This window comes from Salmo salar, chromosome ssa12 (genome assembly GCF_905237065.1).
Source record: "Salmo salar chromosome ssa12, Ssal_v3.1, whole genome shotgun sequence".
Lineage (NCBI taxonomy): Eukaryota > Metazoa > Chordata > Actinopteri > Salmoniformes > Salmonidae > Salmo > Salmo salar.
The window spans coordinates 50464609-50608787 of record NC_059453.1 but is presented as its reverse complement, the minus strand read 5'-3'; the positions used below and the strand labels follow the sequence as shown (position 1 = coordinate 50608787).

General features: G+C 42.0%; 6 protein-coding genes across 6 annotated transcripts; 1 reads left to right on the top strand and 5 right to left on the bottom strand.

Annotated features, from left to right (window-relative positions):
• Nucleotides 1-33348: 33348 nt before the first annotated feature.
• Nucleotides 33349-35487, bottom strand: drd5a (dopamine receptor D5a). Its single transcript, XM_014132263.2, has one exon. It carries the CDS (start codon nucleotides 35116-35118, stop codon nucleotides 33811-33813), a length of 1308 nt encoding a protein of 435 aa, XP_013987738.1. The 5' UTR covers nucleotides 35119-35487; the 3' UTR covers nucleotides 33349-33810.
• Nucleotides 35488-37254: 1767 nt separating this feature from the next.
• otop1 (otopetrin 1) lies at nucleotides 37255-46824 on the bottom strand. The gene is made up of 6 exons (XM_014132058.2): nucleotides 43605-46824; nucleotides 43164-43300; nucleotides 42401-42459; nucleotides 42043-42173; nucleotides 40015-40931; nucleotides 37255-39633 (listed from the first exon to the last, which is right to left on the bottom strand). Exons 1-6 carry the CDS (start codon nucleotides 43981-43983, stop codon nucleotides 39463-39465), a joined length of 1794 nt encoding a protein of 597 aa, XP_013987533.1. The 5' UTR covers nucleotides 43984-46824; the 3' UTR covers nucleotides 37255-39462.
• A 1131-nt stretch (nucleotides 46825-47955) lies between these two features.
• Nucleotides 47956-55731, bottom strand: tmem128 (transmembrane protein 128). The gene is made up of 5 exons (XM_014132059.2): nucleotides 55513-55731; nucleotides 51359-51491; nucleotides 50878-51039; nucleotides 48416-48524; nucleotides 47956-48207 (listed from the first exon to the last, which is right to left on the bottom strand). Exons 1-4 carry the CDS (start codon nucleotides 55610-55612, stop codon nucleotides 48425-48427), a joined length of 495 nt encoding a protein of 164 aa, XP_013987534.1. The 5' UTR covers nucleotides 55613-55731; the 3' UTR covers nucleotides 47956-48207; nucleotides 48416-48424.
• Nucleotides 55732-66495: 10764 nt separating this feature from the next.
• On the bottom strand, nucleotides 66496-80726 carry lyar (Ly1 antibody reactive homolog (mouse)). The gene is made up of 8 exons (XM_014132060.2): nucleotides 80138-80726; nucleotides 76881-76995; nucleotides 76686-76793; nucleotides 76435-76518; nucleotides 72475-72823; nucleotides 72277-72342; nucleotides 66953-67038; nucleotides 66496-66761 (listed from the first exon to the last, which is right to left on the bottom strand). Exons 1-8 carry the CDS (start codon nucleotides 80257-80259, stop codon nucleotides 66624-66626), a joined length of 1068 nt encoding a protein of 355 aa, XP_013987535.2. The 5' UTR covers nucleotides 80260-80726; the 3' UTR covers nucleotides 66496-66623.
• A 21073-nt stretch (nucleotides 80727-101799) lies between these two features.
• LOC106565203 (neuronal vesicle trafficking-associated protein 1) lies at nucleotides 101800-113175 on the top strand. Its single transcript, XM_014132063.2, has 5 exons — nucleotides 101800-101983; nucleotides 102333-102486; nucleotides 102788-102904; nucleotides 104482-104592; nucleotides 111244-113175. The coding sequence occupies exons 2-5, from the start codon at nucleotides 102358-102360 to the stop codon at nucleotides 111433-111435; spliced, it is 549 nt and encodes a 182-aa protein (XP_013987538.1). The 5' UTR covers nucleotides 101800-101983; nucleotides 102333-102357; the 3' UTR covers nucleotides 111436-113175.
• stx18 (syntaxin 18) lies at nucleotides 113171-128680 on the bottom strand. Its single transcript, XM_014132061.2, has 11 exons — nucleotides 128449-128680; nucleotides 117896-117963; nucleotides 116559-116674; nucleotides 116377-116454; nucleotides 116203-116269; nucleotides 115776-115885; nucleotides 115012-115109; nucleotides 114808-114866; nucleotides 114621-114690; nucleotides 114418-114498; nucleotides 113171-114200 (listed from the first exon to the last, which is right to left on the bottom strand). Exons 1-11 carry the CDS (start codon nucleotides 128599-128601, stop codon nucleotides 114105-114107), a joined length of 996 nt encoding a protein of 331 aa, XP_013987536.2. The 5' UTR covers nucleotides 128602-128680; the 3' UTR covers nucleotides 113171-114104.
• Between the last annotated feature and the right edge of the window lie 15499 nt (nucleotides 128681-144179).

Sequence of the window (144179 nt, the reverse complement as noted above, 5' to 3'; positions counted from 1 at the left end):
CATTTTAGTTGAATCAGGTGTGTTTTGAGGTAGGCTAGAACAGCCTTTCATAACCCATTCCCCGGTTGCTGCAGCCATTTCAATACTGTATTCCAACACTATGCACACCTTAACTGCTTCTGGATGTGCTAGTGTTGAGGTATATCAAATATATGGAACAACTGATGGACCCTGACTGGGTCGAGAAAATGGCTGTGCTAGAACACATAAAGGTCATTAAGAGTTATAAACTGGGTGGTTCGAGCCCTGAATGCTGATTGGCTGACAGCCGTGGTTTATCAGACCTTATACCATGTGCATTACCAAACATGTATTTTTACTGCTCTAACTACATTGGTAACCAGTTTATAACATCAGTAAGGCACCTTGGGAGTTTGTGATATATGGCCAATATACCACGGTTAAGGGCTGTATCCAGGCTGTACTCTGCGATGCGTCGCGGATAAGAACAGCCCTTAGTCGTGGTATATTGGCCATATACCACACTCCCATGTGCCTTGTTTAATTATACTATAACACAAAGTTGTTATTAATCCCTCTATAGATTTGGGGCGGCAGGTAGCCTAGTGGTTAGAATGTTGGGTTGGTAACCAAAAGGTTGCTGGATCAAGTCCCCAAGCTGAAAATTGCTTGTTCTGCCCCTGAACAAGGCAGTTAACCCACTGTTCCCTGGTAGGCTGTCATTCTACATAAGAATTTCTTCTTAACTGGCTTGCCTAGTTAAATAAAAAAGATAATAGTTTCTGTGGCACTGTCACGGTTGTCGTAAGGAAGAGGGGACCAAAGTGCAGCGTGTGTGTCGTTCCACATTTTATTTACACTGTGAAACTATGCAATACATATAAATAAACTGAATGACAAAAACAACAAACCGTGACGCAGAGTTAACATACACGTACTAAAAAACAATCTCCCACAAACCCAGGTGGAAAAAAACCCTACTTAAGTATGATCTCGAATTAGAGACAACGAGGACCAGCTGCCTCTAATCGGAGATCATCCCAAACAAAACCCCAACATAGAAATACAAAACTACACCCTGACAACATAGAAATAAAAAACATAGGAAAAAAACCCTGTCACGCCCTGACCTACTCTACCATACAAAATAACACCCTCCAAAGGTGCAGACTCCAACTGCACCTAAACAAAACAACAAACCCCCCCCCCAACAAAAGGGAGGGTAGGGTGGGTAACTACTGTCTATGGCGGCTCTGGTGCAGTACACATAACCTTCCCATCCCGCGGATCCTCCAACAGAGGAGGCGGCTCCGGTTCGGGGCGTAAACCCCGCTCCGCTGGCTATCCCTCTGCTTCTGTGCCACCGGACTGTGGATCGTCGGAGGAGGAACCGGACTGTAGATCATCGCCTGAGGCTCTGTACTGCAGACCGCCGCCGGAGGTTCTGGACTGCAGAACGCCGCCGGAGGTTCTGGGCTGCAGAACGCCGCCGGAGGTTCTGGGCTGCAGGCCGCAGCCGGAGGTTCTGGGCTGCAGGCCGCAGCCGGAGGTTCTGGGCTGCAGGCCGCCGCCGGAGGTTCTGGGCTGCAGGCTGTCGCCGGAGACTCTGGGCTGCAGGCCGTCGCCGGAGACTCTGGGCTGCAGGCCGTTGCCGGAGACTCTGGACTGCAGGCTGTCGCCGGAGGGTCCGGACTGGGGAACGTCGCCGCAGGGTCCGGACTGGGGAACGTCGCCGCAGGGTCCTGACTGGGGAATGTCGCCGCAGGGTCCTGACTGGGGAATGTCGCCGCAGGGTCCTGACTGGGGAACGTCGCCGGAGGGTCCGGACTGTGGCCCATCTCAGGAGGGTCCGGACTGTGGCCCGTCTCAGGAGGTTCCGGACTGCGGGCCCGTCTCAGGAGGTTCCGGACTGTGGCCCGTCTCAGGAGGTTCCGGACTGTGGGCCGTCTCAGGAGGTTCCAGACTGTAAAACGTCTCAGGAGGTTCCGGACTGTAAAACGTCGCCGGAAGCTCTGGACTGGGAACTGTCGCCGGAAGCTCTGGACTGGGAACTGTCGCCGGAAGCTCTGGACTGGGAACTGTCGCCGGAAGCTCTAGACTGAGAACTGTCGCCGGAAGCTCTGGACTGGGAATGCGCACTGGAGGCCTGATGCGTGGGGCTGGCACAGGTGTCGCCAGACTAGTAACACACACCTCAGGGCAAGTGCGGGGAGCAGGAACAGGACACCCTGGACTGGGCAGGCGCACTGGAAGCCTGATGCCTGGGGCTGGCACAGGTGGCGCCAGACTGGTAACACGCACCTCAGGGCAAGTGCGAGGAGCAGGCACAGGGCATACCAGGCTGAATAGACTCACTGGAGGCCGGGTACGTGGGGCAGGCACAGGATATACTGGGCCATGGAGGCGCACTGGAGATCTCGAGCGTGGAGCTGGCACAACCCGTCCTGGTTGGATGCTCAACCTAGCTCGACAAATGCGGGGCACAGATCGCACCGGCCTGTGAATCACCGCATAACACGGTGCTTGCTTTGTCACTCGCTCCCCACGGTAAGCACGGGGAGTTGGCTCAGGTCTCCAACCTGACTCTGCCAATCTCCCCATGTGCTGCCCCCCCCAAAAACAATGTTTGGGGGCTGCCTCTCGCACTTGCCTCATGGCAGGTATAGTGCCTCGTAATATCGTCGCTCCGCTTTAGCTGCCTCAATTTCCTCTTTCGGACGGCGATACTCCTCAGCCTGACTCCAGGGTCCTTTCCCGTCCAGAATTGCCTCCCAAGTCCATTCCTGTTTCTCCTGGGCACGCTGCTTGGTCCTTTGGTGGTGGGAGATTCTGTCACAGTTGTCGTAAGGAGGAGCGGACCAAAGTGCAGCGTGTGTGTCGTTCCACATTTTATTTAAACTGTGAAACTATGCAATACATATAAATAAACTGAATGACAAAAACAACAAACCGTGATGCAGAGTTAACATACACGTACTCAAAAACAATCTCCCACAAACCCAGGTGGAAAAAAACCCTACTTAAGTATGATCTCCAATTAGAGACAACGAGGACCAGCTGCCTCTAATTGGAGATCATCCCAAACAAAACCCCAACATAGAAATACAAAACTAGACTCTGACAACATAGAAATAGAAAACATAGGAAAAAAAACCCTGTCACGCCCTGACCTACTCTACCATAGAAAATAACATCTTTCTATGGTCAGGACGTGACAGGTACACACTACTGGTCAACATGTGCTACCAAAATGATTCTGAAGTGTGCCAGGCCTTGCAGTCCCAACATAGAAAGAAGGTGGAGGCTGGGGGAGAGAATTTCGGCAGGCAATAAATTGGCCTTGCCGAAAACCTCCCCACCTTCTAATTTCCTTAGTTTTGTCACTAGAGTCAAATACTTTATGTGGTACATATCAGAGTCAAATACTTTCTATAGAACAAACTTCACGTCAGGATAGGCAACCAAAATGAATAATTAATAAGCTTTACGTATCGGCCTCATGGCCTTCGTCAGATCTGTTTTACCTCTGACGAAGGCCGTGAGGCCGATACACAAAGCTTATTAAAGAGCAGTGATACTATCAAGAGCAGTGTGCGGGTTCCTTTTTTTTTTAAATTTCCCTTCTCGTAAATAGAACTTAGAAAAGCATGACTGGATAGCATACAATCATAGATACAATTTGGCTACAACGGCCTACATACATTTACAATGAATAGCAAAATCACAAGAATGGCTTCAGATCAAAATCTACGTTGAGACCGAAGGGAGCTTTATATTAAAGATCCAGGCAGTCTCTCGTTTTAACAATGAATTGTCAAGGTCAGGGAGAGAGGGTGACAGGGAGGGAGGGTGATGTGTTCGATGACGCTATAACGAATGGACAAAATAGAGTGGTTCGCTTCCAAAAAGTGGTCCGCAAATGGGGACGTCAAGTTTTTGCACCTAATGGTGCTACGATGCCCAGAGATTCTTACTTACAATTCACGCCTCGTTTTACCCACATAATTTTTACCACAGAGACAAGTTATTAGATAAATAACTGCCTTAGTGGAGCACATGATAACACCTTTGATTGGGATCTGTTTCCCTGTTTGAGGGTGTTTGAAGGATCTTCATTTGTAAGTGCCATTGCATTGAGCGCAGCCATTACACTTGTAGTTTCCATCCGGAGAGGCGCAAATAGACGTTGTGCGGGGTTTTTTTTGGGGTGGTAAATCAGAGTTTACCAATTAATCTCTGAGATTTCTGCCCCGCGAGAAAACGACCAAGGGAGGGTCCAAAAACACAATACCGATACTGTCATCGGATCTTAGAATGTGCAAATGTTTGTGAACGATTCCCTTAATTTGTTCAGAGCACTTTGAATAGCACGTAGTAAGAAATGAAGAATTCTTCTTTTTACGAGACTGTCCTTTGGATTTTCTCAATGGCAGTATTAATCTGAAAATGTTTGTAACCCCTCTCCTTGAATTTTCTTTGCATCTCAGCCATATTTCTGTCGAAATCTGATTGTTTTTAGCAAATTCTTTGGATTCAAAAGAATTGGCTGTAGGGCAAACTGTTTTTCAAGGGAAGCGGGTGACAGCTATCAGCCCTCAACAAACTGTTAGGATCAGTAGGTTTCCTGTAAAGATCAGTGTATAGAACATTTTCCTCACACAAAATCATAAGATCAAGGAAACTGATTTGACGTGTGTCAGATTGCATACTCAGTCTCAGGTGCTCAGAACAAGAGTTAAGAAAAGCATGGAATGCCTTGAGCTGTGTTGCATCACCCCCCCAATCTAACAAATCATAATGTTAGGTAACAAAACATTTTTGAAAGGATTGAGAACTGACTGTTTCTCCATGTAACCCACATACAAATTAGCATAGTTAGGAGCCATAGGGGCTCCCATAGCAGTATCCTTCATCTGAATAAAGAAATCATTTAGAAACTTGAAATAGTTGTGTGTGAGTACTATTTCAGGCAATGTTATAATACGTGCACTGGAAGGTAGTTCATTAGGGTCATGTTGCAGAAGAAAATGTTCCATGGCTTCAATACCGCCCTCGTGTGGAATATAGTCAAGCACACAACTGGTTCGATCTTTCTCTCTCCAGTCAGGTGGTCCACCTTCCCAGTGGCCGACATGGTTGCTGTAAGGACAGTCGAGAGGACATGGATGTCTCGTTTGTTATGCCACTTTACTGCCAGCTGTTGACCATTCTCCTTGAACTCCACCACCCCCCTTTGCATCTTCCTGATTCCGAATGCCAGAATCCCTTTCCTGTTAGTCTGGACTGTGTCACAGCCCCCGGTGCTGTTGGAGTGAAGATGCTGGAATAATGTGGGACTGCTGTATCAATTGTCCACATACAAAGTGTGGCCCTTCCTGAGATGAGGAGCCAGAATGGTCATTACCACAGAACCGGACACACCAAACCACTCATAATGTTGGATGTCAGTGGTGGACCCTGTGTAAACTATAATGTCCTGGACAAATCCTGTCTTCACATCGCACATAACAAAGAGCTAGACCCCAAACCTGTGCCTTTTGGAGGGAATGTATTGACAGAATGAAAGCCTACCCTTTCATAACATCAGGGATTAACTAACTAGCAAAGCAGGTTAGGTGAATTAACGTAGGAGGTTAAGAGAATGAGGTTAAGGTTAGGAAAAGGGTTACAAAGGGTTACAATGCTACAGTAGTCAACAATTGCTGACCCGGACACAACCACTAGACGGAGCTGTTGTGGGCCTAGCTATTCCATCTAGCCACAATGGTAGAAACATAAACAAATCATCTGTGGCGACAAATTATCAGTATCATAGCACCGGCACGTGTCACTTGTATCAATAAATCACTATAAGAAACTGGTTTGTGTGGTAATCATTTCTTTATTTACTGTTTTATTTACATGTTTTCAAGTACTATAGACAAATCATGCATTCTTGTTCTTCCATAGATTGTAATGGACAAATATGATATGTGTAAAATACTTTTTGGAACTTTGTATTGATCATGATGAGCTAATGCTAAGCTATTTGCCGGCTATATGTGGTTTCACTATCTCCAAAATAAGCCCGATGCGTTTCTATGGGCAAATTTTTGGACCTTAGCTTGTCGCCTACCTTCCTGCCTTTGGTACAACATTAGGGCGGAGACATTAGCATCTCGTCATTATATGCAGACCTCTGGTGTCACGTAAACGTCTGTCAGACCAAAGATGTTACAGCAAAAATTTGGTAAAGGGATGGTTCACTCGTCTTTTGAGTAAACTTCCGGGAAGTGAATGATGGGAAGCAAATGATGTAGTTGACACACCCCCTTCGCCTTCAACATGCATACTGCAAACAGACCCAACTGATCTTGTCACCTAGTCTTATCTTTGGTTTATGCGGAAAAGCATAAATTCATGCTATCCTTTTGCCCTTTTGAGTTCATTGAGAGAGATTTGGGCTCCCAACGAGGTTGCTTCCTCTGTTGATGGAAGAGGAGTTCTTAATTATTTTAGAAAGGACTTAGTCTGACTTGGTGTGGATTTACAATCAGAGGTGTACAGTTCTTTATAGAAGAGGTAGAATCTTTGATTGATTAATTTGGGTTCTTATAGTAATTCCCCGGTTTCAGATTCAATAGTTGCTATATCAACAAATGTATCATTACTGCGTAAGTTGTTGGAAACTAAACAACTGGGACAATTACCGTGGAGGTAATGCTTGAGTTGTACTCGATGGATGACAACTTCTGCTCTCTGTCTTAACAATAAATTAAGTTCTGTCTTGACTTTACAAAGAATAATAGCTACCTGGTCTGAAAAGAGTGTTTGTTGAGAACACTCTAACAGAGTTAAAAACATTTCAAAATTGGATATATCTTCTTCCTTCATTGTGATTTCTTCAACCTAGATGCAAATGCAGTTGTATTATTTTTTGTAAAACTTTTGGTGCCATCCCATATAATATGGGGTCATCGACTGAATTTTTATTGATCATTATGAAATAGTTTAGTTAAATTTCTAATTAATCACAGAATGTAGGATTTTGTAGTAATGCAATGTTGAAGCGCCATCTTGTGGCTCTTAGAAGATTCTGAAATTTGAAGTTGGCAGTAGTAAGCATGGTGGTCAGACAAGCTGACATGCCAAATTTCTATTTTCTTAATTCAAGATAATAGAGGTGTAGATAATAGTATGAAATCGATTCGTGAGAATGATTCATGCCTGTGTAGGGAGTGTACTCTTTGCTTTAGGATTATGCGCTCGCCAGGCATCAATGAGGTTGTAATCAAGACTATATGTTGGAGAGCCTTGGTGGAGTGCGGATTGTAGTTGGTCTTATTAGATTGTTCCCGCATATCCAAAATGACATTCATGTCTGTCCCAATAACCAGATGGAATTCAGTTAATTCTAACAATATGCTGTTCAGAGAATCAAAGGCAATTTTCTTTCCATTGTGGATACATTTAAGGAAAGTGATTCTGCCTTCTTGGTCTTTGCCTTTACCCAAGATGGACATTTTGAGTTTCTAATGTATCATTATCATTGCACCTTCATTTTGTTTGGGGCTGAAACAGGCAGTTTGTACAAATAGTTCTCTATTCTATTTAAGTCCTTTTGCAGCAGGTGTGTTTCTTGGAGCATTGCTATATCAACATGATTTCTTGCTAGGATATCAAGACAGCCGGAACGTTTAATAGGACCGTTTTGGCCTTTGAAATTCCAAGAGAGAATGGCAAGCGTTGCCATTGTTTTAAAATGTATTATTTCTTAATGTAATTGTTATCTTTAATGTTAATAAGCCCATGGATGTGAAACAAAAAGCAGGACCGACAGGGAAACGCACCCATTGCGTAGCTGGGATCTCACCTTGTTGTAGGTCACCCTCTGTTTTAGCAGTTCGGCGCTCAGATCTGGGTAGATGCTGATCCTCGTTTCTGCATAGGTCAGAGCCCCAAATTCCGCTGCGATGCAAACAATTTACAGTTTGACTTCAAAACTGTGGATTCGTACAATCATACACCAAGATCTGCTCCGGAGAGGACCCATGCCGTGCGCAATGTTTATCAGCGGCATGTGACGCAGCTTCTCTTGCCCAAACAGAAAAGATCATGAAGAAAGTTGGGTTGCCCACTTCCACACCAGTTTACAGTCCAGGGACCCGCACATTGAAATTATGAGAATAATATTGAATTCTATTACATTTTTTAGTAGATTGATTTCCCCTCCTAACTTAGTTTGCGCTGTTTACAGGTCATGAAGTTGCCCCTCAGTTACATTGGCCCCTGTCTCCAAACATTCCACTTTAGTTGATCTGGTATCCACTTTAGAAGTGAGCAGTGCAAGAGATTCATTTATTAATGAATTAATAAATGTTAATTGCAAGTCAAGGGCAGAGGTAATTTCCTCACGAACAATCTCTCGGCTAGTAGTAGCCAACTCTTTCTGTTGTCGGGTGTTGAGAGCCGCCATGTTCCCACAGGTGAATTGTGAACGGACAAAATATGCCAGCTGCTAGAGCGAAATAGACGTGCTATTGTTCTTTGTAATACAGTGAATGTGTAAGGACAGACACTGAGAGACGAGAAGCAAGTACAAGGAGTGAACATTTAAGCACCAGAGAGGGGGAGCGGGAGAAGGCGTGACAGTACCCACCCACTCTAGGGGTGCCACTCGGCATCCCACCTGGGCGAGCCTGACAGGCCGGCCGAGACATGGGAGTTGGACGAGCCAGCTGAGGCGTGGAAGTCCGACGAGCCGGCTGAGGCGTGGGAGCCTGACGAACCGGCTTAGGCGTGGGAGTCTGACGAACCGGCTTAGGCGTGGGAGCCCGACGAGCCTGCTGAGGCGTGCAAGCTTGACGATCCCACTGAGGCGTGGGAGCCTGACGAGCCGGCTGAGGCGCGGGAGCCTGATGAGCCGGCTGAGGCTTGACGTGGGATGTGAGCCTGATGAGCCTGGCTGAGGTGTGGGAGCCCGACGAGCCGGCTGAGGCATATCGTGGGGTGTTAGCCTGTCGAGCCAACCGAGGCAAGGAAACCTCTCGAGCCAGCTAAGGCATGGAAGCCCAACGAGCCAGCTGAGGCACCCCCAGTTCCTTCAGCAGCGGCACCCTGACCTGACGTCACCAACAAAAACAAAGAACAAAAACTCCCTGATGCTTCAAATTGTGGTGTCAGCATTCTGTAAGGACAGGCGCTGGGAGACAAGAAGCAAGTACAGGGAGTGAACATTTAATAAACAATGGACATGAAACAGAACACGGACAGTGTCTGGACAGGGGAAACAAAAGGGCAATAATGCTGACACGGGGAACAAACTGAGGATCAGACAGATATAGAGGCAATCAACAAAGTGAAGGAGTCCAGGTGAGTCCAATGAGCGTAATGATGGTGACAGGTGTGCGCAAGGATGGGCAGCCTGGCGCCCTCGAGGGCCAAAGAGGGGGAGCGGGGGCAGGCGTGACAGAACGTCCCACACCTTAATGTGATGTTATATGTTGACAATCTTTTGAAAATAAGTATCTTAAATCATAGTTACTTTTGCAAAAGAAAGCTACGAGAAAGCCACGCGTTTCAATGCATTCCACCAGAACTGGAACACCTCAGCTCCTCATTTATCTTGACATATTGTACTGTCGATAAACTGCATGCACTTGGTGAAAAGCCACGTCATAATATCTACAGTACACTCAAATTACTGTAATCAATCAAAACCTCTTCTGACAAAATATCACTTTTCCTCAAGACCAAATATCTAACGCTAGTTGTCGAGTGACCTCCGGCCTGTACGGTGTGCATATTAAGACAACCTTAGTCTCAGCAGGATTTATACAAGACACAGTACAGAGCTGAGTGTGGGGAGAAGAATGTACTGTATATACCTCATAGTCATAATATAGCTACAGAGGGGGCTTTGGTCAAGCCCAAGAGACTGGACTGGAGGAGGGGAGATACTGCTTAACATAGAGAGCACAAAAACAAAGTGAGAACAGAACAGAGTAAAGACAAAGAAAGAAAAAATAAAGTCTGGAAAGGGAATGAAAGATACAAAGATTAAATCAGAGATAGAAGTATCGAGAAAGAGAGAGAGGGGAGAGGATAAAATTAGAAGGGCTAGAGGTGGAGAACAAAATTAAAAAGTGTAATGAGAGCGCGGGACCGCGAGTGAAGCTTGAAGAGTTTGAAGAGGCTGTGAAGATGTTTCTGATGTCTTCTGTTTGGCGTTTGACTATGTACTGTGCTGTTGATCAAGCACCAAAGTGTTTATGGGGCAGACATTTGGATTCCCCCTCTTCTCTGTGGCGTCAGATTTAGCTGAGCGCTTGATGCCACTGCATTGATTTCGCTTCACCCTTTCAACTGACAAAAGAAGAGAGGAATCAAAAAAGAGAGAACCTCATCATGAGACCTCTATTGTACACAGGCACAAGCCTTAAAGGTCAACATGAAAAACTCCCTTTGAAACACCAACTCACAGAATAACATAATGACAATTAAAATCCAACACCTAAGGGAAGCCAAAGTAGGACCAGGCCAGCCCAGCTCAGTAGATTGCGTTGCAGGTTGGAGATTACCATAAGATTGCTCGCATTTGAATGTGGCTCCTGAGATGTTTAAAGTGAAATTATGGAGAATTGAAAAGTACCTAGTTATTTTTTAAACATCCTGTTTTGGACTTAACGTGTCAATGTATGGCTCATACATGCATAATAAACCATATGCAGTCCTCTCCCAGCAGAGAAAGGCACATCATTCTTAATTCTAACCTGACATCATTTAGTGCACAGGATCTGTGCACTTATTCCTGTTATGTAGTGAACTGTGCTCTGATGCAAGAGGGATTGCCTGGCAGCATGTGCTTACCATTAGTTATTTTGATAACTGTAAAAAAATTCAGGTAACTGTCAAAATAAAGGAAACACCAAAATAAAGTGTCTTAATAAGGCATTGGGCCACCATAAGCTAGAACAGCTTCAATGTACCTTGGCATAGATTCTACAACTGTCTGTAACTCTATTGGTGGGATGCAACACCATTCTTCCATGAGAAATTCCATAATTTGGTGTTTTGTTGATGGTGGTGGAAAATGCTGTCTCAGGTGCCGCTCCAGAATCTTCCATATGTGTTCAATTAGGTTGAGATCTGGTGACTGAAAGTTTGACAACTTGTGCCCTGTGGATGGGGGCATTGTCATTCTTTGGGGGCATGGCCATGGTAGCCAACCCTCATGAAAAAGTACTACTGAATTACTTCTCATCACTACTACACAAGATATACACAAAACCTATTGGTTTTACTACTTGACTGCTATTGAGATGGGTAGTAATCCAGTAGAGATTTATGTAATTTAAGTAGTAATGAACAGTGTTGGTATTAGTTACTTGAAAAAATAATTTATTTCATATTACTCATTACATTTAACAAAAGTAACATGTTACTTTACAATATGACTTTGTGTGGGTATAAGGGCACAAGGCCCAAATGCAGACACAGGAGGCAGATGGTTGAGCTCCGATATTTATTATACCAAAAGGGGTAGGCAAAAGGCAGGTCGGGGACAGACGAGTTCATAAACCAAGTCCGAGTCCAAACAGTACCAGGGGATAGGCAAGCTCGAGGTCAGGACAGGCAGGGGTTCAGTGAACAGGTCCGAGTCCAAACAGTACAAGGGGATAGGCAGGCTCGAGGTCAAAACAGGCAGTGGTCAGGCAGGCGGATTCGGCGTCAGGGCAGGCAAGGGTCAAAACCAGGAGGGTTAGGAAAAAACAGAGACTAGGAAAAATAGGAGCTAGGAGAAACGCTGGTTGACTTGGCAAAACAAGACGAACTGGCACAGAGAGACAGGAAACACAGGGATAAATACACCGGGGACTAATGGGGAAAACAGGAGACACCTGGAGATAATCACAAAGACAGGTGAAGCAGATCAGGGTGTGACAGTGGGAAGTAATGCGTTATATTAATATCTATATTACCTTGCATTACTTTTATGAATAAAATCTCACCGTTTGTTTGACTGTGGGAGGGAGCAAGGCGAGGCATGTGCATTCTACCAAAGATCAAATAAAGCAAAATGTTATTTGTCACATTCGCCGAATACAACAGGTGTAGGCCTTACAGTGAAATGCTTACTTACAAGCCCTTTTAACCAACAATGCAGTTTTAAGAAAAATACCAAAAAAAAGTACGAAAAAAAAGTAACAAATAATTAAAGAGCAGCAGTAAAGTAACAGTAACGAGGCTATATACATGGGGTACCGCTACAGAATCAATGTGCGGGGGCACAGGTTAATCGAGGTAATTGAGGTAATATAGTACATGTAGGTAGAGTTATTAAAGTGACTATGCATAGACAATAACAGAGTAGCAGCAGCGTAAAAGGGCGCTATGGTGTTGAACGCTGAGCTGTAGTCAATAAATAGTAGTGCTACCGACCCGATCAAACTCAGGTTTGATCACCAGTTTCTCATTTCATCTATGGTGCTGCTTTCCTTTGTTAGTTTACAAGTTCTGTGCTATCATATGGGCTGCTTAATTAGCCATATATAATGTTAGCCAACATCTGTACAGATTTCCTATTTTGTCATTGAAAATCTGTCTCGAGCCGCCTGCTCTGGTTATAGACTGCACACACACAGACCCGTAGAGATGTATAGAGGGCCAGTAGATGGGAAAGCCCTCTATGTTCTTTGCTATCAATGATAAATATCAAAGGTGTGCCCTCTATACATTTCTATGGACAGCAGCTGTCATGACATTTCTCCAAACAGCCTTTCTAAATGAGGAAAGAAGTCGAGATCGGATCATGGAAATGCGCCAGGTAGAGATAAGATTCTGAAAGTAATGCACGCATTGTTTGACAAAGTAACTATAATAATATTACCCAATTTCAAAAAGTAATGTGTTACTTTACTCTGTTACTCATAAAAGTAATCTGATTACGTAACACTTTACTTTTGTAACGAATTACCCCATCACTGGTAATGAGTGATAAATACAAATCACTACATAATTCTCCCTTGATAATGACTACTGTGTAACTACTGAGCTTTTGGGTCTCTACTACCTAAAACCTACACAATTCCTACATGTTCACTATTGAATTACTACATAATGCCTACACATTACTTCTGTATGCCTACTCATTCCCTATTGAATTACTACTGCTTTTTGTGTGTGTTCTGTCACTACTGACTTGCTCCTGATCCTTTTTCATTTCCTAGATAAACCTTTATGAACTACTATTGAAAACGGACACATTTACTACTGTTTGCCAATTCAAAATCACTATTGACATCTTCTTGTTGCACTACTGTGTCACTACTACTCTAGTGTATATGTTATTTCCTTAAGTTTGTAACTGTAGTTATATCATCAAACAAGAAACAATAAGTTACATTTCATCCATTACATATTAAATGACATATTTACACTTTTTTGTTAATCCCTTTGAGGCCTTGTCTTCATTCAGCTTTGATTTAACTCTCTTCAAAGCCTCTTTTCTTGCGGCCACATTTCTCCACCAAGTAACCTTTTACTTGGACAACCAATTATAAGTCATTATCAATCATTATGCTAACATAGGTCATATAAGACAACACAGGAAAACATTTGATAAGCAATGTTAATCTTACCAACAATGGCCTCCAGTCTTCTTATTTTTATTTATTTTTCATTTTTTATTTAACTAGGCAAGTCGAGGGCCTCCTTGGCAACAGGTCAAAATTGGTAAGTAGAGTGGTTAAGTTTACCAATATGAACATACCTAACATTTTCATACAAACACACATACTTATTTGCTAGCATGGCTAACACCTCGATCACACCTACAGCGTTATTGCACAAAATGTTACGCTACATCTACTGGAAATGTGTGCAACAAAAGTTCAACATTCACCTTCTTCTACCATTTCTGTCAAGCCGTCTACACATACAGTTTGACGCATACGTTCGATAAATCCAACGTATGCACCACACAGAACACACTGCAACTGCCTCTGCAATGCAATGCTGCAAGGAAAACGCAGCGTTCCATTGGAAATTAATGAACTTCTGGTGTACCAAAATGCAATGACGCTGTCTGTGTGCTCGAGGCATTACACAGAGGCGTAAAACAAAGGCTACATAGCTACATTTCATTGGGGCTAGCAAACAACTAGGCTAAACTCAAGACCATTTTGCCTAGCAATCTTTTTGATGTGGTACATTTTTTTTATATAAACGGCTAAACAACACGAAAGTATTCATAAAACATACAGGAAAGTTCAACTTACTGATGGTGCCAGCATGAGGGCTATGAAAGGCAGGATGTCGAAGGATGGAAGATGATTGCATTAGGGATTGTAAAAAACGGTAGCTAGCTAACAACAACCAACTACTACTGTTTTGTCTTCTTATGTGGCCGTGAAAACATTTTTAGGCACTGAGCAAATTTCAGGTCTGCTGAGCGCAAACTTGAACGTTGTGTAACTTCTAGCACGTTTACTGTGAACACTGAGGCTGTACCCGCTTTAAGTTACAGTTTCAACAATGGCCAAGTAGGCTACTGTGGCTATTTGATCATAATCTAGGCCTATCAGAGTGGCCTACCATCAAAAACAATGGACATGCATCCCATAACATTTTAACATGGAAATATCTGTTCTATCATTCAGCCTACAGCAGAAGCCAATGTGTTGTGTTCAATGTAGGCCTACATTCCATGAGAGTTTTGAAAAAAACATGCAGTGCTTGACAAGGAGGTGACTGAAAATGTTGTGTTGTTTGGTGGAAGAAACCACTTTACAAAATAAAATGCATGATTATTCCTATACCATTATTACAGAGAATCAGACAAATTATGCTACCCTCTGCCTATTGGATTCTTAGCTTATTCAAGCAAGTCTCAAAATACAACACTGTCCCTTTAAGCCAAAAAAAAAATGCTTTTAACCTGACGACTTGCTTTTCAAAGATGTTTATAAATGTACATGTTTTTCTGCTGTTGTAGGAAGCAAACACTCCCCTATTGCTGACTACAAAGTATCTATAACTGGGCTAATAACTCACTAGCTAGCAAAGGATATGAAGAAAACGTGCTTTGATCTCAAAACGTAACGACTTGATTAGTGTGGTGTTAGTGTTAGTGTTAGTTAGCCAGCTACATAGTTGTCTTTGCTGTCTCTGTATCTAAGATAATTGTGTAGTTTGAGTTTGAGTATTATCGAGGTGCGCTAGCCAGCCGCGACGCGGCGCTGACTTAGTCAACACACCTAGTCATCATTAACCCACTGCCAGCTAGCCAACCGTTACCGACTAGCAGCGCTGTAGATACTAATACTTTACAACGGAACGATTTGACTAGTGCAGTGTTACCTAGCTAGCTACTTAGTTGTCTTTGTCATAGCTTGATAATTGTTAGCTAGCCAGCCATCGAGGTTAGCTAGCCAGCTATTTCAGTCCCCCGCGACGCCATTTTTCCTAACCCAGCCAACTATTACCGACGAGCAGCATTGTAGAAACTAAATACATTACAAGGAACGTCTTGATTAGTGTTATGTTAGCTACAAAGTTGCTTTGTATCATGACAAGGTGTAGTACTGAAACTATCGAGGTTACCTAGCCAGCTACACGTTCAAAGTCAACAACGCAGCCACTGCTAGCTAGCCTACTCCACCAGCCAGCAGTACTGTATCATTTTAGTCAATAAGATTTTTGCAACGTAAGCTTAACTTCCTGAACATTCGAGACGTGTAGTCCACTTGTCATTCCAATCTCCTTTGCATTAGCGTAGCCTCTTCTGTAGCTTGTCTACTATGTGTCTGTCTATCCCTGCTCTCTCTCCTCTGCACAGGCCATACAAACGCTCCACACCGCGTGGCCGCTGCCACTCTAACCTGGTGGTCCCAGCGCGCACGACCCACGTGGAGTTCCAGGTCTCCGGCAGCCTCTGGAACTGCCGGTCTGCGGCCAACAAGGCTGAGTTCATCTCAGCCTATGCTACCCTCCAGTCCCTAGACTTCCTGGCGCTGACGGAAACATGGATTACCACAGATAACACTGCTACTCCTACTGCTCTCTCCTCGTCTGACTACGTGTTCTCGCATACCCCTAGAGCATCGAGCCAGCGGGGTGGTGGCACTGGAATCCTCATCTCTCCCAAGTGGACATTCTCTCTTTCTCCCCTGACCCATCTGTCTATCTCCTCATTTGAATTCCATGCTTCACAGTTACCAGCCCTTTCAAGCTTAACATCCTTATCATTTATCGCCCTCCAGGTTCCCTTGGAGAGTTCATCAATGAGCTTGACGCCTTGATAAGTTCCTTTCCTGAGGATGGCTCACCTCTCACAGTTCTGGGTGACTTTAACCTCCCCACGTCTACCTTCGACTCATTCCTCTCTGCCTCCTTCTTTCCACTCCTCTCCTCTTTCGACCTCACCCTCTCACCTTCCCCCCCTACTCACAAGGCAGGCAATACGCTTGACCTCATCTTTACTAGATGCTGTTCTTCCACTAATCTCATTGCAACTCCCCTCCAAGTCTCCGACCACTACCTTGTATCCTTTTCCCTCTCGCTCTCATCCAACACTTCTCACTCTGCCCCTACTCGGATGGTATTGCGCCGTCCCAACCTTCGCTCTCTCTCTCCCGCTACTCTCTCCTCTTCCATCCTATCATCTCTTCCCTCTGCTCAAACCTTCTCCAACCTACCTCCTGATTCTGCCTCCTCAACCCTCCTCTCTTCCCTCTCTGCATCCTTTGATTTCCTCTGTCCCCTATCCTCCAGGCCGGCTCGGTCCTCCCCTCCTGCTCCGTGGCTCGACGACTCACTGCGAGCTCACAGAACAGGGCTCCGGGCAGCCGAGCGGAAATGGAGGAAAACTCGCCTCCCTGCGGACCTGGCATCCTTTCACTCCCTCCTCTCTACATTTTCCTCTTCTGTCTCTGCTGCTAAAGCCACTTTCTACCACTCTAAACTCCAAGCATCTGCCTCTAACCCTAGGAAGCTCTTTGCTACCTTCTCCTCCCTCCTGAATCCTCCTCCCCCCCCCTCCTCCCTCTCTGCGGATGACTTCGTCAACCATTTTGAAAAGAAGGTTGACGACATCCGATCCTCGTTGCTAAGTCAAACGACACTGCTGGTCCTGCTCACACTGCCCTACCCTGTGCTTTGACCTCTTTCTCCCCTCTCTCTCCAGATGAAATCTCGCGTCTTGTGACGGCCGGCCGCCCAACAACCTGCCCACTTGACCCTATCCCCTCCTCTCTTCTCCAGACCATTTCCGGAGACCTTCTCCCTTACCTCACCTCGCTCATCAACTCATCCTTGACCGCTGGCTACGTCCCTTCCGTCTTCAAGAGAGCGAGAGTTGCACCCCTTCTGAAAAAACCTACACTCGATCCCTCCGATGTCAACAACTACAGACCAGTATCCCTTCTTTTCTTTCTCTCCAAAACTCTTGAACGTGCCGTCCTTGGCCAGCTCTCTTGCTATCTCTCTCAGAATGACCTTCTTGATCCTAATCAGTCAGGTTTCAAAACTGGGCATTCAACTGAGACTGCTCTTCTCTGTGTCACGGAGGCTCTCCGCACTGCTAAAGCTAACTCTCTCTCCTCTGCTCTCATCCTTCTAGACCTATCTGCTGCCTTTGATACCGTGAACCATCAGATCCTCCTCTCCACCCTCTCCGAGCTGGGCATCTCCGGCGCCGCCCACGCTTGGATTGCGTCCTACCTGACAGGTCGCTCCTACCAGGTGGCGTGGCGAGAATCTGTCTCCGCACCACGTGCTCTCACCACTGGTGTCCCCCAGGGCTCTGTTCTTGGCCCACTCCTATTCTCGCTATACACCAAGTCACTTGGCTCTGTCATATCCTCACATGGTCTCTCATATCATTGCTATGCAGATGACACACAATTAATCTTCTCCTTTCCCCCTTCTGACAACCAGGTGGCGAATCGCATCTCTGCATGTCTGGCAGACATATCAGTGTGGATGACGGATCACCACCTCAAGCTGAACCTCGGCAAGACGGAGCTGCTCTTCCTCCCGGGGAAGGACTGCCCGTTCCATGATCTCGCCATCACGGTTGACAACTCCCTTGTGTCCTCCTCCCAGAGTGCTAAGAGCCTTGGCGTGACCCTGGACAACACCCTGTCGTTCTCCACCAACATCAAGGCGGTGACCCGATCCTGTAGGTTCATGCTCTACAACATTCGCAGAGTACGACCCTGCCTCACACAGGAAGCGGCGCAGGTCCTAATCCAGGCACTTGTCATCTCCCGTCTGGATTATTGCAACTCGCTGTTGGCTGGGCTCCCTGCCTGTGCCATTAAACCCCTACAACTCATCCAGAACGCCGCAGCCCGTCTGGTGTTCAACCTTCCCAAGTTCTCTCACGTCACCCCGCTCCTCCGCTCTCTCCACTGGCTTCCAGTCGAAGCTCGCATCCGCTACAAGACCATGGTGCTTGCCTACGGAGCTGTGAGGGGAACGGCACCCCCATACCTTCAGGCTCTGATCAGGCCCTACACCCAAACAAGGGCACTCCGTTCATCCACCTCTGGCCTGCTCGCCTCCCTACCTCTGAGGAAGCACAGTTCCCGCTCAGCCCAGTCAAAACTGTTCGCTGCTCTGGCACCCCAATGGTGGAACAAGCTCCCTCACGACGCCAGGACAGCGGAGTCAATCACCACCTTCCGGAGACACCTGAAACCCCACCTCTTCAAGGAATACCTGGGATAGGATAAAGTAATCCTTCTAACCCCCCCCTTAAAAGATTTAGATGCACTTTTGTAAAGTGGTTGTTCCACTGGATATTATAAGGTGAATCCACCAATTTGTAAGTCGCTCTGGATAAGAGCGTCTGCTAAATGACTTAAATGTAAATGTAAATGTAAAACAAGGTATCAACTCATGACCACAGCTGTGAACACAGTCTAGTTCAATTAAATGGCACAGATCCATACATGGCAATGATCTATTTGCATATAGGCCTACTGCAGCTCTAATTGGTTATGCCGCACTTGTCTGTGTAGAGTATGGGCTGAGTATCACATATCACAATAGAATCCTACTCTGATGCGTTCTGCCTAAAACAAAATTCGGTATGTTGCATTGAAAGTTGCTAATATTGCGTTGATTCGAGAACAATTGTCACAGTAAAGGGAAACATCGATCATGTTAACTAACAGGGAAAACTCTAGAAAGTTGAGTGAAGTTCAATCTCGTGCTTCTCTCCGTGGGCTGATATTTCTTCTGCACTCTACTGCCAGGGAGCTGCTTGTCAGTCTCGGGGCTACTGCGCACACGCGCACGCAGCTTAGAGGAAACATTACATTTGAGTCGTAAAAGACAGTCTGTTCTTTATCACTTGTCCTCCTCAGTCAGTTGATTTGTCTTGTGATAGGCTTCAAAAGGGGGCCGTCAAATACAGAGCGGTAAACACTTGGCCTGGAATGTGGTACTTAGGAAACTCTGTTCTGCATTACCTACTCCACCCCGATCATGAGCGCTCTGTCGCAACATAGGCTATAAGGTATTTTCCAGGCATTCTCAGTTCCATTACAATACAATACATGAACTTTTTATTTTTATTTGAAGGATTCTTTCTCGCTGATGAAAGATAAGGGCCATATATTTCGAAAGCCGTATCACATGCGATGATTATTGATATTTCTAATTGTTAAAACACAGCGTCAGGATTTTTGTTCACATGAGCCAATTGTAGGCGAAGCTATCCACTGAAAAATGTAGGGAGAAGGCAGAAGGCTGTCAAGAGTTTGAGAGCTAGCGTCCATCCATTTATCCCATTCGTGAATCGCGACACAACACACACAACTTATGACATGACTCTCCTATGAGGATCCAAAGATCAGGTTACAATGGATCAACTTCTACCAGATCGCTCTCACCCGTAGAGGTGGAGGAGGTATTGATGTGGGGGTTTTGTGACACCTCATGCCCGGTTGTAAATTGTATGCAGCAGAGGACTCTTTTTAGCTTTTAGTATTGGTGATTGGTATGTCCTTTGTTAACAGAGACTTTTTGCCACCCAAAAACTCCAAAAGTGGACACTGTAACAATATTCCTAAAATCCAAATGTGTGGAATGATGAGAGATGGTCTATCGAAAACTAATGTCAATTTTGTGATGTCATTAAAAATGGTATTAAAATGTTAACGAAAATATTGTAACTTGAACAGTATAAACACGGTATATGTCAGGTTTTCATCCTTTACACTGTGTAGGAAATATCAAAGATGATGAGAATATTTTTGTTAAGAAATTAATGTGATTTTAGTTTTCTAAAGAGATCATAGTTTTGATGATGCTTTGCCCCAGTAAGTAGCCACACCCAAGGGATCTCAGAGAGCATGTAAGCATGACGGAAACACCCCCCTTTTTACCAGAGTGCATAAAGGATGAGTTGAGAATTAACATATCAGACCAGAAGGACTCAATCTGCTGCTTCGGTCTCCATTGGTTTACGACCCGGAAAATCAACACATGGTGAAGACGACAAAGTAGCCTCTCTAACAATCAATGTTACTGCTGAGTAGCTGTTCAAAGTACTGTATCTAAGAAAGTTAATTTAAGTAGGACCATCCTGTTACTCTCTTCAAATCATCATCAACTATACTGCTCACATCACCCCACTGGGGACCATCGACATGGCTGATTAGCTATCTTCAGAGAACCTCTCTTCCTGGGAGTGAAAGTTACCACCCTGTTAATCTGCTTTAGACTACAGGACAAGGCATTGACGCCATGGACATCTAAGAAGAAGGACATTGTGACCTCTTGTTGATGATCAGAGCCTTACAGTTAAGAGCTCAGGAGAAGGCCAATGGAGCCCTTTCCACGAAGGCCTGGATCCAACAGAGATAAATGACGAAGGAAGACATTCAAACACGTAAATACATTAATTATTTCTTACCCCAAATGGGCGGTGGTTCGGGGAAAAGTATTATGATTACAGTGAGCGTAGTTCCAAGTGCATAAGTTTGTCTCTTTTTCTTTCTCCCTTTGTTCCTCTTTACTCCTCCCTCTTTTGATAAACAAGCAGTCATGTTGTTGTTTGTCCGCTAGGGACCTGTTTCCATCGTATTAAGTTTCTAATCAATAACCTATACCGTGTGTGTGTATCCTGTGTTATCATTTACAGTGAGGGAAAAAAGCTTGCTTGCCATACTAGTCTAATGAGACCATGCATGCAACAATGGGAACTAGCCTGCAACAACCAAACGTGAAGGACAATGTTGATTGGCAGGTGGAATGAGGTTACAAGGTTAAAGTGGGAGGCAGGATCAGGCTGGCACAGTATTGTCCAATGAGGTTGTGTGGTGAGCCCAACATGCACACCACAGTTTTTTTACTCTCTTTTGCACATGCTACAGGGGCTCAAGACAAGTGACGTGATCACGTTGTACACAACTGTGTACAATTGTTGGGGACCCTTTTAGGCTCTTGAGCGATACTTTCAGAACTACTGGCTTAAAAGTATAGCAAACCTCAGTTCAATCTTTTTAAATACTTCACCAGAAGTTGTGAGATCTGATAAACTGCAAAGACAGCCTAAAACAAAGACAAGGCATTGTTGGAGGAAGGGCAGGGTTAAGGGCAGTGTCACGAATCCCACCGAATGTGGCTCCCCTGCCTGCTCGGGCGGCGCTCGGCGGTCGTCGTCGCCGGCCTACTTTTCCTTTTTCCTTTTCGTTTGGTATGTCTTATTGTTTGCACCTGTTCCTTATTTGTGTCTCTTGATTTATGTTTATTTAAGCCTGTTTAGCCCGCCCAGGTTTGTGCAGGATTATTTTCGTCAGAGTGTTTTTGTTGTTGGATGTGCTGGCGATCTACTTGTGTTATTTTATATGCGTACTGTGGACCCGTTGTAATTGGGCACTTCGCATTTCACGCCGGTTGTGTTGGCGTCGACCGTTTTTTTGCATTTGAGGAATAAATACATTATTTCCTTACCTCTGCTCTCTGCGCCTGACTCCTACCACCACTCCTAGCATTCGCTGACAGGCAGAGAAGCTGGGCAACACCATAGGCAGGGTAGCTTCCGAACCAGGTTAGTCCTCATTAAATTGAGGGAAAATTAAAATAATGAAACATTCAAAAATCCTCATTGTAACTTAAACTATACCTTTTTTACACGTCACCAACATATCTAAGTCAGGATATGTTCCAAGACAGGAAAGTATTGACCTCAGGCAGCCAGATGCTGGATGCCAGTTAGAGGTCAAAGAGTCCTGGGTATGTTGGGTTAGAGCGTCACCCTAGCATGTTGGCGTTCAAACTAGCACCCACGGAAACCTTCGGTTGATTGATTGATTGTGTAATCACAAGGGTCCCTGAAGGGGAGACACTCAGTAATAATTTGATGTAGGTTGCACATGTCACATGGGATTGACAGACCCTGCTCGTCATCGACGGCCAAGGGTCGTCTAGTATAGTCTATTCTAGTCTTGTCAATCACAATGAACATCATCAGGTGATGATACAGGGTTTTTTTAAAGCATAATTTTATTGGATTTGGTCAACAAATTTAATGGATCTCATTACTTATCACTAAGATTTCAATCAATAGAGCTTCATCAGGGTTTTACAGAGATGTAATATTAATTTGATTTTATAGAGATAGAGGTATTCTACAAATAATAGTCAAGACAGGCCTGCCAGAGGCGTCAATTGGGTTAATATAATTGACGGGTCAAGTATCCCAAACAAAAGGTGTAACTAGCATCTTTAACTTTTCTTTCAGTTTCATGAGCGGTTTTATTTTATTAGATGTGAGCAAGCACATAGTGTGTTTCAATCTTTTTTTGTGACAATAAAAACTCTTCTGAGGATCCTTCCCAGAAAATACTTAAAAAGACAACAAGTGCTGAGAAAGTTACTAAACTCCACCAAGCTCCCCAACCCTGATGTCCTTGCCGTGTCTGAATCCTGGCTTAGGAAGGCCACCAAAAATTCGGAGATTTCCACCCAAAACTACAACATTTTCCGTCAAGATAGAACTGCCGAAGGGTGATGAGTTGCAATCTACTGCAGAGATAGCCAGCAAAGTTCTGTCATACTTTCCAGGTCTATGCACAAACAGTTCGAGCTTCTAATTTTAAAAATGTATCTCTCCAGAAATAAGTCTCCCACTGTTGCCGCCTGTTATAGACCCCCCTCAGCTCCCAACTGTGCCCTGGACACCATATGTGAATTGTTTGCCCCCCATCTATCTTCAGAGTTTGTTCTGTTAGGTGACCTAAACTGTTTAGGTGATCTAAACTGGGATATGCTTAACACCCCGACAGTCCTACAATCTAAGCTAGATGTCCTCAATCTCAATTGGAAAGCTGCCGCGGTCATCACCCTCTTCAAAGGGGGTGACACTCTAGACCCAAACTGTTACAGACCTATATCCATCCTGCCCTGCCTTTCTAAAGTCTTCGAAAGCCAAGTTAACAAACAGATCACTGAACATTTAGAATCCCACCGTACCTTCTCCGCTGTGCAATCCGGTTTCTGAGCTGCTACGGGTGCACCTCAGCCACGCTCAAGGTACTAAACGATATCATAACCGCCATCGATAAAAGATAATACTGTGCAGCCGTCTTCATTGACCTGGCCAAGGCTTTCGACTCTGTCAATCACCACATTCTTATCGGCAGACTCAACAGCCTTGGTTTCTCAAATGACTGCCTCGCCTGGTTCACCAACTACTTCTCAGATAGAGTTCAGTGTGTCAAATCTGAGGGCGTGTTGTCCGGACCTCTGGCAGTCTCTATGGGGGTGTCACAGGGTTCAATTCTCTGGCTGGCTCTTTTCTCTGTATACATCAATGATGTCGCTCTCGCTGCTGGTGATTCTCTCATCCACCTCTATGCAGACGACACCATTCTGTATACATCTGGCCCTTCTTTGGACACTGTGTTAACCTGTTTAGGATAGGGGGCAGTATTTTCACGGCCGGATAAAAAACGTACCCGATTTAATCTGGTTATTACTCCTGCCCAGAAACTAGAATATGCATATAATTATTTGATTTAGATAGAAAACACCCTAAAGTTTCTAAAACTGTTTGAATGGTGTCTGTGAGTATAACAGAACTCATATGGCAGGCCAAAACCTGAGAAGATTCTATATGGGAAGTGACCATTTCTTGGCCTTCTGTAGCCTCTTTATCGAAAATATAGGATCTCTGCTGTAACGTGACATTTTCTAAGGCTCCCATAGGCTCTCAGAAGGCGCCAGAACATGGAATGATAACTCTGCAGTCCCTGGGCGAAAAACAGTAGGGGTTTTGGAAAGTGGTCGTTCTGAGAACAATGACACTGGTGTGCGCGTGCATGTGACGACTCCATTTTTCTTCTTTCAGTGTTTGAACGGATACAACGTCTCCCGGTTGGAATATTATTGCTATTTTACAAGAAAAATCGCATAAAAAGTGATTTTAAACAGCGTTTGACATGCTTCGAAGTACGGTAGTGGAATATTTTGACATTTTTTGTCACGATATGCGCCGGTGCGTCACCCTTCGGATAGTGTCTTGAACGCAAGAACAAAACGCAGCTATTTGGATATAACTATGGATTATTTGGAACCAAAACAACATTGGGTGTTGAAGTAGAAGTCCTGGGAGTGCATTCTGACAAGAACAGCAAAGGTAATCCAATTTTTCTTATAGTAAATCTGAGTTTGGTGAGTGCCAAACTTGGTGGGTGTCAAAATAGCTAGCCATGATGGCCGGGCTATCTACTCAGAATATTGCAAAATGTGCTTTCACCGAAAAGCTATTTTAAAATTGGACACCGCGATTGCATAAAGGAGTTCTGTATCTATAATTCTTAAAATAATTGTTATGTTTTTTTGTGAACGTTTATCGTGAGTAATTTAGTAAATTCACCGGAAGTTTTCGGTGGGTATGCTAGTTCTGAACAAAACATGCAAATGTAAAAAGCTGGGTTTTGATATAAATATGAACTTGATTGAACAAAACATGCATGTATTGTATAACATAATGTCCTAGGAGTGTCATCTGATGAAGATCATCAAAGGTTAGTGCTGCATTTAGCTGTGGTTTTGGTTTTTGTGACATTATATGCTAGCTTGAAAAATGGGTGTGTGATTATTTCTGGCTGGGTACTCTCCTGACATAATCTAATGTTTTGCTTTCGTTGTAAAGCCTTTTTGAAATCGGACAATGTGGTTAGATAAAGGAGAGTCTTGTCTTTAAAATGGTGTAAAATAGTCATATGTTTCAAAAATGGACGTTTTTGCATTTTGAGGTATTTGTAATTCGCGCCATGCTCTACCATTGGATATTGGTGAGGCGTTCCGCTAGCGGAACATCTAGATGTAAGAGGCTAACAAACCTCCAGACGAGCTTCAATGCCATACAACACTCCTTCCGTGGCCTCCAACTGCTCTTAAACGCTAGTAAAAGTAAATGCATGCTCTTCAACCGATCGCTGCCCGCACCCGCCCGCCCGTCTAGCATCACTACTCTGGATGGTTCTGACTTAGAATATGTGGACAACTACAAATACCTAGGTGTCTGGTTTGACTGTAAACTCTCCTTCCACACTCACATTAAGCATCTCCAATCCAAAATTAAATCTAGAATTGGCTTCCTATTTTGCAACAAAGCATCCTTCACTCACGCTGCCAAACATACCCTCGTAAAACTGACCATCCTACCGATCCTCGACTTCGGCGATGTCATTTACAAAATAGCCTCTAACACTCTACTCAGCAAATTGGATGTAGTCTATCACAGTGCCATACGTTTTGTCACTCAAAGCCCCATATACTACCCACCACTGCGACCTGTATCCTCTCGTTGGCTGGCCCTCGCTTCATATTCGTCGCCAAACCCACTGGCCCCAGGTCATCTACAAGTTTTTGCTAGGTAAAGCCCCGTCTTATCTCAGCTCACTGGTCACCATAGCAGCACCCACCCGTAGCACACGCTCCAGCAGGTATATTTCACTGGTCATCCCCAAAGCCAACTCCTTTGGCCGCCTTTCCTTCCAGTTGTCTGCTGCCAATGATTGGAACGAATTGCAAAAATCGCTGATGCTGGAGTCTTATATCTCCCTCACTAACTTTAAGCATCAGCTGTCAGAGCAGCTTACCGATCATTGCACCTGAACACAGCCCATCTGTAAATAGCCCACCCAACTACCTCATCCCCATATTGTTATTTATTTTTTGGTTCCTTTGCCCCCCAGTATCTCTACTTGCACATTCATCTTCTGCACATCTATCACTCCAGTGTTTAACTGCTAAATTGTGATTATTTTGCCACTATGGCCTATTTATTGCCTCACCTCCCTAATCTTACTACATCTCAGAAGATACGATAGAGAGGTTGAATAGGCTAGTAATAGGGGTTGCAACATTTTCGGCAGATAAATTCCTTAGCTTTCCTAATTGCCTACACACATTGCAGCGCACCCTGTCCATTGTAATGACACAGTGCAGCGGAGACAGCGATTATTTTGGGCGCCAACCTGTCACACAATCATTTGAACTTTTTTGCTTTTTTGATATTGGGATATAAAACTAAAACTCCCACGGCATTATGTATCCTAATGGAGTCCCGAACTTATGCATACAATTCCACTTTAAATTCACTCTCGTTGAATAAGAATGACATTTGACAGCGGCCTTCAGTTCATTTGCATCAATTAGAGCTGTATGGCAATAATAGTGACATCTGAAGACAACCTTAAATGGATGGACACTTATTATAGGGTGGTGTGACGTACAAGGCCAAAAATACACGAATCCTCACATTTATCTCAAGGTGACAGTGACATGAGAATCATTTATTTTCAATTACTGTACAGAAGTATGACATGAAACCATATTTAATAACTATCCTTATGCCAATGTCCTTCCTTTTATAATTTCCTGCTTAATTAATTCCATATCTCTGAGCCATCTTGCTGTAAAAACAACTGAATTCATCATATACATATTGGACATATTATTTTAACTTTACTTGAGTCGTTCATTAGGGCACACTAGCAAAAGGTTTGGCAAAAGAAAACTAAAATGAGCATTTCTTATTGGAGAAGTTCAGGAAGTCCCTCACTGTTTCCGTATATTTTCTTCCAGTTGGTGCCTATTTAATACGACACTGTTGTAAATGGAGTGTATCATGGTTAATGGTCAGCATACACCAGAAGCACAATGACGCTCCCTTAAAGATCAGTTACCACCTTACAGGAGGAAAGGACATGGGCATGCTTATGACTATGACACTGTACATAGAATTCAGGTCTGTGAAGTCAGAGAAAACAAGAGGCCAACTGAGAGTCAATGTATAACAAGGACCGCTACAAGAAATAAGGGTCATCCGTGCTGACCTTTGACCTTTTGGGGGAGCACCGTGCTGTTGGTGTAGTGACCATATCCAGGAGGTAATGAACAACAGTAGTGAATGTGTGGTGTGTGGAATGTGTATGGTTGAAATGTTTTCATAGCTGAATAGGCATTTCTCATTCCATTCAAGCACTTAAAAACAACTCAAATGTATTCAATGTTTGTTAACTGATGGTGTTGTTGAAGCAAAGAGAGGCCAGACCATTTATTTAGCCATGTTACCGGGTTAAGGTTCGAAACGGAAACGCTCAGATGTATTGAGGATATGACAAGTCATTGACAATATGTTCACTCAGTCCAAAAACGTTATGTGTACCCTGGGATGTACAAGGATCTGCAAATTATTTGAATTTTAAAGTACATAGCATCTTTGAGGATTGTACGTGTGCACAACCCACAACAATATAATAGTACATTTTACAAAATGTGGAATTTTGAAATGTAATACAGTGTCTTTGAGGGAGGTAGTGTGAATGCACGGCCTGTTCATTAGAATGAAATCCATAATTGATGCTTTCTAATGGCCCACAGGGAGGAAGTAGTGGAACTCACCCACAGCATGTATCAGGGAGGTGCTGATGCCTTCTACACACCCTCTTCCCAGTTCCCACCCAGACTTAGGACTCCAGTCAATCCGAATCGCAGAAGTTCAGCTTTGCAGCATGATTGAAAAGGCAATGTTTCCGTTTTAGCGGAGACTTCATTCACGGTAAACACTGCATATGTTGGCTCAATCGGAAATTACCTTTAAATTACTAGCGTGAAATCGGTAATGCTTCAGCGTTACAGACTGAATAGAGCCCTAAGCCTAGAGCTAGAAGAGATGTAATGGAGTAGTAAAGCGACTCTACAAAGGTGGACAGCAATTGCATTCCCCCACACGACCAATGGGAATTCTTGAGTGAATCAAACGTCTGGTAGAGACGGAGAGGAGATATGAACGGCAAGGCGTAAACACCTGAATCAAGCACGGTGTCAGGGAGAGACAGAACCTGATGTGGGAAGAAAGGTTAGAAGGAGTGAAGAGAAAAAGAAAAAGTAGAGAGAGAGTAGATGATGAAATGAGTAAATACTACCTATCAATAACAAAACAGAATATAATAACCCAATTTTATCCAAAATGACTTCCAGTACAGCGAGTATACAGTACATTTTTGTATACTATATATACAGTTGAAGTCGGAAGTTTACATATACCTTAGCCAAATACATTTAAACTCAGTTTTTCACAATTCCTGACATTTAATCCTTGGAAAAATTCCCTGTCTTAGGTCAGTCAGGATCACCACTTTATTTTAAGAATGTGAAATGTCAGAATAATAGTAGAGAGAATGATTTATTTCAGATTTTTTCTTTCATCACATTCCCAGTGGGTCAGAAGTTTACATACACTCAATTAGTATTTGGTAGCATTGCCTTTAAACTGTTTTACTTGGGTCAAATGTTTTGGGTAGCCTTCCACAAGCTTCCCACAATAAGTTGGGTGAATTTTGGCCCATTCCTCCTGACAAAGCTGGTGTAACTGAGTCAGGTTTGTAGGCCTCCTTGCTCGCACATGCTTTTTCAGTTCTGCCCACAAATGTTCTATAGGATTGAGGTCAGGGCTTTGTGATGGCCACTCCAATACCTTGACTTTGTTGTCCTTAAGCTATTTTGCCACAACTTTGGAAGTGTGCTTGGGGTCATTGTCCATTTGGAAGACCCATTTGCAACCAAGCTTTAACTTCCTGACTGACGTCTTGAGATGTTGCTTCAATATATAAACACATCATTTTCCTCCCTCATGATGCCATCTATTTTGTGAAGTGCACCAGTCTCTCCTGCAGCAAAGCACCCCCACAACATGATGATGCCACCCCCGTGCTTCACAGTTGGGATGGTGTTCTTCGGCTTGCAAGCATCCCCCTTTTTCCTCCAAACATAACGATGGTCATTATGGCCAAACAGTTGTATTTTTGTTTCGTCAGACCAGAGGACATTTCTCCAAAAAGTACAATCTTTGTCCCCATGTGCAGTTGCAAACCGTAGTCTGGCTTTTTTATGGCGGTTTTGGAGCAGTGGCTTCTTCCTTGCTGAGCGGCCTTTCAGGTTATGTCGATATAGAACTCTTTTTACTGTGGATATATATACTTTTGTACCGGTTCACTCCAGCATCTTCACAAGGTCCTTTGCTGTTGTTCTTGGATTGATTTTCACTTTTCTCACCAAAGTACATTCATCTCTAGGAGACAAAAGGCGTCTCCTCCCTGAGCGATATGACGGCTGCGTGGTCCCATGGTGGTTATGCGCGTGTACTAGTGTTTGTACAGATGAACGTGGTACCTTCAGGCATTTGGAAATTCCTCCCAAGGATGAACCAGACTTGTGGAGGTCTACAATTCATTTTCTGAGGTCTTGGCTGATTTCTTTTGATTTTCCCATGTCAAGCGAAGAGGCACTGAGTTTGAAGGTAGGCCTTGAAATACATCCACAGGTACACCTCCAATTTACAAAAATTATGTCAATTAGCCTATCAGAAGTTTCTAAAGCCATGACATCCTTTTCTGGAATTTTCCAAGCTGTTTAAAGGCACAGTCGACTTAGTGTATGTAAACTTCTGACCCACTGGAATTGTGATACAGTGAAATAATCTGTCTGTAAACAATTGTTGGAAAAATGACTTGTGTCATGCACAAAGTAGATGTCTTAACCGAGTTGCCAAAACTATAGTTTGTTAACAAGAAATTTGTGGAGTGGTTGAAAAACGAGTTTTAATGACTCCAACCTAAGTGTATGTAAACTTCAGACTTCGACTGTATCATGTAATATGAGAATGAGGCCATCCATATCTCTATCTCGTAACAGTCACCAAGTAAACATCTCCATTACAAAAGTTCTACGGATAACCCCTGCTGAGAGGTGGGTAAACAACAAAGAGAGAGAGAGAGAGAGAGAGAGAGAGAGAGAGAGAGAGAGAGAGAGAGAGAGAGATATCTATGGGAATAGAGAGAGGCTTTTGACGAATATGTAGTGACCGATAGAGAAACCCCCTTGAGCCTGCCTCTGCTTCCTCTTCAAACCTCCTGTCATCGCAGAACATCATGACCAACTACCTTTCACATCTCCTCAGCGCGGGGAGGGGAGGACGAGCCACAGCGCTAAAGCCTATGTGGTTTCACTGAGACAAGAGCATGGCACGTAGCCATCTCCTTAGGTTTTGTTCTACTCTTCAGAGACAAAATGAGAACAATTCACAGTATAACTAAACTCTGTTTTATGGGAAGGAAATAGCGACAACTGAAGACTCCAAAAACTCTACAGAGATGCAAGGTGAGGCAAAAGTCTGGAAGTTTTCCCTCTGGGTGATTTTGTCTGAGCAAAGTCGATCTTTTCAACTGGAAATGTACTTCTGACAGTTAATACATGAATGGTTGGTTGGGAGGGCCTGCGATGGTGGCATGTTCAACAACTCTGAGAGGAGACCTTGAACAACACAATGGTGCAACTTTTTCCCAAACACCAGAAGTATTTAAACACTTAAGCATTTAACTTTTTTTTGTGTGGGCCTATTAGCAGTATCATATAAATAGATTGAATGGTATTCTCCTTATTAACTAAGAACTTATTAAATGAAAGATTGCTAATATCAAATACAGCATTGTTTTCCCACTAGGGAATAAAACACAAAGGAGTTCCTTGACTAACTCCTTGTTACTCTGAGGCTGTCATAATATGGACACAGTATAATTGTCCCCTTTCATTCTATAACAACAGTTGCCTGACGACTTATCCTGAATTGAATTCTGAGGCTCTATCAATCGCTCAAACATACAGTCTGAAACTGCCATCCTGGAAGTTGATTATTTATGTTGACTTCAAAATAAGCGGTGTTGTACAAAACAAATTCCTCAACAATTGGATCGTCTCTAACCAATCTAACCAATCAGAGTATCAAAGTTGATAACATCACCATGTAGGCCAGCTCTCGCCCAACCCAAATGATCAGAATGTGTTTGCATTCTACAAGACGTCAGGGAGGAAAGCAAATCCAGACTCATCATGGAGAAGAGACGCTAGTGGGCGTGGCATTTGGCCAGAGCGATGTGGATGGGTAGTCAGGCTACAAGAACAGTGACCACTAGAATAAATTGAGTCTCTGCTAGATAGTATTTTATTACAAAATGGTGACACACTTCACTGTTTGAAAGGCAGTATACATTGAATATCATCTGTACATTTTCAAAATATGTAAAGTAGCTCAAATTAAATTAGATCGAGCTGACCATGGTCCCACTGTGGAGTTACACACCATGATTTGTATTACCCCATTGCACATCATTTTAATTGTTGATTAATTTGTTTACATACTATGTCATATCACATATTATGTGATCTTGAAAAGCGGATTGTTAACTGGGAATTGGGGAGATTCATATAGCCAACCCACATGGCACAGACGTCAGTTCAACTTCTAGTTTTGATTTACATTTGGTTGAGTTGTCAACGAACGTGAATTCAACAACAAAAACAGAAAATTCACCATGTCATTGGCTTTCGGTTAAAAGTTGGATGAATAAAATATGAAATGCCCTTATGTTTATTACTTTTTGCAAATCCAATCAGTTTTCCACGTTCAACTTTATCACATAGATGTTTGGGGTTGAAGTGACATGGAAACTGTGTTGATTCAACCAGTTTTTGCCAAGTGGGAATTAGCTTTACGAATGGTGTTTGGTGGATTTCTTAACATGGATGCTGTATGACAGAGAATGGAGAATGGTTGGATTTGTGTGTCTTGGCCATTTTTCTAACCAAATAGAGAGAGGTAGAATAGAATATACCTTAAGGTCAGGCACCACAAGCTGAAATTAAATTTTTTCATCTACCTACCAATTTGGAGATTTTTTTTGTATTGTAGTCCAATAATATTAGTATTTCTAAAAAGTTAAAATAGGTTGATGAAAATGTATATTTTCGTTAGTTTATCATACTACCATCATAAAAAGTGATTGAATTGCAACCTGCTTTAAATGTCCATACATCAATCATTGCAAAGCTCACTACATTTAATCACATAGAAGTTAATAAAAGCCCATTTCATAGACAATGTTACGAACTGGACTATATGTAGTAACTTATTTTGAAGAGATGGTGATTGCGTCTAAATACTGTAGGTGTTTGGCGTTTCTCATGGGCACACACTGATTGAATCAACGTTGTTTCAACGTAATTTCAATGCAATTACCTTGAACCAACGTGGAATAGATGGTGAATTGATATCTGTGCCCAGTGGGTTGGTAGTCTAAATTCAGTCTACTTCTCTTTAACTGCCGTTTGCCGAAAGTCAAGACTCTTCCCACATGCCAACTCATTTTTTTCAGCCTCAGACGCATCTGCATTCACAAAATTGTGTGTGGTTATCCTTAGACGTATTCTCCATACTTATACATAGGGAATTGCTGATATGTTGTAAAATGTTTATTCTCGATGGCATTTTCTTCTGAAAAATGAGCCAATATGTATTTTACAACTGATCCTGGAGTTTTAACAAAATGAAACCAAAATATTTAGGCTGACTTCATCCAGTGTCCAGAAAAATAGATTTGCGTGATATGTAACGAGGTCACCTAATTTGCGCATTTAAAAAAAATATTTCATAAAAATATATACAAAACAATATTATAATTGTGTCCACATTCAACTGGTAAAAGTTGATTGTGATATGATTAAGGGGGGGGTACCTGGCCTTAAGCCCATCATACTTGGAAGGTGTTCGCCATAATCACTCAAAGGAAGGTTTCCAACAGTTCCTAATTAGCTTTGGACCGGTGTGGATTTATTATGGGTAAAGTCAAGCCTATAAGATGTCTGCTGCTGCAGGTGCATAATTCGATTGAGAATGCTTTGTCTAATGTGCAGTTACTTCAGTGTACGTGCAGAGCAGGGAGATTTTTTATTTGTGTGTGTGTGTGTGTGTGTGTGTGTGTGTGTGTGTGTGTGTGTGTGTGTGTGTGTGTTTTTGTGTTTATGTGTGCGCGCGAGACATCAGAGAGAGAGAGTAAGCACTTTTAATATTTTGGCCTCATGTAAATTAAACATTTTGCAATCCTTTAACATTCCCCTTGTTTTAAAAACGATATTGCACTCTTTCCCAGAATAAATAAGGCATTTACACAACTGCATGTGGTTACACTGCGCCTGTAAGGCTTACCATATTTTCCATAGTCTGTAGGACGGCGGTCCCACTGTCATTGATCGGATAATGACTAGCAGTAATTTCTGAATACCATCTTGGGTAACTTGTACCAATTGGAGCAACTGGTTTCAATACATCTGCTGCTCCAAATACATAGAAGCTATCAACTTTAGAGATCATATGAATAAACAAAGACTGGTGTTTTCTCATATAAGACACAAATTTACGTCACTTTTCAGCATGGGACAACAACACCACATCTCAAATATCTGATTGAAGCAACACATCCTCTTACGCATGAGGTGAGACAAGTGAATTCAATGTAAACCGTTGGGGGTAAATGGTGTCATCCTGTCGATGCTAATCTCTTCCTCGCAATCGCCCAAGTCACAAACGGAGTCGGTGCCATTTTCATTGTTGTGAGTTAACTGTGATATCCTGTCAAACGTGTCCTCGTGCTCAATGCATTCCACTACGTTGGGGATCATATTGACGTAGGCGTTCACGATTTCTTTATGGACAAGTGTGTCCTGGTTATAGGAGACCAACTCGTTGCTAATGTTCACAGTTTCAACTGGTGTGCTGGAGCAGAAATTACGACAACCCAGCAGACTGGCAAATGCTTTTCTGAACTCTGCATTAAAAGCGTAAATAATAGGATTCATGGATGAATTAGTCCAGCCAAACCACACGAAGACGTCAAATGTTGTCTCGCTGACGCACGGGAGACCTGCATCTTGGTCAGTCTGTGGTTTGTCACAGAATGGAACTATGCAGTTCAAAATAAAAAAAGGTAACCAACAACACACAAAAACACCCATAATGATCGATAACGTTTTTAAAACTTTGGTTTCCCTTTTAATAGACGTTTTCAAGGTATTGTGGTGTTGGCACTCGAGTCTGTTGGTCCTGCAACTTGTGGCGTGCTCTGCCGCGCGCTCTAGGGAAGCTATAGTCCTGATTTGAATCTGAGCAATCCGATATATTCTCGTGTATGTCACAATCATAATTGCTACGGGTATGTAGAAACTTATTAAAGATGACGATATGGCGTATTCTCTGTTGAGGCTAGAGTCACAGTTTTCCTCTACTTGACCCAAGGAGGCGTTATGCGCTCTAACTATTTCGTCTTCGCTGGCTTTGTGCCAGTTCAGTTGGACGGGTATGAATGAAATGAGAACAGACAAAGTCCACGTGACGCTTATCATCACAAAGGCAACTCGTTGGGTCATTTTTCTCTCGTAGCGGAATGGACTTGATATGGCCCAGTATCTATCCACGCTGATAATGCAGAGGTTGAGGATAGACGCAGTTGAGCACATAATGTCAAACGCCACCCAGTAATTACAAAAAGTGCCAAATGGCCAATACCCCGCCACCTCAGCCACAGCTTTCCATGGCATCACCAGAATTGCAACGAATAAATCCGACACAGCCAAAGAAACGATGAAAATGTTGGTCACTTTACTTCGTAATTGCCGAATTCGTAGCACGGCAGAGCACACCATAAGGTTTCCCAGCAGTGTCCATAGGATGAGCAGTGAGAGCAAACAGCCCGTCACTGTCCGGATGACCAGTTCCTTTCCACCGTCGGATGTTCCCTCCGATTCGGTCGAGTTCCACATAATCTCCCCAAGAGATAACGGGACGGAGTGGTTCTTATGCACTGAGTTGTATTTCGCAGGGTTCTCTGTGTCCTCTCAAGTGGAAAGCCAGTCCATTGCGCCATGCGCGTCTGAGGACGCAGTAGTAACCAACTCAAGGTGCTCTGTCGTCCCTTCGTCAGCCATTCTATTTGAAATAAATATACAAACAAAGGATTTGAGATTGCTTAGTGAATTTGCGACAAATGTGTTGCATCCATGCTGAACCGAACAGAGCGTTCGGTGCGCCAATAGATTGAAGTGCGTTGGCGACTGCATGTTATTACCTCGCGTGTCGTCTGACCTGCCTTGCCAAAGTAAGACAGCAGCACTGACACTGTTGGTCGAGGCTATTTTGAGTTCGTGAGCGCTTTGAGAAGGGAGGGAGTCCCCTGAGACAACGCGCGCGCGCCCCCCCCCCTCCCCCCATACTCCAGTTGTGGGTTTCTGTTCTTCAAAAGCAACAATTCAATTTGATAAATGTAGGTCTGAGTGAATGTGTTTTTTTATTTAATCTATACTTTTCTATAAACAGTGAAAAAATGATGGAGCATTTCTTTGCTGTGGGGATAATGAATAGTAATATCCAGGGGTGCTGTCAGTGGTGCTGAAATTGCACATGAGACAACTCTCCCTCAGGAATGCAAATTTTACGCACGATACTTGTTTTAGAATTAGCCTTTTGTGGATGGAATTGTATTGTTAATCGACGTTATTTGTGTGAAAACAAACATTGCATATAAGTCATACATTTATAAAGGTCATCACTAGACTACGTTGTGAGCAATTAATAGTACAGCTCTCTCCAAATAATGCACGACGCGTTTGGAGTGAGCGTGATGTTTTCAGTTTAATTTCAACTTCAGGCTAGACATCCTAGGTGACTCACTCTCACACTCGACGTGCAAGTAGAAACACAATAACTTAGTGCACTGCAACATCTGCATTTGCAGTGTATTCTCTCTTGCGTTGGCAGTTTCCGTCTTTTAAACGTCGTCTTTATTTTTAGCTGTGTCAACAACATGCCTGTCAAATCGATTTGATGCACCATCGACATAATCTCTCAGCGTCCTGTAAAATTCTGTCGAGTAAAATCTAGGATATGTTATGTCGAATTCTGACATGATTTACTTCTTTCATTCATGGAAATTTGTGCAAATGATCAGTCTTTTTTTTTTTACTGACTTTCACCGTCCTTGAATATAGAGAGGGAGAGTTTACCAAACAAAAGAGATTTGCCAGCCCCTGTGCCCTACCTGCACAATGTCAATGAATGACAAAGATGTATACAAATGGAACATTTTAATGTTAACTATTTATAATAGGCTAGTATATGCTTATCTATAGAGCATTAATTATATTCAGATAATACTCTGCATTTGAAATTATGATTGACATAATTCAGATAATAAATAGGCTATATCCAAATCATTTGTAAAACACCTAGGGAATATAGTCACAAACTGTTTTGAAATGATTTAGCAATTCCATTCAACAAACAATGGGACTAGGCTAACTGACCAAAATGGGTGATTGCAAAATTTTACATTCGCTGACCTTTATTGAAGAGTTGAATACAAAGATAATATAGCACGCTTGGAATTGGGCAACAACCTTTTTCAATGTATCTGATTCCGAGGTTTTACGCACTAACGCATAGTCGGCTAGAAAGTTAACATTTGTCGCCACCACGTGGCCAGCTATTCCATCAAGACGACATTTTAGCAAGTTAGAAAATGGTTAGGAAATTCAAAAATTAGCAGGATCAACTAAGACGGGGTGAGAACTTTAGGCCTATATTCCCAGAGTTCTATAACGAGGCAAATTGATTCATCTTGTTTCCAAAAATCTTGTTTTAACTGTTGTGGTGAAAGAACATAGTTTCTGCTATTTGAGCATTGAGCTATGCTACATAGGCCTATATGCTCTGATGAAGGTCCACAGTGAATTGATGAACTTTTAGCTAACGTGCAAATATCGAGCAAGAGAAACCAGGGTCCCCTACCAGCAGTGGGTTATAGGACCCATGCATGTACATATGTTTTATGTGAGTTATATCTTCATAACTTCACTGTAGATAATAGCCTGAATGTATGTCATTTCTTTTAACTTAAAATGTCAGTTTCAAAATCATTTTTATTACAGAGCCAGGAGTCTTTATGTACATTCGCTTTAATCTACGTTCAGATATGTACACAGGGAGGATATAGTATTGGTGCAGGTTTACCAATAAGCATTGGCCACAGATTGGCACGTACAACTGAAAACAAGTACAGTAGTTAGCACCAATGTAGAACTCACAGTTTTCTGATAGTCCCTACAGCCTAAATATGTTGTCCAAAAATGAACCATACAGTAGCACTACATTTCACTAATTCATCACAAAATCGATCAACAACATCACAGGTTAAGATTATTGTCAACGCTTACTTTTCAAAACTACATCAATCAAGATATTTGGTTCAGTTTCAGAGTTGTTTCAGTTTGAAGCAACATATTTGCTTTTTGGAAAATGCATGTCAGTCAATACAGTATATACTGATCTGTGCAAATATTGTATCGTTTCCCTTTTCAATGACATAATAACCGCCCCATTCTTCCGCTGTTTACCGAAACAGTGGCAGGGTGGAAAACGCTTTGGTGTTGTTTGAACTGCAGATTGTCCCTTTAAAATAGTACTTAGTCTCTTCACCAACATTATGGAGTGGGAGAGCAAATGGGGCACACTGTCGGCCGGTGGCAAGTTTACGGACACTTTCAATGGAGATTCTCCATTGAGCATTTGTTTTAGTCCAGAACTAGGCTTATTAATATGGGTCCAGGGAATACATCAGTGGGGATTGGGGCACGCTCCACACACTCCCAGGCGGGTTTCTTAGGCAATTTGAGTTCCATAACAATTATTGAAATGTTAAATATATTTAAGGAAACCACATTTGAGGTTCATTAAAAGAAGAACTATAACTAAAAGGAAAGTAGAGCTACTAGCATTAAAGATCAGTCAACACTGTACAGCATTCAACTGTATGTGTATGTCATCAAATATACACGGAATGATGTCAACAAGTCATGATTGAGGACAGTCAATACAATGAGACGTTTGCGAAAGATAGTGAGAACTACAGTCCAGTGTTCATTTGTTGGCGATTCTGAGAACTACAGTCCAATTGACTTTTTAGAGAGATTGAGAACTACAGTCCAATATTACACCGAAGAGCAATCAAAGTCTAGCGCTGCCCTATACTACAGTACATGTAGGACTCTAGACTGTGGCCAGCCAAGTAGTTCAAGTGTTTGACACAGAAGTGTTGAGTTTCCTGTGTATTTTTCTGACCACTGAGAACATCCTCCATGACAGTATGTGCATTTGAAATATACATAAAAATGGCAACACAAAAAAAACAACTAAAACCTTTAAGGCTTTTACAGTTGCACGTCATCTTTACAATCCATAGTACAGTTCTTATGTGACGTTAAATAATCGAGGCCGAGAGAGCTTCTTTGGCTTCTCTATGATGTTGGAGTACTGCTGCAAACACAGTGGTGTGTGTGTGAAATCAGAGCAACCGGGGACGAGTCCCACTAGTCTCACCATGATACAGGATTTGAAAAATTAATGTGGCATGGCATTTCGATATAAGTTGTTTCACTGCGCCATCTACTTTCATCATGTATCATCACTTATCATGCTCCACTCTCATGACGCATTCATACATAGCCTGGCTTACATCTGTACTAGATCTGAGAGACGAACGACACTAAACTATTACATACGCGTTTAATAACGCGTTCAACAAAACTTTGATGAACATCAAAAGACGAACCCAAACACTTGTTATAACAGAGACCTAAATTCAAATGTCAATTTCACTTTTCAGTGCAGCAACACACAGCAAAGCAAATACTATTTGAAATCTTTCAAAGACTTTGGCGTTTTGGGTGAGCCTTCCGGGGCAGGGGATCAGTTCTTGCACATTTGGGGCTATTCCATTGGTTACAATGTGCCAGGCCAGCTCAAGCAACCACAGCTAAAGTATTTGAAAGATTCCGAATACTATTTGAATCCATGGTCTGATGTCAATGTAATTTGTTGTTTATATCCGGTGCTATAAAATGTTTCCGAAGATGCATCGCTACAAGGGACATCTCATCTAGTATAAGCCCCCTAAACTGACAAGTTTCAATGCTTATTTAGAAGTCTAAAGTACATGACAAAAGCTCCTCCTGAAAGGTTGACCTGTGTTGCTATTAATTTCCTCTATGGAGCCCTTGGTGACAAGTGTTCTTGTGCATGTTGCGTCGTCTTGTCGGTCCCTCTTTGTCTTGTCACACCCTTCGGAAGACTTCGAAGAGGGAGGCCACAGAGTGCATGCGGTAAAAGAGGTTCATGGGCACGGCAAAATTGAGAACCGTTGTCCATATGGTGAAGCCAAACGTCTCCTGCTCCAGGCCGTTGTCATACTGGGGTCTGCAGCCGAAGGCGGGGAGGATCCAGAGCTGCAGTGAGGAGATACCAAGTAAGGTTAAACTTAACTTGTTGTTGTTGTTTTTTGTTTTTTTGTGTGTGGTGAATACGCCTTGTATTTTCATAAACTCACACACAATACATTTCCCTACTGGAACATTGCATTAAAGGTACATTTACATTTACATTTTAGTCATTTAGCAGACGCTCTTATCCAGAGTGACTTACAGTAGTGAATGCATATATTTCATACATTTTTTTCTCCGTACTGGTCCCCCGTGGGAATCGAGAGGTAGAGAATAAGAGTAGCTAGTAGGGTAAGAAATGGGGAATCCTATGTGTTTGAGTCAATGCTAACTATTATCAATAAATAAATTATAAATTATAAGTAAAAAAAAAACCAGCAAGCTTACTGAGATGTTGCACATGAAGAGGAACACAGCAATGTTCTTCAGAATCTGCCTCTTCTTGCTCGGGGTCTCCGCCACGTTGTTCCCGGCGTGCAGGGGCACTGCTGAATGTTTCCGTGTGCTGAATGTGCCGTAAACCTGTCCGTTCTCCACCTGCTCGTTCTCCAGCGTGACACAGCCCTTGTCTGGGTTCTCGTACGCCCGGTTGATGATGCCGTTGTAGGGCGGAGCCAAGGAGGAGGTCACAGAGAAGATCTCTGGCACTGGCCCCGCCGCCTCAGCGTCGTCCCTCTCACCGTCCTCCCGCTGGCGGTAGAGGGACTCTATGATGAACAGGTTCTGGATGTACTTCTCCAGGACAATGAGCAGTGAGTACATCAGGTTGGTCCAGCGGTAGCTCGGGCTGCTGCTTGAGGCTGCCACAGCCACCACGCTGCACCAGGACATGAGCCAGGAGCCCACTGACGATCCGAATAGGATCTCTGTGTCCAGCGTCCGCGAGGGGTTCTTGGTGGTGTCCATAGGCATAGGGTCGGCACGGTATATGAGCAGACCCGTGGCCCCGGCCGAGCACATGAACACCAGCATGACAATGCCGTAGCAGTAGAACATTGCGATGGCCGACTCCCGGGTGTCCATCGACTCTTCCACATGGATGATGTAGACCACCAGCACGCCGATGGTGCTGGCCAAGGCGACAAGACCCAGGATGGGGCCGACCACCAGCCCCTGGGTCCTGGTAGCTGGCCTTTTCCGGTTGTACTGGAGGTCAATGCTGCGCCCTATGTTCTTCCACATGACGAAGAGCATTGCAGAGACAAAGATGTGGTACTCTATGTTGAAGGGGTATAGGTAGTAGAGGCTGTTGGAGAACATGGAGCAGGCGCTGGTAGTGCAATTACAGTGAGGCTCCATATCCACTGAAACACATAGAAAAAAACAATATCTTGTCAGTTTCAAGCACAGTGAAATCGCACTTCTGCAACCATAATGTACTTTACAAAACAGTGGCCTCCAGTTTGTGTATACAAGTAGACTACACAGAGGATGTAAACTGTTCAAATATAACAAAATAAATTATGTATGGCAATAAAGTATATTTCAACGTTTTTTTGCATGAAGCCAGTTGTTTTCTTTGTGTCTTATATAACATAATGAATCAATTACTTGCCATCAGAGTCTAAAGCAACAATACACTTTAAAGGGAGGTAGGAATTTAATTTAGAACTCGGTTATTTACCAAATGAATTGATCTGGACAGGAATATAGAGAAAATGTCCTGTTTGGGCCTCCCAGGTCAATGTCCCAGTCATTTCAACTTTGACAATCCTTCATGTACCAGTGGGTGGTCTGATAAATATTCCCACAAACTGCTCTTCACATGTGTGATGAGGATCATCAGGTTGGTGGATCAAGTGTATCAATCAACCTTCTGAACACCAAAATACACAATTCCACAAAATGGTATACAATGACTTCCAGTCTTTCCTCAAAATAATGCTTCCCTTTGTACTTGAAGCCCCTACCATTTTTTACTACTCTTTCCTAGTGCTGCCCTCTAGAGACTGCTTTTAAACTCAACCCTGAAGCACCACTATCTCTACCCACTCACGACCCCCTTCCCAAAGGGTACCACTACGGCCCTGTTCTCTTTAATTAAAAAGGGAACAACAGCGGCACAGTCAGCCTCGGAGTCGGCCGGATATGAGGGGGCCGGTGGAGCAGCCACGGCTTAAGATGTATCAGTTACTGTAATTGCAGCGCCCTTGGGAGCAGCCCGGCCTGGGACAAAGGCGTCTGAGGTCGCTAGAGCTGGGGGGGGGGGGGGGGGGTCCAGCGACCGTGCATGTCTCGTGAAACCTAAGAGAGAGGCGTTCGACACAAACAAGACCTGCCGGACTGCCTAATCCATCCCACCTTCCCCTCCAACCCCCCTCGCACCCCTGTCTTTCATCCAATGAAGTGAGCTTCTCAAGTGAACTATTGTTTTTCTTTGGGTACAAGCAGCCACTCGACCCCTGGTCCCCTTACCTATGGTGAGGTTTACATAGCCCAGGGAAGAGAGTCTTCTCTTGTGGTTGTTTAGGAAGTGCTCAGCCTCAGACATCACACCGTTGCACCACAGTAGCAGGTTGGTGAAGACTGCATGGATGACGCCAAATCTGAGGGAAACACACATGAAACAAAATGGAACAATATGAATTTACAATGACACTTTAAATTAGTACAATGTTTATAACAGGATAAATAAACTCATCAACTGTTTTAATAAATTGCACCAATGAAAAATGTACTTGAGTATAACCTAAACACACCTTAACCTTAGGCTTGAGAGGGGTGCATGGGTTGCGACAATCTCAAAATACTGGTTTATTCGATTTCACAATACCTTTCAAAGGTCTCGAAGGTCTTGATGACATCCTTGATGTGAAACCAAAGGAAATGCACCTAAAACAAAACTCTAAATTATATTTGTATCATAGCACTGACAAGACACACTATATAATACCAAAAAAAATACCAAAAACATTCCATTTCTGGTGAAGGCTTTCATTTGGCCGGTGAAAATGAATCATCAGAATGTGAAGGCCATGTCAAGCACCTCTCAGCTGATGGATGAACTCTGCCTGTGCTACATTAGACTCCAATAACATGGACAATGACAGGATTATGTTGTACAGACAACTCTCTTTCTTGCCGAGTAACAAAGCTTACATTATTCCACTTCAAGACAAAGCACTATACCTGTTTAAGTGGAATGTCGATACCATTACTCAATAACTTATCAAACAGAGCAGCCAGCTTACCTGTAACACTTTACATATTTAAGAGGACAAAGGGGTTTATTCATGGTTTATAAGCGGTTAATTGTTACTTAGCCTATGTACATTGCAATTGTAGGCTCTAATAACATATTGGTTTAAACTGTGCGCTTGTCATTTAGCTGCTTGGCAAATACTGAGCTGAAATGGCTGCACGGTCAATAATAACAGTATTAATCAATAGAGCATTCACAAGCATATTATTAAATAACTATCTTTAAATGAATAATTAACCGTTTATAAATTACAGACCACTTTCTAAATCCTTGAAAGTATAGGCCATAATGAAAAGCCTGATCAAATGAGCATAGAATGGGGGTTGTATCTTACCTGTGCTATTGTGTGAGTTGCGTGGATGATAGGGTATACCCCTAGAACAGCCGACACGCATGATCGATAGCCCACAAAATAACCAATTCGGAAGGCATCCATGATCAACGAGAGGAGCGCAAGAAGAGTTAACCCACCTACATCAATGAAACATTCGTTATTATGGGGCTGCGTGGAAACGGGAAACTATGCAAATGAACCTTTAATTGCTTTTGATTTATTTCAATAAAATGTTTGAAAACCAAAAACAAACACATTCGGAAAATACGCCACATTTAGCTAGTTGAGAAGCATTAAACTATATAAAACATTGAGGATATAATATAATACCACGTTATTCCTATGGACTAATAACGACCTCGAGATTCAAATAAATACATTCGCAACACCATTTTACGTAAGGGAAAGACTAAATCTTCCAAACATGCGTGTCAGCGTCACCTCTTATCCAACAGGTAGTAGCATGCACATCCTTTTCTGGCTGTAAGTTACTCTGCCTGTCTCTGCTCACGATGTACCATATCATCCATGTCAGCTGGAGGATCATGAGGGTCGTGATAAACGACAGCAGGTGCTCTTCCTTCACCGATGCGCCATGGTGCGCAATAGCCAGCATCAGCGACACGCCGATCAAAAGTAAATTAGTCCCATACTGGCCGCTCAGAATCTCCGCGTTCTTCTGCGGATAGTCCTCAGTCAAACTGACTTTCAACTTGGTGAATATTTTCTTTTCTCGCTCTGAGCTGGAGGACGAGGTAGTGGAACTGTGACTGTAGGACTTATTTAAACACATAAGATCAAGGCCTCCGTGCTCAACCATGTCGCCGAAATCTGTAACATTCGAGTCTGAAAGTAAGAGCAAAGTCAAAACTGTGCGCTATAAGTGCATTTGTGGAAGGCCAAGCGCGCAACCTGTTGCAACAAGGCGGGGACGCAAATGGATAGGAACTGTGCCAATTGCATGTTGATTCAATCCAAAGACGGTCTCAATTGTTTCGCATGCGTTCAGTGTCCAGTTTCACTAACATGGTGTGTTTGATGTAACCTATTGTCACCCTGGACCATTTAGCTGAAATTAGGCTACTTTATAGCGCATCATATACCCTCTAGCTGGGTGAATTCAGATTAATAGATTGAGTTTCAGCCATCGGTGACCGCCACCCGTGGTCCGGTTGGACCTGTCATACGTTTTTTTGCTAAATTGGTGGACTAGTAGTGCCAGCCATTCACTTAATAAACATAAAAAAATTAAGTGATCATGGAATAACTTAATCACTAAAAAGCTTTTTCGTCAACGGATCCTCGTTTCTATAGTCGTTGCCAACTAGCACTGCTATCCAAGTCTCTGAAATCCGGTTTGTGGGGTTATCCCGTGTAAGATAAAAAGAAACGATATTTGTCAAACCACTTAGGCGAGGTTTTACAGGTATGGGGCTAAGAGTGTTCCCAACTCTCCAAATGTGCTCGTACCCAACCGCCCCTCAGTCCAATAGTCCGTAAACGTGTACCTCCACTTGCCTTGTCATGGTTAAGAACTATGCTTTCCAAGAGTGAAAAAAAATGAATCGGATTTCAATGGTCGAATTTACAATGGTCCTTTTTGTAAATGGATTTGTTTAAGTAGGAGGACTCATCTTCAATGAGAATTGCTCCCCTGCCCCCCTCACCATGAAATAGAATCGTCTTTGGCAACATCTAGAGCACTAAGGGGATTGTTATTTTTATGTGAGCGGGATATAAGTAGTCAAGATTAACCTAGTCTACTTGTTGTGCCCCCCCCTCAAACACATTTATCAAATGCATGATAACCTATTGCATGCAATAGGCTATCAATGTGTGATAGATTGTGTGAGATACACTTAGTGAAATTGATACAGGTAGGAGTAATGGTTAAACAATGGGAGCCATTATATTTCAATATCCTTCGGGAACTCTGGGAAAATCTGACCGGGGAACCCCTGACCTAGATGTTGTCCCGAGTGGTTTACACCTTTTACGCATGACTCCAAATTCCCTTTGGTGCTTTTTATGTTGCCATAGCTGCAGTTTTATAGGCGGCAAATTATACATTGACCAGGGTGCATTGAATAGTGCTTACAGGAGAGGCGTAAAACAAATACAGGACCATGAAATAATGATCAATTAGCTCATGGGATGGGTTGGCGCAGATCTATATCGAAACTCAATACTACTCTACATGCCCAATCAGAACTTCGTTTCCGTTGTTGTATTTACACCCATTGTTTTGATCATTGCAGTCAAAGCGTCAGGAAATAAACTCATGGACTCTCAGTTGAGGTGATCATCAGCGCTAACCTTTCTGAATGGGAATCCTAATCGGAGATGACACCATGTCGTTAATCACTGCTCTCGATTCCTATCAGTCAAGTAAACAAACATCCATTAAATGTTAATTCCATCAACCTGATTGATTCTGTTTCTGGGCATTTAAAATTGATTGGAGGCGGTCATTTTGACCAGTGGAGCGCGCGCGCATGCATGGTGGGGTTCCAACTTCCCTGTGCTCATATTAAACCAAAGATAGGCCTATTTAGGTTTGAAACTTCCCTTGGATCGACGGAGTCGAGTGTTTTCGATTCTAGGCCAGCAATAGTTGTTTATTACAGACAGATAATATGCAGGTAGCCCTTTACACTTGTACCCATATACAGGTTGAACATGGCAGTTTTGGACACTGATAAACTCCTAAATTGGAACACAGTTGCTGTACAGTAACATGCTAGAAATGACATCAAAGCTCAGGCTCTGCACGTCACAGCGCTGGATTTGACTGACAGCAGTTCTAAACTTGAGCACCGCATGCAACAATTAGTTGCCCACATCCCTCCCGCTAATTAAGCATCTTGAGCTACGTGTTTGTTGTCTAAGTGAGGGAATTAATGTATTTTTTAAAGATGAGACGTTGAGGATGACGACAAATACCACTATGATGTCACACAAGCAAGCCAAACACCCGAGCCCAAATGTGCACTACATATTTCCATATGAAACCCACGTCATACACAGTGTCAACGTTTATGATCACAATGATGTCCATAGTTATTTACGAGATGACATGGCGTCATACTCTGGGTTGTTCTGAACAGAATGAGCCCGTTTGTCTATTGTGATGAAAATGTGCCGCTGAACACACCTAATGCACACGACTCCTTTCTAGACACACCACAATTACGATCAGTTTCTCTGAATTGCCCCGTGAAAGCCTAAACACTAACATTGTACTTTATAACTTAGCTAGTCGTGTTAGCAATAGAACAAGCTTTCAAATGATGCTCACCTGACCCAGATAGCGTTTTTCACTGAGTGTACAAAACATTGACATAGACTGACCAGAACGCTATGATCCCTTATTGATGTCACATGTTCAATCCACTTCAATCACTTTAGGGAAGGGGAGGAGACAGGTAAAGGATTTTTAAGCCTTGAGACAATTGAGACATGGATTGTGTGTGTGCCATTCAGAGGGTTAACGGGCAAAACAAAAGTTAAGTGCCTTTGAATGGGGGTATGTCAGTAGGCACAGGAGGTCGGTGGCACCTGAATTGGGGAGGATGGGCTCGTGGTAATGGCTGGAGCGGAGCCAGTGGAATGGGATCAAATACATCAAAACACATGGTTTCCATGCATTTGATGCCATTCCATTCGCTCCGTTCCAGCCATTTTGAGCCGTCCTCCCTCAGCAGCCTCCAGTGGTGCCGGGCGCACCAGTTTGAGTATGTCAAGAACAGCAACGAAGCTGGGGTTTTCCACACTCAACAGTTTCCCATGTATCAAGAATGGTCCACTACCCAAAGGACATCCAGCCAACTTGACAACTGTGGGAAGAATTGTAGTCAACATTGGCCGGCATCCCTGTGGAACGCTTTCGACACCTTGTAGTCCACAAATTGACGTTGTTCTGAGGGCAACATTGGGGGGGGCAACTCAATATTAGGAAGGTGTTCCTAATGTTTTGAGAAGTTTTTGGATTGCGTAAACAATAACAAATACAATTGTGCTTGCTCTAGTTCTTCAACGGCACAGTTGGAGACTTTTCTTTGATCATAAAAGTGCATTTAAATTACTTAGGAACTGTGCACATTTTGGAGAGTTGTGTGGCCACGTGGAGTTAGGACTAGTCCTCTCACCACCCCACATTTTCCAGGAATATTCTTATCATGTTACTGAATGTATACAGAGTATTTTCAGATATTGTTCTCAACAAATGTGTTGAAAAGTACAGGAAATGTAAAATGCACATAAAATCAACAGTAATATTTGGATTAAGTCTTGTGTCAGATGAACTGTTGTGTCCTCACCTTTGGTCTAATAATTTTCCCATTACCTCCAAATTGTTCCCTTTTAATTGCTACCACGGTTATGCATACGCTTTTCATATACTTCTGTAAGAAACATTTTAATTTAGCCCTATCCCTATAAGGCCAATTCCTACGAGTGTAAAGGGTTTTAAGGTGTCTTGCTCAAGTGTATCTTGCAGTTATTAAAGGGTATTTCATTCTACAACCATCTTGCAGGTGTAGGCCTATAGATTTTCTCAAGGAGATTATAATAACTGATCCCACAACAGTTAGACAACTACAGTATAGCTCATCTTGATGCAACAAAAACCTTGAGGATTATTTGTGACCCAATGACTGGAATAATTTTGTTAACTTAAATGACCTATTAGTCCCACATACAGTATTAAATAAATATAGACACTCAAGTTCATATCAATATCAATTCTGACAGTTAGGCTTTTTGCCAACAATACAGGAAAACAAGGTTGACATTAGCTACAAACTATTATTTATTTAGCAGATTTTACAGAATGTAAGCACACATTTAAACTGTTAATAGCACAATGGCTTTGTGACTCACAAATACACATGTCATTCAAAAACATATACAAAAACGATTAAAGCACTTAAAAAGCTTTGGTAATTTATCAAATATAATATATTCACGTAAAAAAAAAAAACTTTCCTGAACATTATCAATTTAACACGAAAGTCAAACTGTCGTCATTGTTGAGGCTTTAGTACTGTAAATGAAACAAAAATAATTGCACTCAGCAGTACGTACTTAGTTATCTATTATTGGTAGTTATGCAATACAATGATATCATTTTGAAATGGAGGGAGAAGTATTGGATGGAACAAATATTAACAATACAGTTTACAATACCGATTCTTACACAATCTATATTGTTGATTAATAAGACCATCTTCATTTACATTTTGCCATCTTACCTTAACATCTCACCCAAGCATGGATATGAGCATAACACCTCCCATGAACTGGGTAAACAGGAGGATGGGGGTGAGGAACGACCACACAGGCCACAGTGCTATATTTAAACTGGGGAGAAGAAATAAAAAAAATGTCCTTGACCAAAATCATTCTGATCACCTTTGGAGATATTGTAAAATAGGCTAAGAACTTACTAACCAAAAGCATTATGTAGCTAGCAAGCTATGCCATTTGTATCCATTCACATACAGTGGCTTGCGAAAGTATTCACCCCCCTTGGCATTTTTTCTATTTTGTTGCCATACAACCTGGAATTAAAATTATTTTTTTGGGGGGGGTTTGTATCATTTGATTTACACAACATGCCTACCACTTTATGATGCAAAATATGTTTTCTTCTGAAACAAACAAGAAATAACACAAAAAAACAGAACTTGAGCGTGCATAACTATTCACCCCCCCAAAAGTCAATACTTTGTAGAGCCACCTTTTGTAGAAATTACAGCTGCAAGTCTCTTGGGGTATGTCTCTATAAGCTTGGCACATCTAGCCACTGGGATTTTCTGCCAAATCTTCAAGGCAAAACAGCTCCAGCTCCTTCCAGTTGGATGGGTTCCGATGGTGTACAGCAATCTTTAAGTCATACCACAGATTCTCAATTGGATTGAAGTCTGGGCTTTGACTTGGCCATTCCAAATGTTTCCCCTTAAACCACTCAAGTGTTGCTTTAGCAGTATGCTTAGGGTCATTGTCCTGCTGGAAGGTGAACCTCCGTCCCAGTTTCAAATCTCTGGAAGACTGAAACAGGTTTCCCTCAAATAATTTCCCAGTATTTAGCGCCATCCATCATTCCTTCAATTCTGACCAGTTTCCCAGTCCCTGCTGATGGAAAAACATCCCCACAGCATGATGCTGCCACCACCATGCTTCATTGTGGGGATGAGGTTCTTGGGGGTGATGAGAGGCTTTGGGTTTGTGCCGGAGATAGCCTTTTCCTTGATGGCCAAAAAGCTCAATTTTAGTCTCATCTGACCAGAGTACCTTCATCCATATGTTTGGGGAGTCTCCCACATGCCTTTTGGCAAACCCCAACGTCTTTTCTTATTTTCTTTTTTAAGCAATGGTTTTTTTCTGGCCACTCTTCCGTAAAGCCCTGCTCTGTGGAGTGTACGGCTTAAAGTGGTCCTATGGACAGATACTCCAATCTCCGCTGTGGAGCTTTGCAGCTCCTTCAGGATTATCTTTGGTCTCTTTGTTGCCTCTCTGATTAATGCCCTCCTTGCCTGGTCCATGATTGTTGGTGGGCATCCCTCTCTTGGCAGGTTTGTTGTGGTGCCATATTCTTTCAATTTTTTTATAATGGATTTAATGGTGCTCCGTGGGATGATCAAAGTTTCTGATATTTTTTTAATAACCCAAACCTGATCTGTACTTCTCCACAACTTTGTCCCTGACCTGTTTGGGGAGCTCCTTGGTCTTCATGGTGTCGCTTGCTTGGTGGTGTCCCTTGTTAATTGGTGTTGCAGACTCTGGGGGCCTTTCAGAACAGGTGTATATATACTGATATCATGTGACAGATCATGTGCCACTGAGATTGCACACAGGTGGACTAATTATGACTTTGGTTGCACCAGATCTTATTTAGGGGCTTCATAGCAAAAGGGAGTGAATACATATGCACACACCACTTTTAAGTTTTTTCTTTTTTGAAACAAGTGATTTTTTTCCCTTTCACTTCACCAATTTTGACTATTTTGTGTATGTCCATTACATGAAATCCAAATAAAAATCCATTTAAATTACAGGTTGTAATGCAACAAAATAGGAAAAATGCCAAGCGGGATGAATACTTTTGCAAGGCACTGTATATCAGTAACAGGGTATGCTTTAAGGAATATTAAGGTACTTTTTGTGAAGATTTCAGGAAGGCTGCCGTGCTACAGCAAACAAAGAAAACTAAGGAGGGGTGCTCGACAGCAATGACAAAAATCCAACAAAAAGGGCTTACCCAAGGAAAAACTTCCAAAAGGACTAATTCGAGGCAAAGACGAGTTGGAGAACTCAACAAAAAAGACAGATTCATTTATTATTTTCTCACTTTAATCCACTGTTGAGGATGAACAATGGATTAAAGTAAGCAAATAAGAAATTAATCTGTCTTTTTTGTAAACACGTGTTACTTTTTGCAAAGTTAAGTGATGGGTTTCCTACAGCCTTTGTAGCTAAAGTAATATGTTATTTCTCTCTGCAAAACCCAGCCACAAGAGAGTAACAATTATACAAATTTATGTTTGACAGTTAATATTCTATGCTTGAATTAATGAAATTCGTAACATAAAGCACCTTGCACTTCTACAAGAGGCGTAAGTTAATGTCGGCAAGAGGAAGAAAAAAACATACTTTATGTTAACACATCCCATGTCAGTTTTGAGGATGTACAATGTAATTGAAATAGTATTACCTGCATGATGCTGCAATGAAGGCTGCTGTGGTAATAGGGGCAATAGCAGGGTACTCCTGGTCGTAGTCCTTTATGCCCTTGAACCCCTCCAGGTATACGATGCAAAATGTGGCCAAAGATAGGCATATTCCCAGCAGTATCACACCAAGATTGAACCACCAGCTGGAAAACAAAACCCCAAAGCAGCAAATACATTACAGGAACTTCAGGAAATGCAGTCGTCATAAATGAGTACACTGAGTATTCAGATAATCCTGCATGAATAAAATGAGCCTAACCAAAAAAGAGCAAATAAGCACAATATTTGGGACTTTTCCAATTACATTGGCCAATTCTCAAGTCTGGATCCAGGCTAACAACCCATTTGATTAGCCTACTAATCACAGATGACCTACTGCAAAGACCTACACACACAATTCCTCATCTTTTCAAACTAGCTGGATTGGTTTGCAGACAAAATATTTTTTCATCAATACAACACCTTTTGATATCCTCATTCTCCATGAGGACCCGGAGGAAGTCGAAATAATACGTCAACCCAACAGATGACACAATCCAGAAGACGGAATGGCGGTTGATCCGAGAGAGTGGTTTGGCATCTTTCTCTTCTTGACCTGCAGGTTTGAGACAAAATGCCATGGTCACTGGTAACGAAGTAGGCCTAGATCATCACTTATTCAGTTAATTTCTCAAAAGAAACAGCAAAGGCCTACAGTGATCATGTGTAATTGCGCTCACAGTTTAGTGTTTAGAGATTTGTTGAAGGGTGCTACACAATCTGGCTAGGCCTATGCATGATGATAGCCTAGGCTACAGCCTACTATTCTGCATCATTGAGTTTAATGCTGAATATTGTCAGTCTGCCAAGGGGTTATAAAAACAGATTGTATTTACAACAGAATATGAGAACAGAAGGTGCCCAATCCGCACCTTTTAAAGGTTCAAGACATTTCAAGATGAAACAGATAGCACGCGGGGCAGTAGGCGATAAGATAATTTTTTGGAAAGCCTATTAATCCCTATAATTTAGCAGTTGATTAAAAGTATCAGAGACAGGAGTTGGCTGGTGAAGTGGACAGGCTGCGAGGTCTGTCCTCAGGTATGAACCCAGTGCACTGGCATTGGAACAAAAATCTCCTCTAGTTGAAAATCTGGCCCACCAAGATGCCACTGTCTCATACTCGACAGTTCAAATAGCAACTTCAAAGGTAATTTAATTGTATAAAAAATAAGGGAATATTTCACATGAATAATGTGGCACAAAATATCGCCATGCGTAAAAAAATACCATATACTGGACCATCCAGCCAGCCAATGTTGGGTCTGCTGTTTCTTTTGATGCATATCAGCTTACGCAAGCACTGGGCTGAGTCTTGAATACAGTCCAGAAGTATAGTCTGAAACTATCATGTTGCTGCAGTGCTGACACAGCATTTGCACAGTCAAAACAATCAAGAATCAGTGGCATGTTGCCCAGTTTGGTCCTGAAGATAAGACAATTGTTCCCTCTGTTGTCAAATCTGCCTACAATGTTGGCTATATTTAAGTGATAATACCTAAAGCCGTGGTTTGGAGGATATATTGGGCCGTGTTAGGTTTGAGACTAGGGTTGCAAAATTCTGGGAACTTTCAATAAATTCCCTGGTTTCCCAAAATCCTTTTTAGGCTTGCAAAAAAAATGTTTGCAAGCCTATTCGAGACAAATACAACCGTTAGAAACATTAAAAACATTATTTTGATGAATGAATTCATACGATTTCATCCTTCCACGAAGATATAGTCCCGAGGTTGCTACCCAAGCTGTCTGGTCATTCGTTCGATTAGCATTGTTTCCAGCCAAGGTTTACAGGTTGTTCATTTGATTGGCAGGTTGCTATGGAAAACAAAAATGGTTGCTATGGAGCAGGGGTTGGAACCAAAATTATTTTCCAATCGTTTCGAACCACTATCCCGACCAGCATAATAAAGGTCTGAACTGGTTCGAAACAGAAAAGTACCGGTTTATATCGTTCCTTTCCATTCCTTTTTTAAACTTATGAAATCGACAGTTTTTACATTTAACTCATTAATTTACTCCACCAATCAATCAATGCAGATAGAGCAGCTTTCTATGGACCAGGCAAACTAGTTGTTTACATGCTTGATGAACAGACAAGTGTAGTGTGCGAGATGCAACTGAAATTTTGCAGGGTGGGGAAAGAGCAAGATAGGGGGTGGACATGGAGGAGGCTTGGCATCATAATATGAGATGCATTATGTGTTTAGGGTATTAGTAGGCCTATCATTACTTCAACGAATGACATAATTATATGCCAACTAGATTCCTAGCTAGCTAAGGACAAGCGGTTAATATGGAGGAACTTTGAACATCCAAGAGTTGTCTCAATGCCAAGGCTAGCTCAACGCCCCTGGACCAGAGCTAGAAACAGAATTTAAAACACATCTTACCTTTTGGTTGTTAATAAATCCAATGTGAAATGTCATAACTTTAGCATCCTTAACTAGCATAGAAACTAGCTGGCAGGCAAACAATAGAAGGAGAAATATCTGAGTGACAGAGTGGGTGCTTTGCATATGCGCTTTGATGGCATTTTTTTGTAGGGACTCCAAAAAAATGCTTGGAATGTAAAATAACGTTATTAACCTATTATCATGCTTTTAAAATAATGGTTCTGTTGCAGAACACTAGAGATCACTTTCATTCCCAGTTCAGTTCCTCAAATTGTTATTTTCCGGTTTTCTGTTCTGTTCCCGTAGCTGGTTCCAACCCCCACTACGGAGGCTCTTCCCCCTTTGCTAGCTAGCCAACTACACAGCTAACAATCACTTCAAATTGAAGCTGGAAAGAACGCAACTACTGCATTTAGTTTAGTTTGACCTGTTTTTCTATTGACATTTTTTTTCAATATATCCATAAAAATTATTCTGAATAACCCAATTTCACAATGTTTTCTGAAAGAAAAAAAAGTCTTTATCAATCACTTCTAAAGTATAGTTCAGATTAAATCATTTGGTGTGATGAACAAATAACAAAGGAAGAAATGCAGATAACAGGGTAAAGCAAATGTATCAGTTGTATTTAGATTGTCATTTTGGAGACACCTATTGGATAAATGTGTCAACTGCTCTCAAAAAGTTTGGTCTAGTTTTTATGCTTTGTGGGTGGGTTTTGAGTGGTCATTGGCCTGCAATTTTAGGTTGCCATGTTTGTGGGTTTTCCTGAAATTGGGCTACTTTGAAAACGATGTAGCGGGTGAAAATGTATTGGGTTTTTGGCCTACTTCTAAATTGGACGGAGGCCACCATGGCACTTCTCTTAATTAAAAAAATATATATTTCACTGTTACCTGCTGCTGCTATGAGTCAGTGAGCTAATTGTGGGGAGGGCTGGAGAGGTGTGTGAGCATTGAGAGCACTGGTTGAGAGCGTGCTGCAGCAGAGGCAGCACATCCACATGTTTTACCAGTTGTAAGTAGGCTATTTATATTGGTAATTATGGAGACATCCTTTTTCTATAAAACATATTAACGCACTAGAACTGATATAATGGCGACAAAGCATTGGAAAACAACTTTAGTTGCACTAGAGCTCTTTAGATAAATTCTCTCAGAGGTGGTTTAAAGTAAATTGCATTCTGATGTCAACTTTTCTTATGGATAACAGTATCAAGCGAAGGGTTTTTACTCATGCTCAGTTCTAGGGTCCGGAGTGCTGCGTGAGTGCATATTTTAAATGGAAGTTATGGAACTGCCTAGCATGCTTCTGTTACGGGGGAAAAGTCCACAATGAAAATGACATTAAATGTGGAGAATGATAGGATACATTTGCATCTGTTGGCCATCCAGTAGGCTATTAATTTGTATGCCATAGCAGGCTACTGTAGCCTACCATTTGATAAAATAAATATATTGAAATGACGATATCACTGGAGCCATTGCAAGTCAATTTGTGCCACTTGTGTAGCCTACCTGGAGCTGGCAAACAGATTTAATAAATAGCCTATTACTCAGTTTGTGTTTGTGTTATTATGCAATTATTAATGGCCATGTTTAATTCATTAAATTGAAATTTCCCTGAAATTAGATGTTGGCCTACCAGGGGCTATATGTTACCTGCATATAGCTCAGCAAACCATGGCAAAGTTTAATTGCAATTATAAACACAGATTTTAGTCAGTAACATATGCAACATAAGTCAATCTCGCAAATAGGCCATTTATAACAGTAGTCTTAACATCTGGCCATTTATAACGGTTTGTAGTCTTAACATCTGGTACATAACAGCAGCCCACGGGAATGACTTATTTTTTTACTGTTTTAATTACATTGTGAAGCAGTTTATAATAGCAATAAGGCAACTCAGGGGTTTGTGGTAACGTTATATGGTCAATATACCACGGCTAAGGGTTATGTTCTAAGAACAGCCATTGGCCGTGGTATTTTGGCCATATTCCACACCTCCTCGGTGTAATAGCAATTGGAAATAGGGAAGTTGAATATGATAGGCAACGACATAGTCCAAATAAGTTATTTACGACTCATTCATTGGTTTGTTACCTCTTGAAACTGTCGTCTGTGCTAGCTGCTAACGTTAGCTACGAGGGTATTTTAATGGCTAACAGTTAACTTTACTTACTCTTTTCGTTGCGGTCACCTGCTGAAACCCCTTGCATAAGAAGTTCAGCATCTTTCTTGAATCTATTTCGTAGATTTACGAACTCACTACCAGCAAGCATGTTTGATATCAGGCTGTTTGTCTTGTCTGACTGGCTAGCTTTGGCTAACGCTTCCTGTTCCCAGGTTTGCTGGTGACGTTTTTTAATGCGACAGTCGTAGCAGGGGGTAAATCAAAGAATATAGGCGCGTTCCTTCGCCCAGGTTTTCCTGAAGCATGCCACATTTTACAATGCCTGGAAAGGTGTTTTAAGCAGTGGTGTGAAGTACTTATGTAAAAATAATTGAAAGTACTATTTACTACTATTTTTGGCTATCTGTACTTTACTATTTATATTTTTTTACAACTTTTACTTCACTACATTCCTAAAGAGAATGATATACTTTTTACTCCATACATTTTCCATGACACCAAGAGAACATCCCTGGTCATCCCTACTCTCTCTGATCTGGCACTCACTAAACACATGCTTTGTTAGTAAAGGATGTCTGAGTGTTGGAGCATGCCCCTGGTTATCCGTGAATAAATAAAAAACAAGAAAATGGTGCCGTCTTGTTTGCTTAATATAAGGAATTTAAAATGATTTATAGTTTTACTTTTGAAACTTAAGTATATTTTAGCAATTACATTTACTTTTGATACTTAAGTATATGTAAAACCAAATACATTTAGACTTTTACTCAAGTAGGATTTTACTGGGTGACTTTTACTTGTCATTTTCTATTAAAGTATCATTACTTTTACTCAAGTATGACATTTTAGTACTTTTTCCACCACTGGTTTTAAGTATCAACCAACCACATCATAGTTATAGAAAGCAATAGTAACGGTGTCTTTTTGTAGGCACTGACAAAGGCTAACACTGCCATGGATCCTTGGCCAAAGTTTAGGAGGAAATGAATGTTTCTTGGGGATTAACACTGAAATGAGGTCTGTGGTCAACACAGAGAGATCTTATACATTTTGTTCTATAATATCTCATCAGCTAACGTGACTCTTTGTGAATTTTGAAGCATTTATGTAATCAAAACAAGTAAAACGTTAAATAAAACTACACCTCAAGCCTTTGATGTATAGCGGACATGCTAAGCTTACACCTTATCAGATGGACCCAAAGTTTTCTCTGGACATCGTTTGAAAACAATAAAATGAGCACCTTCCCGCTGAAGAGATATGGTTTCAGCCTGGAGCAAAACAATATACCATCCTTGCATTTTCGTTAGAGCTGGTAAGCAGAAAGATAACTAAGATAACTAGCTTTTTGGCAGACTGTAGCGCAGACTAGTTTGCGTGGTTGGCATGATGTGAAATGTTGTAGTTACATTTCTCTTTTTTAGTTTAGTTTAGTTTATTAATTCGCCCGTTTTAAAAAAACAAGCACACATAAAACTTAAAAAAGCCATACATGCACATGAATAAAATCATTGAGGATAACACACAAAGTCTGGGACTTATTTCCATTGTGGTCCTCGAGACAATATGGCTAGACAAGCTGGAACACAGTATGGCCGTGAAATAATACAAAAACAGAGAAGAAGAACATCTACAGTTGAAGTCGGAAGTTTACATACAGCTTAGCCAAATACATTTAAACTCAGTTTTTCACAATTCCTGACATTTAATCCTAGTAAAAATTCCCTGTTTTAGGTCAGTTAGGATCACCACTTTATTCTAAGAATTTGAAATGTCAGAATAATAGTAGAGAGAATTATTTATTTCAGCTTTATTTCTTTCATCACATTCCCAGTGGGTCAGAAGTTTACATACACTCAATTAGTATTTGGTAGCATTGCCTTTAAACTGTTTTACTTGGGTCAAATGTTTCGGGTAGCCTTCCACAAGCTTCCCACAATAAGTTGGGTGAATTTTGGCCCATTCCTCCTGACAAAGCTGGTCTAACTGAGTCAGGTTTGTAGGCCTCCTTGCTTGCACATGCTTTTTCAGTTCTGCCAACAAATTTTCTATAGGATTGAGGTCAGGGCTTTGTGATGGCCACTCCAATACCTTGACTTTGTTGTCCTTAAGATATTTTGCCACAACTTTGGAAGTATGCTTGGGGTCATTGTCCATTTGGAAGACCCATTTGCAACCAAGCTTTAACTTCCTGACTGATGTCTTGAGATGCTGCTTCAATATATCCACATAATTTTCCTCCCTCATGGTGCCATCTATTTTGTGAAGTGCACCAGTCCCTCTTGCAGCAAAGCACCCCCACAACATGATGCTGCCACCCCCGTGCTTCACGGTTGGGATGGTGTTCTTCGGCTTGCAAGCCTCCCCCTTTTTCCTCCAAACATAACGATGGTCATTATGGCCAAACAGTTCTATTTTTGTTTCATCATTTATGGCGGTTTTGGAGCAGTGGCTTCTTCCTTGCTGAGCGGCCTTTCAGGTTATGTCAATATAGGACTCGTTTTACTGTGGATATAGATACTTTTGTACCCGTTTCCTCCAGCATCTTCACAAGGTCCTTTGCTGTTGTTCTGAGATTGATTTGCACTTTTCGCACCAAAGTACGTTAATCTGTAGGAGACACGAACACGTCTCCTTCCTGAGCGGTATGATTGCTGCGTGGTCCCATGGTGTTTATACTTGCGTACTATTGTTTGTACAGATGAACGTGGTACCTTCAGGCATTTGGAAATTGCTCCCAAGGATGAACCAGAGGTCTACAATTTTTTTTCTGAGGTCTTGGCTGATTTCTTTAGATTTTCCCATGATGTCAAGCAAAGATGCACTGAGTTTGGTAGGCCTTGAAATACATCCACAGGTACACCTCCAATTGACTCAAATGATGTCCATAAGCCTATCAGAAGCTTCTAAAACCATGACATCATTTTCTGGAATTTTCCAAGCTGTTTAAAGGCACAGTCAATTTAGTGTATGTAAACTTCTGACCCACTGGAATTGTGATATAGTGAATTATAAGTGAAATAATCTGTCTGTAAACAATTGTTGAAAAAATATCTGTGTCATGCACAAAGTAGATGTCCACACCGACTTGCCAAAACTATAGTTTGTTAACAAGAAATTTGTGGAGTGGTTGAAAAACGAGTTTTAATGACTTCAACCTAACTGTATGTAAACTTCCGACTTCAACTGTATCTCATCATTCCAGTTACATCATAGGGGTTATTCATATGGGCACAGAAGACATCAAACATATTTTTACTTTATTTTTAAAGCTTCCCAGAGAGGACGTTGTTTTTATGGGCAGAGGCAACTCTTTCACTTTGATATCTGGGTGCAGGACCATAAATACTCCTGTAAACCAAACCTAGTCTAATCTGGGACACCCAAGCCTCAACAGGCAGCCAGTTTAGTTCCTGAAAGCAGCTCCTGCCTATGTGAGTACGTGGACTCACCTTCAATACTACCCTGATCAGCTTATTCTGGGCTATCTGGAGCTTCCCCTTCATAAATTTAGATAAGCCCCCAAACCAGGAAGTACTAGCATAGTCAAAATGGCATTGAATGTGGGCAGTAGCTAGCACTTTCATGGAGTCCTTATCAAGCAGCTTGGACATTCTAGCCAAAAACTTAGTCCTGGCATTAACCTTCCCTAGCACTTTATTGGCCATGCTCACACCTCCCTAAGCTTCCATCAAGGATGCATCCCAGGTAGCTAACAGAGGTTTTAGTAGTCAGCACCTCATCCCCTAACTCCACTCTGATTTCAGACGACCTACAGAATTTAGGTCTGGATCCAAAAAATAACTGCTTCAGTTTTCCCTAAGTGCAGAGATAGCTTATTATCTCCAAGCCATTTGCTAATGTTAGTAAGCTCTGTGCTAAGTATGCTCTCCAACATAGTTTTACTTTTGTGAGACACCAAAAGTGTAGAGTCATCTGTATAAAGAAAAAGACGGCAAGAACAAGCATCTTTCATATCATTAATATACAATAAAAACAGCAGAGGCCCAAGCACGCTCCCCTACGGAACGCCACAACTCTTTGGTTTTGCCTGAGACAGTGAACCATTAACCTCTACTACTTGATCCCTTCCTGATAAATAGGACTTTACCCAGCCTAGAGGGATACTGCTTAACCCCAGTGCCTCCAGTTTGGACATTAGGAGACAGTGCTTAACTGTATCAAAGGCCTTCTATAGGTCAAGCAGGACCATTCCACACATATTTCCCTCATCAATCTCTTTCCTGATGAAGTCAGTCATGTAAAGTAGACATGAATCAGTGGAGTATGTTTTTCTAAACCCCGACTGAAAATCATACATTAGACCCTGTTTGTTAACATATTCATACATTTGCTCATGTACAACTCTCTCCAGGATCTTTGATGTTACACAGAGGATAGATACAGGCCTATAATTCCCAGGGTCAGACTTTATCCCCTTCTTATACAGAGGTATAACTTTAGCTTATTTCATGTCCCTGGGAAAGGTACCTTGTTCAAGAGAGAGATTAACAATATAAGTAATACAAGGGCCAATTTGCTCAGCAGAATCTATAAGGAACCTTGCAGGAATATTATCCAGGCCTGTGTCTTTGGAGCATTTAAGCTCTGCCAGCATACTGACTATTTTGGCTGTTTCTACCTTTGCAAAAGAAAGAGTTTGGCTGAACCCCTAACTTTACATAATACTTATTGACTTGGTTGCTTCCACACAGACCAAAACTGGTGCCCACCAGTTTGCTAACCAGCTTGCTGGCAACAGAAGTAAAAAAAAGAGTTGAATACATTAGCAACCTCTGCTTTTTCATATACCATCTCCCCCTTGATGTTCAGTCCAATACTGTTTAGTTTGTTTTTGGAAGTACTACTACAGCCTAGTTCCTTAAATGATTTCCAAAGCTTTTTAGGGTCATTTTTGTTCTCAGCAAAGTAACCCCTCTTAGCTTCATCCATCCTGCTCTGTGCTTCATTTCTGTGACGTTTATATAGGACAAAATCATGCTGCTCTTGAGAGTTGTTCAATTTTTAAAGGCCTTATTCCTTGCTTGGATAGATTCTAGAATCTCATGATTAAACCAAGGGCTAGATCTCTGCTTTACCCAGAACCGTCTAATGGGAGCCATCACATTCACCACATCAAGGAATCTACATTTAAAGACTTCCCAGGCACTGTCTTCCCCTACACTATCTAGCACAGGTGACCAGTCAATTTTACCCACTTCCTCCCTAAACTTTTCAACACAGTATTTTTTGAGTCCTCTGATTCTACCGGAATCGTAACAGGTTAGAATAACTTACGCAGCAGGTTAGGAGATTGAAAGTAGCAGGTTAGGAAAAGGGTTAGCTAAAATGATTATTATTATTATTTTCTTTAACTTTTTACTTAAAAAAATGCACAAATCACAGACCAACATGGTTCATCAAAATAAAAAAAAGTATTTTTACATTTGCTTGCTGAGAGGGTACCTAAAGATCCAGTCTCAAATCCAAATTGGAATGATGTAAAACAATTAAGCTTGGTTTATTAAGGGCTAGTTTCCAGGCCAAAGATGAAGCCTCGTCCTGGACTAAAAAGCTTTCAATGGAGATTTTCCATTGAGCATGCTTTTTAGCCCAGCACTAACTTTAGGCTTAATCTGAATGGGTATGCCTATAGCCTACATTTCACAATATGACATTGAAAAGTATGTTAAGAAAAGTACTTAAAAGACAGACTGCAGAAATGGCTACCTAAGGTGATGAATCCAAGTGTGGAGAAAAACCTGCTCATCGAACACTTAATTGGGAAATACAGTAATATATTCTCAGTGGCAGGTATGGAAGCTTATCTGTTACGTATTTTGGGGCGGCAGGTAGTCTAGTGGTTAGAGCGCTGGGCCAGTAACCGAAAGGCTGCTAGATCGAATCCCAGAGCTGACAAGGTAAAAATCTGTTGTTCTGCCCCTGAACAAGGCAGTTAAACCCCTGTTCCTAGGCTGTCATTGTGAATAAGAATTTGTTCTTAACTGACTTGCCAGGTTAAAAAAATACACTTTTACATACAGGCTACTTGGCCTGAATTCTACACTGCACTGCAGCCCTGCCACTGAGAATATAGTACTGTATTTCACAATTAAGTGTTCGATGAGCAGGTTTTTCTCCACACTTGGATTCATCACCTCTGCAGTCTGTCTTTTAAATACTTTTCTTAACATACTTTTCAATGTCATATTGTGAAATGTAGGCTATAGGCATACCCATTCAGATTAAGCCTAAAGTTAGTGCTGGGCTAAAAAGCATGCTCAATGGAGAATCTCCATTGAAAGCTACACTGTCCAATTCCCAGATGGGATTTGTATCTGTGAGTGCAGGGGAATCAATTATGCTTTTTGATGCCTTATCAAACTTTTTTTTTACTTTCCTCAACTGATGTTGACATACATTATATTTGACTATTTATATGGGCTTTCAGTTAAGTGCGTTCTTTTGCTTTGTTAACATTACTCCAATTTGGCATGTTTCCTTGACTGCAGTCAAATGTGAATGTTGACAGCAGCTAAAATATGGCAATTATGGCAAGCTATTTTGTAATACTCATTTAGGTAAGCCCCTATTGTCTCTGGCTTGTTGTCTTTCTGTTTCTCCATGTCAGTTATGCAACTCATTTGTTACGCAGGCATTGCTTTTGTTTGCTTAGCCTTTCAAAATAACTTTACATTTCTCTCTCTTGGTAACATAGTGTGCTACTGGGTAAGTCCATCACTCATTGGCTTATGGGTAGTGACACACCCGAGTTATTTTCAGGTTGTTTCCCCATAATGACACTACCACAGCGTAGCTTGTTAAACATGCACAGTAGATGCCAGCTGCCGTTCGAAGAAGTATGAGATTCAAGTGAACATTTGAAATTCATCTGAGCACCTCACACTGGTTTTGTACCCCCAGTGAAATCTATTCATGAATATGGTATGAATATGTTTGTATATTTAAAAAGGTTGAAGGTGCTGCCTCTGGTGGCCAGTTCACTAAATTGGATATATAACCTGTGTCGCGATATCACATGCAAACCTATTTGTATGCCCTAACCCATCTGGACAAGACAAATACCTATGTAAGAATGCTGTTCATCGATTACAGCTCAGCATTTAACACCATAGTACCCTCCAAACTCATCATTAAGCTTGAGAACCTGGGTCTCGACCCCGCCCTGAGAAACTGGGTCCTGGACTTCCTGACGGGCTGCCCCCAGGTGGTGAGGGTAGGTAACAATATCTCCACCCCGCTGATCCTCAACACTGGGGCCCCACAAGGGTGCGTTTTCAGCCCTCTCCTGTACTCCCTGTTCACCCACGACTGCGTGGCCATGCACGCCTCCAACTCAATCATCAAGTTTGCAGACGACGCTACAGTGGTAGGCTTGATTCCCAACAACGGCGAGACGGCCTACAGGGAGGAGGTGAGGGCCCTCGGAGTGTGGTGTCAGGAAAATAACCTCACACTCAATGTCAACAAAACAAAGGAGATGATCGTGGACTTCAGGAAACAGCAGAGGGAGCAGCCCCATATCCACATTGACGGGACAGTAGTGGAGAGGGTGGAAAGTTTTAAGTTCCTCGGCGTACACATCACGGACAAACTGAAATGGTCCACCCACACAGACAGCGTGGTGAAGAAGGCGCAGCAGCGCCTCTTCAACCTCAGGAGGCTGAAGAAATTTGTCTTGTCACCAAAAACACAATCGAGAGCATCCTGTCGGGCTGTATCACCGCCTGGTACGGCAACTGCTCCGCCCATAACCGTAAGGCTCTCCAGAGGGTAGTGAGGTCTGCACAACGCATCACCGGGGGCAAACTACCTGCCCTCCAGGACACCTACACCACCCGATGTCACAGGAAGGCCAAAAAGATCATCAAGGACAACAACCACCCGAGCCACTGCCGGTTCACCCCGCTATCATCCAGAAGACGAGGTCAGTACAGGTGCATCAAGCAGGGACCGAGAGACTGAAAAACAGCTTCTATCTCAAGGCCATCAGACTGTTAAACAGCCATCACTAGCATTGAGTGGCTGCTGCCAACATACTGACTCAACTCTAGCCACTTTAATAATGGAAAAATTGATGTAATAAATGTATCACTAGCCACTTTAAACAATGCCACTTTATATAATGTTTACATACCCTACATTACTCATCTCATATGTATATACTGTACTCTATACCATCTACTGCATCTTGCCATCTTGATGTAATTAAATGTATCACTAGCCACTTTAAACAATGCCACTTTATATAATGTTTACATACCCTACATTACTCATCTCATATGTATATACTGTACTCTATACCATCTACCGCATCTTGCCTATGCCGTTCGGCCATCACTCATTCATATATTTTTATGTACATATTCTTATTAATTCCTTTACACTTGTGTGTATAAGGTAGTTGTTGGGAAATTGTTATGTTAGATTACTTGTTAGATATTACTGCACGGTCAGAACTAGAAGCACAAGCATTTCGCTACACTCGCATTAACATCTGCTAACCATGTGTATGTGACAAATAACATTTGAATTGTAATCATGTTTCAGTACTATTACTTGGATCAATACTGACAGCTTGAGCAAGCAGTATTATTCAAATGTCCAAAGCCAATATCATGCGAGGTCTTATGGGTCGCTCCACAAATAGTGCCTTTTATATTCTTTCGACAAATAAGTGTGTAGATTTGTCTTAAAAAATGTTATTTAACAATTGGATAACCCATCTATGCTCTAACTAAACCATTTGTTTTATCTGAAGATCCCTGTTTTGGCATGTCTGGTCATATTTGTCCAACCTCTAGGAATAATTTAACCCACTTAACACCAAGGTTCTCCCTGGTTTTCACCATCAGTGGAAAGCCCTAGTTATTTTGCTGCTTTGGGAATGTCATTTCTGAAGATTTTTACTTATTTAATGTGATTATTGATTCATTTACATCTGTCCCTCAGGTTTAATGTCAACCCTCTAACGTGAATTGAAGTAAAACTATTCCTTATATATATTTTTTAACATATTGAACATCTAATAGTCAGATCACAGTATAAAAAGCAGGTGAGCTGTTTCTACTCTTTTTTTTCCAAATTTGTTGGTGTTTTGTGGTGGAAAACTGAGCGCGCTGAGCATAACATGTCAACTCTGTTACCCATATAGATGGCTAGAAATGTTTTAACAAGTTCAAACCTCTTGAGATGGGAAACATATGTATTATGAAGTTAAGCATGTGCTCTTTATGACCATGTTAAAATTTGGTGAAATAAAGACAATTCGTGTAATGACATTTATGCTTTGGAGTATTCTGTGGGGTCTGCACTGAAAAATACTTTTTTTAAAGTGAGCTTGAACACTAATACAGGCCAGAAAACACAATTTTAATACTTGCAAACTTGAGTAACAGCTTTGCTAATACCCAAAGTATGCAATATATAATTACAGGTAAGCACAGCGATGAATGAGGATCAGTGTTAAACTCGGAAGGATTAGCAGGAGCTTCATAAAGCTGAGGATATTTCCTCCAGCATCTCCTAGTGACTGTGGCCGTGGGTGTTTGTGTGCAGTGAGTGTGTGTATGCAGGTAACAGGCTGCTCATTTGAGTGGTGGAAATCAGACAGCATTAAAACCTCACCTGAGGCTGACACCAATGTCTTGATTCTATGGCGCTTCTGTGTACCCGGCCAAATGAACCCCGTTCTGGGTGCCGAGGAATGTGCATTAGCCCCGTCCCGTGTGAGAGTCAAATTCACCTCAGGTGCACCCCTCCCCTTCCACATCCAATCCCAGAGATAAGGTACCGTTTCACAGCCGTACTGTGGGTTGGAATGTGAAAGAGCCAGTATCCTCCACAGCCACTATCAACCCTAAGGCACATGAAAATCATTTTCGTAAATTCTTATTGCTCAAGTAATAGGATGCAAACAATTAAACAAACAAAGCATGCAACAAGACAGTGTTTATCTTGCTGAACTAAAGCCTAAGTCTTAGCCTGGGGTGAGTCCAGGTGGGCCTCCGCACTAAAGCAAACAGGAAAATAGGAGGGGTGTTCGACAACAATGACAAACATCCATCGAATGGGCTTACCAAGAAAAACTTCCAAAAGTAATACTTCAACTACTTAATCTCTGCCTTTTTTGTTAAGTGCTCCAACTTCTTTGTCTCGAATAAGTCCTTTTGGAAGTTTTTCTTGGTAAGCCCTTATCACACGAGTGCTTCTAAACCACCTCCATTTGTCAGTCTTGCTTTTACAGAACACTCATTAGGTCCGTTCACACCAATCATTAAACAAGTGTCTCTATTCAAATTAAGAAATTTGGCACATGTTGCAAACAGAGCGACTGCCTTTAAAAAGCAACAAATCCCCTGGAAAACAGCATATTTGGCATGGATATGAGTCAGAAACTGTTATTCTAGTGTCAAAATTGACTACAGTGTAAATAATCATATATTAAATGGTCAGTCAGTCATGTCCAAAAGAGTTTGGAACATCCGTACGTCACAATGGGTAAATGAAGGTTGGGTGCTGATTTGACAATGTCCATTTTCCCACTAACATGGGACGACCAGCTGCGGTGATTGCGCTTTGTCCAATAGCATAAATAGTGAGGCAGACCTGCCCAGCAGCTGACTTTCTTTACATAAGACATGTCGCACATTTTCTAACTTCAGAAATACTGCACCAAACACCTTAGTTAAATGTAAAATTGCTCAACTAAAACATCCTCGACAAAAGCGTCAACATTTATTACGATGTTCTTGAGTTATAGAATCTTTCTGGGGATTTTGAGGACATGAAATAGGCTAGTGTCTCATGGGGGACAAACATCATTAACCAAACGTGGAATCTTTCAGGAAACACACCAAGACTGAAATATCGTTTTTCTAATGAGCAACAGAAAAACACATGCAAATTGGCATGTTCAGTGGCTCTTTACACTAAAGCCTGCATTCTTTCTAGTCTTAAAGAAACCAGACAACATTGGTGTCCAATTAAAAGTCAGTAAAGGGTCATGACTTGGAGTTAAAGATGATTTAATATTTCAGATGACGTCTTTAAAAAAAGTACACGCATACCATGGAAGATGACAGTGAGTTGTTAAAACAGCCATGCTGGAATTCACAAGAGTGTGATGAGGTTTACATCTACTTTACAAGTCTAACTTTGTCTTTTAATTCTCTAAATTTGGGGTTGCCTTTAATCTTCTTGTTGAAGAGTGCGAGCAGCTCCTCTTCTGATTTGAAATTTCCCTCTCCGCTGAATGAGTAGTAAGCTGACAAAACCTGGAAGGACAAATGAATTGTGGCATTAGTGAAAACAGCGACAATTACAATCATGACCATGTCATATCACTATTCTAGCCCTACGGGCATAATGTAAAATGGTAAAACATGCTGTTCCAGTAGAAAAGCTGACCTCTAGCTATCTTGTGTGATGCACAATATTCATAGATGTCTGATTCAGATGAACATACCTTCTTCCTGAGTTTTTTCACTGCAAGTCCTTCTTCAGGAGATTGCTTTAAGACTGCCTTTATCGTTCCTTTCCAATTGAATTTGCCTGGAAGTCAAACAAGAGCATTAGTTGATCATGACTAATCAAATTGTATTGGACACATGTGCCAACTACAACAGGTGTAGACTTCACAGTGACATGCTGTCTTACGAGCCCATTCCCAACAGTGCAGCGTTAAAAAGGCAAATATTTGCTAAATAAAAAAAAGGAAATAGTAGCACAAAAACAATAAAGATGCTATATACAAAGTGTACCAGTACAGAGTCAATGTGTATGGGTACGAGGTAGTTGAGGTACAGTATTTACAGTGCATTAGGAAAGTTTTCAGACCCCTTCTCTTTTTCCACATTTTGTTACGTTATAGTCTTATTCTACAATTTATTAAATTGTACTTTTTCCCCTAATGGCACAACTCATCAATCTACACACAATACCCCATAATGACAAAGTAAAAACAGGTTTTTAGAAGTTTTTGCACCCAGAAAAACGAAATCTCACATTACGTAAGTATTCAGACCCTTTACTCAGTACTTTGTTAAAGCACTTTTGGCAGCGATTACAGCCACACGTCTTCTTGGGTATGACGCTACAAGCTTGGCACACGTGTATTTGGGGAGTTTCTCCCATTCTTCTCTGCACATCCTATCAAGCTCTGTCCGATTAGAGCGTCGCAGCACAGCTATTTTCAGGTCTCTCCAGAGATGTTTGATCGACTTCAAGTCTGGGCTCTGGCTGGGCCACTCAAGGACATTCAGAGACTTGTCCCGAAGCCACTCCTCCATTGTCTTGGCTGTGTGCTTAGGTTCGTTGTCCTGTTGGAAGGTGAACCACCCCAGTCTGAGGTCCTGAGCACTCTGGAGCAGGTTATCATCAAGGATCTCTGTACTTTGCTACGTTCATCTTTTCCTCAATCCTTACTAGTCTCCCAGTCGCTGCCGCTGAAAACATCCCCACAGCATGATGCTGCCACCACCATGTATCCTCGTAGGTATGGTGCCAGGTTTCCTCCAGATGTGACGCTTGGCATTCAAGCCAAAGAGTTCAATCTTGGTATCATCTGACCAGAAAATCTTGTTTCTCATGGCCTCAGTACTTCAGGTGCCTTTTGGCAAACTCCAAGCGGGCTGTCATGTGCCTTTTACTGAGGATTGGCTTCCGTTTGGCCACTCCACCACAAAGGCCCGATTGGTGGAGTGCTGCAGAGATGTTTGTCTTTCTGGGAGGTTCTCCCATCTCCACAGAGGAACTCTGGAGCTCTGTCAAAGTGACCATGGGGTTCTTGGTCACCTCCCTGACCAAGGCCCTTCTCCCCTGATTGCTGAATTTGGCCGGGCGGCCAGCTCGGTGGTTCCAAAGATGGAGGCCACTGTGTTCTTTGGGACCTTCAATGCTGCCGACATTTTTTGGTACCCTTCCCAAGATCTGTGCCTCGACACAATCCTGTCTCTAAGCTCTACAGACAATTCCTTCAACCTCATGGCTTGGTTTTTGCTCTGACATGCACTGTCAACTGTGGGACCTTATCTAGACATGTGTGTGCCTTTCCAAATCATGTCCAATTGAGGTCGACCGATTATGATTTTTCAACGCCGATACCTATTATTGGAGGACCCAAAAAAAAGCCAATACCGATTAATCGGCCGCTTTTTACAAATGTATTTGTAATAATGACAATTAAAACAACACTGAATGAACACTTATTTTAACTTACATTTAAGTCATTTAGCAGACGCTCTTATCCAGAGCGACTTACAAATTGCTTCTGAAGGCACTGTACAAGGACAAACCATGACAGTCAACATTTTTATAAAACAGTTTTATGAGTGTGCCCAGTTATGCCATTCTAGGCAAGATCAACACATGCCATCCGTGTCATGTATAGTATGGCAGATACAGATTTCAAATGGGTGAATAGACTAGAATAAGGATGTGTATCATGCACAGCTGGTGCATTTTAGCTGAACTTGCTAATTCAGTAAGACCTGGAAACGAAACATCATTGGCAACTATTCACATCGGCGAGTTTAATGTTGCAATCACTAGGCAGCCAATTGCCTATAGTAGGAAACAGATTTCTAACTTATAATAAGTCACGTATCTAACACATCGCAACACCACAATTTCTTAAAATTTGATTTTAAACCTAACCGCACTGCTAACTTTATGCCTAAACTTAAATTAAGACCAAAAGCACATTTGTTTAACATAATTTTTAAGACAGACAATTTTGATTGTGGCTGTGCCATCTAGTGGAAACCTATCAGTATTCAACGAACGCCTACCTGGGTTTTTCTTTCTTTTTTTAAATTCAAAGTGCCCATTATTACAATCTAACTAGGCAACATAATTAGAATAATCGTTCTATTTCCATGATTCCAAAAGATCACCAAAGTGTTTTGATTTAAATCGCAAGTCAAATTCTAATAGCAATATTTGGTTAAAGGCATTGTAGCACCTATTTCTCAATGCAAGAAACACATACAATAGTAACTTCGAGCACCCCAAGGAAACATTCCCAAAAGACAAACTCTTAAATCAAATTGTTCTAATACTGTAATGTTGTTCTATAACTTAAGTTTGAGGTGTTCTCCAAATCAGCTTTACTTCGGGAAACCATCCCACAACGCCCTGCGGTCAGCATCACACGATGAATGAATAACTTAAAAAAAAAAAAAAAAGTGGGATATAATTTTGTAAGTGAGGCGGGTGAAATTGGGCGTCTACTCGTCAATCTGCGGGGCACATCTAATCCCTGAGAACTTCCATGGGTATCAACAATGGAAGGAGGGCTTCTGAAAAAATTTGCTTCACAAAGTGGATGCTAGCAGCACCAGCAGAGGCCGCAAGCATCATCACTGGCATGGAAGTGAACCGGGTAAGTGAAAGAGCTAGCTATCTTCCTACCTCTATGCTAATGTAAGCCATCTATAGAGCTACCACATTCAGCTCACACCTTCCATATATAGAACACTGATGAAGCTAACCAAATGTAAACATGTCTACCAGCTGGTGGTAGCCAACTGCTGATGCAGTCATAGATGGTACAAGCCTTCACTTCCTACATTTCCTAAATGAATGTGGCTCCCTCTCTCTAGCTGGCAAAATAAGTGAGCTAGATCTTGTTTGTGTACTGCCATAACATAGCTATGTTTTCACTGGTATGGGCTAGTAAATATCCTAAACCTAGCCCTTGACTTATCCCACACTTTGTTAAACATTTTCCTTGTCAATCTACACACAATACCCCATAACGACGAGGCAAAAAGAGGTTTAGAAATGTTTGATAATGTATCAAATATAAAACAGAAATACCTTTACTTATATAAGTATTCAGACCATTTGCTTTAGACCCATGTACATCCTGATTCCATTGATCATGAGATGTTTCTACAACTTGGAGTCCACCTGTGGTAAATTCAATTGATTGAACATGATTTGGAAAGGCACACATCTGTCTATTTACTCTGCTCTGACAGTGCATGTCAGAGCAAAAACCAAGCCATGAGGTCGAAGGAATTGTCCGTAGAGCTCCGAGACAGGATTGTGTTGAGGCACAGATCTAAGGGTACCAAAAATATTTGCAGCATTGAAGGTCCCCAAGAACAAAGGCCTCCATTCTTAAATGGAAGATGTTTGGAACCACCAAGATTCTTCCTAGAGCTTGCCGGCCCAGGCAAACTTAGCAATCGGTGGAGAAGGGCCTTGGTCAGGGAAGTGACCAAGAACTCGATGGTCACTCTGACAGAGCTCCAGAGTTCCTCTGAACTTAAGATTGATAGTTTTTTTATAAGATAAGTTTAATGCTAGCTAGCAACTTACCTTGGCTTCTTGCTGCCCTCGCGTAACAGGTAGTCAGCCTGCCATGCAGGCTCCTCGTGGAGTTCAATGTAAGGCAGGTGGTTAGAGCGTTAGACTAGTAACCAGAAGGTTGCAAAAACTAATCCCCGAATCCCCCCTGAACAAGGCAGTTAACCCCCGTTCCTAGGCCATCATTGAAAATAAGAATGTGTTCTTAATCTGACTTGCCTAGTTAAATAAAGGTGTAAAAAAATAAATAACATCAGCAAATCGGTGGCCAAAAATACCGATTACCGATTGTTATGAAAACTTGAAATCGGCCCTAATTAAATCGGCCATTCCAATTAATCGGTTGACCTCTAATGTCCAATTAACTGTGTTTACCACAGGTGGACTCTAATCAAGTTGTAGAAACATTTCAAGGATGATCAATGGAAACAGGATGCCCCGGAGCTCAATTTCTTGTCTGAAGGGTCTGAATATTTATGTAAATAAGGTATCCATTTTTATAGATTTTTTACGCATTTGCAAAAATTTCTACACCTGTTGTCGCTTTGCCATTGGGTATTGTGTGTAGATTGATGAGGAAAAAAATGTATTTAATACATTTTAGAATAAGGCTATAACGTAAAACATTTTGGAAAAAGGGAAGGGGTCTGAATACTTTCCGAATGCACTGTACATGTGGGCAGGGGTAAAAGTGACTAGGATATATAATAAACAGAGGAGCAGCAGAGTATGTGAAGTGTGAAAGTGTATGTGTGAGTGTGGCGTTAATATGTGTGTAAGCGTATGTAGCGTGTGTGTATGTATGTGTTGGAGTGTCAATGAGTGTGTGCGTAGTCTAGTAAGTGCCCTTAGTGTGCATAGAGCCAGTGCAATGGAGTCAATGTAAAACAATTAAGATAAATAAATAATGGGGGGGGGGTCAATGTAAATTGTAGCCATTTGATGAACTGTTTAGCAGTCTTACTGATTGGAAGCTGTTCAGGTGCCTTTTGGTCACAGACTTGGCGCTCCGGGCTCCGGTAGTAGAGAAAACAGTCTATGACTTGGGGGGCTGGAGTCTGACTACATGCATGACAATTTAAAATTGAAGGTGCTTTTGTTGGATATACAATAATCACTGTTTCCAACTATTCTTGAAAGCACATTCATGTAGGCCTACTCTGCAGCAGAGGGATGTGTCAACACTGTCTCCTGGTGGCTTCATTCAGAAAATGTAAAAAAACGGAGGTAATGAACTAAGTCCAATGTGCATCCCAATTCTCCACTCCTCTCGAAGTGTGCACCCTTCTCGGCATGGATTTAACAAAGTTGAAAACTCTCTCCAGCCAATGCTTTTCAATCTACGAAAGGGGCATGTGTGGTGTGCAAGTGCACACTTCGGGGAGAAAAAGTGTGGTGAATTGGGATGGAGCCCAAGTCTTTTCTCACTATGAAAACCGTGCAGGACAATGACCACATTCCCAGAAGAACTGGTACCTTTGGAACCTGCTTCTCCTGCAGCACCCTCTGCCTCCTCCTCAGCCGCCTCTGTGTTTTGGTCATCTGGAAGGTAGAATAAAAAGACACTGAATCAAAGACTAAAGTGCATTTTCCAACAGCAAGTGTGAAGAAGAGCAGCAACGCAGAGTGTCACACTCACTTGAGAAAAGAACTCCCTGAAAATGTGCTATATACCTTCAGAACTGTCCTTTTTACTGGTCTTCCGTTTCTTGGTGGTCACCTCTCCTCCAGCATCGTGGCCTTTTTGCTCCCCATCTTCCTCAGAACGCCTCTTCCTTTTCTTGTCCTTTCGTTTGCCTGCGCTGGCTTCCTCCTCCTCCTCGCTGCTACCGTTCTCCGGGGCTTTCTTTTCTTTCTTCCCGCTCTTCTTTTGTCTTGCCTCTTTGCGCTCACGCTTGTTCAATTTCTTCTCTGGTGGTGGCTCCTCCGATGTGCCATTCTGATGGCTCCCATTAGTCTCGGTTTTGCTTTCAGCAACAGACTGCCTGGGTTCCTCTGTCTGATTCGGGGCTTCGGTAGCCAGCTAAAATCAAAAGTTTATTCATGTAACATTGTTTGACTCAATTGCTTTAGTTAAAGTCACCTGATTTGTAAAAATACACATTGATTCTCTTTTATATATCATATACACTGAGTGTAAAAAACATTAGGAACACCTTCCTAATATTGAGTTACACCCCCTTTTTGCACGCAGAACAGCCTCAATTTGTCAGGGCATGGACTGTACAAGGTGTCGAAAGCGTTCCACAGGGATGCTGGCCCATGTTGACGGCAATGCTCCCCAAAGTTGTGTCAAGTTTGCTGGATGTCCTTTGGGTGGTGGACCATTCTTGATACACACAGGAAACTGTTGAGTGTGAAAGTACCCACCAGCGTTGCAGTTCTTAACACATAAACCGATGTGCCTGGCACCTACTACCATACTCCGTTCAAAGGCACTTAAATCTTTTGTCTTGCTCATTCACCCTCTGAATGGCGCACATACAGTCTGTCTCAAGGCTTAAAAATCCTTCTTTAACTCGTCTCCTCCCCTTTATCTACACTGATTGAAGTAGATTTAACAAGTGACATCAATAAGGGATCACAGCCTTCACCTGGTCAGTCTGTCATGGAAAGAGCAGCTGTCCCTAATGTTTCGTACACTCAGTGTACAGAACTAACATGACATCTGTCCAGTGGTGTCAAGTGTCAAAATTGAGATAAAAGTAGGGATGCACGATATATCAGTAAGCATATTGGAATCGGCCAATATTAGCTAAAAATGCCAACATCAGCCTGATGTCTAGATTAACGTCAATGTGCAAAACCGATGTCAAAGCTGACTAACCTGCTGTGTGGATCTATTTTTTTGAAGTTTCAAAGGACGATAACGAAATGTCCATATGCAACGTCTGTGCTGCTATTATTTCCCGAGGGGAGAAAGTGAAATCTGTCAATACCACAAACCTAATTACTCATTTGAAAGTGCATCACCCCCAGACGTTCAGTGGCTACTTAGAACTAAAGCAGAAAAAAAACTAGGCACACACTTCCAACAACTAAACAAGTTCAAGTCGAGCAGTCATTTGAAAGAGTAAGAAAACTTCAGAGAGACAACTTAACCTGTTAGGGCTAGGGGGCAGTATTTGCACGGCTGGATTAAAAAAAAGTACCCGATTTAATCTGGTTACTAATCCTACCCAGTAACTAGAATATGCATATACTTATTATATATGGATAGAAAACACTCTAAAGTTTCTAAAACTGTTTGAATGGTGTCTGTGAGTATAACAGAACTCATTTGGCAGGCAAAACCCTGAGATATTTTCTGACAGGAAGTGGATACCTGATGTGTTGTATTACCTTTAAACCTATCCCATTGAAAAACACAGGGGCTGAGGAATATTTTGGCACTTCCTATTGCTTCCACTAGATGTCACCAGCCTTTACAAAGTGTTTTGAGTCTTCTGGAGGGAGATCTGACCGAACAAGAGCCATGGAACGATGATGGCCCATTAGACACCTGGCACGCGAGTTCATGTTGGGTACCCTCGTTCCAATACGTTATAAAAGAGTATGCATTCGTCCACCTTGAATATTATTCATGTTCTGGTTAAAAAAGGCCCTAATGATTTATGCTATACAACGTTTGACATGTTTGAACGAACGTAAATATATTTTTCCCCCTCGTTCATGACGAGAAGTCCGGCTGGCTTAGATCATGTGCTAACAAGACGGAGATTTTTGGACATAAATGATGAGCTTTTTTTAACAAAACTACATTCGTTATGGACCTGTGATACCTGGAAGTGACATCTGATGAAGAGAATCAAAGGTAATGGATTATTTACATAGTATTTTCGATTTTAGATCTCCCCAACATGACGTCTAGTCTGTATCGCAACGCGTATTTTTCTGGGCGCAGTGCTCAGATTATTGCAAAGTGTGATTTCCCAGTAAGGTTATTTTTAAATCTGGCAAGTTGATTGCGTTCAAGAGATGTAAATCTATAATTCTTTAAATGACAATATAATATTTTACCAATGTTTTCTAATTTTAATTATTTAATTTGTGGTGTTGACTTGACTGCCGGTTATTGGAGGGAAACGATTTCCTCAACATCAATGCCATAGTAAAACGCTGTTTTTGGATATAAATATGAACTTGATTGAACTAAAAATGCATGCATTGTCTAACATAATGTCCTAGGAGTGTCATCTGATGGAGATTGTAAAAGGTTAGTGCATCATTTTAGCTGGTTTTATGGTTTTGGTGACCCTGTCTTTGAATTGACAAAACATTACACACAACTCTTGTAAATGTACTGTCCTAACATACTCTAAATTTATGCTTTCGCCGTAAAACCTTTTTGAAATCGTAAAACGTGGTTAGATTAAGGAGATGTTTATCTTTCAAAGGGTGTAAAATAGTTGTATGTTTGAAAAATTTGAATTTTGACATTTATTTGGATTCAAATTTGCCGCTCTTGAAATGCACCTGCTGTTGATGGAGTGCACCACGGGTGGGACATAGAGGTTAAAGGCGAAATCCATTAACACCAAGATAACGGAATTCATTGCCTTTGACAATCAACCGTTATCTGTCGTGGATGATGTTGGCTTTCGCCGACTGGTTGAGCACCTCGAGCCCCGGGTACACACATCTAAGTAGGCGCTATTTTTCAGATGTTGCCCTACCGGAGTTACACAGTATTGTTGAAACGCACATCCATGAGCTACTTGCTATGGGCGTCACTGCTATTAGCTTCACGACTGACATTTGGACCAGCAATGTCAGCCCCATGAGCATGCTGAGTCTGACAGCACAGTGGGTCGACGAGAATTTCGTACTGAGGAAAGACGTATTTGCATGCTCAAGAATGTGCTGGTCTCATACCGCTGCTGCCATTTGAGAACATGTTTGAACCTTGGAAACATGAACACACTCCTAGCTCCACTGACTCGAGAAATAAGCTCATCAACTGCATCTGCAGCAGACGTGATACCCTCTGACATGGCATTAAAAAGCCTGCTCAACAAAACTGCAGACACAGACTGTGGTTAAAACTTGCAAAAGTATTCTACTAGAGGCTGTGAACAAGCGATTGGGTGGCATTCTCTCTGAGCCTCTTTACTGTGTCGCCACCATGCTCGATGCTAGGTACAAGGACCGCTACTTCGATGCAGACAAGAAACAGGGTTTATGTGAAATGTTAAGGACCGTTGGACAAGATGGAAACGGACACAGTGACAGTGCGCACCGACGAAGAGGACCCATGACAGAAGAAGCCACGGACAGACAGAGCTGAAACTTTACTGCTTGACATGTATGATGAAATCCTGGTTGAGAATGAAACGACTGAACAAATGAACAACAAAACAGCACAGCAAGTAAGTGAAATAAATAAGTTTTGATTATGTTTTAGTGGTAATGGGGACATACGTAAATGCCAACAAAATAACTTTTGGCCAGTGTGTGTGTTTCAACTATTTAACTGTACTAGAATGCTTAAAAGGCTGCAAAAAAGTTTTAATATTGGGTATCGGTATTGTGGTTTTTGGTATCGGCCAAAAATGTAATATCGGTGCATCCCTAGATAAGTGTTTGCTAAATTACCCTAATTATGTTAACACCCTTCCTTTAAGAGATACTCACGCTGCTGGTTGCTGCTGAAAAGATGTCCCACACCTGGTCATGCAGCATGGGATTGTGGATCTTCAGACTGTTCTTCATCCAGTTCTGATGGAGTGAGCACCACGTGACAGCATGATCACAACAGAGTGATTTAACATTTCAGCAAGCCAAGCATAAAATAGCAGTAAACTGACACTGCGGACCAGCACAAAGTCACGCACCACTGACAATAACGAACCATCGTATCCTTAGCAACGAAGGAAATAACCAACCTGGAACTTCGACTTCTTTCGTGGGACGTTATCATATGAACTGACTTGATTTAGAACATCTTTCAGCTTGGCACTGATTCCTGGTTTGTTCATGGCTTCTTGGATCCTCTATGGAAAAATCTCATCCATTAATCATCTACACACAAAGTGCTGATAAACAAAAGAGGGAAATCAGATGAATGATCTATTTCTCACTTGAATCCATTGTTGCTGTTTGACATCCCCTTTATTGGACTTAGCCTCATAGCCCTTGCCTCCATACTTCTGATCCTCAGTGATGCACTTGATGTGGTTCTTGTAGTCATTTCCCCTGTTGGAGGAAGAAATAGAATAGCTAGGTACCCATCATAACAGTTTACCTGTTCAACATGTGATGTTGGCTTGAACCAGTATATGTGTTTGAGACAAAGCACATATTCAAACTCCCATTCACCAGCTCTGCAAGCGTTATGTCAAAATACGTTTTTGATTGCAAAATATGGAGTTTCGCTAAGCAGCCATCTTCATTTACTCCTGTTACGGCTGGTATCTATCCCAATACCTAATCAGTTTAGTCCTAGTTATACAGTGCCTACAGAAAGTATTCATACCCCTTGACTTTTTCCACATTTATTTTGTTGTGTTATAGCCTGAATTCAAAATGGATTCAATTGATTTTTATCCTCACCCAACAACACACAATACCCCATAATGACAAAGTGAACCCGAGTTAATACATGTTAGAATCACCTTTGGTAGCAATTACAGCTGTGAGTCTTTCTGGGTAAGTCTCTAAGAGCTTTGCACACCTGGATTGTACAATACTTGCCCATTATTCTTTTTACAATTCTGCTGTCATATTGGTTGTTGATCATTGATAGAAAACCATTCAAGTCTTGCCATAGATTTTCAAGCACATTTAGGTCAAAACTTTAACTCCAGTGTAGATTTGGCCTTCTGTTTTAGATTATTGTCCTGCTGAATTAAATCTCCCAGTATCTGGTATAGAGGTCGACTGATTAATCGGAATAGCCGATTAATTAGGGTCGATTTCAAGGTTTCATAACAATCGGTAATCGGCATTTTTGGACACCAATTATGGCCGATTACATTGCACTCCACGAGGAGACTGCGTGGCAGGCTGACTACCTGTTATGCGAGTGCAGCAAGGAGCCAAGGTAAGGTGCTAGCTAGCATTAAACTTATCTTATAAAAAACAATCAATCTTAACACAATCCCTAGTTAACTACACATGGTTGATGATATTACTAGTTTATCTAGCTTGTCCTGCATTGCATATAATCAATGCGGTGCCTGAAATTGTCACTTCTCTTGCGTTCAGTGTAAGCAGAGTCAGGGTATATGCAGCAGTTTGGGCCGCCTGGCTCGTTGCGAACTGTGTGAAGACCATTTCTTCCAAACAAAGACCATAATTAATTTGCCAGAATTTTACAAAATTATAACATAACATTGAAGGTTGTGCAATGTAACAGCAATATTTAGACTTAGGGTTGCCATCCATTCAATAAAATACAGAATGGTGCTGTATTTCACTAAAATAATAAACGTTTTGTTTTCGAAATGATAGTTTACGGATTTGACCATATTAATGACCCAAGGCTCGTATTTCTGTGTGATTATATATTATAATTAAGTCTATGATTTGATATTTGCTAGAGCAGTCTGATTGAGCGGTGGTAGGCCGCAGCAGGCTCGTAAGCATTCATTCAAACAGCACTTTCCTCCGTTTGCCAGCAGCTTTTCGCAATGCTTGAAGCACAGCGCTGTTTATGACTTCAAGCCTTTCAACTCCCAATACTATAGTGCCTATAAGAACATCCAATAGTCAAAGGTATATGAAATACAAATGGTATAGAGAGAAATAGTCCTATAATAACTACAACCTAAAACTTCTTAACTGGGAACATTGAAGACTCATGTTAAAAGGAACCACCAGCTTTCATATGTTCTCATGTTCTGAGCAAGGAACTTAAATGTTTGCTTTTTTACATGGCACATATTGCACTTTTACTTTCTTCTCCAACACTGTGTTTTTGCATTATTTAAACCAAATTGAACATGTTTCATTATTTGAGACTAAATTGATTTTATGTATTATATTAAGTTAAAATAAAAGTGTTCATTTTTCATTCAGTATTGCTGTAATTGTCATTATTACAAATTTATACAAAAAACGGTCGATTAATCAGTATCGGCTTTTTTTGGTCCTCCAATAATCGGTATCGAAAAATCATAATCGGTCGACCTCTAACATATACACATACATACACATTTTTTTAACACATATTTAACCCCTTTTTTTGGTTAGCACAACACTACCTTCATACTTCCATTAGTTGTTTTTTTTAAACCAGTACCGGTTACCTTCAGACTAGTCCCGTGACACACCATCGTGTGCGTGACAGTCTCCCATTTCCTTAGAGTGGACATAAGTGTCCTGACCAAGACCAGACTGAGAGCACACATTACAACAGTTTTAAGGTCTCTTCACTGGCTGCCTGTGCGTTTGAATTAATTGTAAGATTCTTCTACTGGTTTTTAAATCAATCCACTATTGTGCAACCCAATACATGTCAGATATGCTTTTAAGTTATGTACCCAGTAGGTCCCTCGGGCACTGGCCTTTTAACTATCCCAAAGCCTAGGACCAAGACGCATGACAGGGCAGCCTTTAGTTATTATGCCCTCAGCCTCTCGAATAACCTGCAAGAGAACCTAAGGGGGGGACGAAACCGGAAATACTTAAAAGAGATCTTAAAACTCATCTTTTTAGCTTTGCTTTTCCATAGGTCACTTTTTTTTGTCATCTTAAGTTTGTTGTGGAGTTAATATTAGAGTTATTTTTCTCCTTCATTTTTACTGTGAAGCACATTGCGTTGCATTCCATGTCTGAAATGTGCTGTATAAATAATGCTTGATATCTGGTGTATATTGCCAGTGATCGTTACTCATTGTGTATTTATTATTACATGTTATTAATTTTCTATTATTTCGCATACTTTCTTTCTCTGGAAGGGCCCGTAAGTAGGCATTTCACTGTTAGTCTACATATGTGTTTTACGAAGTATTTGATGAATGCAAATAGATTTGGATGTACTTCCAAATAAGGTCTAAATAAAAAAGTACAAGCTACGGAAAAAGTGCCTCTTCGGCAGCCCCAATGTATATATTTTTATTTTGACCTTTTTAAAAAAAAAAGTACATACCAGCCGTAACGGGAGTAAATTAGGATAGTTACTCAGCAAAACTCCATATGTAGTGATCAACGAACGTATTTGAACGTTATAACGCTTGCACAGCTAGTGAATGAGAGATTGAATCGGAGCCTTCTGGGCGTTAGAGGTCTCTAACGCACAGACAGATACTGGTTCAATGTTGGCTATGCAAAGCAAGCAACCAAACTGCGATGTCCCCAACATAGCAAGAGAAAAAAAACATTCACAAGCACTTACCAAAAGTCTTTTCCGCAGTCAATGCATGACAAAATTTCACATCCACGGCACATGCTCACATGTTTATCGACTTGGGCTTTCTTTAGTGATTCACCACACGCATTGCATGTGAAGAAGACCATGTTGGACTAACGTTAGCTGACTACGTACTAGCTAACGTTAGCTGATACTACCGTTCTTTTATAGTTCAATGAATACTACAAACTAACACAAGTCAATAACCTCAACAAAACAAATTCCGTTTGGACAACGTTGCCTTGCTTGCTATATACTATGCCAAATTGCGTTTTAATCGATACAGAGTGAGACACATGGCATGGGCCAACAATTCCTGAACTAATTTACCGGGCGGTAGCCAGTTTACGTTAGCCGGCTAGCTAACTTACTCTAGTCATGCAAGGCACAAGCTTGTTACTTACTAAGTTACAACGGTATTTCAAACAAACATTGCATTATATGAAGCTACTACATAGGTCATTAGCTGTAGTAGCAATGTAAAGACGTTGGAAAATATCCACATGTAGGTTCGTCAGTGCAAAAGTTTGAAAACACGCGACTTCCTTCAAGACAGGAAGTGTTACATTATTTACCTTCCGGAATGGCGGCAGATGGTTTTGAGGAGTTCCAGTTCACGACATGAATCTTAAATATTTTCTAATGGCCATGGGCCCAGATTCACAAAACCTTCTTAACCCTCCTGTTGTGTTCGTTTCATGTTAATTAATTCTGTGTTCCCGGTCCAAAATGACCGACCCATTATAGCTGATTATAAATCCATAATAATACATATATTATCACCTAATGTTGTGTTAGATATTTTTTATCAACTTAAATTCTTGTGAACATTACACGTTTTGAACTTCTATTTGCTATTTATGGCCTGTAGGCCTCATTGACCTGAGCTCATACAGCTCGTTTTTGAGTAAAAAAGCATAATGTATGGATTATTTTGACTATAACAAATACTCAGATGAAACATATTGTGCTATTTATCACAGACTACTTTGTGTCAAAGTTTAACAAGGACATTTGTTTTGAAACCATTTCAAATGTTTAAATAGGGGCACAAAATAACATCTGTTGTGTTCACGGTCAAAACTGACCGGTATGATTTTATTAGTAAAGAAAGGACATAGGCCCAAAACTACACATGAAAACTTTACCATATTACAAATATAATGTCTGAACACATTAAACAACAACAGTAACAATAACAGTATTACTAACAATAACAAAAACATTAAAATGTTCACAATCTGTCAATCAATGGTGGTTACATTTTGTGTGTTCTCAAGCACATGTTGGACAATACATGGTGGTTGTTGCATGTGCCTTGCAAATATATGCACTGTATTTATGGCACATAATGCTCGTTTTGACATCTCTTTTGCACCTCTTCCTTTTGTCTCTTCTGTCTCTGGCGGCCGTAGATCTTGCTTCTGGCCCTTGTATATCTCTCACCAATCCAGCCGAGGATGGTGTTCGAGGAAGGTGTTGGCGCCTTTGAAGGAGGGTTGCCACCATGGCTTTCCCAAACTCTCCTTATTTTTCTTCGGGCAGTAGGACAGAGTGTGTGTATCGGTGAGGAAAAACGATCCCTGTCCTTGTTAGTGAGTAAGGCAGGAAGCAACTCAGTCTTGTTCCATCTGACCAACCCCACCATGTACATTTTTTTGGAGCAGCTCCTGACCAAGAGCATATGAGGTGAAGAAATTGTCACATGTTATGTTATGTTGTGCCCCTGGAGACCTGCAGTCATTTCCAGGAACACCCGCTTCCCCTGGTTCCTTTCGGGAACACCGTCAGCAGGTATCCCGGTGTGAACCTGCATGTTCCAGGCATAACTTGTCCTGGCATCACATGCTGCCCATGTCTTTATTCCATATTTTGACGGTTTGAAAAATTGCCCGACCAGACTCTGGATCCCATAAACTGGTGGTAGATTAGTTTCTGGATCTGTACCAACCAGCCAAAATCAAGAGACCCACATATGCTTGGATGTCTGTCCGGTCTACCTCCTTCCAGTTGTCTTTGTAAACGCGTCTCCCCTCCAAGTTGGTCGTGTTTATCACTATAGTTTCGATTGACTCTGTCAGGAACAGTTCGAAACAGGATTTTATGTCATCAACCTGGGATATGGCGTATCTCGATGGCCCTGGAGTCATCCTGATAACATTTTCAGCCGACAGCCAACCTCTCCTCTCAGGTGGGGATGAAGACCAGGACAAATTCCCATTCTTTGACCAGAATGTAACAACAACCTCAGCAGGGCCCTCTTCCTCATCACTGGATTGTTCCACATCGGTAGTCTCTTGGTCTGAATCATATTCTGTATTTTCAACTTCTGACACTTCCACCTCTAATGCATATTCACTGTCAGTTTCCTGGCCTCTCTCCTCCTTACCAGTGTCATGATCAAAGATATGATGAAGAGCCTCACATATAGTATATCGTTTGGTCATTGTGCTGCCACAGAATGAATTGTGAGCCAGACATCGAAAAAGCTTTATATACCAGAGCTGCGAGAAAAGTTCCATATATTATTGAAACAAGGTTGCGATTGTTTGTGAGAATGCCAACAGGTGTGGTTCCTGTGGGGGAAAGATTGTTTTGGGGAAAGGTTCCCGTGGGGTTGCCATGGAAGCCAAGAAGGGGAGTGAGGTGTGTGTGTGTGTGTGTGTGTGTGCATGTGGGGGTCTGGGAGAGGAAGTGTGTCCATCTGATGAATGGGCATGTGCCTGAACTCAATTTTATACACTAATTGTAGTCTCACCAATTTATTTTTAATGACCGGTTATTTTTGACCGGGAACACCACAGGTGTACAAAGGTTAAATAAAACACCCAAAATGTAATTTTGGATCATTGTTATTCACACCACCTCTGCTTCCTCTGTATGCAGCTGGGCTCACACGTCAAGAATGTCCTCGCACTTCATCGGTAACTCCCGTAGCTCCATCAAACAGCAACACGACACAGTGGCAGGAAAAGTAGCTGGCCCGCACGGGGTAGGGGGAAGTGCTGGGCCTTGTAAGGTGCCCCAATCAGATAGTGGTGTAGATTTAAAGTCAATATATTCAAGTGTTTGTGATGAAGTCAAGTCGAACGAAAAAGTAATTATGCAAAATACACAGAGAGTGCTCCACAATGATGAACTCTTCTATACTAGTGTGTTACTGGGGATGTTATAGAGGTGAGTGCTATGATTGACAGCGGTTCTATGGCATGCACATTGAGCTCAACAGTGGTGCCACGCCTTGAGAAAGCAGGTGTGCTCAAGAGTAGCTCCCTCAGTCCAACTGAAGTGGTGTTGGTTGGCTGCGGGGGCTTGAAGACCAAGCCTGTAGGTGTGTGTGAATTGAATCTGTCTGTGTATGGCAGCAGTGTCTCTGTCCCTGTTCTAGTAGTGGATGGCCAACGTGATGAGCTCATCCTAGGCAGCAATGTGATAAAACACCTCATCAGGGAGCTGAAGATGACCGGTGACTTCTGGAAGATGTCATCATCTGAACACAATGGAGATGACAAACTGTTCCGTCTGCTGGCTAATGTAGAGAGATGGAAAGGGACCGAAGTGCCAGAAAGAGTGGGCACAGTAAGACTGAAAGCGGGCGATCACATTGGAGCCTATGCAGGAACATTTAGTCTGGGGCCGGCTGTGTTCGCATCAAAATGTATCCTCGGCAGTGCTGTCGTTATTGAGCCTACGAGGGAACGCTCAAGACTGAAAAAACATTCTAGTGGGGAGAACAGTAGCGACATTGTGGAGCGATGGCTGGGTCCCTGTCAAAGTTATCAATCCCTCACCAAAGCCAGTAACAGTGAGACGCAATGCCAAGATAGTGGACGTTTTTCCTTGCATGGTATTAGAGGACTTTGACACTGACTATATAGATGGGCCCACTGTCGAACTGGTCCCCCTGGTGCAGCAGGTACACAAAATTAATGACAATCCAGACTTTGACAATGGTAGTGGAGATAGCTTGACCGTTGACAGTGCCGTCAAACCGTACAGAGTGACAAGTGAGGTGTTGCACGAGTTAGGGCTAGGTGACATTGACATTGAGTCCACTCAGTTGTCGCAACAGTGTAAGGCCAGGCTAGTTCAGCTAATAGCCCGCTACGAGTCTATCTTCTCCCGGCACAAACTAGATTGTGGGAACTGGATATGTCCATCGCATCAGACTCAGTGACACTAAGCCTTTTAGGCTACCTTACCGTAGGCTCTCCCCTAACCATTATGACAAGCTCAGGCAGGCCTTGGATGAGATGGAAGAGCGAGAGATAATCAGGAAATCCAGCAGTGAGTATGCCTCCCCGCTCGTTCTGGTCTGGAAGAAGTCTGGCGATTTGAGACTATGTACAGACTTCCGATGGCTCAATGCTCGCACCGTAAAGGATGCTCACCCTCTACCTCACCAAGCTGATGCTCTGGCAGCCCTGGGTGGCAATGCCTTTTCTCTACAATGGATTTGACCTCAGGCTACTACAATGTGGAGGTCCATGAAGACGACAAGAAGTTTACAGCCTTCACTTCTCCTTTTGGGTTATATGAATATAACCGTCTTCCAGAAGGACTATGCAACAGCCCAGCTACATTCATGAGGGTGATGTTGAGCATTTTTGGGGATCAAAATTATTCTAGCCTTCTATGCTACCTGGACGATGTGCTGGTTTTTGCCCCGACTGAAGAACTTGGATTGCAACGCTTGGAGTCAGTTTTTGAGCGTCTCAAAGCCCATAATCTGGAATTGTCTCCAAAGAAATGCAATTTCATGAAGAGGTCAGTGCGGTTCTTGGGGAATATCATCAGTGAAGGAGGTGTGGCCACAGACCCCCAAAAAGTGAAGGCTATTGCAGGGATGACAGAGAAGGATCTCATGAAGGATAACACGGACGTGCCCTCCCAGGGGAAGATTCGGTCCTTTCTCGGAATGATAGTCTATTACCAGCAGTTCATTGAGGGGTGCTCCACCATCGCTAAGCCGCTGCATGGGCTGACAACTGGGACGAAGGCACCACGCCATGGGAAAGGCAAGAGGAAAAGAGGAATACATAGGAAACTCACAGCAGCAGACTGGACTGGTGAGTGCAAACAGGCCTTTAGTCAGTTGAAATAAGCTCTCCTCGATCAGGTCATGCTAGCCCACCCTGATTTTAGTAGACCTTTCTTGCTGTCTGTAGATGCATCTAGTAATGGATTAGGTGCTGTCCTCTCCCAGGTGCCAGACCCGTAGCATTCGCTAGCAAATCACTTACTTATGCACAGTCAAAGTATCCTGCCCATAGGTTAGAGTTTTTTGCTTTACGCTGGGCCGTCTGTGAGAAGTTGGCTAAGGGGCAAGACTTTTACTGTATGGACAGACAACAACTCATTAACGTACATCCTGTCCAAGCCCAAATTGGACACCTGTGAACAGAGATGGGTTGCTAACCTTGCTCCATTCGAGTTTGACATCAAGTACATCCACGGTCCCAAAAATGTCATTGCTGATGCACTCAGTAGACAGCCATTTGTGCAGCCGAGCGCTCTCCACCGCATCACAAAGGTTCCATACAAGGCCTTGCTGGAAGAAGCTGCGGGAGTACGTGCTGAGAAGGTGCAAGATGTGCTCCGCTGGTCGAACCACCCATTCGACCTCGAAAGCTGCTCACCGTCAATTGAGGCAGATGCCTGTGAAATTGTCATGGACTGCTAAACTACCTCCTATCCTTCTCCAGGTTCTCTGTCAAAGGAAGCGGTGTCAGCAGTCCTGAGGTCGCAAGGGGAGGCTGGTCTACAGAACTGTGCGCTGCTACTGCCTCAGCTCACTCAGTCACTGGTGCCATCTGAGATGTCAGATGTGAGAGTGCTATCCCATGACGACCTGATATCAAAGCAGCGCCAGGATGACGCACTCGCCAGAGTTGTCTTCTACGTGGACAGGGGCCGTAGACCTTCTGTGAGGGAACGTGGCCATGAACCAATTGAGGCTCTGCGGATTCTGAAGACCTGGGAGAAGCTCACTCTGAAAATGGGTGTACTATATCGCGTTACCAAAAGTTTGCTGTCAAAGAAGAAGACATACCAGTATGTAGTACCCACCTCCATGAGGGCGACAGTTTTGAAGGGTGTCCACGATGAAGCCGGTCATCAGGGGCAACAGCGGACGTTGTACTTGACGAGACAGAGGTTCGTCTGGCATGGTGTGGAGTCGGATGCAAGAGAGTATGTCAAGACCTGCAAGAGGTGTGTGTTCAGTAAGGCCCCCAAGCCAGAGGCCAGAGCTCCACTGGAGAACATCATCACGACTGAGCCCCTCGAGTTGGTGTGTGTGGACTTCAGGTCTGCTGAAGACTCCAACATCAAGTCCTTGGATGTTCTGGTCATCACTGATCATTTTACTAAGATGGCCCATGCCTTCTTGTGTCCGAACCAATCAGCTAAAGCAGTGGCCCTTCAGCTGTGGAACAACATCTTTTGTGTGTATGGTTTTCCTCGTCATATCCACTCTGACCAAGGGGCCAACTTTGAAAGTAAATTGATTGCTGAGTTGTTGAGTGCAGAAGTCGCACACAACTCCCTACCATCCGATTGGGAACGGGAGAGTCGAAAGGTTCAATAGAACGCTGGGAAACATAATCAGGGCTTTATCTACGAGAGCGAAGCACAGGTGGCCCCAGAAGCTGAAGTCGTTGACCTTCGCCTACAACTGTAGAGTCCATGAAACCACTGGCCACGCCCCTTTCCAGTTGGTGTTTGGGAGAACCCCACGTCTGCCTGTCGACATGATGTTTGGTACTGTGCTGCAAGACTCAGAGGTTGTAGACTATGATGAGTACATCAAGTCCCTGACAAGAGACCTGAGGGAGGCCATGGCGACGGTACAGGTGTCGGAAACCAAACAGCTGAAGAGGCATGTGGGCCTCTACAACAGGAAGATCAGAGGAGCTCCAGTGGAGGTCGGTGATCGCTCCAGTGGAGGTTGGTGATCAGGTGCTGCTGGTGAATAAGGGTGAATGTGGAAAGAGGAAGCTGGCGGATCGTTGGGAGAACAACCTCTATATTGTTATGGAGAAGAATAGTGACATCCACATCTTCAAGATACAGAACATATCGACTGGCCAGGAGAAAACGGTCCACCGTAATCTGATAATGACTGTAAACTTCTTGCCTCTCCCTGACACTGCCTTGGTGACACCTAATATGGGAGACCGTGAGGATCTGAGTGAGGAGACGGAGGACTCATCCATGAACGATATACCAGAAATGGACATCGGTGAGAGGACTAGTGTGTGGGTATCAGAACAGACCTCGGAGGAAACACAGTCAGAGCCCTCTGAAAAAGAGACCCCAGATGTGCTGGAAGATTGGCCACTGGCGAGGGACCCTCAGAACTCACCACATTCTGAGGGTGCCACTGGTGGCACAAGCATGTCAGAGCTAACCTTTGGAGAAGAAATGTCCGAACCCTCTGAGGAAGAAAGGCATTCTGAAGATGCCGCTGGTGGCACAAGTTCCAGCAACAGTCACAGAACCCTTGACCTTGACTACCCACCGACTGTGGACAGTGACCCACCAATGGTGGTTGTAGTTGAACAGGTTAAACGTAATAACTCTGTTAGGCCTGTCAGGTCAGGGGCTGGTCAGGTTAGGAAACACCCAGTGAGACTCATAGAGACTATGCAGACACAGAGGGTTTTTCATACAGAATTCATTAGAATCCCTGTGTGGGTGTAGGATTAGAATCCAAGTCTTTTGGCCATTTTCTTTTATTTTTACTTTCAAGAGACCCCATGGAGGTAATGGGTCAGAGGTCGAGTAGTCCAAGGTTTTTCTGTCTGAGGTTCTTATTGTCACGGAGTGTACTGAACATGTAACAGGCATGTTTTCCTACGGGTTCTTTGAATTCCCCTAATTCTCTTTAGGAAATAGTCTTTGCACTGGAATATTTGGTGACATATGTATTGCAAGGTATTGCATACCTCATTTTGTTTCTTTATAGTATGCAAGTGTAATTCAGCAGGGGAGAATGTAACAGGGTTGGTTATGTTTCCACTTGCCTCTAAAGAAAGGTGTATTTAATGTTCAAGCATTCTTATTGGTTGGTTCAACTCTAATGACAATAAGGCGTGTTGTGATTGGCCCCGCTTGCAGATAGGGGGAGATCGCGAACGTCAGGTCTTCCCAGTATGACAATGTGATGCAAGGGGTAGGTTACGTACTGAATACTGTTTTCTATTTTCTATTTTACAATATGTACAAGTTTGCTGTACATTACTGATTTATACATGTGTGGGTATATGGTACCTGTTAGGGATTGAGGGGCTTTCTGGGATGTGCTTTGGCATATGATTTCTGTAAATAAGTGTGTTAGCTAGCATACACCGACGTAATGGTCACATAAGCCCACTGCTAACACAGTTGTCTTCATGCTACAGATTTTGCCATTGACAGCCATCAATACCGTTAAGCCCTGCACAACTAACGTGCTGTTTCCTATTTAACAACAGGTATTTACACATGTTATATTTTGTATTCATTTTTGTATTTTGTTCACCCAGTATGAAAATGTGATGCAAGGGATTTTGCCATCGACAGCCATCAATACCGATAAGCCCTGCACAACTAATGTGCTGTTTCCTATTTAACAACAGAAATAAATTACGCTCAACTGGGACCACTGGCTGATGTGATTTATTTGGACAAAACACAACGCAAGGAGAGTACGATTTACATCCGTTACACCCACATGGGGCCTCCTGCGTGGCACAGTGGTCTAAGACACTGCTTGAGGCGTCACTACAGACCTGGGTTTGATCCCAGCCTGTGTCAGAGCCAGCTGCAACAGGGAGACCCATGAGGCGGTGAACAATTGTCCCAATATTGTCCGGGTTAGGGGAGGATTTGGCCGTATGGGATGTCCTTGTCCTATCGTGCTCTAGCGACTCCTGTGGCGGGCCGGGCGCATGCACGCTGACTTTTGTCGCCAGTTGTACTGTGTTTCCTCCGACACGTTGGTGCTTATGGGTTAAGCGAGCAGTGTGGCTTGGCAGGGTTGTGTTTTGGCTCTCTCCCGAGTCCGTACAGGAGTTGCAGAGATGGAACAAGACTGTAACTACCACAGCAGCCTTGTATTTGCATGAAAGAAAAACAGAGTCAATTAAAATCATGAATTGAGTACTTTGGTGATTGAAGCCCATTCCCTTAATTTTTTAGCAAAGGCCTATCGCCACACATCTTGGAGTAGGTTAGCTACTACCACAGCAGCCTTGTATTTGCATGAAAGAAAAACAGAGTCAATTAAAATCATGAATTGAGTACTTTGGTGATTGAAGCCCATTCCCTTAATTTTTTAGCAAAGGCCTATCTCCACACATCTTGGAGTAGGTTAGCTACAGAATGTTTGTCATTGATTGAGACAGGTGTCTGCACTTTGGGGTGGACCCACCTGTCTCAATTAATGAGAGAAGACTTGAAATAGACAAGATGGCGTCATACACATTGTTGGATTACTTCATGGAGCATTTTCTAAATTCAAATGGATTAGTCCCTGCAACTGGACACAGACATTTTATGAGACTCCTGTTTCCTCAGGTTGGTCAGATTCTCTGTGCTCCACCAAACAGTACATAACCTCTAACTACCAGTATAATGGATACCAAAAGTGTTTGGTTAAATCATTAGCTGGTGTTACATTCTGTAACTAGGAGTAGGTGAAAGACTGAGCAAAGAGACAGAAGAGACATGGCTTCTCTGCCTTACTGTGCTCTGTGCTTGTCTGACTTCTTTCAGATCAATTATTTCAAAGTGGTTGTGGGGCCACAAGGGGAGTGTCACTGACTAGACTAGATGATGTTTCCACCATTGCAGATATTTGCCATTCTAGGCCCAATTTTAAATGGATACCTAGACCCTATGCACTTGTGGAAATCTGAGGATTTGATTAGTATAAGCAATATGGCGACGTTTCAACCTTGCCTATCAGAGGCCAATAATAAAAAATAAAAAAAGCATGTACATGTAGACATCATGTAGACGTTTGTAAGGCGTTCATGGTGAGATTTTTATAATAAACTAAACTGACACTTAAACTAACACGTGACACATGCAGTACACGACGTGAAAGCATGATGTACGCGTAGATGTCATGTAGACGTTTTTAAGGCGTTCATGTTGAGATCTTTTATAATAAACTGTCACATGTACATGACGTGTACGTGTCATGTGACATTAACGTGACGTGAATGCATCAGCAGTTGGTCGCCTTACAAAAAAACTTGTCTGCATTGACAGTCCATGTTAATTCATGGCTGTATCTTATGGCGCCAGGAAGACGTTAGGTGGCTTGGTGAGAAATATCGGTAGCTTCACTAGGCTTAATCTTGGTATGAATCACTCCCCATTATCTTTTTGTGCAGCTCAATCAGCCACTCCTTCTATATAAAGTTGTTTTAGACAAAAATGTAAATGTGTCAGTTTCTCACTTTCACAATGTTGGAGTAATAACATGTTCAACTACTTAAGACGTTGGATCGAATCTAAGGAAGAAAATGTCACTTCTCTCATTGACTTCTCAAACCCCAAACCCTTGCTTGGTCTGCTTCCCAAGCGTTCCCGGAAGTCTTGCGATGTTATGCCTCTGGGTTTAGAAACTCTGTGGGGGTAGGGTTGTGAGTGGAGGTTACTTTTTGTAGCAGGTTAAGTGAGCATTTTAGCTAAACCTAACCATTTTCCTAACCTTAACCTAAGTCTCCTAGCCAGCTACAAAAAAGTAACTTCTGGTAATAGCTGGTAGGGCTCCCGAGTCGGGCAGGGGTCTAAGGCACTGCACTACAGTGCAAGATGTGTCACTACAGTCCCTGGTTCAAATCCACTTCTGGCCGTGATTGGGAGTCCCATAGGGTGGCGCTCAATTGGCCCAGTGTCGTCCAGGTGTGGACGGGGTAGGCCGTCATTGTAAATAAGAATTTGTCGTTATAGTTCAAACTTGGTAGCGCTCCACCTGTCTAAATTGGCAATGTGTCGACATTGCAAAATAAACATTTCACCTCGTCTTTGTTCCAAAGATTCACCAAGTCAGAATATTTTTTTGCACCTGGTGATTCAGGATGTGGGAGGCATCAGCCAGATACTGGACTACATGTACACCTCCCATCTGGACATCAACCAGGACAATGTACAAGCACTGTTAGACATCACCCAGTGCTTGCAGATCCCAAACGTACAGGGCATGTGCACCACTTTCCTTAAACCCTGCCCTCCTGCCATGGAGGCCCCATCCTTTCCATTGTCTGGTGTCTTGACCTCGGAAAACGACTGCCTCCTCAGAACCGACCCTGCCCAAAATGTGGACCTTCATTGCCCTTCTTCGGAAGGCCAGAGGTCTGCCTTGGGCAGTGGGTCTCCAATGCCTCATGGTGGCAATCCTAAATGTGAGACTACAGCCACTGCACAGGCAGTCCCAGAGACTCAGCTGTAAACCAATACCCAAGCCCCCTTGTGCTGGTCGAAGAGCAGCAGTTCCAATTTGGGGTCACACAACCATGCGGGAATGTCCCTGTGGGTTCACGCAATGCAGCTCCCTCAAACCCACCCTTTGACCAGGTTATGCCAGTTGAGGAGTTTGGTTCAACGTTGCCTTCTGAAGAGCTATCAACCACAGCCTACTCCGAAGGAAAGGTCTACCCAGTCAACGAGCCAATGCGGCCAAAGAAGGCCATCTACCTGAAGAAATACAATACAAGCAACCTGGAACTTCACAAGCGCTCACACACTGGTAGTTTGTTAATTTCACCAATGTGTCATTGCTGATTTTTGGAGTCGTAAAATGTATGTGTGGAAAAATGCCTCACAAAAAGTTATGCTGATATTTGTAAGGTGATGTGTTTTCTTTCTCACAGAGGAAAATTTGTTCACAGGAAAAGCTGCACAGTTCTCATTTGTTGAATTAATTTATGAAAGCCCTTTTAGTGTGTCCACTAGGCAAATAGGGAGATTTACATGGATGATAACTGACCTTTTTACTGATTTATTTTCAACAGGTGGGTAATTTGCAAACACATTTAAGGCGGTATTCTGGAGAGAAACCATACATCTGTGAACTCTGTGGGAAAAGGTAAACCCCTATTTAGATAGGTTTAGAAAAGTTTACCATATTGGGTGATCTGTCACCATATTCACTGCTAGAATGGACCGCATTAAATCAGTCTCCAATTCCAGTCCTGGTGAGTTACCGGGTGTACAGGCTTTTGTTCCAGCACCGCAGTTGTAAAACCTTGCTCTAGATAGCACTACAGAGAGCACAATCAATACCACGATGGCCCTCAAGGAACTTCACTGGACTTTATGCAAACTGGAAACCATATATCAGGAGGCTGCAGTTATTGTAGCTGGGGATTTTAACAAAGTAAATTTGAGGAAAAGGCTAACTAAATTCTATCAGCATATCGACTGTAGCACTCGCTGGAAAAACACTCGACCGTTGTTACTCTAACTTCCGCAATGTATACAAGGCCCTCCCCCACCCTCCTTTTCGGCAAATCTGACCACGACTCCATTTTGTTCCTCCCTTCCTATAGGCAGAAACTCAAACAGAAAGTACCTGTACCAAGGACTATTCAACTCAAGTCTGACTAATCGGAATCCATGCTTCAAGATAGTTTTGATCACGCGAACTGGGATATGTTCCGGGTAGCCTCAGAATAATATCGACATATACGCTGATTCGGTGAGTTAGTTTATAAGGAAGTGTATAGGAGATGTTGTACCCAATGTGACTATTAAAACCTACCCTAACCAGAAACGGTGGATAGATGGCAGCATTCACGCAAAACTGAAAGCACGTACCACTACATTTTAAATTAAATGTTATTTGTCACATGCGCCGAATACAACAGGTGTAGATCTTACAATGAAATGCTTACTTACAAGCCCTTAACCAAAAATGCAGTTAAGAAAAATACCTAAAAAAATAAAAATAAATAAAAGTAACAAATAATTAAAGAGCAGCAGTAACAATAGCGAGGCTATATGCAGGGGGTACCGGTACAGAGTCAGTGTGCGGGGGCACCGGTTAGTCGAGGTAATATGTACACTACCGTTCAAAAGTTTAAGGTAACTTTGAAATGTCCTTGTTTTTTTTAAAGAAAATCACATTTTTTGTACATTAAAATAACATCAAAATGTAGACATTGTTAATGTTGTAAATGACTATTGTAGCTGGAAACGGCTGATTTTTAATGGAATATTTACACAGGCGTACAGAGGCCCATTATCAGCAACCATCACTCCTCTGTTCCAATGGCACGTTGTGTTAGCTAATCCAAGTTTATCATTTTAAAAGGCTAATTGATCATTTGAAAACCCTTTTGCAATTATGTTAGCACAGCTGAAAACTGTTGTCCTAATTAAAGAAGCAATAAAACTGGCCTTTAGACCATTTGAGTATCTGGAGCATCAGCATTTGTGGGTTCGATTACAGGCTAAAATGGCCAGAAACAAAGCACTTTCTTCTGAAACTCATCAGTCTATTCTTGTTCTGAGAAATGAAGGCTATTCCATGTGAGAAATTGCCAAGAAACTGAAGATCTCGTACAACACTGTTTACTACTCCCTTCACAGGACAGCGCAAACTGGCTCTAACCACAATAGAAAGAAGAGTGGGAGGCCCCGGTGCACAACTGAGCAAGAGGACAAGTACATTAGAGTGTCTAGTTTGAGATACAGACACCTCACAAGTCTTCAACTGGCAGCTTCATTAAATAGTACCCGCAAAACCCGTCTCAACATCAACAGTGAAGAGGAGACTCCGGGATGCTGGCCTTCTAGGCAGATCATATCACCTCCACCTTACCTGTCACCCTAGACCCAATTTACTTACCGCCCCAATGGGTCCACAGATGGTACAATCGCCATCACACTACCCTATCCCATCTGGACAAGATAAATACCTATGTAAGAATGCTGTTCAGTGACAATAGCTCAGCATTCAACATCATAGTACCCTCCAAGCTCATTATTAAGCTTGAGGCCCTGGGTCTCAACCCCACCCTGTGCTATTGGGTCCTGGACTTCCTGACGGGAAGCCCCCAGGTGGTGAGGGTAGGAAACAACATCTCCACTTTGCTGAACCTCAACACAGGGGCCCCACAAGGGTGCGTGCTCAGCCCCCTCCTGTACTCCCTGTTCACCCATGACTGCATGGCCATGCACACCTCCAACTCAATCATCAAGTTTGCAGACGACACAACAGTAGTAGGCTTGATTACCAAGAACAACGAGACAGCCTACAGGAAGGAGGTGAGGGCTCTCGGAGTGTAGTGTCAGGAAAATAACCTCTCACTCAACGACAACAAAACAAAGGAAATGGTTGTGGTGTCGTGACTATCATTAATGCGATGACATGCTATTTATCAAATAATTAGTAACCTGCCGCACCACGGGAAAAGTTTAATGAGTAACCATTTCCTGAATTAACTAAAGAATATCAGAACTTCTATTGTAGCTGTCAGCCATTCTCATATCAGTCTCATTCTGAACATTGCATAATCAGTTAAATCTGCATGAACCCTAGTCTACATGACTTGGTGATACACAAAATGGCTTAATTATTTATTTACTAACTAACTAACTAAATGATCACACAGAATTACATAAACACACACACACGATAGATTATACGTTGATTACTAACATGATGCAATGAAAAGTCCCTAGTGGACTAAGCCGATATGACGTCTTATTACACAATGAAAGGGGTGGGGAACGAAAAAGCGGGAGAAGCAGAGACAAAGAAATTCAATTATCGCACATACAGTTGAATAATACGCTCATCATAAATATTGATATTTAGCACCCCAACAACCGCTCATTCGGATTTAGAAATGAAATATACATATTTACGCTTATGCCTGTAATGAATACTCAAGAAAAAGGTGTAGAGTGAAAGCAAACAATACCTCAAATGCACAAACACAATGAACTGAACTAAATAAGGAGCTGATGAGACCAGGTGAGTAACTAACACAGGTGAAATCAATGAACAAAAAATGAAAGACAGGGCTACGGCCAAGAACACAACAAAACAGAACACAAGGTTGACTAAGAAAATACATACAGAACCTTACAGTACCCCCAGTTGGCAAAGCATTTCTGGGTATTAGAGGCTTCCTGCAGATGTCGGTGAGCGGTCTCCCATACCTGCTCACTACGCCGAAACCAGTCATCGACACCTGGGACTGTACCAGGCTCCGCCTCCCAGGGAAACATGGGGGGTTGGTAACCAAGTACACACTGAAATGGAGTAAGGCAGGGGGATGAACGCATGAGTGAGATCTGAGCGTATTCAGCCCAGGCCATATACCGACTCCAGTCATTTAGAGAAGCAGAACATTGTTGGCGGAGGTACTTCCCTATTTCTTGGTTCAGGCGTTCTGTCTGCCCGTTGGTCTGGGGATGGTACCCGGAGGAGAGGCTGAGGGCGACCCCCAGTCAGCCAGAGAAGGCTCGCCACACCCGGGAGACAAACTGGGGCCCGCGGTCAGAGACGATGTCCTCTGGAATCCCATACAGACGGAACACCTGCTGAAACATACACTCAGCCAATTCCATGGTGTTAGGTAAATGAGAAAGAGGAACCAGACGACCCATTTTTGAAAAATGGTCTACTATGACAAGGATGGTGGTGTTACCAGAGGATTCAGGAAGGTCTGTGATGAAGTCAACAGCTATGTGGGACCAGGGTCTGTGAGGGATTGGCAAAGGTTGAAACTTACCAGAAGGGAGATGACAAGGGCTTTTGGTTTGGGCGCAGACTGGACAGGAGAGTACGTAATCCCTTATGTCAGATGCCAGTGAGGACCACCAGAATTTCCGAGCTAGAAGTTCGGTGGTTCGTGTAATGCCCGGATGTCCTGACCCCAAGGACGTGTGTGTCACGTCCTGACCAGCAGATGGAGCTATTGTATTAGTTTTGGGGTCAGGACGTGGCAGTTTTGTGTGTGTGAATGTTTGTGTTGGTGATTGGGACTTCCAATTGAAGGCAGGTGTGTTGAGTTGCCTTTGATTGGAAGTCCTATATAGGTGTGTGTGTTTTTCTTTGGGGTTGTGGGTAGTTGTTTTTGCACTGCGTTTCTATAGCCTGTAAAACTGTTGCTGTTGTCATCTTTATTGTTTTGTCAGTGAATACTTTACTCTTTTGAAATTAAAACCATGAGTATCCACATACCCGCTGCGCCTTGGTCTTCTCTCCATGACAACTTCTGTGACAGTGTGACACCATTGCATCAGTTGGGGTCTAACAGCTGCTGGTACGTAACTCCTAACAGCTGCTGGTACGTGTCTCTGGAGGTCTGAGGTTAGGGCTTCTTGTATGGCAGAGTAAACCTCACACTGTACCGGTCCCATAAAGCAAGAGGAAGGAAGAATGGGTGTAGGATCTGAGTTACTGGTTGGAAGGTCAAACTGGCGGGAGAGAGAATCAGCTTTTACGTTTTCTCTTTCCAGGGATGTAAGCAACATGAAAATGGAAGCGTGTGAAGAAGAGCCCAGCGGACTTGTCTGGAGTTTAACCTCTTGGCCCCTCTGATATATTCCAGATTACAATGATCTGTTAGGACGAGAAAGGGATGTTGTGCGCCCTACAACCAGTGGCGCCACTCCTCGAGGGCCAGCTTGATGGCGAGGAGTTCTATTCCCCACATCATAATTCCTCCCAGCAGAGGATAATTTCCTGGAGAAGAAGGCACGGGATGTGATTTTGGAGGTGTTCCCACCCGCTGAGAGAGTATGGCTCCTACTCCTACTTCGGAGGCATCCACCTCCAGGTTGAAAGGAAGGGTCAGATCAGGTTGGCGAAGGACAGGAGCTGAGGTGAAGAGGCGTTTCAAGTTGTTGAAAGCAGTCAGGGTGGTATCAGTCCACTGAAGGCTCCGGGTCTTTTGGCTGGTAAGGGCAGTGAGGGGGGCGGCAGTAGAACTGAAGTTCTACTGAAGAATGAACCGGCAATTTTAGTTGGAGAACCCAATGAAACGTTGAAGTTCCTTAACAGTGGTGGGTTTGGGCCAGTTACTGACGGTGGTGACTTTGTTCTCATCCATGCTGACCCCTCCAGGTGTCAGTAAGAAGCTGAGGAAGTTTACCGAGATTACATGGAAGGCGCTCTTTTCAGTCTTCACATAAAGGTTATGGTCAAGGAGCTATTGAATAACCTTTTGCACATGCTGTATGTGTTCCTTCAGGGAGTGGGAGTCAATCAGGATGTCATCAAAGTAGACGGTGAGAAAGCGGTTGATCATAACCTGGAAAACCTTGTTCATAAAGTGTTAGAAGACGACGGGGCCGTTAGTAAGGCCGTAGAGCATGACCAGGTATTCATAGTGCCCTCGTGCGGTGATAAAGGCCGTCTTCCATTCGTCGCCTTCACTTATACGGACAAGGTTATATGCACTTCGCAGGTTGAGTTTTGTATAGACGTTGGCGCGGCCCACTTGTTAAAGGGTCGCTGGGATCAGTGGAAGTGGCAATCGGTTCTTGACCGTGATGTCATTCAGGGAACGGTAATCAATAACGATAATCAATCCCTTCCTCTCTGGTGAGAGTGAGAGTGAGAGCGAGAGCGAGAGAGAGAGAGAGAGAGAGAGAGAGAGAGAGAGAGAGAGAGAGAGAGAGAGAGAGAGAGAGAGAGAGAGAGAGAGATATTTAAGTTCCTCTGCGTACATATCACTGACAAAATGCAACAGCGCCTCTTCAACCTCAGGAGGCTGAAGAAATGTGGCTTTTCACCTAAAACCCACAAACCTTTACAGGTGCACAATTGAGAGCATCCTGTCAGGCTGTATCACCGCCTGGTACGGCAACTGCACCGTCCACAACCCCAGGGCTCTCCAGAGCGTAGTGCGGTCTGCACAACACCGGGGGCAAACTACCCCCCTCCAGGACACCTACAGCACCCGATGTCACAGGCAGCCCAAAAAGATCATCAAGGACAGCAACCACCTGAGCCACTGCCTGTTCACCCCGCTACCATCCAGAAGGCGAGGTCAGTACAGGTGCATACAATGCATTCTGGGTTTCACATAATCGTCTGTCGGACCAAAGATGCTATAACAAAATGAGGTGAGCAAGGGTTCACTCATTTTTTGAGAACTTCAGGAAGTGAATGGTGAGATGTGAACGATGGTAGACAACACACCCCTTCAAAATGCATACTATAAACAGACCAAACTAATCTTGTCTTCTCTAATTGTCTTTGGTTTCTGTGAGGAAAAAAACCATGGCGATGCGCTAAAACTAATCGTCGGATTACTTTCTAGAAAATGTTTTACTTGATTATTTCGATCGATGGTGAGCTCAACCATGATGTGATTAATTATAAATAGTAATTGCTATTAGCTAATTCATATTGTAGTTTGTCAGCCGAGAGTTATATAAATATGACCGCTTGTGTTGCGTCAATCTTTCCTCCGTTAGCGCTAGAACAAATGTAGCCTACATTTTTTTTCTGGTTTGGTTGATTGTGTTATGCTATAAATACTTCTGTGAATATCTGAACACTGCATCCAAAAATAAACTGCTCACATTCTGGACATAACTTTGTAAGGACTGTGTTTCTGTAAATAGTTTCTGAAAAAAGTGTGGTCAGCTCAAATGCTGATTGTTGCGTCATTCAAAACTGGCCGTTCTAAATAAGCGTTCTAATCACACGGGTGTGATCGTACGCTTCAGGGACCACTGTAGAATGATCACACCTGTGTGATGGTACGTGTGAAAGGGTTAATAAGCATGAATTGGATAGCCTCACTGTGATTCCCTGACACTCATAGGTTGATGGGAGTGGTATTGTGGGTGACCCTGCCTATAGAGCACCCGTATAAGGGTACAAGGCAAGACCCAGATGCAAACACAGGAGGCAGATGGTTTGAGTCTCTGATATTTATTATAATCCAAGGGGTAGGCAAGAGAATGGTCGTGGACAGGCAAAAGATCATAACAAAGGTCAGAGTCCAGCAGGTACTGAGTGGCAGGCAGGCTCGAGGTCAGGGCAGGCAGTATGGTCAGGCAGGCGGGTTCAGAGTCTAGGCAGGCATGGGTCAAAACCCGGGAGGACTAGCAAAAAACTGAAAAAAAGGAAAAAGCAGGAGCACGGAAAACACGCTGGTTGACTTGACAAACAAGATGAACTGGCATAGAGAGACAGGAAACACAGGGATAAATACACTGGGGAAAATAAGTGACACTTGGAGGGGGTGGAGACAATCACAAGGACAGGTGAAACAGATCAGGGCGCGGCAACCCATCCAGCACTCTGACATCCATGGGAATGGAGAGGGGCTGAGTGAGGATGCCTAGCTCTGACGCCTGGGTGGCGTCAATAAAACTCTCATCGGCCGCAGAGTCGATGAGTACCCGGAGAGTTTTTAACTGCTTCCCCCACAGCAGGACGGCGTGGAGAGCAGTGCGAGTAAGGGGAGAGGGAAAGATCTCCGTATGGCCCACCAGAGTACTCGCCCCTACCGGTGAGCCTGGTCTTTTAGTGGACATGCAATACAGGCAACTCTTCATGTTAAACCTGCGTTAACAGTTGGCTGGAGACAACCTAGCTCTGCCTAGTTGCATCGGCTTGGGAAAAGGTGAATTGGCAAACTTTAGAGACTCTCGGGGGAACTTGGGTAGCATCGGATTTTCTCAGAAACGGAGACATCGAGGACTTCCGGGATACCTCGGAGGCGAGGTGAAATCAGTCCTCCTTTCCTTCCTACATTCCCATAGCCGCCTATCAATCCGGATGGTCAAGGCGATGAGCGAGTCGAGATCCGTCGGTAGTTCCCGGGCTGCTAGCTCATCCTTAACTTCCTTGGATAATCTGTAACGGAACGTGTCAAACAGCGATTCTGGGTTCCAGGTACTGTCAGCTGCCAATGTGCGGAAATCCACTGCATAGTCTGCCACACTGCGGGAGTTTTGCCGAAGCTGGAGTAACTTCCGGTCAGCCTCTCTCCCGGACAATGGAGAATCGATAACCTTCTTCACCAGACTGAAGCATACGGCTGACTGTTGTTCGTACACTGCTATAGCCCAGGCAAGAGCCCTCCCAGACATCAGCGTGATGAGGTACGCTATCTTCGAGTGATTCGAGGGGAAGGAGGAGGGCTGAAGCTCGAAGATAAGGGAACACTGAGCGAGAAATGCCCGACAGGTTCATGACTCTCCAGCGAAGCATTCCAGAGGAGGTAAGCGGGGTTCTCGGGAAGCCGGGGTGGCCGGGAGAGATGCGTGCTGCTGACAGCTGGCTCACTGAAGGGCTTGGAGGTTACTCGTCATGGTAGGCTGCCTAACAGACAACCCGCGGAATTGCTCCAGCAATGTATGCAGTGCGCGGTCATAGCATTCGGCCAAGTTCTGGAAACCTTCCAGAAGACCATGAAGCAACTCCTCATGCCTTCCAATGGTGGCTCATTGGGAGGAGACGACGTTGCGGAGCTGGTCCGAGTCTGCTGGGTCCGTCGTGGCCAGTTCGTACTATCAGACTTCAGGATAAGACCCAGATGCAGACAGTTCAAAATAACAAATGTATATTTACAAAACAGGGGGCAGGCAAACAACAGGTCTATGGCAGGCAGAGGTCAGTAATCCAGGGCAGAGTCCATAAGGTAAAGAACAGCAGGCAAGCTCAGGGTTAGGGCAGGCAGGGTCAGTCATCCAGGGCAGTGTCAAGAGCACCAGGGATAATGGGGAAGATGGGCGACACCTGGAGGGGGGTGGAGACATGCACAAAGGTGAAACAGATCAGGATGTGACATACGCTCTGTATCTCCCGCTGGCTGCCCCACCACCACATAAAGCACAGAGCTAGGCTGAAACACCTGCATTTTGGAGCTGCCTTACTCAGTAAAACAAAAATGAGACCATGTTTGTGTTTTTGCAAACTGATATGTGACACGTATTAATGCCAACATAACATTCCCATTCCTGCCCTGAATGACGGGTCGCCACTGCCCATAACATGATGCATCCACTACTATGCTTGAAAATATGGAGAGTGGTACTCAGTAATGTGTTGTATCGGATTTGCCCAAACATAACACTTTGTATTCAGGAGAAAAAGTGAATTGCTTTGGCAATTTCTTTGCTCTATTACTTTAGTACCTTGATGCAAACACGATGCATGTTTTGGAATATTTTTTATAGGCTTCCTTCTTTTCACTCTGTCAATTAGGTTAGTATTGTGGAGTAACTACACTGTTATGATCCATCCTCAGTTTTCTCCTATCGCAGCCATTAAACTTTGTAACTGTTTTAAAGTCACCAAGGAAATCCCTGGGCGGTTTCCTTCCTCTCCGGTAATTGATTTAGGAAGGACGCTTGTATATTTGTAGTGACTGGGTGTATTGATATACCATTCAAAGCTTGATTAATAATTTCACCATGCTCAAAGTGATATTCATTGTCAGGTTAAAAATATATATTTTTACCCATCTACCAATATATTACCTTCTTTGCGGGGCATTCGAAAACATTTTTTATTAAATGTTCAGCTCATTATCAATGTTTCTTTCTTCTGATTAGATTTAAAATAGTCTTTCAAAGTTTAGATGTAAAACCATTATCTCCCTAGACCTGCTCCCATGTGTTATCTCGTGTGTAGCCTATGCATGGGATGTAGGCTAATGTTGTTACATCACTTGGCTGCCAGCAGCAGCATCCGCTCGGAGGGACCGCCTTTGAAGAGCATCAACGAGAGCTTGACCATTTTGTGCATCTACAACATCTTAAATCGGCTGAGTCACACCTACACCGGCGGTCTCAGTTATAACAATAAAATAGGACAACAACATCAACAAGGATTAAAATAAAAAACGTTAGCAGGTAAGGGTTGATGTATTAGTCAATGTTATATACAGGTTTATCGTTCTTATTATCATAAATAGTGCTAATTGAAAGTAACATCCAAAGGATACTACAAAGAGTGTTTTATTTGCGAGCGCTCCTTCTGCTATCCTATAATGAAATTAACAAAATAATCCACGTTGCATATCTATGTTATCAATTGCAGTGTGTTTGATATGCAGGTGTGTTTTTGTTTCAGCTCAGGAATGATTGGCTACGTTAAGATAAAACTAAAACAATCATATGCCATTCATAATTTAGACGACGCATAGGCCTACATGTATTCGTCACACAGTCACTATTAAACGCCCTGTCCTTCTCCGAACAGGTTTTACACCCTATCGTGTCGAAAAATGGTTAAATTGGGGAATAATTTAAGTGACAAAAACAACGCCAAAACCGTCTCAGATGATGGATTCGACTCCATTCCCCTCATAACACCCTTAGATGCCAGTCAACTGCAGTTCCCTGTACTCGACAAGGTAATATTTATTCAAGTGAATTGAAAGCCTATTGGTGCAATATATCTACTCTACCCATCGTCAATGTTTTTATGGAGTTGTTTTCTTTACAGGATGAAATAATATGAATGTGACCAACTAAGGATCCAATAGAAATAAACGTGTCAATGTAACCACTATTTTGTCAATAGCCTCAAATAAAAATCTATCAATCTATTCACGTTACACACATGAAGGAAATAGACTAAAAATGTTACACCTTCATGCAGGCCTATGATCAACATTATTCATTTACATCTTGGCATTTGCCATTGTGTTTCAGGTGGTGGTAAAGACCAAAACAGACTATGATGGAGAGCACAAGAAGAGCAAGCTGCACTCCCCCAAGATAGCAACATTCTCAATAAGCGTCATCGAAGGGGTTTCTGAGCGACTTAAAGTAAGATACCCAAGCCCCCCTTGATTAATTCAACTGTTGCCATGGCAATGGCCTTGTAATTGTCGTGTCTCACTCAATTTTTTTATTTAACCTTTATTTAACTAGGCAAGTCAGTTAAGAACTCATTTTTATTTTCAATGATGGCTTACCAAAAGGCCTCCTGCGGGGACGGGGGCTGAGATTAAAAATAAATAAAATAAAAATATAGGACAAAACACACATCACGACAAGAGAGACAACACAACAGTACATAAAGAGAGACCTAAAGACAACAACATAGCATGTCAGCAACAGATGAGCTTACATAGAGGTCTTTGAGAAGCAAATTGCTCGGCTACATATCACCTGAAGAAGCCATACCTGCTCACTATCTAAGAGTGGTCCATCAAAAACATTGGTGCGAATGCATTCCATGACATCCCATAGCACAATTGATTGCTATATCTGTAGCGCTGAAATGCTCTTTGTGGTATTTTCCAGCTCGCTATGCTGATATCTTTGTATCCGAAGTCTTAAGGCATAATCCGTTATCAGATAGGGCAAGACATTTACTTTTCTGTAGGCAATATGCACACTGTAGTTGAAAGTAACATTCCCTACATGGTTTCTTTCTTCTCTGGCTCCATGCTGGTTTTGCATAGCAGCCCTTGATATCAATTCTTTAATGATTTCCGCAAGATGTTTCTAACTCTAATAGAGAAATATGACATCATCTACATCCTGGAAAATCAGAAGGAACTCTTAGTAAACCTCGGTGTCAATAAAAAAATCGATGATATAATACACTAAGTTTGGGCCCGTGATCAAGACAAAATCAGGTACCATATTTATAAAGTGTCCCAGAGTAGGATTGCTGACCTTGGACCAGTTTTGCCTTTTTTATTATACGGGTCTTAGTACAGCACTCCTTCTCTGAGACGCTTTATGAATACATAACTGTGGCTGGCATATTTGACAAAGTGATTTTCCCGACAACTCTCTCCCACTCCCCGCCTCCTCAGTTCCTCGAAGCACCTGTAGCCATTGCATAATACCCTGGAGATGTCAGTGCAATGTACTTTTATTCTTTTAAAGACATCATGTGTCTCACTCTGTTCGGTCTAATGTCCAATACCTGTTCCCTAATCAACCCCTTAGACATGTCTTGATGAGTCCTCGTAGAGCTGAAGTAATACGATAGGTGCAATTAGCCCTCTGGCCCCGTATTCATAAAGTGATTCAGAGTAGGAGAGCTGATCTAGGATCAGATCGCCCCCTGTCAATGTAATCTTATTCATCATGATCTAAAAGGGAAAACTGTTCCTGGATCAGCACACCTACACCTTCTACTGAGACGCTTTATAAATACGGGCCATGAAAGAATTGGATTGGTGGAGGCGAAATAGTAATAACTCCACCTATCCCTGTGGTTGGGCAAATGGAGATTCTGTCATATTTCTTACACCCATCTAGTTCAGTAATCTACCACAGAGTAGTATCTAGTGGCTTGCCGTCTAGGGATTGATTTGGGCTTGGGCATAGTGTGACCTATCAGTAACCCAACCCAGAGATGATGTTTGTGTCTCTCATCTTCCTAGGTCACTCTGCTGGTGATTTGTGCTTTGGCATTTCTGGTCTGCGTGATGTTTCTGGTGGTCTATAAAGTCTACCAGTATGAGCAGCCCTGTCCAGATGGCTTCATGTACACGGTAAGCAACTGCAGTAAGCATCCCACTGGGCACACACTGGTTGAATCAACGTTGTTTAAATGTTATTTGTCAGCGTATTGTGACGTGGAATCAATGTGGAAAAGGCATTGGATTTGACAAAAAGTCATCAACCTCGGCTCGGTTTCCCGATAGCGATGGAATTTAGGCTTATTATTTAGGCTTAAATATGCATCATAAAAATAACATTGAAGATGTCACACCCGTTTCCCAAAACACCACCAGTGCACTCGTTACAAAGTGAAACTTAACTGAGTCGCTTCAGGAGCTGCCCCGTGCTGAGAATGATTCCAGAATATAGGCTAAAGAGCTCCCTATTGCTCTTAAATTATTTATGGCTATTTTTTACACAATAGTTTTCCCATCATGAGAATAAATGATCTGTAGTCTATTATGTAAGTAAGTGTTTGGATTATGTTTGTTATGTATTCTAAGTGTTTACTCGTACCATTTTTGTAAGCAATCTTTGATTGAGTAAAATCTGAATTTTTCAGTTTGTCTAAACTGTGAGCAAGAATGAATAAAAGTCATTCGCTCGCTATAGACAATATCAGCTTGACCTAAAAATAGGATATTATGACAATGGTTTTCGTAATTGCTCAACAAATCATTGTAGCCTAATGGCAGGTAGGAATTGGGCTTCAAGTAGGCCTAACAGATATTTTACAATTAAATCATTAAACAATTAAAATAATTAAACATGAAGTAGCAAGTTAAGCGACTTTGCTATAGACCTAATATGTTGACCTTTAGGTTATTGGTTAGACTACAACGAAATGCGTCAGATTCTAGATAATAGTAGCCTATAGGCCTAATAGATACGAATATGGAATAGACTCAGATGTAGCCCAATGGCTTAATACTAGGTAGGTCTATCAATTGCACATGAAAGTGCTGTCAACATTTAACCTAATTATATAATAGCTAGATTATGCCATTTCAGTTTTCATTAAAAAAAATCTAATGTATCCTTGCTTTGCTTGTTTAAAACATTGCACACTTTTTAGGTCATTCAACTATGATGTTTTCGGTGGTCACAGAGAGACAGATAAACATATTCATTCTGTTTAGCTGGGATTTTCTGTGTGTAAAGTGGGTAAACGGTGATGTAATGATGCACTTAGCTGTTCTACGAGGGGTCTGAGGCAGGAGTAAGATTACGAGCAATTTCAAGTGCCATGTTAATAAAGACAGTTTTGGGAAACGTCTCATGATTAACTTAGCCTTAAGATGCTTTTGGGAAACCGGGCCCAGTAATGTTTTCCATCGCATTTCAACCAGCATTGTAAACATTGAAATTAGGGTAAAACTTCAACTTAAATCCATTGACTTAACCTGATTAACAAGTTGTTACATCGATCTAATTTCAACATAATCATCAGAACTATGTATATGTTGAAATTGCATTGACAGTTCTATGTAGAAATGTTTATTTTTTTAAATCTTTATTTACCTAGGCAAGTCAGTTAAGAACAAATTCTTATTTTCAATGGCGGCCTAGGAACAGTGGGTTGTTCAGGGGCAGAACGACAGATTTTTACCTTGTCAGCTCAGGGATTCCATCTCGCAACCTTCCGGTTACTAGTTCAACGCTCTAACCAATACGCTTCCTGCCACCCCATCAATATATATTGGGTGGTTGAAATTATGTAGAATTTCATATTTGATTAGACATTTGACCCTGTTTCACTGTTGATAGTAAAATTATATTTGAATCAACGTCATTGTTTCAACATCATTCTATCAACCGAATTAAATAGATATATTTAAATAAAATGTGAAGCCACAGTCCAATAATTCCTGACTGAACACGGACTCCTACTGGAATATAAGGAGTAATACACTTCAGTGAGACTAAGTCTACCATCCATATTCATACATCTATGTATCATGTTTAGCTTTGGAAACAAGCTGTGTTCGATTCAGCTGAGCTATGTTAACACATTTAGACATTGATCAGCTTCCATACTCTTTTGCGTACCTAAATGACACTGTATTCTGCCCTTGAATTGCCCTTTCATTACTCTAATAGTGTACAACCATCTCTGTAGAATAACAAAGCATATTACTCTAGAAACAGTAACAAAACTTCAGTATTGTATGTTTTACAATTCGTTTGCATGACTCACGAGCAAAGTAATACAGCTGACGGCGTACATGAAAATACAACCAACCAACATTGATATGTAAGCAACTCTATCAATAACAAGATTATCATCACTAGCTAAATGCTTGAATCGAACTTTACAAACAAATATTTTTCCGAGGCTGAAGCGTGACAAGAAATAGCTACACCGAAAGACCTGCACCGTAGCGTCGTGCAGAACGAATTCTATACTTCCTGTTTGCGTACAGTCTTTCCAAGTACCAGAACGCTCCACTAGGGGGCGAATAACACCACGGAACACAATGAAAATCCATTTTAACCATTGTAATAAAATTATCTGTTACCTTCTAACAGGATGGCAGCACACACTGCATAGCTGAAAGTAGAGCATGACCGATATGGGATTTTTGGATCCGATATCGATTCCAATTTTAGTGGACATATTTGCCGATAACACATATCTGCCAATATGTCTATTATTATAGCGAGAATAAAAATAACATTTTTCTGTATGGATTGTGCTTAAAACAGCCCAACAACGATACTCAGAAATCTGATTTCTTAAATTTGGAGGAAATTACATTAATGAAATGCCACATAGAATTTAGGTGCACCAGAAAGCTGAGATTATTTAATGGGAAAACTGTTACTCTAGTGAAAGGAAGATAAACTGCGCTGATTCCAGCAAAAATATTTTCCCCCAAGGCTCTGAAAACTGAGCGGCCTCATGCTAGCCAGCTGGAAAACGACATAGGACAAGTTTTCAATGTATGCTATTTAGCTATGTTTTCATCAATTGTAAGGCTATAGCCACTGAATTCTGGTAGTTGTCACTTGAAAAGAAAAATATCAATCACAAAATGCGCCGCGGACACAGAGTTGCCTCAGTGAAAGGTCCTTGCTATCTGGAATCCTTGGGTTGTCCCTACTCCATTGAAGTTGACATTTAAAATGATTAAGATTCGGGTTTAGCGTATGTATGTCCTAAGGATCCTAGATATCACCAACCCTCCATGAATGGCGTCAAGTATTATCACACAGCTAGTTATCTGGCTAGTTAGTTAGCTAGCACGCGTCATGGAAATGGCGATTAGTGAAACGTGAATTTGAACCAGTGCCTATCAAGTGACAATGAATCCATACATCAAAACGTAGATACGAAGCGCTACTTTGTAACCTGATATGTTTTTTTTTAGTGTCTCTGAAAAAATTTGAATGACAGAGCTTGAGGAATACCCTTTGCAAATATAACACCAGATTTCGCTGGCTTCACTAAAGGACTGTATCTTTGTGTAGGGTGGTAGTGTCCAGTCTTGCTGTAGCGAACCAAGGCAAGATGGCTTATAGCCATGCGAAGAGTGCCCTCCTCAGGACAAATAATAAAATGCAACAACAAAAATGTCATTCTATTTAAAAATATATATATAAAAAAAATCTCCGCATTTTATATCGGTCATTCTCGGTGGATTAAACGGCGATACAAATACATCGGTAAAAGGTTAATATCGGCGGATATTATAGTTGAAAGTAACTAACGTTTCTTACACAAGCTGTATGTGAAAGTAAATTCGTAGTGAGGTTGGGTTTATGTAGGCTACGTTGACATCTGATTTGCCCAAAGGACAATCATTGGTTCATGGCATACTATCGTTCGTCCATGGTTGATTGGATCTTTCGAAGTTTACAAGTAGTTACCATTAGCCCAGTAAATGGGATGCCAAATTCATGATATTAGTAGAACACTTTTACCTTTGGATATTGTTTTTTTTATATATGTTATTCATTATAAGTGGCCCGATTAAGAAATCATAGGCTCTGGGGCTATTAAAACACTTTATGTTGGTGTTTCCTCTTTTTTTTTGGCAGTTACCTGTATGTTGTTGTCATAAAACTTAATCCACAGTTATTTTTTTTTTATAAACGTTTAGAAACAAAATTATGCTCTCTGCTGTATTTTGAACATTGAAAGTGTGCTCCTGTCGTATTTTATTATTATTCTCTGCCTTATTCTCGGCCCATATACACTTGTGTAAGAAAAGTTAGTTACTTTTAACTATTCGATGTTATGTAGGCAGTCGATGCAAATGAGTATGGAAGCTGATCAATGTCTAAACATGTTGACATGATAGCTCAGCCGAAACGTACACAGCTTGTTTCCCAAGTCAAGCAGGGTACTTACAGTGCATTCAGAAAGTATTGACTTTTTCAGACCCCTTGACCTTTTCCAAATTGTGTTGCGTTACGGCCTTATTCTAAAATGTATTAAATAGGTTTTTTTCCGTCATCAATCTACACACAATACCCCATAATGACAAAGTAAAAGCAGGTTTTTAGACATTTTTGCTAACTAATACAAAACATTTACTGAAATATCACATTTACATAAGTATTCAGACCCTTTACTCAGCACTTTTTTGAAGCAGCATTGGCAGCGATTACAGCCTCAAGTTTTCTTGGGTAGGACGCAACAAGCTTGGCACACCTGTATTTGGGGAGTTTCTCCCATTCTTCTCTGCAGATCCTCTCAAGCGCTGTCAGATTGGATGGAGAGCGTTACTGAACAGCTATTTTCAGGTCTCTCCAGAGATGTTCGATCGGCTTCAAGTCCGGGCTCTGGCAGGGCGAAGAGTCCCGAAGAGAGTCCCGAAGCCACTCCTCCATTGTCTTGGCTGTGTGATTAGGGTTGTTGTCCTGTTGGAAGGTGAACCTTCTTCCCAGTCTGAGATCCTGAGTGCCTGGACCAGATTTTCATCAAGGATCTCTCTGTACTTTGCTCCGTTCATCTTTCCCTCGATCCTGACTAGTCTCCCAGTTCCTGCCGCTGAAAAACATCCTCACTGCATGATGCTGCCACCACTATGCTTCAACGTAGGGATGATGCCAGGTTTCCTTCAGATGTGACGCTTGGCATTCAGGCCAAAGAGTTCAATCTTGGATTCATCAGACCAGACAATCTTGTTTCTCATGGTCTGAGAGACGTTTGGGTGCCTTTTGGCAAACTTCAAGCAGCCTGTCATGTGCCATTTACTGAAGAGTGGCTTCCATCATCAGGCCACTCTACCATAAAAGGCCTGATTGGTGGAGTGCTGCAGAGATGGTTGTCCTTCTGGAAGGTTTTCCCATCTCCACAGAGGAACACTGGAGCTCTGTCAGAGTGACCATCAGGTTCTTTGTCACCTCCCTGACCAAGGCTCTTCTCCCCCGATTGCTCAGTTTGGCCGGGCGGCCAGCTCTCGGAAGAGTCTTGGTGGTTCCAAACTTCATCCATTTAAGAATGATGGAGGCCACTGTGTTCTTGGGGACCTTCAATGCTGCAGAAATGTTTTGATACCCTTCCCCAGATCTGTGCCTCAACACAATCCTGTCTCGGAGCTCTACGGACAATTCCTTCGACACCATGGCTTGGCTTTTTCTCTGACATGCACTGTCAACTGTGGGACCTTATATAGGTGTGTGCCTTTCTAAATCAGGTCTATTCAATTTAATTTACAACAGGTAGAATTCAATCAAGTTGTAGAAACATCTTAAGAATGTTAATAATGTTAACAGGATGTACCTGACTCAATTTTGAGTCTCATAGCAAAAGGGTCTGAATACTTATGTAAATGAAGGTATTATTATTTTTGCAAACATTTCTAAAAACCTGTTTTCGCTTTGTCATTATGGGGTATTGTGTTTAGATTGATGAGGATTGTTTTAAAATGTAATATATTTTACAATAAGGCTGTAACGTAACAACATTTGGAAAAAGGGAAGGGGTCTGAATACTTTCTGAATGCACTGTATAGTATGCATTTGGATGGTAGACTTGTTCTACCCCTCATATACCAGTACTCACTGTTCAGGAAGGAATTCTTGGACTGTGGCTTCACATTTTATGTCAATATAGCTCTTTATTTAGGTTGATGGCGTAACGTTGAAACAATGATGTTGATTAAAACATACAATTTGACTCTCAACATTGAAACATGGTGAAATAAAATGTCTAATCATATATAAAATGATACAATTTCAACCACCCAATGTTTCTTTGTGTAATTTAACACAATTTCAATGTATACATAGTTCTGAAGATTATGTTGAAATTAGATTGACGTAACAACCTGTTCGTCAGGTTTAGTTACTGTAATGAAGTTTTACTCTTATTACAACGCTGGTTGAAATAAGATGAAAACAGTGCTGGTGGATGATATATTTTTTTATCTAATGTATTTTTCCACATCACAATGCATTGATAAATTATGTTGAAACAACCAGTGTTTGCCCAGTGGGATGCCTCTTGTAGGTAACAATGAAGACCGTCTTTAAAAAAAAATGCAGCATACAATTGCACTTGCAAGACAGAACTTGAATCAATTCTCCTTTCTCTTTATTATTGGCACCTTGATGTTAGCTTCTTTTCAGTAACGACAACAAGACAGGTTTTCACAAGCACTTCCAGGTCTTATCTTGTCAACATTTTTAGAGTTCTGCCCCTTGTTCCTATGCGAAATCGCTCTCTCTCTCTCTCTCTCTCTCTCTCGCAGCAAGGTCGGTGCATGCCGACTGGGATATACGGCTACTACCCCCCTGGTGGGCGCGGGCGTCTCTTCACCATCATCAACCACTACAACATGGCCAAGCAGACCATCACCCGGTCCGTGTCCCCGTGGATGACCGTCATGTCAGAGGAGAAGGTCACCCAGCAGGAGACCGAGACCCACCAGAAGCTGGCCTAATACACTGGGCTGTATTCAGAGAGGTGAAACGTTAAGAATGTTACAGATACAATTGCAATGAATAGAGCCGACCTGATGCCCAATTCTACGTGAGCGCTAATCATATGTGTGCTACAAAATGTATTTCTATCTCAGCGTTTTGTAACATTGCACCCTTCTGTACTAGGATCACCATCTAGCCCTGTGAAAAAAGGATACGCGGTGCCATTCAGGCAAACTCCAAATCTGGAAAAGCATTCGAGCTAAAATTATTGTTCCTGAGCTGCACCAGTTTTAATTGTTATTGTAGAACTGCAATATATCAGAAAAAGTATTGTTTTAATCAGTTCAATTATTTTACAGATGCCTTTGTGTAAGCACAGACTGGAACAGGGGTTGGAGGGATATTGGTTTTGCTTGAATAGCATCCGCGGTTAGTTAAAATTATTTGAGGGGCAAACACAGACATGTCTTGCCACATACTCGTTGACAAAACATATTTTTACACAAACGTAAAATGGGGAATAAAATCTCCGTAACCCAAATATAAACTGACAACCATCTAGTGTCTGTGGAGCTGGATTAACCACACATGCACGCATGACTTTGCAAGGCTTCTGCATTTCACACAAGCAGACTGTCTTTATTACAAAAATACATATGAAGTACTGTCAGAGAATGTCCCGTTTAGCCCTTGAGATCCATCTAAAATAACTGATAAAAAAAAAAAATTATCCTCCTTGATGGTTTTGCATCCCCTATTTGTGGATGAATGGGGTATGACTCACTTGAAGATGCATTTTGATGATCTAAAATCTTAATATAATGCAAAAGTCATGTCCTATTGATGTTTTGGAAGTCAAATGACTCCAATGCGTAGAGGAGTTTTAATTTAATTTAAGTCTTGTTCAGTAAGCACGAAACAGGGGAACACATTTTGAAACAGGGAGATACTACCTAAACTTGTCCAATAAGAAATGCCCATTTTCTGTTTCCGTTTCAAAACACTTTGCAACGCTGTGCCATTCTGAACACAGCCCTGGCATGACGCTCACTATATTTGTCTGTAGAGCTCACCTTTATTGTGGACACTGATCAGGCACTATGTCAAGGTCTTCAGAAAGCATTTGAATGCTTATTGTCACTGCATAGTATATCCCATGTCTTGTTGTTGATACTGAATGTTTTTGCATTGATCTTGAATGTAACGTGTAATGCCATTGAACAGGGTTCTGTAGTTGTCAGTCACCCTAAAAGGCAGTCAAGTCATACAGATATACCAGACTGAGGGAAGCGTGCAGTGCAACTCTAAAAACAACATCTTTGTCAGGAGAAATCTTCATTGCTTTAGAGAAAGAAAGAAAAAGGTGTAATTTTAGTTCTTTCAACGATACAATGACTTAAACAGAAGTACATTTGATGCTGTTTTTTGGGGGACAATTGAAGAAAATGGATTTGCTTTGAACTGTCAACCAAATATCCATTAAAATGCACACATTTCACATCAACCTTAGAATAATCCATCATATGTAAAAAAAAGAGATGAAGTTCCTTCATGCTCATTTCCAAAGCCAATTCTTTGGATCGTAGTTCATGCCATAGGCCCAGATTTCTAGATCCGCATGTAATCTGGATACTATTGTTTTGCCATGAACTAGACTAGAGAATGGCTGAGTACAATGCATATAATATATCAACTAGTGAAAGTGTGGATTTCTTGCTGTAATTTGGGGAAATAAGAAAAAAAAATGGAAAATGTCATTCACAAGCAGTGCTTCATTTTATTGGTGTTAGGACCAGGTTTTACACAAGCAGTGTAAGTGCAAAGTGGAGTTATACCAACACATAAATACTCCCATTGATTGATCATAACCACTATCTTCACACAAACAAAAGGCTTACATGCTCATTGTAACTCAATAACTATTCTTGAAAATATCCCATCTGCAAGAGCTTAGCCTTAACTCATGGTATATTAGTAATTATTAACCGGGTGGTTCGAGCCCTGAATACTGATTGGCTGAAAGCTGTGGTATGACAAATAAAATATACCACAGCTAAGGGCTGTATCCAGGCACTCCGCGTTGCGTCGTGGTTAAGAACAGCCATTAGCCTTGGTATATTGGCCATATCCCACACCCCATCAGGCTTTATTGCTTAATTATCTCATTTCTTCTAAATGTGTACATACCATTGAAATAAATACATATGAAAGACCACAAGGGTTTAAAAAAACATTTTCTTCATCTCAACAAATCATAAGTACACAATATCAAGATCTTAATACAGATAAAGACTAATAGTTCAGAAACCACTTCCTTCCTTTGATAGACAGCAGAGGACAGTTGCTGTTGGTGCAATAACAAGCATAGTGGTCAGTATGTATGCGATACCGATTGCCCATATATACACAGTGCAGGTGGATGACAGCACTTTGCAATCAGCCAATAGCGTGCTTTGCTGAACAGGAAGAGTTACCAAGTAACATGTGTTTACACTGACTTCTAGTGGCTCGAGTATGGTTGACATGTAGTGAATTCGTCATCAAAGCACTGGTCGGGGGTCCGTTTTTTGTGGGGGGGTTAGGGAAAACTGGTCCTAGGTCCATCCAACCATATACTTCAATGTGATAAGCACTTAGGGCTAGGCCTGGGCTGATGTCACTTCCTGGTTCTGCCAGGTTCAGGAGGTTAGCTGTCATACCAATCCAGGAAGAGCAGAGAGAAGGAGCACATGACAAGGAAGAAGAGGATCCAGACACGGAATCCAGCATTGTTTTTGATGGCCTGGAAACAAGTTAAGCGTACAATGAAACATACAGAGCTAAAACAGATCACTGGCTGTGTCAAGAGTCAGTTCTGAATATTTGGTAAAAAAAAAAATGATTATAAAAGTTATATCCAATGGAAATCTATGGATACTGCCGTAATGTAAAAATACAACGATATACAGTATAATGAGTAGGGAAACCTACTGGGGTTGTTTAGCATAACCTGCCATTACCTCTCGGATGTCCTCGTTTCCCTCTTTAACGTTTTCAGTGGCTCCCACAACTAGCTGATGGATACTGTCGATCTCCGTTTCCTGTGAACAATGCATCAACAGGAAATAAGTAACACACACTAATAACACTTTATTAAGTGGGATGGGCATTCTTTTCAATAGAGGCATTTTCCTTCAGGGATGGCCAAATGGAGGTCACTCACTTGCATTAGCACCTTCTCCGCAAAGATCTCCTGGAGTCGCGAGATCTCGACGACCTTGCCCTCGATTTGCCTGAAAGACATTAAAGGGAGGAGATTGACTCGTCTTTTTCACCTTTGCTTCACCTCAGTCATATCTAGGAATGTAGTGGTAAAAAAAAATGGTCTGAAGGACTGATTAAACACTCACCTGACTTCATCTACTAGGTTGCTCATCTCACTCACCAGCCTCTGGTTCTCTTGTTCAAACTAGACAGAGTGAAACACATGTACTGTTAATGCTGTGTAGAATCTGACCCATCAGACAACAACATCAAGGCAATAATATAAGTAACACAATGCATTGGAGAGAGGGAGAGCACATAGAAGCATACACAACATCTCTGTTCCATACCATCTGCATCTCCTCAGGCGAGAGCTCGTCCTCCACACGGCCCTGGCCCTCCTCCCACAGGCTCACGTTGTTCTCCGGCACCTCCGTCACGCTCCGCTCTTCAGGGAGAAAACAAAAAAAGGGAGAAATACACCCCGTCTTCACTTCAAGCTCACGCAAACATCAAGTCACTTCTGTGACTGTCATAGCCATTTATGTTCCGCTCAATCCATTTCCCTTTATCACACAAACATCAAGTCACTTCTGTGACTGTCATAGCCATTTATGTTCCGCTCTATCCATTTCCCTTTATCACACAAACATCAAGTCACTTCTGTGACTGTCATAGCCATTTATGTTCCGCTCTATCCATTTCCCTTTATCACACAAACATCAAGTCACTTCTGTGACTGTCATAGCCATTTATGTTCCGCTCTATCCATTTCCCTTTATCACACAAACATCAAGTCCCTGCTTTCATAACCATCCCTTTACCTCTATCCGTTTTGCTTTATTTTAAATACAGAACTTGACCATTTTCATTCAAACATTTGAGTTTTAGGCACTTGTCAAATTTCCACGCGCAAATAGCGCTAAATGTCAAATGATTATACCAGTAGTAGTAAATAAATGAAAATCCATGAGAGAATAACATGTTACATGTAGAAATGTGTGGGGCTGTAATAAAGACAAACACCATTTAAATAGTCAGCTGTAGTGACTCAAAATAGATGTTCTTTCCACCCAGAGTCTCTTTGGGAACTCGTCTTGGTCTCTGTACTCACCACCGCTGCTGCTCTCCTCCTTAGCAGTTTTCTCCTCGCTGTGCAGCTCCGCCGGTGAGCTTCTCTCTACCGCCACCCTACTGTGGTGGTGCTCTGGCTCTAGTCTGGACCTGGAATAATATCAAAACACCAAAGACAAGGTCAGGCTTCCTAAAAGCCCCCCCCAAAAAAAACACAAGGCAAGGTCACAGCATATATTATGGAGATAGCTTACTGCCAAAATGTTGTCAATGAATGAAGAATCATTCACAAATAAATTATGTGTTATGAATTTGTCAGAATTCAACTCAACGGTCCCTGAAATCAAGAATTCTGTCAATAAATTAATAACTCATGGTATTTTTTTGATTACTTTTAACCTTCCATTGCAATTTGCAAAGCATTTTAAATATATATATTTTTAAATAATCTTTTAAAACACACTCACAGTCTCTTCTTGTCCACCACCCTTTTCACTCGTATAGCCCTCTGCTCGGAGTAAAGCTTGCATACTCCTGCAAACAGGAACGATCAACACAAATCCGATATTCTCTACATTATTACAAAGTACTTACAATATGCACTGACGTCAAATATATCGTGACGTCGCCAATGAGCCCACCTCTCAAATATATCTCGATGAGGTCAAGGACTGCCCCCCTGTGCTCTCTGATCTGTGTCGGTATGACCTGCTTCTCAGCTGGAAGGGCGACAATAAATGACAAAGGGGTTCTTATTATTGTGTATTATACAGTATGTCCAGTACATGCAACCCAATGGACTCACACACACACACACACACACCTTCAGAGCGGAGCTGCTTGATGGCCTCAGAGCAGGTTCTCATGAAGATCTGGGCGTCCTGGTCGATCTGGTCTCGCTCATTGTCTGTCATCCGGGTTAGGTCTGACGAGATGAGACTACAAAACACACAAAGCAATTGAAAGGAAACAAATCGTATTTGGACCCAGGTCTGCTGTAAACTAGGCCTGCAGATTCTGTGCAGTTAAATGAAAGTGCTAACCCTATGTTGCCCTCTAGTGGATTCCTACCGTACAGCTGATAGATCATTCCCTCAGAATTAAAGTTCTGGGATGACTGACATGCTCATTTTTCATTTTCTGTCAAAGAAACATGAAAAAGGCACCCAGACCTTTCCTGTGTTTGCAATGTTTAATAAAAAAATGTTAATAAATACTTAAGTCAATTCTATGGGAAGATCACAATGTACTTCTTCCCATGTAAACTAATAATATGTTTTTATTGATTACATTTTTAATGCATGTGACAGGTTTTTAATCACACATTTTTTTTTGGGGGGGGGGGGGCTAATAGATCCAAATTGCTGGCTCTAAACTAAGGCAAGAAAATGTGAAAGCGTTTTTCAAGGCCCGCCCTGCGAGCGCGCACACACTGCCCTCGGGGCCTTGACCAGATGAAGCCTATGATTAGTCCCAGGGCGTGATTTGCTCTTCACTTGGTTGCAGCTCAATTATTCCACCCAATTAGACTGAGTCTCCAAAAGACCACCCCACTCGCTACTGACCTTGTGCCAGCGCCTGCCTTTCCCAACCACCCACCTCAATTAGACCAGTCAGACCTTAGAGCCTGCAACACAGCCTGCAGTCAACTCTGTAGACAGACAGACAGACAGACAGACAGACAGACAGACAGACAGACAGACAGACAGACAGACAGACAGACAGACAGACAGACAGACAGACAGACAGACAGACAGACAGACAGACAGACAGACAGACAGACAGACAGACAGACAGACAGACAGACAGTAGCTCCAGCCACTTTAGCCCCTAAGCCTATATAACTACTGCTTAGGCTTATGGTGATTAGTTAATGCCATCTACTTCTTTGACAATGAAGGCTCTAGGGTTGAGAAGGTTAAAACCATTTTTGATCCTTTATGAGACTGATGTTTCAAAGAGGAAAAAGCTCAATCAAGTTGTCAAAAGGTTAGATACATCCCAATCCACATGGAGGCAGAGCTGAACCCTTCCTGGAGGATTTTCTTTAGGCCAAACATGTGAAAAGGGATTAGCCCTACATCTTATAGTCACATGAAAGTCACTGTTGAAAACAGACAGTAAAAAGGACAGGGTTTGGTGACCTGAGACGAGGATTACCTTCCAGCATTCACATAGTCCTTCCTGTGCTGCAGCAGAAAGTCTTTCAGCTTGGTGATGTTGGAGATCTGTCAAAATGAAGAGAAAACACGTTTGATAGACTTCTGTCTTCATGTCTCGCTCTCTATTTGTTGGCCACATCTCTGTTCCTCTTCATGATTTTGTCCCTGTCATGTCTTAAAGTAATGATGGACTGTCGTTTCTCATTGCTTATTTGAGCTGTTCTTGCCATAATATGGACCTGGTCTTTCACCAAATAGGGCTATCTTCTGTATACCAGCCTTGTCACAACACACCTGATTGGCTCAAACGCATTAAAAAAATAAAGAAATTCCACAAATTAACAAGGCACACCTGTTAATTGAAATGCATTCCAGGTGACGAACTCATGAAGTTGGTTGAGAGAATGCCAAGAGTGTGCAAAGCTGTCATCAAGGCAACGTGTGGCTACTTAAAAGAATCTCAAATATAAAATATATTTTGATTTGTTTAACACTTTTACTAAATGATTCCAAATCTGTTATTTCATAGTTTTGATGTCTTCACTTTTATTCTACAACGTAGAAAATAGTACAAAATAAAGAGAAACCCTTGACTCAGTAGGTGTGTCCAAACTTTTGACTGGACTGGTACTGGATGGATATGTATGTATGTATGCATGCATGTATGCATGTATGTATGTATGTATGTATGTATGTATGTATGTATGTATGTATGTATGTATGTATGCATGCATGCATGCATGCATGTATGTACTGCATGTGCTGCCATAGAAATAGAACGAATAGAACGGGTGTCCCCATTCAAGTCAATAATGGCATAATGGGTGGACTGGAAGCCATTATGAGTGTATCCAAAGGAACAACGCTAGGTTGAAGATGACAATATTAGATGTCTCGCACAGCCGAATGCGGCAAAGACATCAGAGGTTGGTGGATTTCATTCATTCACTGGTAGACCAAAGAGTTAGTTTCAGGCCCTGCTTGCATGTCTCAAGTTAGGCCTTCCTTTAATATGACCAAACTTAGCATTCACTGACTGTGACAGGCCACCTTGTCCATCTGTCTTGCTCTATCCATTCTGAATTTTATGAATTAATATTTGTTTACGGCAGGACATACCAAATTCAAACTGCCAATTTCCTCGTTAAATAGCCTAGCTCATGTAAATAAAATTATACTCTTCTATACACTGTAGCTCCCTGACAGAAAACATTTAAATATGCCTGAAATGTATAATCTGTCGACTATGTATCACAGATAAAATGTCCGGGAAGATGTGTGCACAGGAAAACCAGAGGAAACTCGGTGGAATCCAATATTTGCTCCTATAATTCGGTTAACATCGAAAAACCCCTAATTGCTTCCCCATCCACAGAGTGGAGCGCAAGAAGGACAGACTACACACACAGCAGGCTCTGTTTGCAAAAAAAAATAAGAAAAAAACCTATGAGAGAATCCAGACAAGCGCCATGTTGAAAATGACACAATGAGTTCGACTGTGACAGAGACCCAGGGCGAGCGGGATTATTTTTCTAAAGCCAAACTGCGCCGTCTTCGGTCCATTTTTTCTCTTCTAATGACCGTAATTACCAAATTGCTGCAGTGGTAAAGCACGACCTGGGTCTTGGGTCTCTAATGGCGACTCTAAAAATATCAACGTGAAGAAAACGACTGGACTTTGAAAAGAAAAGGTTAAAAAAATAAATAAATACAGAGCTACAATTTGCTTGAAACCCATCACCTCTCCTAGAAAGCAAATAAGCATAGATGACTCGAGGTGTGACATTGCTTCAGAGCAATTAGAACAGAGCAGGTTTAAGATAACCGAGTAAAGGGCTGTGGCGGTGAGTCGACCCTTGTAATAATACAATTATCAGGGGTCAAATGTTAATCGTTGTTCATAGCACTTGTGAAGGGGTTGAGTGAAGCACAACGTTCCCATGGTTGAAAGGCAGGAGTGTGTTGTTGTCTGCTGTCTGTGTTGTTGTCTGCTGTCTGTGTTGTTGTCTGCTGTCTGCCCTGTCTGGGATGGGCAACTCCAATCCTCAGGGGCCTGAGTGTCTTTATTTTCCTCTTCTCCCAGACACTCACTATATAAATCGCAGCTATAAACCCATATCATGCTAATTTGGCCTACAACACAGAGTCACTAGATTACTGATGTGCTATTTGAAATAATAGGCTACATTCTTCTGCTTTCGTAACACACCTTCTCACCAGCAGGTAGCAATAGGCTGCCAGTATTGGAGCCCCACTGGCTTTCAGGAGAGAACAGAGGAGAAGAGAGAAGATGTCAAGAGTGCTGGTTTGGGGTGGGGTGGGGGGGTTGATCTGTCTCCTGTGTGTATACATTTGGGCTCAGATTCCCACTGCAACCTCCAGGGTTTGCAGGGGGTCACCGGGATCAATTGCTCTTGTAACTTAAGACTCTAAAGAGCTAGTAATACCTAAACAATGAGGAAGGGGGTAGCCTTGTGCTTGCGGCTGGAGGAGAGTGCGTGTGTGTCCCTGCCAAAGTATGCGAATGTATATGAATGTGCTTGTGCGCGTATGTTGTGTTTGGAGCGAGGCAGCAGGAGGAGACAGTCTGCCGGGCTACATCTAATCTCATCATCGTCAAGGACCCCCACTTTATCTTCTCACTCTCTCCTGCCCCTCAGTCTGTACGAAGCGCAAACAAACCATCACAGTGCATTATTATATATATATATATATTTTTTTTAAAGGCTTAGTCAGCTGATTTTTTCTTAAGTCAGTCTGGGTAGGCTCTTTATTTTACTAAAACCAGGTAACTGAGATAATTATCACCCAGACTCCATTGCTTGACCCCTAGCTGTCTATTTTGAAGCCTGTCCAAATCTGATTTGAGATCTATAGACTATAACTAGCCTAATTGTTCAAAGAACACACTATGAGAAACACTTAAAGCTCTATGCAGTGGAGGGGACGTCGCCACGTTGATTGTTTCACTGTTACGTCTTACTCTTTGTGTATTAGAAATGGAGATTTCTGGTCAGTCACAGCAACACAGGCAATAATCTATAATCTACTCTCGCATTCAAAGGCAATCTAGGAGCTTTTAAAAAATAAATTGTCAAAGAATGTGCATTTTGTAGGGTAATAATCTGGACTACAGCAAACATTCCTAAACATCTCAGATTTCAAAAGAAATAGAGAAAAATAAATTAAAACCAAAATAAGTTTTATTGTTTTAGTTAAAACTAGGCCTATGAATACTGCGGTGTTCACATAGCAGACTCATGGCGGCAGGATGATACCGGATGTCACTGTTTTCAATGAGATGACGACAGCAAATTCTGCCACAAAATACCATCCACTGGGTCCACTTTGTGGTTCAAAGTGCTTTATTTATTCAGTTAAAAATGTTGGCCGTAAGTTAGCGTGTTCCTCTAACCAGCTAGCCAGGCCAACTGCCAAGCGACGTACGGTAGTCCACCAGTTTTCATGCCATCAGTCTGACTTTTTTTGAGTCACATACTTCAATGCAGCATAAACAAAGAACAAAGTAAACGTTTAACTAAGAGACCGCTGTTGTTCTCCTGTTGCTCTAATGTCAGATGTCCAGTTTTTGCCCTCCACAAGTAAATTGTTTCTGAAAACTCAACAACAGCATCTTGTTTTGCAAATGCATCCAAGTTGTGCACATCACTGTTTTTAAAAACATTATTTTCCTTTTGAACAAACCCACATCACGTGTCCACATGATGAACAAAGGCTCTGAGGTTTATCCTGTTCAAAGCAGCGCTCTCTCCTGACTACAATGGATGTGAACAATGTCATATTCGAGCTTCATTGAGAAAGAAAGAAATTGGGAACACATCAGAATTCCCCTCAGAACCTCTACCCCTTCACTTATTTTAGCCCAGTCTTTCATTTTAACTTTAATGGAAAACATGACTAACAAACCTGAATGTTGTGTTGTTTGTTGGGTAGTTGAGCAACACTAATGTTTGGTTTTGTTGCACTTTAAGGGATTCATTAATGAAACACACAGATGGACACATTCCCCTCAAGGCCTGTATATATGGTGCCCACAGTAGAACAGACTAGATTAAACTAATGTAGGCTACCCAAATGCAATTAGGTTTGCCTAGTTCTTTGACACATGTTAAATGTTTATCGTGTCTTTGTGAAAAAGGCAGGTAGGCCTATCACAAAATTAAAAAAAGGGGACCATTGCGCTTTCCCAGAAGCTTGGCTGGTGCGTAAAACCTGCGAATTCAGACAAACAAAAAGGTGTAATGGGTCCGCACTTAGAAATATGTCGCATAAAAAAAACTTCATTCAATTTTTAAATGATTTTCATTGCATCAGGGATAGCATACGCAAATGTTTTGGCTTCGCAGCCTTCTGTGAGTAGGTACAATTTTCTTTTAATTCAAAACAGCATTTGTACGGAAACAACTGATGCAGTGAAAATATATTTATTTTTTAAATGAAGTAAGCTTTTATGCAACACCTTTTTGTTTGGCCTATTACAAAAGCCCTGAAACCTTTAACAGTTGTTTTGAGAAAAGTCACTTTCCCTCTAAGGTTTGTTCTGGATGTCCCTGAGCCTGAGAGTGGATGTTCCCTAGTTCGTGATTGAGGACATTTTTCTGCCTATTTTAATACAGATAAGTTAAATAATATCCTAATTGGGAATGTTTGAGTAATCAATTATCCTATAGATTACTTATTGTCTTATGAGGCCTAGGCCTATTTGTCAAGGAATGAGCCTCATTGCTTAATTAAATAATGCCGTTATGGCTCATATCAATCTGAATTTTGCCTATAAAGCCTGTGTCTCTGAAGCAGTACAGTATTTTTGTTACAATTACACTGTTTAGTCTGCCAAGTATCTGGATTTCATCTCGCTGCCCCCTAAGTTTGACACTCGTCCACAGACCTGTGTTTGTGCATTTACGTCTCCATATTTGACACTTTTTTTGTTGTTGCTAAACTGGCAAAATCCCCTTTCTTGAAACGTCTGTGGGGAAATGCTAGATAAGATTGTATTCCGCACTTGCATTTGATGCCTCAAAATTCTATTTTCCTGGCCTCCGTGTGAAAACAGAGCAGAGATTAAACCAACTGGTAAAGACAGTGTTTAGCAGGACATTCAGATCAGGTAAATCCCCTCAAATCCCAACCTGATGGTGAGAGAATACATTTGCAGTTGAGTGAGTGAAATATAGATGTATATTTTTTTGAATACTTTGTGGGAGACAATGAAGACTAGTGAGACTACAAAACAAAAATCACTGATCATGACAGCGGATGCAGGTTCATGGCAATTATTGTGGGGTGACATGCAAAAACTTGCTCTGTGTCAACAGGGAGAAGAGGAAGAAAATGGGGTGAAGAGATTTGTTCAATTGCTCAAATTAGGTGTGTGATTCTCAGGTAATGGGGCCAACAAATATAGCCTAGGCTTGTACCTTATCTCTTAGCCTAACAGTTAGACTATGGCTTTCTAATTTTAGAGCAGCTACATTCCATCAAAGCATCACATTTACTGCCCTGTGTAAGCACTTCAAAACTTTAGATTTTGCCAGAAAGTGTTTTTCCCCCCCAATAGGAGAGACTGTTTTACGGAATTTCTCAGACATTCACAGTTCACTTGCGAACAGAAAAAATAAAGTCTGAAATGGACCCAGGTTATCAAAATGTAACTCAATGTTTTGAGAATATACCGGATTATAATTTCCATTTCAAAATACGCCATGAGAGGGCAACCCCTACCTCGCTCGAGTTAGGTAATAAACGCATATTTCTAAGTGCTGGCTGATCACCTCACTTTTTGGACATTCAAAGAAAACACTGTAAAAAGCAGTCCATTGTGGAACAATTTCGGGGTGACCTCCTGCATTTAAACACGAGAAGAGCAGCCTGCTGTGGAGATGAGGAGGAGAGCGGTGAAACTGAGATCACAGTGCCCCAAACCGACCCCTGAGGTAAAAGATTCCCTCCCGATCACCGCACCCCAGACACTTACTAGTCCATCAAGCCTTTTGCTTCGCCATAAAAAATATGTTCACTTTCTGCAAAGGGTAAAGTTTTGAGAGAAAAAAAAAAAACAACCCATACATGCTACTTTATATTTGTTTACTTTGAAGTTTTTCCTCCCTATCTGTTTTGTGAAGTGTCACTGGGAACTGAGAAGGCAGTGCATGTCTTGGAGGGCGCCCACATCTGTTCAGCATTAGGGGCCGGCCGTCAACATTGTTACTCGGGACCTAATTTAATGTTTTCTCTGCTTTGATCTTCCACCTTTAATCACTGGCTCTTGGGAGGATCGGCTTTCCTCAAGAAATTGTTAGAAAGCTGAAAGAAAATGTTATTGCAGCATGTTTATGGAATCAAACATGTGAAGAGAGGGCTCGCGCACAGAAAAAAAAATGGATCCTGTATCTGAAGTCTTACAGAGAAAAGGATGAGGGGGTGGGGGCAGATGAAAACCACCACATAACTGTATGCAGTGAGGACATTCCAAAATTTCAATTTCTCCAAACATTGGTTCACCAAGATCGTTTCAGATGATATCGGTAGCACAGGGGAGACAGCGGGAGGGTGGGGGCCCAGGGTCGGGGGATGGGGGGGTGGGGGGGGGGCACCACAGGCTAGGTTTGAGTTTCCTCAAATCAGCATCCCTGCTTTCATTAAACCATCATTTCCAATATCATTGCAACAGGGGTGCGAGAGGCATAACAAAGCATAGTTGTGTGGAGCTGAGTGACTGGGCTTGTTTCTCCTGGCTATGGTTGGTGGGGACATCAGGTATGGATCAAGAGCTGACGTCCCTGGGGAAATCCAGAGGAGTTCTTCAAGGTGCCTTTGATAGGGCTTGTATCCATGATACTCACTTCTGCATAGTGGTCACGCTGCATGCGGCGCACTTCTTCTATTTGCCAGTCGCTTTCAATGAGCCCTCTTTATTTCTACACCAATGATGGGTCGCGACTATGTGGCGGTGAGAGTCTGAAAGTCCAGGAAAGCCACAGATCTAGGATCCACGGATCTATCCCCAACCTACTGCATTTGAATGACATGTAAAAAAAAGAAAGAAAAAAAAAAAAGAGGAAGATGTGGGGGGGGAAACGCAGCCTCTCATCAGGACTGTCCATCACTGGGTGTTTCCTATTAGGCTATCCCCTAACATTGGAACTGGCTTTAATCAAGGAAAGCCCAAAACATTTTCAGACTCCAGCCACCCAAGCCAGACTGTTCTCTCTGCTACCACACAGCAAGCGGTACTAATGCACTAAGTACTAAGTCTGGAATCAACAGGACCCTGAACAGCTTCTACCCCCAAGCCACAAGACTACCAAACAAGACAGGTAATAGTTAATTAAATGGCTACCCGGAGTATCTGCATTGGCCCAATTTTTGCACTAACTCCATGCACACACACTGGACTCTACCCACACATACTTACCCTGACAACCCAACACACGCTACATACGGTGCGGTGACCAAGAACCCGATGGTCACCCTGACAGAGCGCCAGAGTCTCTGTGGAGATGTGAGAACCTTCCAGAAGGACAACCATCTCTGTAGCACCCCACAAATCAGGCCTTTATGGTAGAGTGGCCAGACGGAAGCCACTCCTCAGTAAAAGGCACACAACAGCCCGCTTGGAGTTTGCCAAAAGGCACCTAAAGACTCTCAGACCATGAGAAACAAGATTCTCTGGACTGTTGAAACCAAGATTGAACTCTTTGGACTGAATGCCAAGCGTCACATCTGGAGGAAACCAGGCACCGCTCATCATCTGGCCAATACCATCCCTACGGTGAAGCATGGTGGTGGCAGGATCAGCAGCAGGGACTGCGAGACTAGTCAGGATCGAGGGAAAGGACGGAGTAAAGCACAGAGAGATTCTTGATGAAAACCTGCTCCAGAGCGCTCAGGACCTCAGACTGGGGTGAACGTTCACCTTCCAACAGGACAATGACCCAAGCACACTGCCAAGACAATGCAGGAGTGGCTTCGGGACAAGTCTCTGAATGTCCTTGAGTGGCCCAGCCAGAGCCCGGACTTGAACCCGATCGCACATCTCCGAAGAGACCTGAAAATAGCTGTGCAGCAACGCTCCTCATCCAACTTGACAGATCTTGAGAGGATCTGCAGAGAAGAATGCGAGAAACTTCCCAAATACAGGTGTGCCAAGCTTGTAGTGTCATACCCAAGAAGACTGGAGGCTGTAATCACTGCCAAATGTGCTTCAACAAAGTACTGGGTAAAGGGTCTGAATACTTATGTAAATGTGATATTTCAGTTTTTTTATTTTCAATACATTTGCCAACATTTCTAAAAACCAGTTTTTGCTTTGTCATTATGGGATTTTGTGTGTAGATTGATGAGGAAAAATACAACTTAATTAATTTTTGAATAAGGCTGTAACGTAACAAAATGTGGGAAAAAATAAAGGGGTTTGAATACTTTCTGAATGCACCGTATGCCCACAACACATACGCATACTGATGCCACACACTTTCCCCACTCAGCATATACGCTGGTACTGTCTATTTTCAATCCTGTTGCCCAGTCACTTTACCCCTACCTACAGTGCATTCAGAAAGTATTCATATACCCTCCACTTATTCCACATTTTGTTGTGTTACAGCCGAGCAGATGGGCCGAGAACGGAGAAAAAAACGCAAGGAAATCAAAAGATAACTTATCTAAAGGGATTTGACTTCTCAAACACGAGACAATATGATGCCCTGTCACCTTATTAATTCAGCCACTTACTTAGCCAACTAGTACGTAAAACATTTAGGGGTCATGTTAATGCAGAATTCTTCATTTTTCATGCAGGATTTTTTTTAATAAATGCATAATAAATACCTTGCTGCGTTTTGTAAACACAGATCTAAAATGCTTCTTATTGTAATTTCTGCTCGGCATCAGACTCATTTTGTGCTTCAGTTGCACTTCTCCCACTTGGATGAGAATTCCCAAATAGGCATTCTATCAGCAGACAGAGCTCTGACTGATGTGTAGCAACTTATCTCAGTGTAGCCAGCGTACTTTTCTCCGGTAAATGCAATAAACTTTAAGAAAAACATTAAGAAATGTCCCTGGCTACATTTTTTTCCTAAGATAAACAGAAATATGATGGCCATACATCGTTTTTGCAAAAGAATACCTAGCTTTTTCATTGTATGCTCATTTAGCCTACTTGTGTGGCTGCCAGCTAAGTAGCGTTGCACTTCTGTTGTCATTTGATGAAAATTAACCTATTTTCTACCCAAATGTGTTGCACTAATGTATTTTCTGTGAGTAAAAACTATAGTTGTACATCCCTGATAATTCCCTGACATTCAATAGAAAATGTGACCCCTGTCAATACACAGCTGGACTCGCCTGCTCCCGCTTTCCCCAGTTGTGTTATTTACAAACAAACACATGACTGGCTCAACTGTTCTGGGGAACTATGGTAAGCTTCATAATGCTAAATAATGTGACAGGTTAAATGAAGAACGCAATCTGTTTTATCTTCTAACATACTGCACAAGTTGACGGCAGGTATTTCCTTAAATTAGCTACAAGTAGTAAAATATATAGAAACATTTCAAAACAGTATTGAAAAAACATCCCGTGGCTATTTCCAAATACACCCATGCCTAACATTTGCCCATTATTATTTTCAAAAGTCTTCAAGCTCTGTCAAATTGGTTGTTGATCATTGCAAGACAACCATTTTCAGGTCTGGCTATAGATTTTCAAATAGATTTAAGTCAAAACTGTAACTCGGCCACTCAGGAACATTCGGTCTTCTACATCTCCAGTGTAGATTTGGCCTTGTGTTTTAGGTTATTATCCTGCTGAAAGTTGGATTCATCTCCTAGTGTCTGGTGGAAAGCAGTTTCCTCTAGGAGTTTGCCTGTGCTTGGCTCCATTCCGTTTTTTTTATTCGCAACGATTACAAGCATACCCATAACCTGATGCTGCCACACCTATGCTTGAAAACATGGAGAGTGGTACTCAGTAAATCAAATTGTGCTAAAGAATGTGTTAGTCTCATGAACCACAAGGACATGAGGCAACAGTCCAACAATCTGTGACTGTACACTTTTGCGCAGAAAATGTGTAGCTATCTAGCTAGTAGAATACACTGACTGTATGTAGGCGATCTGGAACGCACCACTAACCTGTCAAATGCAAAAAGTAGTAGGTGGCTAGCTAAGTTACATGCCAAGTACTGAACGTTTGAGCAAAGTATTATTGGTTACTTAGAGGTCGACATAAGTAGCGAGCACATCATAGACCTAGGCCTTTTTAGATAGCTGGCTAGTTGTTCGCTAACGTTAGGTAGTTAACTTTCATGACTTCGAGATACGTTTGACTAATGTCGTTAGCACGCTAGCCTCTGACTCGGCTAACGTTAGCTAACTGTCGAGTTAGCTAGTTACCATTAGCTATAACGGTACCCGAACTCTATCAATTTCCATCTCTACACAACTCTTATTAAAATAAATTAGCTACATTAACTAACGTTAGCTAGAAAGGCAAACGTTAACCTGTGCAGTGAATGTCACTCACCACTTCCTTCGCCTTGGGAGAAAATCCATGTTTGGGTCTGCTCTTCTTGAAGATTTCATCTTTAGGCAAATCAAACCCTACTCCCATAGCTTTATTTCGGGTTTTTACCGTTTTGACACTAGCTTTGAACAGTACAGTTATATCAACAGCCATTTCTGTCAGTAGCACGGCAGTACACGCCACTGTCAACAGCGACACGTCACCACATTGAACGTCATATTTTTGCGACACATGGGTGCGTTCGAGACATGCATGGTTGGCCACTTTAGTGACAATGCCGGAGATGCCGGTGTTTGGAGGATATATTGGCAGGATGTTGTTAGGCCCGAGCCTAAGCCGATGGTCGGCAAACCGTGCAAATATATCCTCCAAACACCGGGTTCGAGGGCATTATCACTTTTATACAAAAGGTCACCAACATATTCAAATAATGATTGACATATTTTCATAAAAAAGGTTATTTTGTAGTAGTATTTTATCCTTCCACAAGATACAGTCCTGACACAAATTTAGGGTTGCTACCCAAGCCATTCATTCTATCGATTCGGTTTCCAGAGAAGCGACCCAGTTGTTCAGTCTTTTTGTTCTGTATCTATGGACGCGACCCAGTCATTCGTTCTAAATGTTCCATTGCCATACTGGCTGCCAACGTTCTTATCCCTTGCTTGCTAACTAGCCAACTACAGTTCATTTACAGTCATGTCAAACAGTGCAGCCAGAATAACAACAGTAGCAACATTTGCATTTGTTTAACCTGTTTTCTAGTGAGATTTATTTCAACGCATCCATTACAATGAGCTAATGAGGCGCGATTTCGCCTGGTATAGAAAATGTGATCTTTCATCAGGACACTGTTATTCAGAGGAGCTATCCAACAACACAACTAACACAATCACTTCAAACTGAAGCTGGAAAGAATGCAAACTAGCTGCACTTCATTTTGTTTTACCTTTTTTTAATTTACATTTCTTTGTATATACCATAAAAATGCCTGTCTGTCTCATCCAGACTGCCGACACGTTCATTACTATGGGACAGCTGGTGATCGAATTTGAATATTGAAACAATGTTGCAAATGTCGGAGAGACAGATACCAAGGTTTATACAAATGTCCACTGTTGAAAACTAAATGTTAGTGTAAAATGTGAGATAATGTCTAGATGCTTTTTGTAGTGGAGATCAAGTTTATAAATTGCCTGGCTGGGCTGATGAGACAGTCAGATGGAACAGAGTAAATAAGCATTTTAACGTCATAGATTTAGCCGGTGGTAACTTGTGGAATAGACACCGGCTGAAATGTGGTTTTAACCAACCAGTATTCAGGATTAGAACCACCCGTTGTATAATTAAGCACAGATACTGTAGAACAATGAGTTATAAAAAATCTTTGACAAGTGTGCAGCATTCCAGTAAAAGACTATATAGGGATCAAAATTGCAAAAGAAAAATAATAAAATGAATAGCATGTATTTCACCCCAATATTCTGTGGAAGAGTTGCTGACTATTATGCAAGGGTGGTCTTAATGTTTAGAATGTACGTTAACCACATTTTAAAACGTATGAATACATTTTGCTAAAGCATAGACCAAGCTAACAATTCTAGGGAGATAATGTTTTTGTAATGTTATCTGTAATGTTCCCCTAATGTTTGAGTCTCCAGTTTTCTGTTAGTTAGGGGAACATTCTATTTATGTTAGCAAAAACCTTCTGAGAACATTTTTAGCAGGTTTTGGTGTTAAAGTTAGGAGAACATTGCCTTAATGTCAAGCCGAACTTATCTACAACGTGGTTACAACGTTCTGAGAATAGACACGTTTCATAGGAATGTTGCAAGAACATTTCTGTGTATCAGTTGTCAGGACGTCGCCTGATGGTCACAAAGAAACGTTCTCCCCCCAAAAAACTCACTACACATCACGTCTTGTTACTGTTGCCAAGCCCTGATTTGTGAACCACTAATCTATTCACAGCTCTTTTTGTCTGTTGGCAAGGGATACACACACACACACACACACACACACACACACACACACACACACACACACACACACACACACACACACACACATACATATTTGACACACTTTGACATACGTGATACGTGAATTGTGCATGTTCGTTTATACAGTAATTATTATTCAACATCAATAAAATCAAGAACAAAAAAATATTGAATGTACTTTTAACAGAGCTGAGATTTAATTAAAAGTGCATTCATCTTGTTGCTTACACCTATCAAGTTGTTTCATATCTACACAAGTGCCCAAGGAGTAGAGGTTTGGGTTTATACTGGACAGGGTCTCACTATACTGGCCCAATAAGCACATGCCCTAATGATATCATTTATTGGCACAGTGGTTAGGGTGTTTGTCATGGGTGCTGTTGGCCTGGGTTTGAGTCACCCTACTCTCACATTGTTAGCAATATATGTTAATGTCATTATTTCACAACAGTTACAACACACCTATCTGATATAATTAAAATTGTTTCTCATTGAAAAATTGGAATTGGTAGAATTCTAGATAGCTGAGCATCTCAGAGAACTCGCTATCGTCTTTTTGAAATCCACACCATAAATACCATGTAGAACAAACATGTGTCTCAAGGAATCATCAGCTCTAGTCATTGCATTTCTATCTGTAACATTCCTAATTTGTTGCCGTAACATGGCCCAGGTGGTAGTGTTGCTTCTGCTAGAAACATACCCAGAACATGGTTGCCATATTCTCAGAATACCAGAAATGTGTATATTTACAGTAGCATATTTGTACTTTCTCACATTTGCCATTTAAGCAATGATGATACCAGTTATACCAAAACAATACACAACACAGAGTTTCACAAAATTGCAACAGAATATATTACGGCAATATATTACTTTTATGAGTAACAGAGCAATATAACGAGTTACTGTCTTCAAATATTGTAATATTATTACAGTTACTTTTTCAAGTAACTCGTATATTACTTTCAGAAGCATATCTCTACCGGCGTGTTATATACATAAAAAAAGAGAAATCTATACACATTATCCTAATAAACAAAGATGCATAAATAATATTTCCAAATAAACAATCAAAATGTGAGACTCCCCTAGCAGCTCTCCAACCAAGGCCACCAGAACCAAACGCCCTAACCACTGTCCCAATAAGAGATACAATATAGCTAAGCCCTGTGCTTATTGGGCCAGTATTTTTTTTATTTTTATGTAATCTTTATTTAACTATATTTAACCAGAAGAAACCATAAACCATCCTCCGTAGATCTGAAACAACTTGATAGGTGCAAGCAATAGGGAGAATGCACTTTGAAGTACTGTAAAACATTTTATTGATCATAGGGATTCAGGAGTATCATTAAAACTGGTTAATATCTCCCACCAACATTAGACAACTATACAGAAAGCACTTCAATTGCTGAAATAAGTAAATCAAATCAATGATGAGAATAGTCAGATTAACTGATACCTGACATGGACATGGTGGTGTAGCAGGAAGCTTGGAATACTGTGAATCAAGAGGTTGTGAGTTCAAATCCCAGGAAAGGACACATTGAAAAATAATTACATACACAATGTAAGTAAAAAGCACTGTGTTTGAGTATTGCCAATTGACAAGGAGCTATGAATAGATCAGTGGATTACCAATCACAGTCTTGCTTAGTAACAAGACCTGATGCGTAATACATTTTTCTTTGGACAAATAAATGTTCTTGCAAAATGACCCATGAAGCGTTTCTAGAACATTAATATCTTAAGTTCTGAGAACATGGTAACCAGTTTGTTGCTAGCTTGGCAACCAGGCTACCAGGCTACCAGGCTAGGAACTCAGGGAATTGACAAAGAGTTTCAGTGCTGGCATAGGATTCTTACCTAAGTGCACTGTAGAATTTTGAATGCTGAAGTAATTTAATTGCTTAGGTATATGATGTATACTTAAGTGCATATTTGGACGTTGTAAATGTTTGACATACACCAATACAGATATTTATAAAAAATTACACTACAACGCTACCAAGTTAAGTAAAACTAAAAGAATGTCCTGTCTAGACGAATGTAGTAATTTGTACATAATATTTCTCACTTGGGTTGGCACCTAGATATAAGTGTAGGGGCCCAACGTGTTGAATAAAATACTGTTATTTGCTGTGTGGTTTGCTCATTTCCTTTGTTAGTGTTGTGCCAAACTCTGTTCCAGTAGAGTGGTGTGACTGTCTCCTCTTCTGCAGCTTCAGCACTCAGCTGCTTACATCTCAGACGTTTTTCCCCCTAAAGGAGTCTGCACTGTAAAAAATATTTTTGCTAGTTTTACTTTTAAAAAAAAATGAGGTAATGGTTTGTATCAGCTTTTTGAGTATTTCCAACATAAGGTATTCTTATGTATAATATACTTAGCTTTTGGTGTTTCACAAACACTAATATATTGTGTCCAGCATATTTGTTGTTGTTGCTGAGATCCAACTTAATTTGATCAATTCAAAAATTGTTATTATTCATAACATCTACTTCATCTTTTTGATCAGTTACTTTCAGTGATCATGTCTTAATGTTCGTAAAAAAATGTATGCCTTCAATTATTTGCCTTTTTTTCCCACTTAAGCAGGCATTGCTGAACACATTCCACTAGCAGTCAGTGGGGGTAGAACTGAAAGCATTTTAAGATGCTGCATGTGCCTTGAGCATTAAATGTTGTGTGCGGTTGGGCGCATGAGCTTGTTGTTGATGGTGGGATTGGGTGGTCTCATCTTTGAATGTCAATTTGCCAGATGGTTTTGATATCCATTCATCATGACCCGTTACACCTCGTAGCATTGTTGTAGTCGAGTCATTAAGCCTCCAGTCCAAGTCGAGTCCCAAGTCTCCTGTGCTCGAGTCGGCTCAAGTGTCCCTATGGCTAAGTCCGAGTTAAGTCTGAGTCCAATTTCGAGTCATCAATGGTCGAGTTACGAGTCGAGTCATGAGTCCCTATGGCTGAAGTCCGAGTCCCAGTGGTCCAAGTGCTCACTGGGTCTGTTTAACAAAGAATACCACATTAGCATTGGTTATATGCACATATATATATATATATATTTTACTTTTGGGAGCAAAACAACTGATTCTGTGTTCCTTAGACATATTTGGTATTTTGGTTACTGCTGTTTTTTTTGTTTGCTTATACTACCGGTTTGCTGATTTGATGCTTGTCTGTTTCTAGATTCACACCTTTATTGATTTGGCCTAGATTTGTTAGAGAAAATCTGCATAGCAACAACTAGTGGCGGGCTAGCGGGAAGATTTTCATGTGACCATTGAAGTCAAGCAAAGATTTTCCTCCTGTTGCCTATGGTCATAATTGCCTGCAAACAAATAATAGCCTATGAAACAAAGAAGTCTTTCATACACAGGCTCACACACATTTTATTTTAATATAGTTACAATACCATTCAGATGTTTGGGGTCACTGGGCTCACTGTCCATTAAAATAACATCAAATTGATCAGAAATAGACTGTAGACATTGTTAATGTTGTAAATGACTATTGTAGCTGGAAACGGCTGATTGTTAATGGTATATCTAAATCGGCGTACAGAGGCCCATTATTAGCAACCATCACTCCTGTGTTCCAATGGCACGTTGTGTTAGCTAATCCAAGTTCATCATTTTAAAAGGCTAATTGATCAATAGAAAACCCTTTTTCAATTATGTTAGCACAGATGAAAACTGTTGTTCTGATTTAAGAAGCAATAAAACTGGCCTTCTTTAGACTAGTTGAATATCTGGAGCATCAGCATTTGTGAGTTCGATTGCAGGCTCAAAATGGCCAGAAACAAAGCACTTTCTTCTGAAACTCATCAGTCTATTCTTGTTCTGAGAAATGAAGGCTATTCCATGTGAGAAATTGCAAGAAACTGAAGATCTCGTACAATGCTGTGTACTACTCCCTTCACAGAACAGCACAAACTGGCTCTAACGAGAATAGAAAGAGGAGTGGGAGGCCCCGGTGCACAACTGAGCAAGAGGACAAGTACATTAGAGTGTCTAGTTTGAGAAACAGACGCCTCACAAGTCCTCAACTGGCAGCTTCATTAAATAGTACCCGCAAAACACCAGTCTCAACGTCAACTGTGAAGAGGAGACTCCGGGATGCTGGCAGAGTTCCTCTGTCCAGTGTCTGTGTTCCCAACTTAATGTTTTATTTTTATCAGCCAGTGTGTGATATGGCTTTTTCTTTGTAACTCTGCCTAGAAGGCCAGCATCCCGGAGTCACCTCTTCACTGTTGAGTTTTATTGCTTCTTTAATCAGAACAAAAGTTTTCAGCTGTGCTAACATAATTGCAAAAGGGTTTTCTAATGATCAATTAGCCTTTTAAAATGATAAACTTGGAACACAGGAGGGATGTTTGCTGATAATGGGCTTCTGTACACCTACGTAGATATTTGTCACGTCCTGACCAGTAAAAGGGTCATTTGTCATTGTAGTATGGTCAGGGCGTGGCAGGGAGTGTTGTTTCTGTTTGTTTTGGGGTTTGTTTGTTTCCAGGGGATATGTTCTAGTTTTCTTTTTCTATGTGTGGCCAAGTATGGCTTCCAATCAGAGGCAGGTGTCTTTCGTTGTCTCTGATTGGAAGCCATACTTAGGCAGCTTGTTTTTCCTGTGTCTTTGTGGGTGGTTGCCTTCTGTATAGTCTGTGTACCTTACAGAACTGTTGATTGTCGTTTGTTATTTTCGTTTAAGTGTTCACTTTATTTATAATAAAAGAAGATGAGCACTATACCCGCTGCGTTTTGGTCACCTTTCATCGACGCTTGTGACAATATACCATAAAAAATCTTCTGTTTCCAGCTACAATAGTCATTTACAACATTAACAATGTCTTCAGTCTATTTCTGATCAATTTGATGTTATTTGAATGGACAAAAAATTGCTTTTCTTTCAAAAACAAGGACATTTCTAAGTGACCCCAAACTTTTGAACGGTAGTGTATGTCAAATCAGGAGCCTAATGATGTTTTGAAGGGATGAATGCAAGGGAACAGAACCCTTGTTGCTCTGCTGCACACCCCTCTGCTGCTAATATTCTGTTTATCATAGTAGCCTATCCAGTCCAAGTTCAAATACAAGTCACGGGAAGGCGAGTGAGTCCGAGTCACCAAAGTCAAAAGTCATGAAAATCGGGACTTGAGACGAACTCGAGGCCTAGTCTTGGACTCGAATAATACAACCATGCCTCATAGCACAACATTCTGCTTAATACTGATATAGAAGTATGCTTTTGTTTCTTCTAACGTGCACATAACGTTGTGTAAAAGTATTATAAAGTCTAAAAATGTTGAATTACCCACAGCCCTCTAAAAACCGGGCCACATGGAAAGTTGTTGCAAAAAGTTCAAATTCTTAAGTTGAGAGTAAATATTACGAAAACGGAGTAAATGAAACCCAGTACATTAGATTTAATTTACATTTTTGAATGTCATGCTTTTGAACACATAAAAAATGAAGTATTAAAATATTGAAATAAAACCAGAGCTGTTAAAAGAGATAGTCCTTTACTTTAATGAACCGAGGCTATATGGACACAAGACTGTGACAAGACTGGTGGTTTGACCCCCAATATGTTCATTGGAGAGGTATCCAAACACGGTATTCTAAATAGAGGAAACTCATGCATTCTTTAAGAGTCATGGTAGTTCTTGCTAAGACACCTTGACCATTCAATGGTGTCAAGAATGCCCAGCGGAGAAATAACCATCCTGGAATTTAAAGACACAAATGAAAAGAAAACAATTTACATGATCACTCTAACTTCAAGGCTGCTTGACATTAGCATAGTAGATGTGGCAGTTATGTTTTCTGTCAGGGTGGGTGGGTAGCTTGGCAACAAATTAGCACTGGCAGCCTCACCTACACCTACCATTGTTAATTATCTGACTTGAATGCAGACACATTTTTTCTCGTGACAACATACAACCTCCGCCTTGTCATGTCTACGACTAAGTAAACAAGGTTGATGAATAGCAGAGCAGGATATCAAGATATGCTATTACATTCAATATACAGGCTATCAACTGCAGATTCGCTGAAGAGAGAAAGTGATTCTATCAATTGCACCCTTCTAGTATTTTCATATAAATCCCAAACAAAAAGGGTCCTCTACAAGGTTTGAGTGGGATTGATTTACAGTACCATGTGACATGAAATCCACAAACTGCCAAAATGAAAAGTAGATGATATGCTTGATAGAGAAATACCCTGATACTGTATATATCTTTATTTTGACAAGCGGGAGAAGCGTAGCTTGGTCATAGTATTCACTCACTCTTTCTGTGACAGATGAGCCATGTTGTTGAGTGTCCTCTGGGCAGACCACTTAACTCACTGAAAAGGAGCCCTAACTCCTACCCTTAATCTTCACTTTCTCTTTGTCTGGACTATTATCTGGCCTGTCAGTCCTGGCCACTTTATCTTCAGAGGGCTCATCTATTGACTGTTTCAACGTGGCTAGATTATATCAAAGGCCCTTATCTTTGGTCCCTGCAGCTATATTCTCCTGTTTCTGACCAGTTGGAATGGTTTTAGGATAAGAAGACAACGTTTTGGGATGGATACTGTTTGCTGGTTCATCTCATATTTTGGATATGCATCATATGAAGTTGTGTGAAGAAATACTTCAGAACGTTAGCAGGTAGAGGTAGAGTTGGGAATAAGGTATGAATTCAACCAAAACACTATTGTCACCTTTCAATCCCTGATAATAGCTAAAACACTTGTAACTATCTAAACCCAAGATTAAGTTGAGTTTCTTCATCGTCCATAGACTGAAATGGATGTTCAAAGACCTTTACTGGAATGCAGACAATGATCCCTATAACCAACACCTTCCCTGGTTTGAGTTAATGGCCTCCTTAAGTTTCTGCAAGCTCCTGAAGAATTCCATGCGGTTAGATCTGACGGTAACCAATTACCTGATAAGGCAACTGACGTTGAGGTGGATGCTTAAGTCGCCACACCCCTCCAGCCTCAGAGACTGACAAATCAACTCTTGGTTTAGTCCCGATAGTCTTACAATGACCTCCTTTCTCCGTCTGCTTCCTTTCGTGGCCCACGGTCTGACAGTGTTTGACAGGTGAGAGCCGGGGTGGCGACGCCGCCCAGCCTTCATGGGATTTAACCCATCTATAGTCCCCTCTGATCAACTGTCATGACAGCAAGGAGATGAGGAAAGGAGGTCATGGAAGTCATTTCAGAGAGTTGGGTCATAGATGAACTGAGTTGGCACGAGCATAGCTGTCAGGTACCCAAACTGTTCATATTGACACATTCTTTTTTTAAATAGTAATCAAAGTGTATGACCAAATGCGAGTTGTTTTCCTACGCGTATGAATACATGTCTGTGTCTGTGGTTGCATGTCTACATGTATTTCAATGTAATATAATGCAACGCAATAATGTATAGTACTGTATAATGTAATAATATAATGCGTAATGCCATAATAACTTGGACGTGTTTTGCATGTACAGTATGAAAAATCTCTGCATGCAAGGTCAGCGACATACAGTGTGCTGTCAAAATTTGAATGGAAAAGACATGTCGCTCAGCAGCTCAGATGAACAAAGAATCTGTAGTTTAACCATATAGGTTAGCAGATGTTGCAATCACAAATAGGATTTTCCATTGAAGGGTGGCTGTTACAAATGCTTAGCTTTATTTCAATTGAAAGGGCATTGCCTTTTACTAGACATTACCAATAGACTGCAGGCGCACTGCTGTCGCTCTCTGGGTTAACTGTCATTTATATGTTTTTTTGTTTGTTGGCCCAGTGACAGCCAAGAATAGGAAAAAATAAAAAATAAATGAAAGAAAACCTTCACGAGGTTATACAACAAAGTATGCCTATACTTGCTTGGTTGTGTCTTTATGCCTTACCACAAGCACAAACAAAATGCTTAACATGAATACAAACTTTCCAATGGTTCCAATGGCCCATGTTTCATTAAGAACCCTGAAGACAATTGCTTCATTGTCTCCAATACCATGAGTTTTTCCTCTGTTTTTCCTCTAGGAACTTTCGATAAATACATCTATGAAATCAAATTTATTAACATAGCCCTTCTTACATCAGCTGATATCTCAAAGTGCTGTACAGAAACCCAGCCTAAAACCCCAAACAGCAAGCAATGCAGGTGTAGAAGCACGGTGGCTAGGAAAAACTCCCTAGAAAGGCCAAAACCTAGGAAGAAACCTAGAGAGGAACCAGGCTATGAGGGGTGGCCAGTCCTCTTCTGGCTGTGCCGGGTGGAGATTATAACAGCACATGGCCTAGATGTTCAAATGTTCATAAATGACCAGCATTGTCAAATAATAATAATCATAGTAGTTGTCGAGGGTGCAACAAGTCAGTAACACAAGAGTAAGTGTCAGTTGGCTTTTTCATAGCCGATCTTTGAGAGTATCTCTACCGCTCCTGCTGTCTCTAGAGAGTTGAAAACAGCAGGTCTGGGACAGGTAGCACGTCCGGTGAATAGGTCAGGGTTCCAGCAGGTCTGGGACAACAGGTCTGGGACAGGTAGCACGTCCGGTGAACAGGTCAGGGTTCCATAGCTGCAGGCAGAACAGTTGGAACTGGAGCAGCAGCACGGCCAGGTGAACTGGGGACAGCAAGGAGTCATCAAGCCAGGTAGTCCTGAGGCATGGTCCTAGGGCTCAGGTCCTCCGAGAGAGAGAAAGAAAGAAAGAGAAAGAGAGAATTAGAGAGAGCATATTTAAATCCACACAGGACACCGGAAAAGACAAGAGAAATACTCCAGATGTGACAGACTGACCCTAGCCCCCGACACATAAACTACTGCAGCATAAATACTGGAGGCTGAGACAGGAGGGGTCAGGAGACACTGTGGCCCCATCCGATGAAACCCCCGGACAGGGCCAAACAGGTAGGATATAACCCCACCCACTTTGCCAAAGCACAGCCTCCACACCACTGGAGGGATATCTCCAACCACCAACATACTATCCCGGGACAAGGCCGAGTATAGCCCACAAAGATCTCCGCCACGGCACAGCCCAAGGGGTGGGGGGGGGGGCACCAACCCAGACAGGAAGACCACGTGAAAGGTCCTATGTGCAATATGTTGACTATGTCACATATCACACATGTTCAAAAATAACACCATCAGATCAGTGGAGGCTCCTCAGAGAAGGAAGGGGAAGAACATCCTCCTCAGTGAATTTCATAAAAATAAAAATAGTGAAACTATACATAATATATTCATGTCACCAAATAATTGATTAAAAAACATTGTTTTGCAATAAAGGTCTACAGTAGCCTCAACAGCACTCTGTAGGGTAGCACCATGGTGTTGCTGGAGGACAGCTAGCTTCCATCCTCCTCTAGGCACATTGACTTCAATACAAAACCTAGGTTCTCACACCCTTCCATAGACTTACACAGTAATTATGACAACTTGCGGAGGACATCCTCCAACCTATCATAGCTCTTGCAGCATGAACTGACATGCCGTCCACCCAGTTAAAGAATCTAGTACTGAATGCATAAGCTACAGCTAGCTAGCACTGTAGCACATACAATGTGGTGAGTAGTTGACTCAAAGAGAGAAAAAGAGTTGAATAGTTGAACAGTTTTGAACAAATTCATTTCTTCAAAAATGAAGGGGGAGCAAGAGCCAGAGCGAGAGTGACAGAGAGATAGAGAGAGAAAGCTAGCTAGCTATATTTCATATTTTATTTTCACTTCATTTTCACTTATGAGTAGGTGTTCTAAAACTTTTGACCGGTAGCGTACAATGCAATACATCAAGGCTGAGCAGATCAGTTGTGCCTTACTTGATCATTCATAGGAATAGCCAGTCCTAAAAAATGGACAGCAATTAGCCCACCAATGAAAGGGGATCCTCTTTGTAATTAAACAAATAGATAATTGCCCCCTATATAATGTTTTTTTTACATTTATTTTATATAAAAAATAAAAGGCATAATTTTTTCATGGTCTTTTTTCACATTCCTAGGTAATATGACATTAGAGGCATTTGAGTTCCCGTGGCAGTTCTAAATTATACCTTTCATCAAGCAATCATAAGAAAATGGTCTGACGTCCTTGATAGCAACATGTTTTGGGTCCTGAATTCATGTAATTGACATGAGCCTTTGTATGAGAGCACTACCTTCATTCACAATGCAAACAACACTTACTTACTTTACAGACATGTGGTGTACTAATTCACGCATTATAGTTGTTAATCACAAAATGTATTGAGTTTTATGTTTGTCTCATTCTTTCCTTCATTCCTTCATGTACCAATTTTAAATGCAGCCATTTCATGTATTGCAGCAAGTTTGTTTTTCTGCAGAATTAAACTAGTATTTAAATAAAACCTTGAAACCCTATTTATTTGTGGTTGACATCTCGTTTAAACAAAACCTGTGTGCATTGATGACATGCAAATTCTAACCAACTAGCCTCGCTAAGGTGAGTTGAAATAACGCTGAAACAATGTTGACTCAACCCATTTTTTTCCTGGAGGGCAGCTACGTCTTAACAGGTCTGTGGTGAGCTACCTGTAACAACTAAATTAGCACACAGTGTTCATTCATTATGACAAAATACCCTTAGAGGGAAAACTGTTCTACAGAAAAATGTACAGAATGGATCATAGGTTGTCCCATTGCCTCACCATAATAGGACATCTTTCACATAAAACAAATTGTTCAAATATGAACTGATTTAGGCACTTGGGAAACGGGTAGCCTAGCGGTTAGAACGTTGGGCCAGTAACCGAAAAGTTGCTGGCTCAAATACCCGGGAGGTGCCGTAATACTCCAGGGGTGCCGTAATACTATGGCGGACCATGTAAAACAACACATTTCACTGCGTGTATGTGACAAAGGAAAAGTAGCTACAGTGTTCAGTGCATTGATGGTTGCAAAAAGTACATACAGAAAGTATGACTGTAGTCAAACATCAGAGCACAAGGTGCACATAATATCTATATATTTTTTCTGAATTCTGATAATGGAATATTATTGTAATAAAATAAAAAATAAAACATTTAACTAGGCACGTCAGTTAAGAACACATTTTTATTTACAGCGACAGCCTACCGGGGAACAGTGGGTTAACTGCTTTGTTCTGGGGCAGAACGACAGATTTTTAACTTGTCAGCTCGGGGATTCAATCCAGCAACCTTTTAGGTTACTGACCCAATGCTCTAACCACTAGGCTACCGGCCACCCCTCTTATGAGCTACTGTATGTTGAGTCTTTGATACATTAGAGCTGACGGGACAAGTTAAGACATGTCAAGACATGATGCTGAACAGCACAGTCAATTCAGCACTTCAATCTACCACGACTGCAACTGGCCCATTTTGAGGTCAGTAAAAGTAGGACTCTTTTGTTTCCGCGAATGCACAGTAGGCTTCACTTAATGAAAAATTACCTAAGTAACATTAAGAAAACAGTGACTGATATTAAAGTTATATGGACACTTTTGACTAAATCGCTTGCTGCATAACCAAAGCTCTCTGCAGCACAGGGAAACTAAACTAGAACTAATTTGTGTTTACATGATTTCTCTCATTCTTAACCTCAGGCCCCCTCTGGTCAAGGCTAAATATTTCCTAGAGTCTCAATGTATTTATAAATAGGCAGAGAGTGGAGAGGAACCCGAATATGTGACTAGGACCATATGGGTATTGGTAAGAAAGTAACTCATCTTGTGACAATATGGCGTGGCCGTCCCTCAGAGCTGAGCAATCTCCATTCTGTGTTATGTCAGAGTCATTCATGAACATACTGCAAGCGGAGAAAGTCAGTCCGTGGCTAGGCAAAGAACATAGTGATCATGATTTTAAAAGTACATGTGGGATCTGAGGAGGAAATGACTTTGCCACCATCTGAATGGCACATTTTTGTCATTTTATCTCTTGACTTGTGCTTTGCCATTTAAAGTTTGATATGTCTTCCCCACACTCACTGCTGTGCCGTTCATTTACCCTGATGACCTTTGGTGAAAGACCTAACACTCAATCTCTAACCATAACAAATTAGCAGTCCTTTGTCCTTTTTTCACTTCTACAAATATTACAGTGGCAATGCTGAGCCTTGATTCAATCTGGACCACGGAAGATCGCGTTATAGCACGATTGACATTTAAAGGTAATTTTCCCGATTGAGCCAGAAAACGTGAATTACCGTTTACCATGAATATGCATAGCGCACAAAATGCAATCGGATTGAATCTGGCCCAGTGGAGACTCCTCAGAGGAGAAAGGGGAGGACCATCCTCCTCAGTGAATTTCATAAAAATAAAAAGAGTGAAGAGAGAGAGAGATATGTAGCTATATTTCGTCATTTAAAAAAAAAACTTTCACTATCACTTACTTAGCTTGCAAATGCTGCTAGCTAGTTCAGCCTACTCAAACACCCAGCTCAAATAGAGGGATGCTATGTTAGCTAGCTGGCTATGACTATCCAACACTGGAACTCTTCCAAGTCAAGGTAAGCTTTTGGTTTTTCAAATGTATTGCCACCGGGACCCGTCGGTGTAACTGCTGAACTTCTTACTGACTATACACTGTACTGCAAGATTGTAGCAGGTTTACTAACGTATTAGTTCTATTATGTATGTTGACTATGACGTTACTTTAGCTAATATGGTGACAACGATGTCAATCAATCAATCAATCAATCAAATGTATTTATGAAGCCCTTCTTACATCAGCTGATGTCACAAAGTGATGTACAGAAACCCAGCCTAAAACCCCAAACAGCAAGCAATGCAGGTGTAGAAGCACGGTGGCTAGGAAAAACTCCCTAGAAAGGCCAGAACCTAGGAAGAAACCTAGAGAGGAACCAGGCTATGAGGGATGGCCAGTCTTCTTCTTGCTGTGCCGGGCAGAGATTATAACAGAACATGGCCAAGATGTTCAAATGTTCATAGATGACCAGCAGGGTCAAATAATAATAATCACAGTAGTTGTTGAGGGTACAACAGGTCAGCACCTCAGGAGTAAATGTCTGGTGGCTTTTCATAGCTGATCATTCAGAGTATCTCTACCGCTCCTGCTGTCTCTAGAGAGTTGAAAACAGCAGGTCTGGGACAGGTAGCACGTCCGGTGAACAGGTCAGGGTTCCATAGCCGCAGGCAGAACAGTTGAAACTGGAGCAGCACGGCCAGGTGGACTGGCTGTGGGTAACGGTTATGATGTGAAGGATTGGCTTGGAAAGGTTTTTTCACCTGGTCACAGACAGCTGATCTGTTGTGCATTGTATTCCACAAGCGTTGGGAAAGGTGAGAAGTGGAGAGCGCATATATTCGAGAAGGAAGACAACAAGCTGTTTGTATGTGGTTATGAAAGTGAACTGTTTGCGTGTGATCAGAGGTGTATTCATTCCGCAGATTCTGTTGAAAAAGCTTTTCTTAAACAGAAGCAAATGGTAACGAAACGGGGATGAACATACTTGAATTTGTCTAATAGAAACTCTTGTTTGCAACTGTTGGACTAATGGTTACACCCTAGATCATCTAGGTGCAAGCAAGAGTGTGCAAGGCAGTATTGAATGTGATACTAACCCTAACCCTAAAATAAGGCCATGCTCATAAAAAAGAATACTCCTACCTGATCTTAAACGGCACCGACTGCCACTGATCTGGCCCTAGGTCTGAATAGACACAATTGATAGGGCATATTTTTGTTATTTTATCCTCTGAAATAAGCTCTATATCACCCTTTATG

What these genes read in the sequence shown, in the direction of transcription:
- drd5a (XM_014132263.2), bottom strand. Translation starts at nt 35,118, where the DNA reads ATGTGGAACTCGACCGAATCGGAGGGAACATCCGACGGTGGAAAGGAA.
- stx18 (XM_014132061.2), bottom strand. Translation starts at nt 128,601, where the DNA reads ATGGCTGTTGATATAACTGTACTGTTCAAAGCTAGTGTCAAAACGGTA. An exon ending in CATCGAGATATATTTGAGAG is followed by an intron (nt 116,270 to 116,376) that starts GTGGGCTCATTG and finishes TCCTGTTTGCAG; the next exon opens with GAGTATGCAAGCTTTACTCC. An exon ending in GTGGTGGACAAGAAGAGACT is followed by an intron (nt 115,886 to 116,202) that starts GTGAGTGTGTTT and finishes ATATTATTCCAG; the next exon opens with GTCCAGACTAGAGCCAGAGC.
- otop1 (XM_014132058.2), bottom strand. Translation starts at nt 43,983, where the DNA reads ATGGTTGAGCACGGAGGCCTTGATCTTATGTGTTTAAATAAGTCCTAC. An exon ending in TACTACCTGTTGGATAAGAG is followed by an intron (nt 43,301 to 43,604) that starts GTGACGCTGACA and finishes TCATTGATGTAG; the next exon opens with GTGGGTTAACTCTTCTTGCG. An exon ending in ACCTTCGAGACCTTTGAAAG is followed by an intron (nt 42,174 to 42,400) that starts GTATTGTGAAAT and finishes TGTTTCCCTCAG; the next exon opens with ATTTGGCGTCATCCATGCAG.
- lyar (XM_014132060.2), bottom strand. Translation starts at nt 80,259, where the DNA reads ATGGTCTTCTTCACATGCAATGCGTGTGGTGAATCACTAAAGAAAGCC. An exon ending in GACTGCGGAAAAGACTTTTG is followed by an intron (nt 76,996 to 80,137) that starts GTAAGTGCTTGT and finishes TTCCTCCAACAG; the next exon opens with GGGAAATGACTACAAGAACC. An exon ending in AACAGCAACAATGGATTCAA is followed by an intron (nt 76,794 to 76,880) that starts GTGAGAAATAGA and finishes ATTTTTCCATAG; the next exon opens with AGGATCCAAGAAGCCATGAA.
- LOC106565203 (XM_014132063.2), top strand. Translation starts at nt 102,358, where the DNA reads ATGGTTAAATTGGGGAATAATTTAAGTGACAAAAACAACGCCAAAACC. An exon ending in AGTTCCCTGTACTCGACAAG is followed by an intron (nt 102,487 to 102,787) that starts GTAATATTTATT and finishes ATTGTGTTTCAG; the next exon opens with GTGGTGGTAAAGACCAAAAC. An exon ending in GGGTTTCTGAGCGACTTAAA is followed by an intron (nt 102,905 to 104,481) that starts GTAAGATACCCA and finishes TCATCTTCCTAG; the next exon opens with GTCACTCTGCTGGTGATTTG.
- tmem128 (XM_014132059.2), bottom strand. Translation starts at nt 55,612, where the DNA reads ATGCTTGCTGGTAGTGAGTTCGTAAATCTACGAAATAGATTCAAGAAA. An exon ending in AGGTGACCGCAACGAAAAGA is followed by an intron (nt 51,492 to 55,512) that starts GTAAGTAAAGTT and finishes TCAAACCTGCAG; the next exon opens with GTCAAGAAGAGAAAGATGCC. An exon ending in TTCATTGCAGCATCATGCAG is followed by an intron (nt 48,525 to 50,877) that starts GTAATACTATTT and finishes TCTTCTCCCCAG; the next exon opens with TTTAAATATAGCACTGTGGC.